Genomic DNA, 144,179 nt, shown 5'->3' with positions numbered 1-144,179 from the left:
AGAATCACTTTAACTTCAACTTACTAAGCTTTCCATTCTTGGAGAAACCCTAGAAATAACCTTCTTCTTCACAAGCTCGGGTTTACGGGGTCCGAGTCTTGTCAAATATTCACTACTATGCCATAAATGTTGGGAGAGAAAAATATTAGGGTTTTCTGATCTGGGAATGAGAGAAATAAGACATAAAGTCGTTGACTACATATTTATACTCAGAGAATTAAATGCTTCAGTGGTCCGGTTCGACAAGCGGGTTGATGACCCATCAACGTGTCGACGGTCCATCGACGTGCTCGTCGACATGCGCCCGCAGAATGTAAGGCTGCGGAACCCTATCGACGCCGTACAACGACGACCCGTCGATCTTGACTGGTGTTTGCAGACTTTTCTAATTCGGTTTAGGTCGCGTCGATTCGTTCACTTTTAACCCTGTAAATCTCAAAGAATTCCTACTGTTACCATTTCACACGGGGTAAGACACTTTCTATCTCCAAAACTCGGGCTCTGGTCTCAATTCCCAAGGCATACCCAACTAAGAAATCATAAGTTCTACCACTACGAAGACGAGAGGTGTAACAGTTCCTGTGTAAAGCTAGGATATCACTGTGGGTTGAGTTGACCTCTTCTCTGCTGGAGTCATGTGATGCCCGGAAAAGTTAGCTGGGGACATGACGTTTGAGATGTCGAGCATGTCAATGGGTGCCTCGAGCACTCTGTCCTGAGAGTCCGCCAACCTTTTGTCAAGCCTCATAAAGTAGGCAGTGAGTGTGTTGCCGAAGCTCATCCGTTTAGACTTGCCCTCTCATACTCTGAGAATCTCCTTCATCATCCAATAATCGATGTTTACTGGCCGCCCTGTCATCAAGAACTATACTATGCACACCCTTTCCCTTTGTACCTCCAAGAAATGATCAAGTGACACGATTCTGGCATTCATAAGATGCAGCCAAACCTGAGCTTCTCTACAAAAAATTCTCATACTTATGCTCCTGTGCTTCCTGAGAGGTCCTGCATATTTAGCCCATTGAGCATTAGGGATAGCCCCACAAAGAGTTTCCCGTATAGCCTTGTAATCAGTCTGTTTAATGAAATCTAGCAAGAACTCAGTTGGTACGTCTGGGACTCCGATTGCCCCGCACAAAGTAGCAGCCGTCAATGAAACCCAACTTTTTCGAAGGTTCACAGAGGTTTTATTCAACAGAAAATATATGCCGGGGGTATAACTCCATCATCAAATAAATATTAACCGGTCCTTGTTGCTCAAACACAGAACTCTATCCATGGCCACTATGCGGTTTTATATGTCTAGAAAATTTCTTTTCAGAGGGACTTGACTGATAGCTCGCTCATGACTATATCTGATTGAGGTATCGAATCTCGCGTACCACTCCTCCCCATTACTGAAAAGATCAGGATAAGGCCTCCTTAATGAAGCCCGAGGAATGGAAACTGCTGGATGCTTGCCCTTTGAGATTGTGGTCCCTTTTTTACCTTGGATGGGTTTTGTGCTTGTCCTCTTTTTGTGCCTTTGGAGGAGGAGGCGACAGATTTTCCCTTACTCTTTGGGTAACCCATTTTTCCTACAAAACAACACATTACCAAACGATAAGTACAATTCAATAACTAAAGGGGTTGTGGAATGACCCCACACTTAATTCTATTTCATGTACTCAAGCCTAGAATGTGTTGCCCCTTTCAATTCTCGGGCCCTAATCTTGGTAATACCTTCTTTTATGCACACTTGGGGTGAACCGACCCCACACTTACATCAAACTACACCTTAAAAATCAAAATAAAAGAAGCTAACTACTTTCTATATTACAAAGCAAACAAACAAAAAGTAAGCAAGTTCGTGTTTTAGGATTTGGGTTGGAGAGTCACAATTCCTATTACTCCATCAAATATTTCGAATTTATGGTGCAAGTGGATGTTCAAGGGTTCATATGATTATTTAGTGTTCTATTGGTACTCAAGACTTCACAATTTCACAAAAACTTGGTTCAAGAATTTTATCGAACACCTTGTAGGCATAGAATCTTCCCTCTAGTTGTGACAACAATGGTGGGTTCTAAAACCCTCCCTTGTGTAGTGGGAGTCATGTTCTAGCCATAAACAACACAAAAAATAATAGCAATACCAATCCCTGCCCCAAATTCGCCCAAACCCGTCAACCCTAACTTTACGACTTTTCACAAACTCATGAACAATGGAAAAAGGGAAATCATGTTTTGAAGATGAAATTACTTACCTTGGATTAGAGTTACTCTAGTTGTGCTTTTGTTAGAGAGGGAGTAGGGGAGGGAATATTTGCCTAATAGGAGTTGTTTGTAAGCGTTAGAAGTGCTGTGAGAAAAAGGACACTATCCGTGATTATAACTTCAAAAAAACATCAAACCGGATCGACCCGCGCGATGGGTCCTCATTGCGGTTCTAATGCTTGCAAAACACATCTCTATCTATCAACATATCAGGAGATCCATCCACATTGTGTGAGGATCACCTAAAAAACATGTCTTTTAACTCAATCTGGTCATACGATGAGTCTGCATCGCCGGTCCATTGCGTAAATCACTGCTTGTTGTCCTGATTTTTCGTTCCTTCCCCATTCCTGCAACATGAACAAACATGACATATAAAATACATAAATTGGGTTTCCTCCTAACAAGTGCCTTGGTTAAGGTTATGGTACGACACTTTTTGTATTTTTCTTTTTTTTTCATAGAGATTTTGAATTTGTCACTTTGACTTGTGAAATCTCTGCTCAACCATTGTATGTTTATGAAAGTTTGATACTTGTCTAAGCTTGTTGATCACCTAGCAATGTGTCCCTAAGCTAGCTAATCCCACTGTTTATTTGCTGTTACACTATATGTAGCCTTATGATGTCTTGTTTTGTCTACTTTGTGTTATTTGGGTCTTAATCTCTAGTCTGGATTTCTAAGAATGGATATAGTGCCTCAGTGGAATAATGAACTAAATAGACCTTTATAATGTGTGTTTTAACCTGTAATATATCTACTCTATTCCTCAAATTTGTTATGGCTTAGAAGTGATTAAATGACCTGATCTTGCAATAGTTGAGACCTAAGTGTTATGTGCTTGTCCTTACAGTTTTTCTTTTCTTGACATGCCTTGATAATTCCATGTCCATTCCTTGTATGTTGTACTTTGTACATGTTTAGTAAACCTTTAACTGACCTAGGACCAGTACTATGAACCTCTTTTGTGTTTTTACTTGTCCTAATCTCCAACTTCTGCACTATGTGTTTATACTTGCCCAATCTGCCATACTTTATTTTCTATTTTTACCTAAAAATGACTTGTGTTGAATGTCCAGTCTTAAGTTCGCTTCTGTTGAGTGTGTTCTTATTTCATGCCAGGTTTAAATCTTGAAGAGTACGAGGTTTTTGGTCTGTCTTGTCCAGTTTCTGGAGAATTTTGTTGAGAGTCCTATGTGATTCAAATGTTATTTGTGTGTAATCATTTCTAGTTAGATTGGGCTAAGTATGAAGGGTATTCCCCTTTGAGGGGGTTTGCTTTTCATTTCTTAGTAATATATGAATGGTATTTCGAGGTATATCGTGGTTCTTGGACACTTAGATAAATTTGGAAGAATTTGACCAGTCTACATGTGGCATATCATATATATCCTACTCTTAACACTTAGAAATATTGGAAGGGAACGGGAACGAAGGAGGCTTGGGCCAACTGTTGGGCCTATCCACCAGTTCTGATCTTGGTAACCGTTTACTGTTTAGTTATTGTTAATGGTCCTAGCCCAATAAATTTGCAATTCATTTTTTGGGCTTTGTAATATTTATGTCTTTACATTTCATTATATACTTTTAAATTTAGATATGTATTAATGTCATGTATACCCGTGTCTATTTGGTCCATCCCAAACCCGTTGGTGGGCCCCAACAGAGCCCATTAACATATCTGGATTGAATCTACAAAAATATGGAGCGTAACTTGGAGCATGCTTTGGACCCGAGGAAACCCGATTGCATAATACTTTCTCTTTTGGGCTTGGTCGGCTCAAATACTAAAACTTTATTATTTATGTCTTTAAATTCACTATTTGTGCATTAGTTATAGATTGGAACCTTATGAGTTATATCACATATTTAGAATCGCCAAAAAATGATTTTGACAAACTAATTGACACTAACTTGTGATAAATAGCACGAAAAATGGACTGAACTGGACTTATGCACTATAACTGCGAAATTGTAAGACTGAGGGACTGAAATTGACATTTATTGGACATGTGGACCGATTTTGGACAAAACGTATGAGACTAGTTATGATAATTTAGACTTAGGCTAAAGAATAAAAATTGACTAAAACTTAGAAAAGCATAGAAATAAAAAATGGACTATATAAATATATATATATATGAACTATAATAGTGTATCTAAATTATTATTTTTTTTACCTATTTCTTATACTTCGAAATATTTTTTCAAAACTATTTTTTTTGGGTGGACTTACCTAGTGTCCTACTTAGGCTAAGGGCCTTCGAGTATTAGCCTAAGTATTCTAGTCCGACACCCTAAAGGCCTAGTTTTGGGTAAAATTTTACCACTTTTGATTCTTGAAACATGGTATTTTTGCATGAATGACTAATTTCTATTTGCGGAAATATAAAACAAAACTATTTTTATCACAACCATTTTATATCTACATAGACGTACTATTACAACCCGTAGGTCAACCGTATTTTACGGATCGTTAATACCAGGGTTCCTAACACCGTTCCCCCGGGGATCACCAGAAACCTTACCCATACTTTGGTTAGATTAGGATTCTTTTCAACTTAACTACTTTAAATGAACCCTTTTCAAACTGGTTTTCCCAATTTCCCAAATATTAGGTGGCGACTCTAAAATAAGTCCATTTAGAGCACCATCCACGCAAAAGTATATTTTTTCCTTTTTCCCGATACAATTGACAACCGTACTTCCCCGGGACACTTTCTTTTTTAAATGAGGCAAGTGCCAATATGAATCGGAAAAAATACGACCCGCTACAGATGACGACTCTGCTGGGGATAATTTAAGGTTCTAACCGTAAGGGTTCCAATAATTTGTGTGTTTATGTGATATAAATTGTCTAAGTGATATAAATTGTTTATGTGTTTAAATTTCCGCAAAATATAACTGTCATTCATGCATGCATACTCCGCCACTCCTGGCATTTATTTTTACATTTTTCTAACGGTGACGATGTGGAATGAGCTGCGGTCATACCTTCACTAAAAAACCTTTAATATATTTCTTTGGAGGTCTCTAAGGTCGAGTGGGCATGCGGTCATCCCACAGCCTTAGAGAGCCTACTCCCAGCTTGTCTGCTTGGGTAACCTGTGTCATTCGCTTGAAAATCACTCTAGCATAACTAGTGTAGAGCAAAGCCAAATCCCTACTGATATAGCGCATGTTGACCATAGACAGGTTTGGGTATCTCAGACCTATCTGAATCAGACAGGAAAGACACGTTACTGTGTCCAGATGGTGTAAAAACCTGAAGACACTTAATCCCACTATTTGCTATTTGGAAGCATTATTGTGCTATGTGTGAAATTAATTACTGTTCCTGGGGACGAGGAACTAACAGTGTTTTGTCTTGCAGATGTCTCCGGATGTGTAGTTTGATATAGTTGTGGGTCCACCACCAGGTTTAGTGATATGGTGGAAAGGTTTGACTAATGATTAAAAGAAAGAGATAAAAGGTTGTATAGGGAATCTACCTTCGCTAATGGATATGGCTGGGGATCCGGGTCTACTAGACATTATTACTGGTTATTGCGATAACGACAGAATAGTGTTCAGATTTGGAGAGATAGAGATGACTCCCACTTTATAAGAGATTAGAGATGCCTTTGAAAGCGTAGGAAGTTCTAACATATCCAAAAAGAAATTAGCTCAGAATATCCTTATCCCTCGCAAACCTACCCCAAAAAAAATGAAAGACATGTTCGCTGTCAACAAAGCCGATTGGGCACAGGGATCTCAGAGGTATTCATCCAAACAGGGGTACGAGAACCACGTCCTTGAGTTTTCTTCACTCCAATCCGGGGAAGCCAACCAAACACTAACCTTTATCACCTGTTTACTGGGAACCATGGTATTTCCACTAAATGCCTCCCTAGCTATTGATACCCGAGTTGTGTTTGTTGCCCATGCTATTCTTAGGGGAGTTACAACAACTGAGCTTACCAAAAATTTGGGAGAGTGTCGCAACCATTATTATTATTTCCAGGGTTGCAACCTCTTAGTCCAATGGTGGATACTTAAACATTTAGATAAGAGCGGTCTATCTACCCGCCGAGATCCATCACTAAGAGACGATGATTTGGGAGTCGCTGCTATGCCTTGTGAGGTTCAAGATAAAAGAGGATGGGCTCACATCTTTTCCAGACTGAGAGAAGAACATATCAAGTGGAGGGTACCTGATTTTCATTCCAAGACTGTTTGTGTTAAAAGTCGTAGGCGTCCATATTTACCTCTCATGAGGGTTAGGGGAATCAGACCCTACGCACCATTGAGAGTACTTAGACAGTTTGGCATGAGATAGGTTATTCCGAATGTGGGTAATATGGGAGAGTTTGTATGAGATTATGAAGAAGGTCGTATCAAGGGCATAAACTATGCTAAGAAAGATTGGAAGAATGTGATAAAGGAAGATAAGTTGGATGAAGATCTAAACAATCCAAGTCACGATGAAAACTACTACGAGTGACTTAAAGCCGAACTAGCTGGTACCGCTACTCTAGGACCATATCAGTCATGACCCGACTAGGGCCACGACGGGTACTTGGAGCTACCCTACCGAGCACCACCCATCATACTTATCGCCAGACTCATCTTGAATGCATTTATTATTCTCAACACAACTAGCCATAAGGAAACAGTTATCACTTCCAAAACATATCTACATTCATGTGTATAAGCCCATCAGGCTATCAAAATGATATACAAATATACAATGTAGTCATCATGGGACATCTACTACCCACATACGTATATATGAGCCTCTACTAGAGTACTAAGACATAAAAACGGGACAGGACCCCGTCGTGCCCACATATATACACAAAATAATATCTCAAAATGGCACATCCGGAATAGTGGAGTGCTCCTGTAATCTGCTGAGTAGCTCCTAGGAATCTGGGCCACCTCCCTATCTACCTGTGGGCATGAACACAACGTTCAAAAAGAAAGGACGTCAGTACGAACAATGTACTGAGTATGTAAGGCATATACAATAAAAACATGTCGAAGAGATAAGAGAGCAGTAAGTAAGGAAACAACCTGCAAATAAATGTCACTTAATACATAATAATGCATGCTAACTTACATTATAGTCAACATCATATCGAGTATAAATATATAAGCTGCCCGACCATATAGGTACGGTGTGATAATTTTTAGCCCGCGTCCAGGCCTCCCGCATTCTGGGTAAACATCTTATGCCGCCCACTAATGGTGTCTGCCCATGCCCTGAAAACATGGTGTATATGCCGCCAGTCTTAGCGGTGTCTGCCCGGCCATATAGGCACGGTGTAATCTCATTATCATATACTTATCATAAAGCATGCATGAGAATTCAAATACAAACTATAACTCTATCGGGGTGGCGCAAGGTCAAGAACCCTCGATTCCATTATGGAGTAGTCATGATCATCATGTCTCACCTTGAAGGAACTAGCATTATAATGTGAGTCTAACAACAATGAATAACATCCAAGAGTCATATAAGGACCATTAGCTTCGTAGAAATATCATATCCTGAGGTTTAGAATCTCTAGACTTAGACTCATCATCATCATTATCATATTCAAAACATATCTCTTATCTTTATCTCATGAGTAGTTCTTAATAATCATAGGCTTATAATTTCCGGAATATGAGAAAGTCATGGAAAGATAAAGGAAGTCATATTATAGGAATCATGCCTTAGAAAAGAAGGGACTAGCCTCACATACCTTTACGTCTCGCTAACTTTATCAACTAAATGCTTCCCTCCAATGTTCACGATTCAAAATTCAAGAGAATTCGTACTAGAAATAGATAATCGGAAACATACTTAAGCTTGAACTAAAGCTAACGAAAATTGAGCAGCACTTCCTTTGTTTCTACAACTTCCTCCATATGATATAACAACTCCCAAACATCAATAACAACATTCATAATATCATTATCAATAAACTTCATTAAGTTAGTCATTATTCAATTCTCAAAATTTCCTGTCAAGATCATCCATAACCATGGCCATAATACAACACCGCATTCATCCTCATATAATGCTTCTCCAATATTCTTAATACCATTTATAACAAGATTATACTCATACCATCTCAATAATTATGGTTCATGTCAAACTATTATTCAAGAATATCATTATTTTCACATTTGAGCTCCATATTCTACTTTCTTCAATAATCCAAGCCTTTGAACCATTCAATATTCTAAATAACATGAAATGATCATAAAACTCACCTTTGATTGTGTAGGAGTGGGTTTTGGATGGAGTTGCGGGTTTTGGATGGAGTTGCCTCACTTAGAAAAAACCCTAACTTTAATTCAAAGAGATTTCTTGACTTCTAGCAACCCTAGAGAGGTTCCTTACACTTGATTTCCTTGGATTGATGATGTTGTTCTTTGATTTGCCTTGGATTTATGTTAATATGAGGTATAGAAAGTTCTAGAGATTTCAAGAAGTGTGGAGGAGTTGGAAAAATGAGAAATGAGAAGTGGGAACATATTTTTATACTTGGAAAATACTCAGCCCGTCGGAAGTTATACGGACCCTTATACGGTCCGTATAAGTGACCATATTTCACCATCAGGGAAATCCCCCTTTCTGTTGGGTTATACGGATCTATATACGGACCCATATACGGACCGTGTAAGTGGTCGTATAACTCCACTTTTCTGAAATTCTTTTCGTCGTTTCGTAACTTTCTTAGAACTTGTTTAGCACTTCATTAACAACCTAAGGAGCATGATAACTTTTCCTAAGACATTATTAAATCAACATTAGATTGGTACTTTGCAAAACCTTTTCAAAGCACGACTTATACTTTACATTCTTCAATGAACTTTCTTCTCTTGCCTCAAACGTCTTTGGAATCTTAGTTAGAGTTGTTAAGTAATCTTTATTACTTGTAGGGACATCGCATACGCGTCACCCTGTGTTAGTTTATTTATTGTGCAATGACCTGAAATTTTCCGAGGTGTAACATTCTTCCCCCCTTTAAAAACATTCATTCTCGAATGTTAAGTTCTCAAGAATCCTACAGAAATTTCGCCACAGTTTCCTTTATAATATGGCGCTACCATCCTGTCACAACAGCCCACAATAGCAACGCCTCACAGGGCTACAATATAATGGCAAGAAAATATGGCCACACACGGCCGAAAGCATTTCATACCACATAATACCGATGTCTCATATTGAATATCCTTCGGGGGTGGAAACAAGTGTGGGTACTTCGACTTCATGTTTTCTTCCGCTTCCCAAGTCATTTCCTCTCGATTATTGTTTCGCCACAAGACCTTAACTGAGGATACTTCTTTATTTCTAAGCCTCCATACTTGCCTATCTAGTTTGGCAATGGGTACCTCTTCATAAGTCAACTTTTCCGTAACTTGAACGCCATCTACCGGCACAATTCTAGTGGGATCTCTGACACACTTACGGAGCATTGATACGTGGAAAACTGGATGGACTAATGCAAGTTCTGGGGGTAAGTCGAGTTCATAAGCTACTTGGCCTATCCTGCGGATAATCTTATTAGGTCAAATGTATAGAGGACTTAATTTTACCCTCTTGCCAAATCTTATCACGCCTTTCATCGGTGATACCTTCAGGAATACCCAATCATTAACTTGGAATTCTAAGTCTCGTCGACGGTTGTCCGCATAAGATTTCTGGCGACTTTGGGCTGTCAACAATCGATCTCGGATGACCTTGACCTTTTCCAATGCTTGTTGAATCAACTTCGGACCTATTAGTTGTATCTCTCCTACTTCAAACCACCCAATTGGGGATCTACACTTTCTTCCATATAGAGCTTCATACGGGGCCATTTGAATACCGGAATGATAGTTGTTGTTATATGCAAACTCAATAAGAGGTAAGTGGTTATCCCAACTACCACTGAAATCTAGCACACATGCCCGTAACATATCTTCCAAGGTCTGAATAGTGCATTCGGCTTGGCCATCAGTTTGTGGATTTAACGCTGTGCTAAGCCTTACCTGAGTACCCAAACCTTCTTGGAAAGACTTAAAAAACTTAGTTGTAAATTGTGTTCCTCTATATGTGATAATAGATATCGGGACACCATGAAGTCGAACAATCTCTTTAAGATACAACCTTGCATAATTTTCTGCCGAATATGTATTTCTGACTGGAAGAAAATGAGCTGATTTCGTGAGTCTATCCACGATCACCCATATGGAGTCATACTTGCACCGAGAACGAGGCAAGCCTACAATGAAATATATGTTAATCACTTCCCATTTCCAGGCTGGAATTTCCATGGCTTGTAACAATCCTACTAGCTTTTGATGCTCGATTTTCACTTGTTGACAATTTGGACATGGAACTACAAATTATGCTATGTCTTTCTTCATTCTATCCCACCAATACATTAAATTGAGATCGTGATACATTTTTGTCGCTCCTGCGTGAATGGAATACTGAGAATAATGAGCTTCTTATAAAATCTGGTGACGTAGTGCCGCAACATCTGGAACACATAGTCTGTCTCGATGCCTGAGGACTCCATCTGTAGAAACTTCAAATGGCAACTTCTCTTTCTCAGGAAATGTATCTCTATAGTGACTCAACTGGGAATCTTCATATTGGCGCTCTTTCACCTCCATATCTACGGACGAAACAACTGGGTTGTGAATACCAACTCTTGTATTACACGAATCAATTAGACGAACTCTGAGGCTGGCTAGCTGGTGAAGCTCACGGATTAATTCTTTCATCTCCGGAGGAACCTCACATAGACTACCCATTGATTTGTGGCTAAGTGCATCCGCTACTACATTCGCCTTCCCAGGATGATATAAAATATTCACATCATAATCCTTTAATAATTCTAACCACCGCCTCTGTCGTAGGTTTAACTCCTTCCGTTTGAAAATGTATTGTAGACTCTTGTGATCTATATAAATATCAACATGTACATCGTACAAGTAATGTATCCACATTTTTAGTGCATGGATAACCGCAGCCAATTCAAGATCATTGGTCGGATATTTCTTCTCACGTTTCCGCCACTGTTGGGAAGCATAACCAATGACTTTATCGTGTTGCATCAACACATAGCCTAACCCAACACCAGAGGCATCACAATACACAACATAATCATCTGGCCCTTCTGAGAGTGTTAGGACCGAGGCTGAAGTTAATTTATCCTTCAATTCCTGGAAACTACATTCACAAGCATTAGTCCACTGGAATTTTGCTAATTTATGAGTTAGCTTCGTTAATGGTGCTGAAATAGAGGAGAATCCTTCCGCAAATCTTCTATAATAGCCGGTTAATCTCAAGAAGCTACGGACCTCCGTAGGCGTTGTAGGCCTTGGCCATGTCCTCACAGCCTCGATCTTTTGAACATCTACTCGAATGCCAATAGCTCAGATAATATGACCCAGAAAAGTCACAGAATTTAGCCAAAACACGCATTTTGTGAATTTTGCATACAATTCTCTAGTCTGAAGAATTCCAAGGACAATACGCAAGTGGTCTGTGTTCTCCGTTTCTGACCGAGAATATACTAAGATGTCATCGAAAAACACGATCACAAATAGATCTAGAAAGAGTCGGAATACGTTATTCATCAGATTCATAAACCCCACCGGAGCATTAGTCAACCCAAATGACGTCACCCGAAATTCATAGTGGCCATATCTCGTTCTGAAAGCTGTTTTGGGAATATCTTCTTCTCTAACCCTCACTTGGTAATACCCTGATCTTAGATTAATTTTGAAATACCATTTGGCACCCTGTAATTGGTCAAACAAATCATCAATTCTTGGATGCGGATATTTATTCTTTATCGTTACCTTGTTCATCTACCTATAGTCAATGCACATCCGTAGGGAACCATCTTTCTTTCTCACAAATAGGACAGGTGCTACCCACGGCGACGAACTGGGCCTAATGAATCCCTTCTCGAGCAAATCTTTCAGTTGCGCCTTCAGCTCTTTCAACTCTGCAGGTGCCATTCGGTAAGGAGGAATATATATAGGCTTGGTGCCTGATAACACATCAATAGGAGATTCAATCTCTCTTTCTAGAGGAAGGCCTGGAAGTTCATTTGAAAATATATCCGGAAATTCATTAATTATCAGGACGGATTGAAGAGTCGGCGGCTTTGCTTCGGTGTCATGAAGTCAGACTAGATGATAAATATAGCCTTTAGCTATCATCGTCCTTGCCTTAAGGTACAAAATAAACCTACTTCTTGGGGATGCTATATTACCTTTCCATTCAAGCACGGGCTCTCCCGGGAATTGGAATCGGACTATTTTCGTTCTGCAATCCACATTGGCATAATAAGAAGCCAACCAATCCATGCCCATAATCACATCAAAATATAACATTTCCAGCTCAATTAAGTCAGCAATAGTCTGACGATTGCATACCATAATCACACAATTTTTATACACTTGTCTAGCTATTACTGGGTCACTAACCGGAGTAGATACCTCAAAAGGTTTAATTGGCTCGGGGTTCACCCCAATGCGGCCAGCAATATAAGGAGTAATATAAGACAGCGTAAAACTCGGATCAATCAATGCATAAACGTCATGAAAGAATATGGATAGTATACCTGTAACCACCTTCGGGGAGGACTCAAGATCCTGACGTCCCGCTAAAGCATAAATACAGGACTGAGTGCCACCTGAACTGGAGGCTCCTCCTCTGCCCCTACCGCGGCCTGCTGAAATCTGGGAAGTCTACCCTACCGGGCGCACAAATGAGAAAGAACTGGCCGCTGATCCTGTGGGCTGAGCCCCAACTCTACCACTCATCGATGGACAATCTCGCACAATATGCCCAACCTGACCACAGGCATAACAAGCATCTGAACCTCAGCGACACTGATCGGAATGTAATCAACCACACTGGATACACCGCAGCATCGGTGGTCTCCTCTGGCTAGGATCACCTCCAAACTGAGAACCTGGGACTCTCAAACTTTGACGCGGACCAAAATAAATGGGGCGATCAAATCTCCTACCCGCGAACCGAAGAGGTGCACTGGCCATAGACTGGCCCGAATATCTAGAATACTGCTGCCGCTGACCCCCTCTATACTCACTACTAGCACCAGCAGATCTGGTCTTCTTGCTCTGTCATCTGTCAATATCACGCTCACCCCTCTGGGCTATTGCTGCTCGTCTAAATTCTGAGGGTGGGCCTGAATACGGGAAATGTCCATCCCCTTTTGCAATGAAACTGTCAAGCAATCTTTGAACAAATATGGCCCTAAGCCACTCACAAATCGGTGTACTCTATCCCCCATGTCAGCTACCATAGTCGGAGCATATCTAGCCAATGAATTAAAACGGAGACTATACTCCCAAATACTCATATTCCCTTGCTTTAGATTAAAAAACCTATCAGCACGAGCCCTTCGAACCTCGGGTGGCAAATAGTGGCGAAGGAAAGCATCTACAAATTCCTGCCAAACTAGGGGAGGTGCATTTTCCTTCCTCGACGATAGCCAATTATTATAGCATAGGACCGCTACATCCCGGAGTCTATAAGATGTCAACTCCACTGTCTCAGTATCTGAAGCATGAATGATCCTCAACATCTTTAATATCTCATCTATAAAACATTGCGGGTCTTCATACGGCTTTGACCCAAAAAATTCTGGGGGATTTAAACTCATAAAATCACGGGCCCTTGCACTAGTGGCCCTATCACTAGGACCCACACCTTGCTGTTGAGCTTGAGCTGCAACCAACTGGGTCAATAACTGAATGGCCTCGATCATCTGCTGACTCGAAGCACCCGGTGGAGGAACTGGAGGCATAGGAGCCGGAGCTAAAGCCCCTCCTTGTTCTTCTAGGATAGGCGGGGTATGAGAAGTATTGGATTTAGCCTCTTTTACATTCGTTGGTGGCTCCCTTTCCATTCGTCGTGCTGTGGTAGCCTTGCCCTTCTGGGCAATTATGGCTTTTCTCTTTACCAGTATCGCTGAAATCATAACTCACAATTAGGAAGGAGGAAATCTTATAACATAGCTCTATCGCACGATCTAATAAGAAGAAGAATAGTAATTTTTCCTAAATGCCCCGTAGCCTCTTGTTTATAAGTGTGGCGCGCTTCACACCCATAAACGAGACTCTGCCGGACACGGCTTGAAGACACACCCTAGGACAGAACTGCTCTGATACCACTTTTGTCACGACCCGACTAGGCCATGACGGGTACCCGGAGCTACCCTACCGAGCACCGCCCATCATACTTACCACCAGACTCATCTTGAATGCATTTATTATTCTCAACACAACTAGCCATAAGGAAACCATTATCACTTCCAAAACTTATCTACATTCATGTGTATAAGCCCCTCAGGCTATCAAAATGATATACAAATATACAATGTAGTCATCAGGGGACATCTACTATCCACACATACATATCTTTGAGCCCCTACTAGAGTACTAAGACATAAGGACGGGACAGGACCCCGTCTTGCCCAAATATATAAACAAAATAATATCTCAAAAAGGGCACCTCCGGAATAGTGGAGTGCTCCTGTAATCTGCTGAGTAGCTCCTAGGAATCTGGGCCATCTCCCTGTCTACCTATGGGCATGAACACAACGCCCAAAAAGAAAGGATGTCAGTATGAGCAATGTACTGAGTATGTAAGGCATATTCAATAACAGCATGTCGAAGAGATAAGAGAACAGTAAGTAAGGAAACAACCTGCAAATGAATGTCACTTAAGACAGAATAATGCATGCTAACTTCTGGGATTGTATTGATAGATGTGAGGGAAAGAAGTAAAGAAAAAGTTGTAGCAGGAACTCAAAGATGTTGCGAGCTAAGAAATTAGTTGAACTCGGATTATAAGTTTTCCATAAGTGTAACTGGACTGCGAAGGATAATAAATGGCGAAGAAACATTACGTATATACGTATTTCGGATAATGATATAGCGGGCCTTAGAAAGCAACATAGCCATTATGTTCACTAGCGACATAGTTATGCTGGGTAAACATTTGGAATGTAAGGGTAAAAGAGATGGCGACAAGGATGTACGGATTAGAGAGCCTGACTAATGGACTACAAAACAATCGGTACAGTGTATATCTAAGATCAACGGGTATAAAAAGGATAGCCCGAGATGGCACCGAAGGAGTAAACGCAAAGAGGGCGCCGTAGTGAGAGAAAGGTAGCTGTCCACTAACAAGGAAACAAGGAGCAAGAAAAAAAAAGTACGTACAGGACGATGAATAGTTATGACACGGCAAGTCAAGACTACCATAATGAAGAAAGAACAAGAGCGGGGTGCTAGTTAATTTCCGATCATGTACATGAGGACAAAGAATTGAAAGAATATGACTGAAGGCAATAAAAGAGCTAAGAAAGAATTGAGAAGAGACTGACCCAAGTTATAGTTTAACCAAATGGTAATCGGACCCGAATGGAAAAATAATTATTCTAACAAATCAAAGATGGTGTCGTGGGTTGGCAATATTGCAACATTCGAGGATGAATGTTTTTAAGGGGGGAAGACTGTTACACCCCGTATCTTCGAAGAAGCACTTATCAAATTTGAAACATAAGTACGTTGAGTTATGGTTAGGTAAAACCACTTTGAAATATAAGCAAGCATTATTAAGTATATTTAACGACTGAAGGATGTATATAAGGTATACCGGAAGGTTTTATAAGGAAATGAGTGGAAGAAAAGGAGTAGTACGACTTTGGAGAAAGGATGGGTAAAGTTTCGTGTGAAAAGTTTGGTCCAACTTGGGGGACGAATATCTCTTAGCATATGAAGTGTTTTAAGGTGAAACAAAAGCCTAAAATGAAGTTTGTCGAGTCTAGTTTCCAACGCAACAAACCTCGCATCGATGGGAGATCGGAGTAGATAATTATGGAGGTTACAAGTTCAGCTGACAGAGCAGAAACACATGCTACAGTGCTGCTACAGTGTAGACCCGAATTTGACCCTTATAAAAAGGGTAAGAACCCCTTTTTTCACCAGATTTAGCCCAGAACTTTCCAGATTTTTGAAGAGAGAAAGAGGGAAACAAAAAGTAAGCAATTTTCAAGTAACAGAGTATTAATCGAAGCTCGGATAAACGCATAGATGTGATTCTAGTATGGTTTTGTGGTGGATTCAAGGTAGATATTGAAGATATCTCTGTTTTAACAAGAATAAGGTATGAATCTCCTATTATTAATGTTAATTTTGGTTTATTTACGGAGATAAAGTCGTTAAATAATTGTATAGCAAGTTGGTTGGTTGTGGAAATTGGAAAATAGCGTGTGGGTTTATTTATGGTATATATTGGTGTTGGAAGTGATGTTATTGATGTTGGTATTGTTGTTGTCGTTGCTGGTTGCTGAATTGAGATTTCGGGCTAGGCATATAAACAGGGGAGATGCTGCCCGATTTTCAGCAGGATATAAAATTGTTTGACTTGAAAGCTTAGCACAAATATACTACGATGAGTCTAACGATTGTGTGAATCCTTGTAAATGTAGACTTGCGAGCTCGGACGAATAAGTGTAGATAACTGGAGGCCGAACAGGTATGTTAAGGCTCGTCCCTTTCTTTCAAAGGCATGATCCCTAGGTTATGATTTCATAAATGTTTCCATATTTTCCTTGTTATCAAAAGTTAAAAGTCTATGATTCCAAGACATGATTTCCTTCCTGATAACCCGTAAATGATTTCCAAAATGTCCGTATTTTTCCAAAACAAAGGTTTATGTTTTGTAAGCTTTTATGACTACAACGACGGACATGTTTTTGTAATGAAAACGATGATGTCAAAGATGAGAATATGTCTATGATGATTATGATGAGAATGGGTTCATGTTTGAAAGTCTCAAGTTGTGGATTCAATATGAATATGAGAATATTGAGCTAGTTCTTGATCCTCAATTTTATTCCGTGATAATGACTCTATTTTCTAAGGACTTCAAAGTATATGAATTGACGCCTTATGAGATTTATGACCTTATTCTATGTTTTCTTTTGATGTTATTCTTCATTGATAGTCTCACTTTAAAATAATTGTTCATTCAAGGTGAGATAGAGCGATGATGATTATTCCATAATATGATCGGATTACCGACCTTACGTCACTCCGATAGAGTTATAGCTTTTCTTGGGCTCTCATGCATGTTGCTTATATTATATATATATATATATATATATATATATATATATATATATATATATATGTATATGTATATGTATATGTATATGGGGAATATGGGAAAAAGGGCCAGAGCGCTATAGATGCGTATCCACCTGATCAGTTGGTATTATATGACATGATATCATCCCGGACGCGGGACATATGTGGCTAAATGGATCGGAGCCGACGCCTCGGCAACATGATATATTCTGTTTTAATACATGAACAAGAAGTGTTTTTCAAAGAAAGCATTACTATGGATATATGTATATATGTATATATGTGGATCGGGCTGCACGTTCCGCAGCACTAAGCATGCATGGTACCCGCCTAAAAGGCACTCATATGTACAGGTTACTCTTTTATCTTACGATATGCTCTATATTTCCATTTTGTTATTATTCATACTTTACATCCCTTACTATATTACTATTCATGCCTTACATACTTGGTACATTACTCGTACTGACGTCCCTTCTTGTGGACGCTGCGTTCATGCCCGAAGGATCAGGTAGCCAGTCGAACGGTTCATAGCAGTAGGACCTCCCCTCAGCAGCAGTCGGTACGCTCCATTGATCCGGAGCTTCAGTCCGTTTAGTCTGCTATTCGGTTAGGTACATATGTGGGTACAGCAGGGCCTTGTCCTGTCATTTCTACAGTTTGTACTCCATAGAGGTTTGTAGACAGTGATATGTAGTCGTGATATTATGCAGTCTTGTCGGCGTTTATTTTGTTGTACAATATATATGTATGGCGGCCTAATCGGCTCACGCTGTTATTCTCAGTGTTTATCTTTATAGGTATGGGTTGGCCGTGAGTTCCAGGTACGGTGTCTCTTATGATGATTGTTCGGGAGACAGTGTAGAACAGTTACAGATTGTATATGGGCCCAGGATAGTCAGTGAGAAGTAAACGCAAGCACATCAGTGCTTGGCCAGTAGTGGTCGGGCACTTGTTACGGCCCGTCGGTTTGGGTCGTGACACGTAGTGAGGCCGAGCACGCAGAACACCTTCGTATAGTTCTTCAGATTCTCAAGGACTGCAAGTTGTATGCAAAATTCTCTAAGTGTGAATTTTTGCTCAAGTCAGTAGCCTTCTTAGGTCATGTGATTTCTGGTGAGGGTGTTCAGGTTAACTCTCAGAAGATTGAGGCCGTTAAGAATTGGCCCAGACCCACATCAGTTTCAGATATCCGCAGTTTCTTGGGTCTAGCAGGCTATTACCGACATTTCGTAGAGGGGTTTTCGTCTATTTCAGCACCATCGACCAAGTTGATGAAGAAGGAAGTTAAATTTTAGTGGTCAGATGCCTGTGACCACAGTTTTGAGGAATTGAAAACGAGATTGACTTCTGCGCCAGTTTTGACTCTACCAGAGGGAACCGAAGGGTTCGCGGTTTATCGTGATGCTTCGGGAGTTGGTCTCGGATGTGTCTTAATATAGCATGGTAAGGTTGTAGCTTATGCATCTCGTTAGCTCAAGGTTCACGAAAAAGAATTATCCGACTCATGACCTAGAGTTTGCAGCTATAGTTTTTGAAATTAAGATATGGCGTCATTATTTGTATGGAGTGCATGTTGATATTTTCACAGATCATAAAAGCCTGCAGTATATCTTGCAGTAAATGGAGCTGAATCTTAGGCAAAGGAGATGGCTCGAATTGCTTAACGATTACGATGTAGATATTCTTTATCATCCGGGGAAAGCGAATGTTGTAGCTGATGCTCTTAGTCGGCGTTCCATGGGAAGTTTAGCCCATGTGGACATAGATAAGAGAGTTATGACAAAGGAAGTTCACCGTTTGGCCAATCTTGGAGTTCGACTTTTGGACTCCGAGGAAGGTGGTGTGTTTGTTCAGAATAGGGCTCTTTCCTCTTTAGTCGTTGAAGTTAAGGAGAAACAGTTTAATGATCCCTACTTGTTGCAGTTGAAAGAGGGGATTCAGAAGAATAAGACGATGGCTTTCGAACAAGGGGGAGATGATGGTACCTTGAGGTACCGAGGTAGATTGTGTGTTCCAGATGTAGATGGGCTCAGAGAGCGAATCATGTTAGAAGCTCACAATTCCAGGTATTCCATTCACCCAGGTTCCACTAAGATGTATCATGATCTTAAGGAGATTTACTGGTGGAACGATACGAAAAAGAATGTGGCAGATTTTGTAGCTAAGTGTCCGAATTGTCAGCAAGTGAAAGCTGAACACCAGAGGCCTAGTGGCTTGGCTCAGAATGTTGATATTCCTGTCTGGAAATGGGAAATGATCAATATGGACTTTGTATCAGGTCTACCTCGCTCAGCCGGGAGACATGACTCTATTTGGTTGATCGTTGACAGGCTTACTAAGTCTGCGCACTTTTTCCCAGTCAAGACCACAAATTCAGCAGAAGATTATGCCAAGCTGTATGTTAATGAAATTGTCAGATTGCATGGGACCCCAGTGTTGATTATTTCAGATCGTGGTGCTCAGTTCACAGCGAACTTTTGGAAATCTTTTCAAAAAGGATTGGGTACCAAGGTGAACCTCAGCACAGCTTTTCATCCACAAACATATGGCCAGGCAGAGCGCACTATTCAGACCCTTGAGGACATGTTGACAGCATGTGTCCTAGTTTTCAAGGGTAATTGGGATGACCACTTACCTTTCATCGAGTTTTCCTATAATAACAGTTATCATTCTAGCATTGGGATGGCACCATTTGAAGCTCTGTATGGGCGAAGGTGTAGATCACCAATTGGTTGGTTCGAAGTTGGTGAAGCAGAGTTGTTAGGACCAGATTTGGTTTATCAGGATATGGAGAAATTCAAGTTAATATAGGAGCATTTGAAAACAGCTCAGAGTCGCCAGAAGTCTTACACAGATGTGAGGCAAAGGGACTTAGAATTTTCAGTTGATGATTGGGTGTTCCTTAAAGTCTCACCCATGCAGAGTGTTATGAGATTTGGCAAGAAAGGGAAGCTCAGTAACAGATATATTTGACCTTATAGAATTCTGTGAAAGGTTAGTCTAGTATCCTATCTTGAGTTGCCACAAGATTTGGCTGTTATACATCCCGTGTTTCATGTGTCCATGTTGAGGAAGTGTGTAGGAGACCCGTCGTTGGTTGTTCTTGCTGATACTATAACAGTTAAGGATGGTTTGACCTATCAGCAGATCCCCGTAGCCATTCTTGACTGTCAGGTTCGCTAGTTGAGAACTAGGGAAGTAGCCTCAGTGAAAGTCCTGTGTAGGAGTCAGATAGTGAAGGAAGCTACATGAGAAGCCGAGGAGGATATGAAATCCAAATACCCATTTTTGTTTGAAGAGCAAACAGAGAACTTTCAAGGTAACTTTCCATAGCCCATGTAATGGTATGTCTCATGTTTCACGCTCATGTCATGTACCCGGTGCCCATGTTCGATGTCTCAGTATTCACGTTTTCATGTAACCATGTCATGTTAGTTCAGTCTCCATGTTTCATGTCATGTTTCCTTCAGGTTCATGTAGTCAAGCCATGTCCAGTCATATTCTAAACCATGACCTATCATTCGAGGACGAATGATCCCAAGGGGGAGATATTGTAACACCTCGTAGCTTCGGGCAAAGGTTTGACTCATAAGATGATAATATAATGGAACCAATATGAGGGTTATAGGAAGTTTTTGGAAAACTAATCAAGTCATAAGAAATGTCTTTGGGTAAAGCAAAGTTGGAAGCCACTCTACGGGGCATATTTGCAAGTGAGTTTGTAGAAGGTCTTACTTTCAAAGACCATAACCCCTTTATTTATTAGGAATTTGGGACAACTTCCTGAATAAAAGTTGTATCCCTTTGAAATACCTTTCTAACGGTATATTACGGAGGTCAATGGGACATTTGTACAAAAAGTTATGGCCATTTTACTGAAGGAGTACAGAGCAGTCCGTTCACTGGTCATGTTGTACGAACTACTTATACGACCCATATAATTTTATACGGACCGTATAACTCGTCTGTACATCATGAAACCTCAACCCGACGTTCTTTTTTCAGCCATGATAAAATATGGTCATATTATACGGACCGTATAATATGTCCATATAATTTCCGCCTCACTTTTGTATAAATTCAAGCCTTCAGTTCTTTTATTTCATTATTCACAATTCCAAGCCCTAGCAACAATCCAAAACATCAAGGTAAGTCAATCCAAACCCTTCCAACTCAATTCTAACATATATTCTAATAATCTAAGCAAGAAATCATTGTTCCTAATCTAGGGTTTTCAAGAAAACTCATCTCAAGGTTAAAGAATCAAGATTTAGGAAATCTTCTCCAAAATTCAAGTCTTTAATTCAAGATTTTGGAGCAATTAAGGTATGTAGAACTTCCATCCACATGTGGGAATCCCTACGTTCTTCCCCATGCTCCGTTTCTTGATATCCATTAAGTTCAAATCCTAGGGCATTAAAACCAACATTTTGGTAGCCTGTATTTATGTATTCATGTACATGAATTTTGTATCTATATTCGTTATTGTATTCCTAATCTTCCATTACGGTTATTAGGAACCCTAGCTTACTCCATGAATCGTGAATTCTTCCTCATGTGTTCTCATTATGTTTATATAAAACTTTATGATTTTATCTAGCAAGTTACAAGTATGTTTTCAAGTCAATTATATATATAATTATGAACTATTGTCATTACTCATGAATCAAGAACATGTTTGCAAGAATATGACAAGTTATATCATGAAACCATATTACGAGATATTTCATGAAACCATGTTACAAGTTATTTCGTGAAATCATGACTACAAGTTATTTCATGAAAATCATGGACTTCTTAGCCAACTATATCATGTTCATGTTTTTGGGAGTTGCTTAGCTAACCGAGAAGGCTCAGATAGCCTGAAACTACGTAGTCACCGTAGGATAAGGGTTGTCAGCAAGGAGGCAACACCTTCATTATGCAGTTTGGATCCTTACATGCTTATTATTACTTAAATCTCATATCCCTGGCAAGGTGTGAGTGTTCTGCTGGTAGGACGCAAGTACCAGATCATGTTGTCGGTTATACTATAGCATTCCCTACGTTACAAGCAGTTTTATATACATGTATTTCTATTGATTTACTGTTTTCAAACTTTACTCACATTTCGTGCTCATGTTAAAGTTACATTCAGTTTCAGTTCATGTCCTATACCTATGTTGTGCCATGTTCTTCATTTCAGCAGGTTTTTACATACTAGTACTATTCACCATGTACTAACGTCCCTTTTGACCGGGGCCTGCACTTCATGGTGCAGATACCGATTTTCAAGAGCATACACCTGCGCAGTAGGATCACCTCAGTTATCAGCTTATTGGTGAGCCCCACTTCTCTCGGGGTTCAACATGGAGTCTGCATTAGTATTCAGTTTATGGTAGTCCAGGGCCATGTCCTAGTAGTTAGTATTCAGACATGGTTTAGAGGTTTCATAGACAGATATTAGTTCACTGAGTCTGTTATGCTTTCGTGCTTGTAGACTATTACGTTTTCATGATTTTTCATGCTATGAGATAATTTCAAGACATTATTATGCAAATTACATTTTCATGATTCATTTAAATTGCATCATATAGATTATATTGTTTTGATGCCCATTTGACAAGCAAGCCATGAGGTTTGCTCGGATATATGCAAGCAAGGCCCGAGTGCCGTGTTACGCCCAGGCCATGGTTCGGGGCGTGACAGATATGGTTATAGACTACCTTCGAATTCTAATGCATGCTTTATGATAATTTTATGATAAGTATGTGATGATGATGATTACACCGTGCCTAGATGGTCGGACATGTCACCGCGAAGGCGGGCTGCATACGATTCCACCGTGCCTAGATGGCCGGACATGTCACCGCTAATGCGAGCTGCTTATGATTACACTGTGCCTAGAGCACCGGACATGACACCACTAGTGGGCGGTGTATGATGGTTACCCGGACGCGGGTTAACGACGATGGTACATATGATATGTTTATTTATGTGAGATGTATAACACATGTTTACTTTTAAAGGTTGATCAGGTGATATCCTCACCTCATGCTTCATGATTTCTTATTATGCCAGTATTATTCATGTCTTACACACTTAGTACAATGTTCGTACTGACGTCCTTTCTTTTTATAGACGTTGTGTTCATGCCCACAGGTAGACAGGGAGATGGTGCGGATCCGTAGGAGCTCATCAACAGATTCACAGGAGCACTCCATTATTCCGAAGGTGCCACTTATGATCATATTCTTTTGTGTATATATTTTAGGCACGACGGGGTCCTATCACGTCCTTATGTCTAGTCCTCTATTAGAGGCTCGTAGATACGTACGTGTGGGTAGTCGATGTCCCATGATGAGCACATTGTACTCTTATATATCATTTTTGCAGCCGTAAGGGCTTATGTATACAGACCTGTGTTGTTTTTGAGATTATATATGTTCAGGTTGAGTATGATGATTAGCCTAATGTGAGGTGCTCGGTAGTCAGCTCCGGGTACCCATCATGGCCCCCTCTAATCGGGTCGTGACAAAAGTGGTATCAGAGCAGTTCCGTCCTAGGGTGTGTCTATGAGCCGTGTCTAGCAGAGTCTCATTTATGGGTGTGAAGCGCGCCATACTTATAAACAAGAACCTGCGAGGAATTTAGGAAACATGACCATTCTTCTTCTTGTCAGATCGTGCCATAGAGCCATGTTATAAGATTTTTCCTCCCTAATAGTGCGTTATGATTTCAGTGACGCCGCCAAAGAGAAAAGCTACAGCCGCCCAGAGGGGCAAGGCTATGACATAAAGGCGAATGGAAAGGGAGCCTCCAACAAATATAGAAGAAGGTAAATCACATAATGAGGCTCCATCCAATACCTCTCCCACTCTGCCTAATGCGGAGGAGCAAGAGGGGGCTTCAGTTCCAGCTCCAATGCCTCCAGTTCCTTCAACGGCTGTTTCGGGTAAACAAATGATCAAAGATATTCAGTTACTGATGTAGTTAGTTGCCACTCAGGCACAGCGGCAGAGTACAAGTTCTTGTGACAGGGCGACTAGTACTCGAGCCCAGGATTTTATGAGTTTAAATCCTCCGAAAATTTTCGGGTCAACGGGTATAAAAAGGATAGCCCGAGATGGCACCGAAGGAGTAAACGCAAAGAGGGCGCCGTAGTGAGAGAAAGGTAGCTGTCCACTAACAAGGAAACAAGGAGCAAGAAAAAAAAAGTACGTACAGGACGATGAATAGTTATGACACGGCAAGTCAAGACTACCATAATGAAGAAAGAACAAGAGCGGGGTGCTAGTTAATTTCCGATCATGTACATGAGGACAAAGAATTGAAAGAATATGACTGAAGGCAATAAAAGAGCTAAGAAAGAATTGAGAAGAGACTGACCCAAGTTATAGTTTAACCAAATGGTAATCGGACCCGAATGGAAAAATAATTATTCTAACAAATCAAAGATGGTGTCGTGGGTTGGCAATATTGCAACATTCGAGGATGAATGTTTTTAAGGGGGGAAGACTGTTACACCCCGTATCTTCGAAGAAGCACTTATCAAATTTGAAACATAAGTACGTTGAGTTATGGTTAGGTAAAACCACTTTGAAATATAAGCAAGCATTATTAAGTATATTTAACGACTGAAGGATGTATATAAGGTATACCGGAAGGTGTTATAAGGAAATGAGTGGAAGAAAAGGAGTAGTACGACTTTGGAGAAAGGATGGGTAAAGTTTCGTGTGAAAAGTTTGGTCCAACTTGGGGGACGAATATCTCTTAGCATATGAAGTGTTTTAAGGTGAAACAAAAGCCTAAAATGAAGTTTGTCGAGTCTAGTTTCCAACGCAACAAACCTCGCATCGATGGGAGATCGGAGTAGATAATTATGGAGGTTACAAGTTCAGCTGACAGAGCAGAAACACATGCTACAGTGCTGCTACAGTGTAGACCCGAATTTGACCCTTATAAAAAGGGTAAGAACCCCTTTTTTCACCAGATTTAGCCCAGAACTTTCCAGATTTTTGAAGAGAGAAAGAGGGAAACAAAAAGTAAGCAATTTTCAAGTAACAGAGTATTAATCGAAGCTCGGATAAACGCATAGATGTGATTCTAGTATGGTTTTGTGGTGGATTCAAGGTAGATATTGAAGATATCTCTGTTTTAACAAGAATAAGGTATGAATCTCCTATTATTAATGTTAATTTTGGTTTATTTACGGAGATAAAGTCGTTAAATAATTGTATAGCAAGTTGGTTGGTTGTGGAAATTGGAAAATAGCGTGTGGGTTTATTTATGGTATATATTGGTGTTGGAAGTGATGTTATTGATGTTGGTATTGTTGTTGTCGTTGCTGGTTGCTGAATTGAGATTTCGGGCTAGGCATATAAACAGGGGAGATGCTGCCCGATTTTCAGCAGGATATAAAATTGTTTGACTTGAAAGCTTAGCACAAATATACTACGATGAGTCTAACGATTGTGTGAATCCTTGTAAATGTAGACTTGCGAGCTCGGACGAATAAGTGTAGATAACTGGAGGCCGAACAGGTATGTTAAGGCTCGTCCCTTTCTTTCAAAGGCATGATCCCTAGGTTATGATTTCATAAATGTTTCCATATTTTCCTTGTTATCAAAAGTTAAAAGTCTATGATTCCAAGACATGATTTCCTTCCTGATAACCCGTAAATGATTTCCAAAATGTCCGTATTTTTCCAAAACAAAGGTTTATGTTTTGTAAGCTTTTATGACTACAACGACGGACATGTTTTTGTAATGAAAACGATGATGTCAAAGATGAGAATATGTCTATGATGATTATGATGAGAATGGGTTCATGTTTGAAAGTCTCAAGTTGTGGATTCAATATGAATATGAGAATATTGAGCTAGTTCTTGATCCTCAATTTTATTCCGTGATAATGACTCTATTTTCTAAGGACTTCAAAGTATATGAATTGACGCCTTATGAGATTTATGACCTTATTCTATGTTTTCTTTTGATGTTATTCTTCATTGATAGTCTCACTTTAAAATAATTGTTCATTCAAGGTGAGATAGAGCGATGATGATTATTCCATAATATGATCGGATTACCGACCTTACGTCACTCCGATAGAGTTATAGCTTTTCTTGGGCTCTCATGCATGTTGCTTATATTATATATATATATATATATATATATATATATATATATATATATATATATATATATATATATATATATATATATATATATATATGTATATGTATATGTATATGTATATGTATATGTATATGGGGAATATGGGAAAAAGGGCCAGAGCGCTATAGACGCGTATCCACCTGATCAGTTGGTATTATATGACATGATATCATCCCGGACGCGGGACATATGTGGCTAAATGGATCGGAGCCGACGCCTCGGCAACATGATATATTCTGTTTTAATACATGAACAAGAAGTGTTTTTCAAAGAAAGCATTACTATGGATATATGTATATATGTATATATGTGGATCGGGCTGCACGTTCCGCAGCACTAAGCATGCATGGTACCCGCCTAAAAGGCACTCATATGTACAGGTTACTCTTTTATCTTACGATATGCTCTATATTTCCATTTTGTTATTATTCATACTTTACATCCCTTACTATATTACTATTCATGCCTTACATACTTGGTACATTACTCGTACTGACGTCCCTTCTTGTGGACGCTGCGTTCATGCCCGAAGGATCAGGTAGCCAGTCGAACGGTTCATAGCAGTAGGACCTCCCCTCAGCAGCAGTCGGTACGCTCCATTGATCCGGAGCTTCAGTCCGTTTAGTCTGCTATTCGGTTAGGTACATATGTGGGTACAGCAGGGCCTTGTCCTGTCATTTCTACAGTTTGTACTCCATAGAGGTTTGTAGACAGTGATATGTAGTCGTGATATTATGCAGTCTTGTCGGCGTTTATTTTGTTGTACAATATATATGTATGGCGGCCTAATCGGCTCACGCTGTTATTCTCAGTGTTTATCTTTATAGGTATGGGTTGGCCGTGAGTTCCAGGTACGGTGTCTCTTATGATGATTGTTCGGGAGACAGTGTAGAACAGTTACAGATTGTATATGGGCCCAGGATAGTCAGTGAGAAGTAAACGCAAGCACATCAGTGCTTGGCCAGTAGTGGTCGGGCACTTGTTACGGCCCGTCGGTTTGGGTCGTGACACGTAGTGAGGCCGAGCACGCAGAACACCTTCGTATAGTTCTTCAGATTCTCAAGGACTGCAAGTTGTATGCAAAATTCTCTAAGTGTGAATTTTTGCTCAAGTCAGTAGCCTTCTTAGGTCATGTGATTTCTGGTGAGGGTGTTCAGGTTAACTCTCAGAAGATTGAGGCCGTTAAGAATTGGCCCAGACCCACATCAGTTTCAGATATCCGCAGTTTCTTGGGTCTAGCAGGCTATTACCGACATTTGGTAGAGGGGTTTTCGTCTATTTCAGCACCATCGACCAAGTTGATGAAGAAGGAAGTTAAATTTTAGTGGTCAGATGCCTGTGACCACAGTTTTGAGGAATTGAAAACGAGATTGACTTCTGCGCCAGTTTTGACTCTACCAGAGGGAACCGAAGGGTTCGCGGTTTATCGTGATGCTTCGGGAGTTGGTCTCGGATGTGTCTTAATATAGCATGGTAAGGTTGTAGCTTATGCATCTCGTTAGCTCAAGGTTCACGAAAAAGAATTATCCGACTCATGACCTAGAGTTTGCAGCTATAGTTTTTGAAATTAAGATATGGCGTCATTATTTGTATGGAGTGCATGTTGATATTTTCACAGATCATAAAAGCCTGCAGTATATCTTGCAGTAAATGGAGCTGAATCTTAGGCAAAGGAGATGGCTCGAATTGCTTAACGATTACGATGTAGATATTCTTTATCATCCGGGGAAAGCGAATGTTGTAGCTGATGCTCTTAGTCGGCGTTCCATGGGAAGTTTAGCCCATGTGGACATAGATAAGAGAGTTATGACAAAGGAAGTTCACCGTTTGGCCAATCTTGGAGTTCGACTTTTGGACTCCGAGGAAGGTGGTGTGTTTGTTCAGAATAGGGCTCTTTCCTCTTTAGTCGTTGAAGTTAAGGAGAAACAGTTTAATGATCCCTACTTGTTGCAGTTGAAAGTGGGGATTCAGAAGAATAAGACGATGGCTTTCGAACAAGGGGGAGATGATGGTACCTTGAGGTACCGAGGTAGATTGTGTGTTCCAGATGTAGATGGGCTCAGAGAGCGAATCATGTTAGAAGCTCACAATTCCAGGTATTCCATTCACCCAGGTTCCACTAAGATGTATCATGATCTTAAGGAGATTTACTGGTGGAACGATACGAAAAAGAATGTGGCAGATTTTGTAGCTAAGTGTCCGAATTGTCAGCAAGTGAAAGCTGAACACCAGAGGCCTAGTGGCTTGGCTCAGAATGTTGATATTCCTGTCTGGAAATGGGAAATGATCAATATGGACTTTGTATCAGGTCTACCTCGCTCAGCCGGGAGACATGACTCTATTTGGTTGATCGTTGACAGGCTTACTAAGTCTGCGCACTTTTTCCCAGTCAAGACCACAAATTCAGCAGAAGATTATGCCAAGCTGTATGTTAATGAAATTGTCAGATTGCATGGGACCCCAGTGTTGATTATTTCAGATCGTGGTGCTCAGTTCACAGCGAACTTTTGGAAATCTTTTCAAAAAGGATTGGGTACCAAGGTGAACCTCAGCACAGCTTTTTATCCACAAACATATGGCCAGGCAGAGCGCACTATTCAGACCCTTGAGGACATGTTGACAGCATGTGTCCTAGTTTTCAAGGGTAATTGGGATGACCACTTACCTTTCATCGAGTTTTCCTATAATAACAGTTATCATTCTAGCATTGGGATGGCACCATTTGAAGCTCTGTATGGCCGAAGGTGTAGATCACCAATTGGTTGGTTCGAAGTTGGTGAAGCAGAGTTGTTAGGACCAGATTTGGTTTATCAGGATATGGAGAAATTCAAGTTAATATAGGAGCATTTGAAAACAGCTCAGAGTCGCCAGAAGTCTTACACAGATGTGAGGCAAAGGGACTTAGAATTTTCAGTTGATGATTGGGTGTTCCTTAAAGTCTCACCCATGCAGAGTGTTATGAGATTTGGCAAGAAAGGGAAGCTCAGTAACAGATATATTTGACCTTATAGAATTCTGTGAAAGGTTAGTCTAGTATCCTATCTTGAGTTGCCACAAGATTTGGCTGTTATACATCCCGTGTTTCATGTGTCCATGTTGAGGAAGTGTGTAGGAGACCCGTCGTTGGTTGTTCTTGCTGATACTATAACAGTTAAGGATGGTTTGACCTATCAGGAGATCCCCGTAGCCATTCTTGACTGTCAGGTTCGCTAGTTGAGAACTAGGGAAGTAGCCTCAGTGAAAGTCCTGTGGAGGAGTCAGATAGTGAAGGAAGCTACATGAGAAGCCGAGGAGGATATGAAATCCAAATACCCATTTTTGTTTGAAGAGCAAACAGAGAACTTTCAAGGTAACTTTCCATAGCCCATGTAATGGTATGTCTCATGTTTCACGCTCATGTCATGTACCCGGTGCCCATGTTCGATGTCTCAGTATTCACGTTTTCATGTAACCATGTCATGTTAGTTCAGTCTCCATGTTTCATGTCATGTTTCCTTCACGTTCATGTAGTCAAGCCATGTCCAGTCATATTCTAAACCATGACCTATCATTCGAGGACGAATGATCCCAAGGGGGAGATATTGTAACACCTCGTAGCTTCGGGCAAAGGTTTGACTCATAAGATGATAATATAATGGAACCAATATGAGGGTTATAGGAAGTTTTTGGAAAACTAATCAAGTCATAAGAAATGTCTTTGGGTAAAGCAAAGTTGGAAGCCACTCTACGGGGCATATTTGCAAGTGAGTTTGTAGAAGGTCTTACTTTCAAAGACCATAACCCCTTTATTTATTAGGAATTTGGGACAACTTCCTGAATAAAAGTTGTATCCCTTTGAAATACCTTTCTAACGGTATATTACGGAGGTCAATGGGACATTTGTACAAAAAGTTATGGCCATTTTACTGAAGGAGTACAGAGCAGTCCGTTCACTGGTCATGTTGTACGAACTACTTATACGACCCATATAATTTTATACGGACCGTATAACTCGTCTGTACATCATGAAACCTCAACCCGACGTTCTTTTTTCAGCCATGATAAAATATGGTCATATTATACGGACCGTATAATATGTCCATATAATTTCCGCCTCACTTTTGTATAAATTCAAGCCTTCAGTTCTTTTATTTCATTATTCACAATTCCAAGCCCTAGCAACAATCCAAAACATCAAGGTAAGTCAATCCAAACCCTTCCAACTCAATTCTAACATATATTCTAATAATCTAAGCAAGAAATCATTGTTCCTAATCTAGGGTTTTCAAGAAAACTCATCTCAAGGTTAAAGAATCAAGATTTAGGAAATCTTCTCCAAAATTCAAGTCTTTAATTCAAGATTTTGGAGCAATTAAGGTATGTAGAACTTCCATCCACATGTGGGAATCCCTACGTTCTTCCCCATGCTCCGTTTCTTGATATCCATTAAGTTCAAATCCTAGGGCATTAAAACCAACATTTTGGTAGCCTGTATTTATGTATTCATGTACATGAATTTTGTATCTATATTCGTTATTGTATTCCTAATCTTCCATTACGGTTATTAGGAACCCTAGCTTACTCCATGAATCGTGAATTCTTCCTCATGTGTTCTCATTATGTTTATATAAAACTTTATGATTTTATCTAGCAAGTTACAAGTATGTTTTCAAGTCAATTATATATATAATTATGAACTATTGTCATTACTCATGAATCAAGAACATGTTTGCAAGAATATGACAAGTTATATCATGAAACCATATTACGAGATATTTCATGAAACCATGTTACAAGTTATTTCGTGAAATCATGACTACAAGTTATTTCATGAAAATCATGGACTTCTTAGCCAACTATATCATGTTCATGTTTTTGGGAGTTGCTTAGCTAACCGAGAAGGCTCAGATAGCCTGAAACTACGTAGTCACCGTAGGATAAGGGTTGTCAGCAAGGAGGCAACACCTTCATTATGCAGTTTGGATCCTTACATGCTTATTATTACTTAAATCTCATATCCCTGGCAAGGTGTGAGTGTTCTGCTGGTAGGACGCAAGTACCAGATCATGTTGTCGGTTATACTATAGCATTCCCTACGTTACAAGCAGTTTTATATACATGTATTTCTATTGATTTACTGTTTTCAAACTTTACTCACATTTCGTGCTCATGTTAAAGTTACATTCAGTTTCAGTTCATGTCCTATACCTATGTTGTGCCATGTTCTTCATTTCAGCAGGTTTTTACATACTAGTACTATTCACCATGTACTAACGTCCCTTTTGACCGGGGCCTGCACTTCATGGTGCAGATACCGATTTTCAAGAGCATACACCTGCGCAGTAGGATCACCTCAGTTATCAGCTTATTGGTGAGCCCCACTTCTCTCGGGGTTCAACATGGAGTCTGCATTAGTATTCAGTTTATGGTAGTCCAGGGCCATGTCCTAGTAGTTAGTATTCAGACATGGTTTAGAGGTTTCATAGACAGATATTAGTTCACTGAGTCTGTTATGCTTTCGTGCTTGTAGACTATTACGTTTTCATGATTTTTCATGCTATGAGATAATTTCAAGACATTATTATGCAAATTACATTTTCATGATTCATTTAAATTGCATCATATAGATTATATTGTTTTGATGCCCATTTGACAAGCAAGCCATGAGGTTTGCTCGGATATATGCAAGCAAGGCCCGAGTGCCGTGTTACGCCCAGGCCATGGTTCGGGGCGTGACAGATATGGTTATAGACTACCTTCGAATTCTAATGCATGCTTTATGATAATTTTATGATAAGTATGTGATGATGATGATTACACCGTGCCTAGATGGTCGGACATGTCACCGCGAAGGCGGGCTGCATACGATTCCACCGTGCCTAGATGGCCGGACATGTCACCGCTAATGCGAGCTGCTTATGATTACACTGTGCCTAGAGCACCGGACATGACACCACTAGTGGGCGGTGTATGATGGTTACCCGGACGCGGGTTAACGACGATGGTACATATGATATGTTTATTTATGTGAGATGTATAACACATGTTTACTTTTAAAGGTTGATCAGGTGATATCCTCACCTCATGCTTCATGATTTCTTATTATGCCAGTATTATTCATGTCTTACACACTTAGTACAATGTTCGTACTGACGTCCTTTCTTTTTATAGACGTTGTGTTCATGCCCACAGGTAGACAGGGAGATGGTGCGGATCCGTAGGAGCTCATCAACAGATTCACAGGAGCACTCCATTATTCCGAAGGTGCCACTTATGATCATATTCTTTTGTGTATATATTTTGGGCACGACGGGGTCCTATCACGTCCTTATGTCTAGTCCTCTATTAGAGGCTCGTAGATACGTACGTGTGGGTAGTCGATGTCCCATGATGAGCACATTGTACTCTTATATATCATTTTTGCAGCCGTAAGGGCTTATGTATACAGACCTGTGTTGTTTTTGAGATTATATATGTTCAGGTTGAGTATGATGATTAGCCTAATGTGAGGTGCTCGGTAGTCAGCTCCGGGTACCCATCATGGCCCCCTCTAATCGGGTCGTGACAAAAGTGGTATCAGAGCAGTTCCGTCCTAGGGTGTGTCTATGAGCCGTGTCTAGCAGAGTCTCATTTATGGGTGTGAAGCGCGCCATACTTATAAACAAGAACCTGCGGGGAATTTAGGAAACATGACCATTCTTCTTCTTGTCAGATCGTGCCATAGAGCCATGTTATAAGATTTTTCCTCCCTAATAGTGCGTTATGATTTCAGTGACGCCGCCAAAGAGAAAAGCTACAGCCGCCCAGAGGGGCAAGGCTATGACATAAAGGCGAATGGAAAGGGAGCCTCCAACAAATATAGAAGAAGGTAAATCACATAATGAGGCTCCATCCAATACCTCTCCCACTCTGCCTAATGCGGAGGAGCAAGAGGGGGCTTCAGTTCCAGCTCCAATGCCTCCAGTTCCTTCAACGGCTGTTTCGGGTAAACAAATGATCAAAGATATTCAGTTACTGATGTAGTTAGTTGCCACTCAGGCACAGCGGCAGAGTACAAGTTCTTGTGACAGGGCGACTAGTACTCGAGCCCAGGATTTTATGAGTTTAAATCCTCCGAAAATTTTCGGGTCAAAGCCGGATGAAGACCCGGAAGGGTTTTTTGATGAGATGTTGAGAACATTAAAAATTATTCATGCCTTTGATACTGAATCTGTGGAGTTGGCATCCTATAGACTCCGGGATGTGGCGGTTCTTTGGTATAATAACTAGATATCTTCGAGGAAGGAAAATACACCTCCCCTAGTTTGGCAAGAATTTGTGGATGCTTTCCTTCGTCAGTATTTGCCACCCGAGGTCCGTCGAGCTAGAGCGGATAGATTCTTAAATTTGAAGCAGGGGAATATGAGTGCTCGGGAGTATAGCCTTCACTTTAATTCATTGGATGGATATGCTCCGACTATGGTGGCCGATATGGGAGATAGGGTGCATAGGTTTGTGAGTGGCTTAGGGCCACATTTATTGAAAGATTGTCTGACAGCCTCGTTGCAAGAAGGGATGGATATTTTCCGTATTCAGGCCCATGCCCAGAATCTAGAAGAGCAGCAACATCCGCAAAGGGGTGAGCGCGATATTGATAGAGGGCAGAGCAAGAGGGCCAGATCTATGGGTGCCGGTAGCGACTATAGAGGGGGACCGAGGCAGTCATATTCTAGGCATTCAGGCAAATCGGCAACTAGTGCACCCCCTCGGTTTGCAGGCAGGAGATTTGATCGCTCCATTCATTCAGGACAGGGTCAGAGCTCGAGATCTTCGGGTTCCCAGTTTGGGGTGATTATAGATAGAGGAGACCACCGGTTCTGTGACGTAGTTAGTGCAAAAAGTTACATTCGGGCCCATGTCGCCAAAGTTCAGATGCTTGTTATGTTTGTGGACAGACTGGGCACTTGATGCATGGTTGTCCCTCGAGGTATGGTAGAGGTGGGGGTCAGCCCACAGGATCCGCAACTGGTTTTTCCTCATATGTGCGCCCGATAGTGCAGACTCCCCAGATTCCAGCAGGCTATGGAAGGGGCAGAGGGGGAGCGTCCAGTTCTATGCTTTAGCCGAACGTCTGGATCTTGAGTCCTCCCCAGATGTGGTTATAGGTATATTGACTATATTCTCTCATGATGTTTCTGTGTTGATTGATCCGGGTTCTACGCTGTCCTATATCACTCCATATATTGCTGATCATATTGGAGTGAAACTCGAGCCAATTAAACCTTTTGAGGTATCTATTCCGGTTGGTGATCCCGTAATAGCTAAACAAGTATACAAAAATTGTGTGGTGGTGGTATGTAATTGTCAGACTATTGCCGATTTAATTAAGCTGAAAATGTTAGATTTTGATGTGATTATGGGCATGGATTGGTTGGCCTCTTGTTATGCCAATGTCGATTGCCGAACGAAAGTAGTTCGATTCCAATTCCCAAGAGAACCCGTGCTTGAATGGAAAGGTAACACAGCATCTCCAAGGGGTAGGTTTATTTCCTATCTAAAGGCGAGGAAGATGATCGCCAAAGGATATATTTATCATCTAGTCCGAGTTCATAACACTGAAGCAAAGCCATCGACTTTTCAATCCGTCCTGGTAGTAAATGAATTTCCGGATGTGTTTCCAAATGAACTTCAAGGCCTTCCTCCGGAAAGAGAGATTGATTTCACTATTGATGTGTTACCGGATACTCAACCAATCTCTATCGCTCCCTACCGAATGGCTCCTGCAGAATGGAAAGAGCTAAAGGCACAACTGAAAGATTTGCTTGAGAAGGGGTTTATTAGGCCCAGTTCATCACTGTGGGAGCACTTGTAAGAAAGAAAGATGGTTCCCTACGGATGTGCATTGATTATAGGCAGCTGAATAAGGTGATGATTAAGAATAAATATCCTCTCCCAAGAATGGATGAATTGTTTGACCAATTACAGGGTGCAAAATGGTTTTCCAAAATAGATCTGAGGTCAGGTTATCATCAAGTGAGAGTTAGAGAAGAAGATATTCGCAAGACAGCTTTCCGAACAAGATATGACCACTATGAATTTCGAGTAATGTCATTTGGGTTGACTAATGCTCCGGCGGTGTTTATGAATTTGATGAATAATATATTCAGACCTCTTTTAGATCTGTTTGTAATTGTGTTTATTGATGATATTTTAGTAGACTCTCGGACAGAGGCCAAGCATGCAGACCATTTGCGTATTTTCCTTGGAATTCTTCGGACTCGAGAATTATATACAAAATTTTCAAAATGCGAGTTTTGGCTAAATTCTGTAACTTTTCTGGGCCATGTTATTTCATCTGATAGCAATCGAGTTGATACTAAGAAGATTGAGGCCATGAAGACTTGGCCAAGGCCCACAACACCTACAGAAGTTCGTAGTTTCCTGGGATTGGCAGGTTACTACAGAAGGTTCGTGGAAGGATTTTTCTCTATTTCAGCACCATTGACGAAGCTAACTCATAAATCAGCAAAATTTCAGTGGACTGATGCTTGTGCACGCAGTTTCCAGGAGTTAAATGATAGATTAACCTCAGCGCCAGTCCTGACACTCCCGGAAGGGCTAGATGGTTATGTTGTATATTGTGATGCCTCTACTGTTGGGTTAGGATGTGTGTTGATGCAGCACGGTAAAGTCATTGCCTATGCTTCAAGACAGTTGCGGAAACATGAGACGAACTATCCAACCCATGACCTTGAATTAGCTGCGGTCATTCATGCATTAAAAATGTGGAGACACTATTTGTACAGCGTACATGCTGATATTTACACAGATCACAAGAGCCTCTAATATATTTTCAAGCAGAAGAAGACGAATCTTCGGCAGAGGCGGTGGTTAGACTTACTGAAAGATTATGATATAAGCATTTTATATCATCCTGGGAAGGCGAATGTAGTAGCTAATGCACTTAGCCGCAAATCAATGCGAAGTCTATGTAAGGTTCATTTGGAGAAGAAAGAATTAATCCATGAGCTCCGCCAGCTAGCCAGCCTCCGGGTTCGTCTAATTGATTCAGGCAACACAGGAATTGGTATTCACAATCCAACTGTTTCATCCTTAGATGTGGAGGTGAAAGAGCGTCAATATGAACATCCTCAGTTGAGCCACTATAGAGATACCTTTCATGAGAAAGAGGAGTCGCCATTCGAAATTTCTACAGATGGAATTCTTAGATACCGAGACAGGCTATGTGTTCCGAATGTTGCTGAATTACGTCGCCGGATCCTAGAAGAAGCTCATTTCTCTCGGTATTCCATTCAACCAGGAGCGACAAAGATGTATCACGATCTTAACCTAATGTATCGGTAGGATGGAATGAAGAAGGACATAGCAGAATTTGTAGCTCATTGTCAAAATTGCCAACAAGTGAAAATCGAACATCAAAAACCAGGAGGATTTTTGCAGGCTATAGAGATTCCAACCTAGAAATGGGAAGTGATTAACATGGATTTCATTGTAGGGTTACCTCGTTTCCGAAGCAAGTATGACTCTGTATGGGTGATCATGGACAGACTCACAAAATCAACTCATTTTCTTCCAGTCAGAACCACGTACTCGGCAGAAGATTATGCAAGGTTGTATCTCAAAGAGATTATGCGACTTCATGGTGTCCCGATATCTATTATCACAAATCGATGAGCACAGTTTACGGCCAAATTCTGGAAGTCTTTCTAAGAAGGTTTAGGTACTCAGGAAAGGCTTAGCACAGCATTTCATCCACAAACTGATGGGAAAGCCGAACGCACTATCCAAACTCTGGAAGATATGTTACGGGCATGTGTGCTAGATTTCGATGGTAGTTGGGTTGACCACTTACCTCTCATTGAGTTCGCAAACAACAACATATATCATTTTAATATTCAAATGGCCCCGTATGAAGCTCTGTATGGAAGGAAGTGTAGACCCGCAATTGGGTGGTTTGAAGTAGGAGAGGTACAACTAATAGGCCATAAGTTGATTCAACAAGTGATCGAAAAGGTCAAGGTTATCTGAGATCGAATATTGACAGCCCTAAGTCGCCATAAATCTTATGCGGACAACCGTCGGCGAGACTTGAAATTCCAAGTTGATGATTGGGTATTCTTAAAGGTATCACCGATGAAAGGCATGATGAAATTTTGTAAGAAGGGAAAGTTAAGTCCTCGATACATTGGACCTTATAAGATTGTCTGCAAGGTGGGACAAGTAGCTTATGAACTGGACTTACCCTCAGAACTTGAATCAGTCAATCCAATTTTCCATGTATTAATGCTCCGTAAGTGTATCAGAGACCCTACCAGAATCATGCCGGTAAAGGATGTTCAAGTGACGAAAAGGTTAACTTATGAAGAGGTACCCATTGCCATACTAGATAGGCAAGTACGAAAACATAGAAATAAAGAGGTATCCTCAGTTAAGGTCTTGTGGCGGAACAATAATCGAGAGGAAATGACTTGGGAAGGGAAAGCAAATATGAAGTCTAAACTTATTTCAACCCTCGGGAGAGCTCCAAGATGAGACATCAATGTTATGACGTATATATGCTTTCTTTCATGCTTTTGGCTGTGTGTGGCCATAATTTCTTGTTACTGTGTTGTAGCCCTGTGAGGCAATATTATTATGAGCTGTTGTGACAGGACGGTAGCACCAGGTTACATCGGAAACACTGGCGAAATTTTTGCAGAATTCCCAAGAACTTAACATTCGAGGACGAATGTTTTTAAAGGGGGAAAGAATGTTACACCTCTCGCTTTCATGGTGGGGAGAACTTACGATTTTCTAGCCAAGCATGCCTTGAAATGGAAATTTATACCCGAGTATTGAGATGCTAAACATTTTACCCTGTGTATGGAGGTACTAGTGGGTATTCTAGGTATATTGCAGGATTAGAAGTCGAACGGATTGAACCGACGCAGGCTGAGCAGACTGAGGAGAATATGCAGACACCAGACATAATCGACTGACCATCAATCATGTCGACGAGCTGTCAATACGAACTGTCGTTATGTTCGGAGAATTCTGATCTGCAGAAACCGATCGACGAGACACATTGAAAGACCGTCGACACGTCGAAGGGTCATCGATCTCCGCCGTCGATATGGTTCTGTAGCTTTTGATCTGCAGAAACAGGTCGACGGAGCAAGTCGACGTGACCATCGACCCGCTCGTTGAACCGCTCATCTGGAACATTCTAGTTCTAGCTATAAATAGACGAGTTACACCCCAAAATATCAGATTTCATTCTCTCTCCAAGTGTTGAAGGTTCTAGAAAAATTCCCTCATTATATCATTACATATCCAAGGGAAATCAAGGAGTACACACCAAGAAATTGTTGAATAAAGGGTGAGGATACTCTCTAGGGTATGTGGAACTCATGGATCTTTTGGTGTTGGAGTAGGGTTTTCCCCAAGTGAAGAAATTTCATTCAAAGTCCATTCCTACATCCCCAAAGGTAAGCTTTATGTTTATTTCATGCTATTAAAAGTATTGAGAGGTTGAAAGACTTGGATTATAAAAAGGAGGAGAATATGGAAATAATAATATTCTTGAATCATGACTTAACTTGAATCATAGTTCTTGACATGTAAGGAGAATAATCTTACTATGAATGGTATTAAAGAGGTTGTAAAGGCATTGCATGGGGATGGCTACGGTATGGTGCCATAGTTAGGGTTATAAAAGGGTTTGGTAGGGAATGTTGAGAAATTAATAATGTCTAGCTTGATGAAGTTAGTGATTGAGATATTGTGGGTGTTGTTATTAATGTTAGGAATCGTTTGTTATGTGAAGGAAGTCATCAAAATAAAGGAGATGTTATCCAATTTTCGTTAGCTTTAGCCTAAGCTTAAGCATGTCTTCGATTATCTAATTTTAGTACGAACTTCCTTGAAGGTAGAAACGTGAATATTGGAGAGAAGCATTCAAGTGATTCAGTAGCTAAATGAAAAGGTATGTAAGGCTAGTCCCTTTCTCTTCCAAGGCATCATTTCTATGACATGACTCCCTTTGTCTCTCCATGACTTTCTTACATTCCGGGAAAATATAAGTCAATGTTATATAGGGCTTCTTAAGAGATAAAAGAATAAGAGATATATTACAAATGCGGTAATGGTAATGATGAACCTAAGTCTAGAGATTCTAAGGCCTATGATACAATATTCTCACAATGTTCATGCTATGAATATGATATGATATTTTACGAGGCTAATGATCATTATATGATTCCTTGATGTATTCATTATTGCTAAACCCATCTTATAATGTTAGTTCTTTCAAGGTGAGGTATGATGATTACGGTTACTCCATAATGGAATCGGGGGTTCTCGACCTTACGTTACCCCGATATGGTTATAGATTACCTTCGAATTCTAATGCATGCTTTATGATAAGTTTATGATAAGTATGTGATGATGATGATTACACCGTGCCTAGATGGCCGGACAAGTCACCGCAAACGCGAGCTGCATACGATTCCATTGTGCCTAGATGGTCGGACGTGTCACCGCTAATACGGGCTGCTTATCATTACACCGTGCCTAGAGGGCCGGACATGACACCACTAGTGGGCGGCGTATGATGGTTACCCAGACGCGGGTTAACGACGATGGTACATATGATATGTTTATTTATGTGAGATGTATAACATGTGTTTACTTTTAAAGGTTGATCAGGTTATATCCTCACCTCATTATGTCAGTATTATTCATGTCTTACATACTCAGTACAATGTTCATACTGACGTCCTTTCTGTTTATGGACGCTGTGTTCATGCCCACAGGTAGACAAGCAGACGGTGCGGATCCGTCAGAGCTCATCAGCAGATTCACAGGAGCTCTCCATTATTCTGGTGGTGCCACTTATGATCATATTATTTTGTGTCTATATTTTGGGCACGACGGGGTCCTGTCCCGTCCTTATGTCTAGTACTCTAGTAGAGTCTCGTAGATATATATGTGTAGGTAGTCGATGTCCCATGATGAGCACATTGTACTCTTATATATCATTTTTGCAGCCGTGAGGGCTTATGTATACATACTTGTGTTGCTTTGGAGATTATATACGTTCAGGTTGAGTATGATGATTAGCCTAATGTGAAGTGCTCGGTAGTCAGCTCCGGCTACCCATCATGGTCCCCTCTAGTCGTGTCATGACAAAAAATATCCTGGACAAAGGAAAGGGGATTCTTTCTAAGTACATCCCGATACTGGAGGAATCGGAAGAGGAGGAAATGGAATCGAACCCGCATGAGCCTACATGGCCATCAAAGAAGGGTGCTACCGCTGCACTTTCAAGCATAAAGAAGGAAGAAACCTCCACTGTGACATCAAGCCCTAAAGGAGCTTCTGCTACATTATTAAGCCCAAGGGAAGAATCCCCAGAGCAAATGGAGTATGCTCGGCTGGCTTCACCGAAATGGTGGGTTATTACTGTCAAAGCATTGGATTGCCCCTACCGAGTCTCGCCTCAACAAGTTACGAATGACGAGATGGTGATCAAATTCCAAAGTAAAGGAATAGTTAGTGTTTGCTTCGATAGGTTACCGCCTTTCCCTCCGGTTTTTACACACAAAAGATGTCCTTATAACTAGGATCAAGCAGGGCATACCCTCAATGAATGTTTAGGTTTCAAAAGACGACTCATCAGACTGATAGATGAGAAAAGCATCACCAAGATATAGGGTCCGCATTCGCTATTGGTCCATGACAATGTCATCCCGACTGAGGGGATCACTCGGAACACTCGTATTTGGCATTATGACTTCACAGTGTTCAAAGACTCTTACGTCAGCATCTTCTATTAATGGGTCAGCATTGGGAGGATTCGCCCCATCAGAACTAGAAGATCCCAAATTGATGGAATGAGTCACCGCAAAATGTGTATGTACCACTCTGGAGCTTTGGGGCATGACATAGAAGAAAGCAATGCGTTCAAATTTGAGTTGGAAAGTTTGGTTCACAAGGGAGCCCTCTGGTTGATGCTTCCTTCTCAACATTAGGATTTGGGAGCCTTAGAGCTAAGAAAGGGTTGAATGGATAAACAACCCATTTTGACCTAAAAAAAGGTCGCTTTTGGTAGTTTTAGGGGGATCCCATTTTTTGTATTTTAACATAGATTTGTCCCCCTCTTTTTATTTTGTGTAAACGGAACTGTGCCGACCTGATGTCCCAAGGAGGGATGCGCAGAAAGCCTATATTAGGCCTGGTCACGGGTAGGTTTAGGGCTAGTCGGATGTAAACCGAACCGAACTACGGAAGGGACTGATTTCTAGCGGATGGATACATAGGCAGTCTACGTAAGATTCGGTCCGTATATTTTTTAAATATTATATCCCATAACTCAAACATAGCCCAAGTACCTTCAAACCCGGTACAAGAAATCAATTGAGCACTTGAATCAAACATATGATCTTTCTGTGTTAAGTGTTTTAAGCTGCCGTTTGTATGTGATATCTTGCTTTTCTTCCCTTTGTTTTGACGAAACTAACTTTGTTCGCCTTTGAGTTATTCTTTTCTTATAGAAAGAGAAGTTGATCCATGTTCATACTGGCTTACTTCACGAGGTCTAAAGCTGCAATATTATCCTTATCCCTACAAGACAAAGGCAAAGAGAAAATGACTGGTACTTCAGAAAACGAAACTACCCCTACTAATATCATCCTCAGGGAATCACCTCTGCAAGAGTTGCCTGAGTCATCACCTACTGAAGACGTCATGAAAATGATGTTTGAAACGATCGCCCATCTTCAAGATAAAGTGGCACAAAACAAAGTTGCTAATGCTGCCCGAGAGGCCCCTACCGAGGAAAGAAGGCCTCAACCATTTTTCTATCCCTGAACTCACCATCACCAGATCACTTCCTTGCCAGGTATGTCATGACCACCGTGCCATTTACCTTGATTGATGGACATATTGGCACTTCAAGCCACACCCCACTGCCATTTAACACCAACCAAATTCCCAGAACCACCCATTCCATCCCCTCTTACCCTGCACCACAAAATACCCACCCTGGCATCACTATACAGCCAAGCATCACCCCATTACCAACTGACTAAAGCACCTCTATTACCAGAATTCACCCTGCCGTTTCCTTCCACACTCTTGTCACACCAGGCACTTTCTTGCTCGATCGAGAAATTGACCATTATGAACAAATGGAAAAAGCATGGAAGGCCGAACAGGAAACACAGGAGGAAAGGCTTAAGCGGAAGATGACCGCAATGTAGGAACGATCTATGAGGACTACCCTCACTGGCACGGGTCTAAGCTATGATGATTTGTGCATGCATCCCAATTTGGACTTGCCCAAAGGCTTCAAAGTACCCTGGTTCGAATTGTTTAACGGGACGAGTAACCCTAAAGCACATTTACGGGCTTACTGCGACTAGCTGGTCGGTGTCCGAGGCAATCAGGCACTTATTATGAGATTGTTCAGCCGGAGCTTGACAGGAGAGGCTTCAAAATAGTTCGCACCACAAGATATACGTCGTTAGGTTACATGGGAAACAAGGCGGCTGTTTTCATGGAAAGATTCCATTTTAATATGGAGACAGTACCGGATACGTATTATTTGGAGAAAGTGAAACAGAAATCCACCGAGAATTTTCGTAAATATGCAAGCAGGTGGAGAACAGAGGCTGCCCGAGTGCAACCTCCTATAGATGAAGAGGAACTTCTGTCGAATTTTATCCGCTCACAAGAGACAAACTTCTATGATAGAATGCTTTCAATAGCCAGAAGACCTTTCTCTGAACTGGTGTAAAGGGACGAAGCCATAGAAGACAACCCCAAAACTGGCCGAATAGTAAGCATGACTGGAAAATCCACTGGTTCAGGTTCCTCCGGGTTCATGCGCAAAAAGAGAGAAGACGTGGCTAGCATATCCCATACCCTAAACCCAAAAGAAGGGAAGATTTCTCGATGGGAGCATATACTTCACCTCCTCCAAATAATTATGTAACCACCCCGTACAACGTGGCACCCGTATATTACGCGCACCCTACCTTCCAATCACCACCCCCAAACTACCAAGCCCCACCAAATACCTTCCAATCACCACCCCCAAACTACCAAGCTCCACCAAATAAAATACCTTCCATTCGCCTTCCCCAAATTACCAAGCTCCACAGTCAAATTATCAGACTCCCCCACCCATATACCATACCCCACAAAAGACCAACCCAATACCTACCATAACCATGCACCACCAAACTCCTATAATGCACCACGTCCCAATTTTGAGAAGAAACCCCCTCGGGTGTTCACTCCGCTAAAGGAATCTCAGACTGATTTGTTCAAGAGGTTAAGCGTGGCTAGAATGATTCAAGTACTTCCGCCAAAAGCTATTGACCCAAAGAATCGGTTTTACCGAGCTGACCAAACATGTGCCTATCATTCCAATGGAGTAGGACACAGTAATAATGATTGCATTAATCTCAATTACAAAATATAGGATCTGATCGACCGGAATGAAATTGTGCTCCAGATAGCCCCTCCGAAAGTGAACACCAACCTTTTGCCGAACCACGGCAATAACGTGATTCACATCACTTAAAAAGAGGAGGATTGGGTCGATAGGAGGCCTACAATCCGCAAACCTATGAAAGAACTTGAGCGTACGGTAGCGTCACTATCCCTGCAGGAACGACCGCAATTCAAGGCACTAATCCTTGTACTAATGACAACACACGTTGCCTAGGTAACTCCGGCGACACCTTGAAAAGAGTTTGTGGTCCAAGTGGCAACTGCGCATGGTATCACGAGATTAGGAAGAGGTTATACTCCTGAGGACTTAGTTGAAGAGGGCCCCCGAAGGGAGGGTAATCAAAAAAAGACCATCACAGAAGGAGAAGCTGAAGACTTTTGGCGCCGAATGCAGCCAAAGGAATTCTCCATTATCGAGGATTTGAAGAAAATGTCGGCTCAAATATTAGTGCTAGCATTACTGCAAAGTTCACCCAACACCGCTTGGCTCTAGTGAAGGTATTGGAGGAAGCTCACGTCCCGGCTGGAACAAACAGTGAAAATCTGGTCGAAATGATCGCCCATGTTATGGAATAACACCAAATTGCATTCACAGAAAAAGAGTTGCCCAAGGAAGGCATAAACCACAACAAAGCGTTGCATGTCACTACCATGTGTCGCAACAAAGTGGTAACCCGGGTGTTAATTGACAATGGGGCAGGACTCAACATTTGCCCCGAATCTACTCTAACTTAGCTAGGATACGACCTTGGAAAGGTTCACCAAAACCACACTAACATAAGAGCATTTGATGGAGGACATTGCGAAGCCACTAGAATAATTGATCTGGATATTCAAATGGGACCTGCTGAGTTCACCACGGAATTCCAAGTCATGGAAATACTAGCCAATTACAATTTGCTTCTAGGAAGACCATGGATCCACATGGCAGGGGCAGTACTATCCTCACTCCACTAATCTGTAAAATTTGCATGGGAAGGAGAAGAAGTAGTGGTCCATGGAGAGGCCAGCATGCACAATTATCCAGACAATTCAGTACCCGTTATTGAAGCCACACCTAAGGGAACAGTTTTCCATGTCGTGGAGTTAGTGAGAGCGGCCCACTAGATAGATTCCATGAAAACTCCCATGACGGCAGTTATGAAATGATTGCTTGCACTATGCTTCTGAATGGGTTCGAACTTGAAAAAGGTTTAGGGAAGAATCTGCAGGGAATCATTGAGCCCGTTCCTATCCTTCAAAATAATTTTGGCTTCGGGCTTGGTTACGTCCCCACAGAGGAGGAAATGCTTACTAGAAAGTGACAAGAGGTTACAGATCTCTTCAAACCCATCCCAAATCTGTACCAATCATTCCCCCACAAAATGCTTGTGCTCGAGGATGTCGACATTGAAGAAGGGATAAGGATGTTATTCCAAGAGGAAGATTGCTACGTGATTCTGGAAGAATGTGTTGAAATACCCAGCATCAGAGGGGTAGAGCCGGGCAAGCAACTGTCCAACTAGGCCTCTACCTCGCTACTGGCTCTTCGGTAGAGAAAGATGAATTTATTTTTGAAAATAGGAAGAGTAGGTTGAGGCCCGATTACTAACCCTCTTTGTCACTTGCATACCTCATAATGTTTTCAAAAACAAAAATAGTTTGACCTAAGCTAGGACCACAGTTTGTACTTCTAATATGTTAAATCAATGAAAGCCTCGGTTTGTTAAAACTGTTGCATGCATGTTTTATACTAACATCCTTGCCTTAATTTTTTCTTTTTCTTTTCAGTAATAAAAATGATAAAGAAACATTAAATGTCATGACATGTTGCGAAACGAATGAGTTGTACAGCGTAAGTGAGGAACAATATGAGGAATATGACGAGACCATAATGCTACTTGAGCGTCTCGCAGAAGAAGTGGAACAGTTGGAGAACAAGCAGAAACCAAACTTGGACGAAACGGAAACCATAAATGTAGGTGATGAAGAGAATGTCAAAGGGACGAGGATAAGTGCACACCTAGATGCCCCCTCAAAGAGGAATTGATAAGCTTGCTAAGGGAGTATGGGGATGTTTTTGCTTGGTCATACACCGACATGTCGGGGTTAAGTACCAGCATAATATCCCACAGGTTACCCATCAACGAGGGGTTTGCTCCAGTAAAGCAGAAAATCCGACAATTCAAGCCAGATCTCAGTATCCGAATCAAGGACGAGATGGAGAAACAAATTCAGTCTGGAGTAGTGGAGGTAACATCCTACCCCACCTGGCTAGCTAATATAGTCGCGGTACCCAAGAAAGACGGCAAGATAAAAATCTGCGTAGATTATCGAGAACTAAACATGGATAGCCCAAAGATTAATTTTTTGCCTCCTAATATCCACACACCCATAGACAACTGTGCCAAGCACGAGCTGCAATCGTTTGTAGATTGTTTCGCCGACTACCATCAGATCTTGATAGATAGAGGGGACACGGAAAAAACAACTTTCATCACCTCATAGGGAGTGTACCACTACAAGGTAATGCCATTTGGCCTCAAGAATGCTGGTTCAACGTACATGAGAGCAATGACCACCATTTTCCACGACATGATCCACAGAGAGATTGAGGTCTATGTGGACAAAGTCATTATCAAATCAAGAGAACGTTCGAAGCATACCACACATTTGAGGAAATTCCTCAATAGACTCCGGAAGTTTAATTTGAAATTGAATCCGACAAAGTGTGCATTCAGAGTACCGGTTGGAAAATTACTTGGATTCATAGTCAGTCGAAGAGGTATAGAGCAAGACCCAACAAAGATCAAGCTATCCAAGAATTTCGGCCCCCTCAAACCAAGAAACAAGTCATGAGCTTGCTGGGAAGGCTAAACTACATCGGACGGTTCATAGCTCAATCCACCATCATTGTAGAACCCATCCACAAACTTTTGAAGAAGGATGCTCCTACAAATTGGACAGAGGAATGCCAAAAGGCATTCGATACTATCAAGAGATATTTGTCCAATCCACCGGTCCTGGTACCGCCAAGGCCGAGAAGTCCTTTGCTGTTATACTTGTCGGTTGCTGAAAACGAATTCGGATACGTGTTAGGACAGCACGATGAAGAATGGAAAAGGGAGTGCGCCATTTATTATCTGAGTAAAAAAATGACGACCTGCGAGGCCAGATACACGCTGGTGGAACAGACTTGCTGTGCTCTAACCTGGGTAGCTCAGAAATTAAGGCACTACTTGTCCTCATATACCACTCACCTCATATCTAAGATGGATCCTTTAAGGTATATATTACGTCAGCCCATGCCCATCAGGAAGTTGGCCAAGTGGCAGATGCTGTTAAGTGAATTTGACATCGTATACATAGCACAGAAAGCCATCAAGAGACAGGCTTTGGTTGATTTTCTAGCCGCATGCCCGGTGGATGAAGAACTTGAACCACTTCATATCCATTTCCCAGACGAAGGTGTATTGGTTGTAGACATGCAACAACTCAAGTGAATCACCAAGAAAGAACTCGAAGAGATAATGTGCTATGCAATTATGTGAATTGGAATACAAATGGGATGCAATGTCATGCAAGTGCTATGCAATTCACCCAAAGCCTTCTCTCTGTACTGTATACACATGCTAAGAATAATGTCTCATAGCCATGACCCATGGGGGACTTGCGAAGTCCATGTAGCACTCTCGCTCCAAATATACCATAAATCACGAGCACTCTCTTTCGCTCCAGTAACAACCGCAGATCACGAGTACTTTCTCACACCGGAATTAACCTCAGATCAGGAGAACTCTCTCTCTCTTTTACGCTCTCCGGCAAAGACCTCGGAGGCTCCACTCTCTCTCTTATCATCATTTCAATTTTACAATCATATTAAGTCACATATGTAATATGGTATGTATGCCATGCACGAAATCAACAACACCAACACCACATATCATGGGATCAACAGTTACTTGCCATAAAATTCACATCACAACTCAATTCATTTATATTATCCTTCCTTTCCAGATGATAAGTGAGATATCATGAGACAGAGATGAATACAGTCTATTCATAGGTACATCAGACCACATATGAAATATAAAATATGAGATGTATACCATGCATGGGATCAAATCAACAACCTCGCAATTTCTTAGAATTAAAAACACATGCCAAGCCAAGAAGTCAATCTAACATTATATCACCAATTAGAGAACTAAGGGATGCAAATCAGGACTGCCGAAAACAACTCAAGTCACCAATACATGGTTCATTTTTTTATAAGATATGTGAGGCACAAGGCAACTTAACAAGATCAATCAACATTCATAAGTAACAACAAACACGGCAGCAAGCCTACACAACAACCGACGATAAAAACCTAATTGGAATTCACCTCCACACCATACCCAGAGGCCTTTCATGTTGTTCCCGTCAATAACCACCATCTACATACGTGTCCCTAATCGGAGTCTAAATATATGTAAGCCGTAACTTACCTCAGTGCTGAGCAGGTTCTACGAACTAATCAACTTGCATCTTTCCTTTTCGTATCGCCACAGAGCGATAAAGTCTATCAATTTAGTACTTTACGTTAGTAAACGAGTCTAAGGACATCGATATAGCTATACATCTAAAACGACTCAAAAATGACATTAGAAAATTGACCCCGGGCCCATAAGGGCAAAATTGGAAATTTATTGGGAATGTAGTTTACCCAAGTCTAAACAATCACCACCCCAAAATTCATGCGAATCTAATCCCTAATGAGCATCAATTTCATCAATTTACCAAAACCCCCATTGAATCCCTTGAAAATCCGTTGGGAAATCAAATGTTGAGTTTAGAAATAGTTTATCCAAGCTTAATCAGCTAAAAACTAGGAAATCCTTCCAAATCTATCCATGATAAGTTAAGAAAAAACATTTTCTACCCTAGGGTTGATAAGTCACAAAAACCCACTTTCAAAAAAGGTTTCCCATCAACAAAAATCCTTAATAATCCAATAGGAAATCATAAAACAAGGATATGAAGCTTACCCTATGAGCTAATTTGAGAAACCTTCCAATTTACCCCTTTAAAGAGCTACTAGGTCCAAGACCTGTATTTAGGAGATTGGGGTACGAAGTTGGAAAAAATGTGATTAAAAACAACTTTCTGGTCCTACGATCCCGCATATATGGACGACCCCCGCATCTGCTGAAAATTACCCGTAGAGGCGAAACCGACTTAAATATCTGAAACACGCATGTGCGGCCGGACTTCCGCAGATGCAGTTCCGCGCCTGCGAAAAACACATCGCAGGTGTAGAACCTTCCTGACGTCACACGATCTCGGACCTGCGGACCAAGTCTCGCAGAAGCATGCCTGCAGGTACGGCCCATGACCACAAAAGCGCCACAGCAGAAACAAGCAAAAATTTGGTTTTTCACCAATTTCAACCCGAAAGACGAAATGTATCCCACTCTAAAAAAACGCTACAAACTCACCCGCCCCCTCAAAATACCCAAAAGAGGTCATCTTGACCCGCTCAACACCCAACACCCAAACAAGCTTTCCAACCAAAGGACCAAAATACCCTCGAGTGCCTTGGAGAATCGAACCAATGCCCTACCAAGTTATAATCGACCTTTTGGACTAATGGAACCGACAGAAACCTCAAAAAGACTCATTTACCCAAAAGACAACTATCGGTCAACACTTTTTCACTAATTCAACTTAAAAGCTTCTAAATTCCACAAAATTAACCAAAACTCACCCGACCACCTTGGGAACCGTTCCATCCATCCCCGCAAGTCGAATACGGTCTAACAAAGCTAGGGGAAGGATCAATATGGATAAAAGGATAAAATACCTAAAACGACCAAATGGGTTGTCATATCAGATACCAATTAAACAGTTGTTTGTCTTCGAACGATAAAGGAAAGTACGAAAGCCGACAGTAACTAAGAAATCTCTATTATAAACTCACGAAAGTCTCTACAGGCAAGAAATACGCCGATAGAACTGCTTGTTCATCTTATTAATCATAACTTCCATTAACTTAGTTCAAAGACCCAGATTTCCATATTTCCCATATTCGAAGTTTCTTTCATAACTGATCCCCCAATATAAGAACTTCCTCCACTTGAATTTTCTGATTTGATTATAACCACACCTCTGAACGAGGCCGATAAGTTCCAAAAAAATTTCCCAAACAACACAATCCTTCCGATGTAGCCATAAACCATTACCCATTCTATATCGGTAAAACATTATGCTCCAACTAATCTTTCTTTCACACTTCCAAAGTCATCTTTAGCATCAATATTCCCTAGAAACACATAGACACATGCCACAACTTCAAATCATGACTTGCTCTTGCCAGGAAGAATCCTTGCTTGATCTGGGAAAATTCTAATCATTTCCATCAAAAAGTGATTTTATCCAAAACTGATTGCACCAGTCCAAAACTTGTTAGTTCCATTTCCTCGAGTTGAAGCTACTTGGTCGGCACCCTTCATCGCATTCCTCAAAAATCTTTGAGAACATACCATGCGCATCACCCTAAAGGCTTCCCATAACCGATTACACCTCCTCAATTCATCCCCAATGGTTACCCAAACTGAATTTTAACCTTCATGAAACCAATCATAGTCCTTTCATACATCCTCTGCAACCGATTCTAATCTCTCTTCTCATGAATAATCGATCTTGTGCCATCAACGCAGCTCCACAGTTTGAATTCTATCCAAGTCATCAACTTAGTTCTGAAGAATCATGCTTTATGGTTGCGGCCATGTTTCTCAGCTTCCACCCGATATGCAAATCTGACTGAACCCCATGAACTCTTACTACATCAAATTCTCCTCGTGCTTCCTCTTAACTCGCTCACAAATTCAAACATTTCAACGCAGAACCTCCAGCCTTATTTAATACACCTTCAACAATTTCAAAAGTATCAAATCTTGCAATCTATTGCACCAAACATCGCGCAACTATTCCCAAGTCTTTAATATCCGAAGTACTCACCCATGCTATCCAGTTAGCAAAACTTACAACATGATTCACTACCACGAATACGAACTCACCTCAAGAATATTACTCTAACTTTCAAATTATAGAGATTCCCTAGATTACTTAATGCATACTTACCAATCACTCCCCATCTGAATGATGCAAAAAACACCACAAAATCCACTTGACCCAAGTATACTATAATCTCGTAAGTCCTGCAAAATAGCAGAGTCAATCCTGGAGATATTATTACTCCACACACTCAAACAACTGAGAGTTTCCTTACCTCACTCGACTACAAAACTTATTTCTTCTCTAAATCCAGCGCATCACAAAAATGATTATCATGAATCCTCCCCCCTAGAAATTTCCGACCAACTCTGGTTATCCCAACAAGAATTAATCGCTATCGATACAATACCCCAGACCACCACTGAGCCGATTCATACTCTGTAGGGCAATCATTAATTACTGTACGCACAATCCTACTAGCTTCCTCATATAACTCCATCGAAGTACCCTTGCCAAAGTTCCTTAACTGAAAAATCCTCCTTCTATCTTGGTTCATGAGTTTACTGACCCAACATTGATACGCAAAATATCATATAATGAACTCACCCCTCCTTGTTTCAACCTGTATTACTAATTCTTAACTCAATTTTCGAAATGTCCTTCACCACTTGAATTAGTCTGAAACCATCATTGACCTACAATTTCAAATGTTCTTATTGACCGACCCCTTCTCCAAGTGTCCTTAAATGATGCTTACCCGCGTAGAACCACCCCTTACCTTAATTATCGAACCAGAACACCTTTAATCAAATCGTGTGATTATCTCTCTCATTCAATCAAGTCCACCTAGTCGTAACACCAGAATTACAGGAATAGCCGAGTCTTACACTAGAGGTGTGATGTTTAAATCCCTTGTCCGAGATTAGACGCAACACCCGATAACTCGTCGATTACTAAAACTTCACACTTGCTTATCAATAGGGTCTTTTCTATAATTCAACCACTGGCTCCCATTTGCCTACGATATAACCGAACATACCAACTTATCTATGAACCCTTACATCCCCTCTACCTTAAATAACTGCAACATAAATCTTAAATCAACAAGCTCTCGGTTCAAACGATAACCTCAAAACACCAACCGGCCCTACAAACACACCTCTACTGAAGGACCACAGCTGCCAACACCTTAATTTTCACTAGCCACAAGTAACATTTCCTTCTGACCTAGAACCGATAGTCATTTTTCTGAAGGACCTCGCAAACAACTAATTCTTACTCCACCACTACAATTCTGTCATGTTGAAGCCCAACTTATCTTTTCATGATCGAATATGACATCAACCCTCATGCGTCTTGCAACCTTATCCTTATAAGCACGTCAGATACTAATTGTTCCTTTCATATAGTGGAGTTTGATCTATCTAAATTCTCTTCCTTACGCCTCTGTCCCATAAGACAAGAAGCACTCTTACCACTATACCTTAAGAAATCTTACAAAAGTCGCCCTTTATATCCTTATCCTTAACTTCTCTTCATTATCTTAACACAGTCACTATCCTCTTGTCAAATTTGACGATCTTTCCTAAGTTACACTTGTTTCCTGATGTTGACATCAACACTTTTTCGTTGCTGAATTGTTGACTTGCCATTGATACACTTGTGCCACAAATCTATCATACTAAACTTGATGATGCTGAAACTTTCCTATACTAATCACACCTTGAGCAAATCATTCCAGTGAAAAAATAATTTTACTCTCTCGACTTCTGAGTAACTCACCGTTGAAGACATTGGAGATCATGCAGTCCTCTGTGTTATCACTTTCATTTTCCAAGAATATCACTAACTAATGATTTCCAATAATAATACCACTCAACGGGGTCTTCAAATCATAGATGAAAACTGAACTGGTCACGTGTCTGTGTCAGAATAACACATCTCGTACCGTACCACGCCATATCATATCGACCACTCATTAATGAAAGCAAGAATATGCCCCCACCATCAGTGGGAGAATAGAAACACAAGTTCAAATACAAATTCAAATCAATGAGATACCAATTTGAATGAAGTAACACGAAAGGAATGAAAGAATGGATGTTTCCTAGATGCCCTATAGCCTCTTGAGGATAGGTACGGAGGTCTACATACCATTCCACAAGACTATAGTAGACATTTCTCTTGTACTCGTGAGACTAGTGAACTTAGAGCTTTGATACAAACATTGTCATGGCCCAATTCACGGGCATGATGGCACCTATACTATTCCCCCGGTAGGCGGACTATCCCCAAATCATTTACTCATTTAAAAGCAAGTGCGAAATTTAAGTACCTTGAATACCCTAGCTAACAGTTGTAGTACATAAACACATGCGGAAGAATAACTTTAACTATTAAGATACACAAAAACATAGTCTTAACTTGTACAAGAGCTTCTAAAAGATAATACATAATATGATCCTTCTTGAATAGAAGTATTAAGACACTAAATAAGATATTGTCCGAAGGTAGGAAATAGATAGAAATATAAGAAGATATCAAGGGCTTTAGGTCCAACTAGTAGCTCACCTTATCGTCTCTTATAAATTGCCTCGGGATCAACCATGGGGTCTTGAACAAGAACCCGGAGAAAACTCTGCACTCAACAAAAAGTACAGCAAGCATAGTATTAGGACCCAAAGTACCCCCATAGGCATCATAGACCGACAACGATTAGATAACGCATACAAATGGAAAGAAATCAACAGGTAAAACATATAAGCAGTCAAGTACAGTCACAAATAATTTTCTCAGATAAAAAGTCCATAATAGTAATAATAGTAATAATAATAATACATCTTAATATCCTCCGGTCATAGCCTGGGTGAAAGCTTCTAATCCACAAACCTGCTAAGTGTTTACCTAATCACTTAAAACACACGCAACAACTCAAGGAAATCACCAACAAAGAACTCGAATAGATAAGTTTCTACACAATGATGTGAAGTACAATACAAATGGGATGCAATGCCATGCAAGTTCTATGCAATGTCCCCCAAGCCTCCTCTCCGTACCGTACACACATGCTAAGTACAATGTCTCATAACCAAGACCCATGAGGGACCCACGACGTCCATGTAACACTCTCACTCTGAAATATACCTTGGATCACGAGCACTCTCTTCCGCTCCGGTAATAACCTCGGATCGCAGGCCCTCTCTCACTCCGAAAATGACCTCAGATTACGAGCACTCTCTCTCATTTATGCTCTCCGGCAAAGACGTCGGACGCTTCACTCTCTCACTTATCATCATTTCAATTTTACAATCATATCAAGTCACATATGTGATATGGTATGCATGCCATGCATGAAATCAACCACAACAACACCACATATTGTGGGTTCAAGAGTTACTTGCCATGAAATTCACATCACAACTCAATTCATTTATGTTATCCGTCATTTCCAGATGATAAGTAAGATATTAGGAGACAGAGATGAATAAACTCAATTCACAGGTATATAAGACCACATATGAAATATGAAATATGAGTTGCATGACATGCATGGGATCAAATCAACAACCTCGCAATTTCTTAGAATCAGAAACATATGCCAAGCCAGGAAATCAATCTAACCATATATCACCAATCAGGGAACAAAAGGATGCAAATCATGGATGCCGGAAACAACTCAAGTCACCAAAACATGGTTCATTTATTTTTTATGAGATATGTGAGGCACCAGGCAAGTTAACAAGATCAACCAATAATCATAAGGTAGCAACAAACATGGCGGCAAGCCCACATAACCGCTGACGTTACCAACCTAATTGGAATTCACCTCCACACTATACTCGGAGGCCTTTCATGCTCTCTCTATCAATAACCAACATCTACATACGTTTCCTTAATCAGAGTCTAGACATATGTAAGTCGTAACCTACCTCTATGCCGAGCCAGTCCACAAACTAATCCACTTGTGCCTTTCCTTTCCGCATCGCCTCGGAATGATCAAAGTCTATCAATTTAGTACTCTACGATAGTAAACGGGTCTAAGGACACCCATATTGCCAAACTTCTAAAACGACTCAAAAATGACATTAGAAAAGTGACCCTTGGGCCTACAAGGGCAAAATGGAAAATTTATTGGAAATTTAGTTTACCCAAAGTCTAAACAATAACCATCCTAAAATTAATGTGAATATAATCCCTACTGAGCATCAATTCGTCAATTTACCAAACCCCCCAATTTTGGAGAGAACCCTTAAACTAATCCATTGAAAATCCCCTGCAAAATATAATTTTGAGTTTTAAAATAGTTTATCCAAGATGAATCAGCTAAAAACTAGGAAATCCTTCCAAATCTATCGATGATTAATTAAGAAAAACTTTTTCTACCCAATGGTTTATAAGTCACAAAAACCCTCTTTCAAAACAAGTTTCCCATCAAGAAAAATCCTTAATAATCCAATACGAAATTATAAAACAAGGATAGGAAGCTTACCCCATGAGCTACCTTGAGAAACCTTCCAATTTCCCCCTTTTAATGAGCTGCTAGGTCCAAGAAATGTATTTGGGAGAATAGGGTTTGAAGTTGGAAAAGATGGGACTAAAAACAATGTTTTGGTCCTGCGATCCCACATCTGCGGACAATCCCCCACAGATGTGGAATCGAATATGTGAAAAATTACTCGCAGAGATGAAACCAACTTATATATCTGAAACACGCAAATGCGGCTGGACTTCTGCAAATACGGTCTCGCGCCTGGGAAAAAACATCGTAGGTGTGGAACCTTCCTGACCTCACACAATATTCTATTACCTGCGGATCAAGCCTTACAGTACCGGGCCCGCAGGTGCGGCCCTATGTCCTCAAAAGCAGCACACTAGAAACCAGCGAAAATCTGGTTTTTCACCAATTTCACCCGAAAAAGAATCCGAGACCTCCCGGATACAAACCAAACATGCACCCCACTCTAAAATCACGCTATGAGCTCACCCGCACCCTCAGAATTCCCAAAAGAGGTTGTCTTGACCCGCTCTGCCCCTAAACGCCCAAACAAGCTTTCCAACCAAAGGACAAAAATACTCCTGAGTACCTCAGAGAACCGAACCAACAACCCTACCTTCCGGACCTAATGGAACCAAAGGAAACCTCAAAAAGACTCATTTACCCAAAAGTTAGCCATTGGTCAACATTTTTTCACTTATTCAACTTAAAAGCTTCTAAATTCCTCAAAATCAACCATGACTCACCCGACCACCTCGAGAACTATTCCACCCATCCCCGCAAGTTGAAAACGCTCTAACGAAGCTAGAGAAAGGGTCAATGGGGGATAAAAGGGTAAAATGCCTAAAACGACCAAACGGGTCGTTACATCAGATACCAATTAAATAATTTTTCGTCCTTGAATCATAAAGGAAAGTACGAAAGCCGACGGTAACCAAGAAATCTCTATTATAAACTCACGAAAGCCTCCACAGGTAAGAAATACGTCGACAACACTTCCTTTAACTTAGCTCAAAGACCCAAATTTCCATATTTCCTATACTTGAAGTTTCTTTCACAACTAATCCCCCAGCATAAGAACTGCTTTCGCTTGAATTTTCTGATTTGATTAAAGCCACACCTCTAAACGAGATCGATAGGTTCCAGAAACATTTCCCAAACAACACAATCCTTCTGATGTAGCCACAAACCATTACCTATTCTATATCGGTAAAAACATTATGCTCTTACTAATCTTTATTTCAGACTTCCAAAGTCGTCTTTCGCATCAAGATTTCGTAGAAACACATAGACACGTGCCACAACTTCAAATCATGACTTGCTCTCGCCAGCAAGAATCCTTGCTCGATCTGGACAAATTTTAAGCATTTCCATCTAAAAGTGATCTTATCCAAAACCGATTATGCCAGTAGTAATGCAATTAGTTCCACTTCCTCGAGTTGAACCTACTTGGTCGACACCAACATCCCATTCCTCAAAAATCTTCGACAACATACTATGTGCATCACCTTGAAGACTTCCCATAACCAATTGCACCTCCTCAATTCATCCTGAATGGTCACCCGAACCAACTTTTAACCTTCACGAATCTAATCATAGTCTTGTCATACATCCTCTGCAACTGATTCTAATCTCTCTACTCATGAATAATTAATCTTGTGCCACCAGCTCGACTCCAAAGGCTGAATTCTATCCAATTCATCAACTTAGCACCGAAGAACCATGCTTTATGGTTGCAGTTTCCATGTTTCACAGCTTCTACCCAATACGCAAATCTGACCTAACCCTATGAACTCTTAATGAATGAAATTCTCCTCGTGGTTCCTCTCGCTCACAAATTCGAACATTTAAACGCAGAACCTGCAGCCTCATTTAATACACCTTTAACAATTTCGAAATTATCAAATCTTGCAATTTCTTTCACCAAAACTCACGCAACTACTCCCAAGTCCTTAATATCTGAACACTCACCCATGTTATCTAGTTAGCCACACTTACAACATAATCCACTACTACGAATACGGTCTCACCTAAAAAATATGACTCTAACTTTCAAATTTTAGAGATTCCCAAGATTACTTTTTAATGTGTACTTAGCAATCACTCTCTATCTGAATGATGCAAGCGACACCACCAAATCGACCTGACCTAAGTAATCCCATTACTTGGAATTCGAATCCTTTCCATTTTTCGAAATGTACTTTGTTCCTTCCAATTCTCGATCAGCTATACTTTTATCTTAATTCTTTAATTTTCAAAACATGAGGAGTGTGTACAGAAACATATACCATATCATATCCGACCCCTGCCAAGGGACTCGGCAAACAGAACGTGGCCACCCCCCGACGCTGGTGCCACAAAACATAAGGAGCAGAATAGGGGATAACCCCGTAACATAACATATCATATCAGATGGCCATATCAGATCATATCATATCAGAATGTGTGTACATGGCACAGCATACTCCACAACCCATGTACATATATACCTGCCCCCTCACATCGAGACACGGCGAACAATGCAGTGGAATACGTTTGACAACATATCCTGGCCCGGGCTCAGTGTGGGAAACATTGAGGCATCCATGAATGGAGTAGTGAGAAACTAAATGCAATAAAAAATCATATATTTCCAGAGACTCAATAAGGCATATCGAATGACAAATCAAACCAACGAAATCGAACAGAATCATAGTAAGTGTATGTCGTATGTCATAATGAGTTACGGAAGAATAACCCTTCTGGGATCATTTTCATATTCCAAAATAGTTTACCAGACTCGAGGGAATCATTAAAAAAATTCTTCCTTAGTAGTTAAAAGGATAGTTAAAACGTTTCATTTTATATTGTTCGAAAATAAGGCAATAGTACACTAAAAGGCAAAGCGGGAATAGTGGGAGACTAAATGAGACACAAAATATCATACCTTTACAGAGATTCAATAAAGTATTTAGAATAAGTATCATTGGTAGTTAGAAGAGTAGTTAAGGCGTTTCCTTTAGAACCGCTTGAAATTAAGTTATAAACACAAAAAGGGTAAAGTCGGAAATAGTGGGCCCACCTCAGGACAACCGAAGCGGTGGGCTCAAATTACGTATATTAAGCTTATGGAGTCACCTACGGAGGTCCTAGGGACATTTCATAACTTTCTAGACAATTTGCGGAAGTGTACACAATTCTGTAACAAAGCATACTTATAGGGTCCAATTCCATTGAATGAAAAAGGGACAATTTCAAACGCGGATTCCGAAAGACAGAATATTTTTCGAGGCTCGAATCTAATCCTAGTACATCTAGGACATGCCAAAAGAAGAATCGGGATAGCTTTACATACCTTTTATGCTTTTTACGCCTTTCCAAGTTCACTTCCCGTTTCGTCCAAAATCTACAAATGGTCACATTTACCAAATGTTAACCCTAAGACTTTAGGACTTAAATATCAAATCAACACTTTTCTACAGAAATTTGGGCAGCATTTCCCCTATACATACAACATCCCCGAGATTCAACTCGGCTCAAATAGCAACAACCATACCAAACAACAATACCAATAGTCATCAATGATCGACTAAAACGCATTCTAACATAAATAGTCTTCTTTTCCGAATAATGCAACAACTTCCAAACCAACTTTACACTTTCAAGTCAATATCAATATTTCCATTTTCATACACTAATTTAAGATCATACAAACATAGGCCAAGAATATTCCAAGCCATATATCCAATATTCAATAATTCCATCAATTCCATATTTCACCCAAAAGTCTTACATATACAACAAAACCATCAAAACACATTTTCTACTTGCAAATTCATGATCAACAACATCAATCCATACTTTCACAACTTCATTTTCCATAATATCATAAAATCACACTAAAATGACATAACCTTCTACAATCCATTTTATTGCCAACTTAAACCATTTAGCCCTCATTTACATCATAAGGATCACAACAACACAACTAACACATTAAACAAAATTAATCCATTTCCATTCCAATTCCATACATCACACGGCCAACACCTATATTTCCAACTTCAACCAAATTCATTCAACTTTCATTTCCAATATAAATTCCACCATAACCACAACTAGAATACAACACAAAAATTTAACTCATCATATCTATACATTAACACACACACACGGCCACCTTCATATAAACACACCCACTTTGCAAACTTCCATATTTTCATAAATTCTACTCATTTCTACATACTACAACACATATACATATATTCCAAAGTAAAAGGAGCAAAATCTTACCTTTTTCTTCCAAACTTCTTCACTAAACCCACTTGTTAAATGGATGAAATAAGAGCTCTACCTTCCGAAATAACTGCACCACGTTATAGAGGGTCCTTAAATTAGTAGGATTATCACAAGACAATAATTTTTGAATCAAGATTTTGAGGGGTGATTTTTGAGAGCTCATGGCCGAATGGCTTTCAACTATGGCTCTTGGTATTTTGTTTTTCTCCTTATTTGAATTCTTGAAGCTTCTTTGGATAAATGATGAATATATAACCCTTTTTATCTTATTTAGCACATGGGAATTTAATTAAAAACCATGGGTTGGGCCTTGGCCATGTTGTGGCCGGCCACCCCTCTCTATTGGGCTTGATTTTCTCTTCATTTTGTTTTGGGCCTAACCCGGTTGGTCCCGAGTTGGGCCTAGCCCACTGACCTTTCGACCTTAAAACGTCCATATCTCCTTGTACCGACGTCACCTGGGAACCCACGACCTATGGTTGGAAAGCTAACTCAATTATCTACAACTTAATTTTCTTGGTATTTTTCCAAATTCCAAACTTATAATACTGGTTTTGTCCCTCAAAGTCAAGTCACCCGAAAACGTTTTCTTAAAAATATTCATTTGGAGGGCTTCCACTTTGATTTGGCCCAAGGGCCCTTCACGAGTTGTGTTTAACTTTACATATGCGATTCATATAACTTGTCACATGTTCCAAAAAAAAAATCTTGACATGTGGGCCCCACCTCAGCTTACAAATAATCCGACGTTCGAAAATACGGGATATAACACTTGGTGTCCAAGACTAGGGTGTCACACCCCAAACCATGGCCTGGGCGTAACACGACACTCGATGCCTGACTGCATGTGACCGAGCGAACCACATGGCTTGTTGACTCAACATGGGCATGAACTGATGTGAAATAAACTATGAACATGCATAATTTAAGTAGAGCATGGGACCATAAATCATAAGTCTGAAATTATCATAATATTATAATGCGGTAGTCTGAATAAACATAACAATAATGAGCTAAAATGGCTAGACGAATCTGAATATTTGGCATAACATAATTGAATAGTCTATGCAACCTCTGACATGAATCTGACTACTTAACTATTTACCGAGACAAGGCCCCCGACATACCTTAATTGCCTGACTAAAATAAACATAAGTAAAGCCAAAACCCCGAATAGAATGGGCCTCACCGAAAGCTGATACATGTTGAGACCTAACGTATTGATTCGTCATCCTGTAAATTTGCATCGTGAAATGCAGGCCCCCAGGAAAATAAAAGGGACATCAATACACTTGAATTGTACTGGTATATAAAGAAACTGAATGAAATAAACATGGCACATAAATAATAGAAGTGAAACTGAAACTGTAAGCTGAACATGAACATGAGCATCATCTGACATGAGTAAATGTATAATGTGAGTAAAACATTTCATGTGATATATATATATATATATATATATATATCTGGTGGGAGAGCTGTAGTATAACAGACAACATGGAATGACCACGTGGGTACGTGGAGTCTGGTACCTGGCCCGACCAGCAGAGCAGCCCCACACGTTGACAGGGTATGAGACATAAGCATAACATGAATACAATTCAATTGTCTAAAAGTGTCGTCCTAATCTGGTCTGATCGACCCTTCCCTACGTTGGCATACGTAGTTTCAGGCTATTTGAGCCTTCTTTGTAAACCTATGCTACTCCCAAAACATGAACGTAGATATAGTTGGTATCTAGGCCAATGGTCTGTATAACCTGGCATGTAATCATGACTTGTAAACTAGACTCACAAACATGGCTTCCAAACATTATTTCATGAGTATAGTATAACATGGATATAAGTACATATTATAACTTGTATAAAACATGGAGGCATGTCGAGTTTCATGAAAATATACGTAAAAGTTCATATCTTTCATTTAAGAACCCGTGGAATGCAAAGTATGGGTTTTTTATGGATTACGAAAAGATTCTCAATAACCAAAATGGAATATTAAGAACACAATAACGAATTAATCATACAAACATAGTGAATCATAGTGCATATACTTAGGGTTATCATGAACATGTTTAAGACCCTATTTTGGTAAAGTTTTGTATAATCATGGAGGAACGTGGTGTGGGAAAGAACAATGATGCTCCCACATGCAGATAGCAACCCTACATACCTGTAAACGCTCAAAAACTTGTAATAGAATTCCAAAAGCTTGAACTTTGAACCTTGTTATGGGTTTTCTTGAAAACCCTGGGTTAAGAATGATGAACCCTAGTTAGGTTACATGACTACATGTTAGAATTGACTTTGAAGGGCTTGGAATGGCTTACCTTGATGTTTTGGATTGATGGGAGAAGAAAACCTTCGTGCTAGGGCTTGGGAATTGTGAAATCTAATTTTTCTAAGCCACAACGCGTCACTATACGATTTTGTAGTCGCAACTATACGCCATCTGGCCCGAAATTTGGGAATTATACCTGATTTAGGGTAAAAGTTTGTGCTAGGAGTTGGAGAGAATTCTCCAAATTTTTGGGGAATATTTGGGGTCTGAATGAGGGAAATAAGGGGGTGACCCCTTTTTATAACGGTCCAGGTTCTGCCTGGACTGACTTAAATTTTACTTAGTGTGATTGTGCTACCACGTAATGCGTTTGCACTGAGTTGCAGGGTCTTGCCCGGCGCAATCGCACCACCTTCTGGCGCATTCGCGCAGGGTTAATTTCCTGCCCTGACAGTCGATATTAAAATGCGCATAACATGTGATTTTGATATCATATGAGAGCCCACGACCTATGGTTGGAAAGCTATTTCAATTATATACAACTTTCATTTTTGGTATGTTTCCAAATTCCAAACTTATAATAGCGCTTTGGCCGGTTTAAGTCGGATCAGCCGAAAACGTATCCTTACATCATCCTTTTGGAGGGTTATGCCCCTATTCGGCTCAAGGGTCCTTCTTAAGAATGCTCAACTTTCCATGTACTACTCATATAATATAATCCTCATCCCTAATTCTTGTATAACTTTATTCTCCCTTGAGCTCGTACTAAGTCGTCTACAGTCTTGGTAACGCGAAATTTTTCTGGGGTGTAACATCATGTCTACGGGATGAACGAGGTAGACCTGTTATGAAGTCCATATTTATCATCTCCAATTTCCAAACAGGAATATCATATTCTGAGCCAACCCACCAGGCCTCTGGTGTTCGGCTTTCACTTGCTGACAATTCGGACACTTATCCACAAAATCTGCTACATTCTTTTTCATATCATTCCACCAATAAATTTCTTTAAGATCATGATACATCTTAGTGGAACCTGGGTGAAGGAAATACCTGGAGTTGTGAGCTTCTGACATGATTCGTCCTCTGAGCCCATCTACATCTGGAACACATAATCTGCCTCGGTACTTCAAGGTACCATCATCTCCCCCTTATTCAAAAGTTGTTGTCTTATGCTTGTGAATCCTCTCTTTGAGCTGTAACAAGTGTAACGATTCACTTTTTACGTGGTGTTAAGGCATAATAGCTACTACGAACTCGTTGGTGCTCTTTCGGACTTATTTTTTTAAAAGATTCGCCACCTAATTTTTAGAAAATTAGGAAAACCGGGGGTGAAGGGTTTATTCAAATACCGTGAAAATCCTTTGTAATCCAGAGTTCTAGGTAAGGGTTCTGATGATCCCCTAGGGAAGGTGTATTAAGGATCCGTACTATACTGTTGACCTTCGAATTCCAACGTATGAGTATTTGCATGAACTGTCAATTTAGTGTTTATTCTCGCAAAAAATCTTGTCCTTTTGCATATCATTTTGAAAAGAATTTAAAGATGTTCCTTTTATATATAAGGTACGCAGGTTCGGATTTATAATATCTAGGTAAAATAATTCCCCGTTTTTGTAGGTAAGGGTGATGTATTTAGTTTAAAAAATGAGTATCAGATTGTTGTCTTTTTTCTTTTTTTTTTTTTTGAAAATATATAAATTCATTACATTTTGAAATGTCCAATTTTGTCCATGTTTGACACATACTTTATTTGGTTCGACCTGTACAACACGTTTGGAACACTTTACCCGATAACTCATATGTATACGAATGTATTTATTTTAGGAAATGTATTTGTTTAAGACAAATTATGAAATTGGTTTTGTGTTTTGGACTTTTATAGAAAACATTTGATTTTGGAAGTGATCTACCTATTTTGGGCCCAAATGAATGTGTTTAAAGGCTTTAGGAATGTTCAAATCCTCCTTTTTTTTTTTTTTTACTTTCTTGTAAATGGGCTTTGGCCCGAAAGATCCTCTTATTTGGGCCAACTCTGGCCTTGTCATTTTTTGCAAAAATCAGTGGGGTTTCACCCCAAATTATACCAAGTTAGTCGTAACAACATTTACCCATTTTTATCCTTTAGTTCTAGAAAACAAAACTCGGTTTTGGCTTTGCGAAAAACAATCCGTTTAACACACATTTGCAATACTCAAAAGCTTTTTTGAAATACTCTATTCATTTTTCTTGTTTTAAAGATTTAAAACCATGTCAAATAGTTTAATTAATCCACTTTTAAGTTATCAAAAATCGTTACGCTAAATCCGAGTTTTGAAAGAAGCGGTTTGGGGACTTAGAGTCAATCTAGACGGCATGAGCACCGTTGTCCTAAGACTACTAGTTCACATGATGAAGATTCCATTATAACATGAGTTTTGCACAAGTTTTACAAATACATGAAAACTAGAAAAAAAACGAAGGAGAGAAATGAGCAAATAATGTAAAGGCTAGGGGCGTACCAAGCCCCTTGCCAGTCATTTTCACCCATAGCTGGGCCTTCTGCGCACCAAGCTTTTTTCTCCGTCTTTGCGGACTCAATATCTCCAACGAAAGAATTTTACTTATTGGGCCTGAGGCCCAATAGGCAGGCTGACCAGACCCAAGTGGACATGTGGCGAGGGAGGAAAGAAAAAGGGGAAACCAGTTAGTTTATAATTTTTGAACTTATCACAACTATACTAAGAAAAAGGGGAATATACATCAAACATATACATGTATATCAAGACAGGCTCAACTATCACGATTATACTGAGAGAAAAAAAGGCCATATATATCAAACATATACATGTATATCATCACAGATTCCACAGGCCAAGGAAGTAAGGCAGCTATGCTAAGGCTTATGTGTGAATACCACCAGGCCTGTTGGCTGGTCTTTGGCAATGCGGAGGAAGGGAAAATCGTTGCCCCCGTATTCCCGATGCCGCACAAGTTTTAAGGGGTTTCACGAACCCCAGGCATGGGTGGTCACCGGGGAAGGATTAGACTAGACCTCACCCCAAATTACCTTGTCCCATACCAATTCAACCACAAAAATCAGAAGCATATCTCAGGATAAGCCACTACGCAGCTGCCCAGATTCACCACACAATTTACTTTCACAAAGCAAAAGGAATTTATGGACTTGCAGTAGCCAAATATGACCATACACACACTTATGAGAGAGGCCCAAAACAGACTAAATGAATAAAAACAAAAAACAAAAAAAAAATACAAAACCAAGCCCACAGTCATAGGGTGACACATCTGCAGCCCATAAATTATAAGTGGGACAAAAGCAAAACAGCACAATCATAGAGAAGAATAACACAGTTGCAACATCAAATATGGAAGGATCTGGGAAGACAAACCAAAGTCACACAGCCATGAAAAGGCCATACAAGTTGTGACACTCAAAAGGGGCAAATCAGTACCAAACATATCACCATGAAGTGAACTAGAGCATCTTTGCCTCTTACCAATGAGAAGAGCATATAGAAAAAAACAAGGATATGGCTATGGCAGGGAAGGGGGGCAACTAATGCGATCTCAAGGACAAGTAAACAAAAACCAGATAAAGGAAAATGAGCAAGCCAAAAATTGCACTTCTGCCTAACCTTCCATCTTTGTCTCTATCTTGAACTCATGTGCACAATTATTCTTCATTTGGTCAAAGCCAAAATCAACCTTACTAGATCAGTGATAACACTAAGCTAGGGAGGGGGTTTTCACTAAGCCTAAGGAGGCAGAATCTAGATGGTTTCCAGCATTCTTGGCAATGAACCTCAGCATCCACAAACCACAGAAGTGCCATGGAGCCTTTTATTTGAAGGAGACTGTTGTGATCTAGGCTAGGCCTGGATTTTCTCTTCTCCTTTCCCCAAGGCCCCTTGAAAAGGTCTTTCTTAGGTCATATGGCTTTGGTCCATTTCCAGCCTTCTCGGTGTTCACATGGTGGTTTGTGTCTTTCAAGGTTATCTAGCCTAGAACTTAATATAAAATGGTTCCAAGTGTACATCCTCAAACCAAATAGACCTATCCATTTATACTAAGGTCAGAGCCATTGCCTAGAGAAAACAGGGCAGGTTAGACTAATTCAAGTGATGGCAGGATGAAGGTCAATCAATACAGACTATTCAGGATCCCTTGGCTTCCCAACCTCATCTTAGATAGGTCTACAATTCTTCATAGATTCAAGTTATGGCATAAGTCCCATCCCAACTAACCCCTAGGGTACACATGACCAGATCATTAACAAAGCAAGCACAGCAATCTCACAGTGTGTCTGATGCCCAAGGTAGGCAAGGAATAGCACCAACCACATAGGCAAAACACTAGGACCCCGGATCAAAAAAGGTGCAAAAAGGCCTTATGAGGACTCCACAAGCAATCAAGACATCAGGCAGTGTTACTTGTTCCAGGTAAGACACTGTTTGACAGAGTTTATGACTTTAGTGCATACATTAAAAACTGGTAGCTTTTAAACCTTATCTCCCTTTTATTACCCAAGCATATAATAGACAAGTTAACTGATCAGGATTATTTGTTAACAAATGAATGAGCTTTGAAGACCTTTTGTTAAAGAAAAGAGATTTCCAACGGGCAAGTTATATGGGCACTTAGTCAAAAAACCTTAAAACAATTTTGACTCTTAGCAATGACCTTTTATGTACATAGACTAATCAAAAGTTTTTCTCAAGGAACAAAAAAGAAAGGAAAAGAAAGCAAGGGGTAGGTTTATGGCATGATCATAGTTTTGGTAAACAAGGGGATTCAATCATCACATAGGAAACAAATTTCAATCAATAAACCAAAGGGGCAAATTCTCAGACACCAGTCATGGATAAGCAAACTAAGAGAAGGTGGATAAAAGACACATGATCACACATAGGGGGCAAGTAGTAAGCAACAAAATTGACACTTAGTTTTTCATGATGTGGACTCATACCAGGAGAATGCACTTATCAGTCCCACTTCCTTGCACAAACCCAGTTTAAGCAATAAAGTCAAAACAAGTAAACTCCCAAGCTAAAGAAAGGCAACCTTTCAGAAGACATGGTAAAAATCATACAACACTTAAACTTTTCAAACATTGACAACAGTCTATTTAACTTTAGGTGTACCCCCCCCCCCCCTCCTTCCTTTTAGATATAGCTAAGCTGTTTTAATATACCTATGACCTTTGTATGTCCCAAGATCATGAGGAGAATATCAGAAAAATGAGAGAAACAGTCTTAGGCTCCTGAAAGGGAAACAGGATAGGGTGGGGTCATTACCTTCCGATCTCCTTTCAGCAAAAAGGGATCCTGGGCTCCACTGGTCACCATCTCCAGTTCATGCCTAGGCATACCTTTTCCTCTCCTAAAACTCTTCCCCCCATCCTATGGCCTCATACTAATTTTCTAGTGACAGCCCTAAAGGTCCTAGGCAGGTTCAAAACAACCTACCTCTATCACAACATCCACAGTTGACTCATGAAACTATGCCCAGCTTTTAAAGACTTTATTTGCCAAGTTTAAACATGATGCACTAGGAACAGACCCACCATAAGCGTGTAACAACAATTACAAGCTAGTTTTTATAAACAACTTCAGGCCAAGATTATAATCATGAAAGGATCTTTTCTCTTAACCACATTGCATTTTGAAAATAAACACACATTTTTCTTTCCATTAGGATTAATGCTCATAGAGAGAAGCAGCAACATACTCCAATCAATTACTTTAGCCTTAGCCAAATTCTGAGACATTATACTCAACCCTTTCATAGCCTTATTATTAATCCTTAAAAGAACTCAATTCACAACATCAAAAGGGAAAACAAGAGCATCCAAGATAGCCACACAAAGACAGGATAAGCAGACTTATATCAAGGTTCCCATTACCCGTCTTCCCTTTGTCCTTTATCGTTCAAATTATCATAAATTAGATGATCAATCTTCAAAAATAAGATTTTTCTTCACACAACATGTTCATGGACAATTTTACACATGGTGGACCAAAACGGACTCACACATATACACATATTCCTTGTCAAACTACGAACCCTTGAGCCCCTTTCTTTTAATGCCATTTTCAAAGTGGATACATCTTATTACTAGGTTAAGGAAAACATGACAATTATCCTCTTGACAAGATTATTTAACTAATTGACTGACCATTTTGGACCAAACATAGACCATCTTAAGACTGCCTTGAACTCAGTTCATTATAGCAAAATTAAAAACCTTTTAAACTCAACACACACACGTACATATTCTACAAGTTCTACTCAGAGATAGGTTCAACAAGTTCCCATGCTTACCACAAGTAAAACAATCAGACAAATGCAAGCTAAGTGAATACTTTTGATCAAGTTCAAATCCTCCCCCCCCCCCCCCCCCCCCCAGAATCATTATTTAAAACCTCTATCTCAACATATACTAATCTGACACAAAATGCCAAGTTTTCAACCAAATATATATTACTTAAATGAAACAAACAGAGATCAGGACAACCAAGGCACTTAATCCACCTGTAGCCATCAACACCCTTAAGGCCAAACACATTACCAAGAAGAACAAATATAATCCCACATAGCACACAGTAAACCTTCAATCTTCAAACCAAACACAGGATTAAGCAGGACAAACATGATCAGACTAGGTCCAATATGTAAAACCTTCAACTTCAAAACAAATACATTAGTAAGTAGGACAAACATGATCAGACTAGGTTTCTTCATAACAAATCTCCAAAACATTAAACAATCTCCAAAAAAACACACTATCAATTAAATTGCTCAGTACCAGGTCAAACACCTCACTTTAACAAGCCTTTTGACCCCTATTTTTTGAGTTAACCTTCATACCAAACACACTTCTAAATGAAAACAGGCAAGAATGTGAGCCAAATAAATCACTAAAGGTCATATAACCTCAAACCAAGTAATGTTACATGGAACAATAGGATTAAACCCAGCATGATACATAACAAACCCCCTTTAGTCCCAATTTAAAACATAAGACTCATTATACACACATCAAACAACACATAGCTTAAAATATATTCTAAACCACACATAATATTCTTAATCACATTAAACAATCATGATATAGACAGAAATCTAAATGGAAACCTAAATCTAACAAGCATATTAGCTTAAACTATATTCTAAACCACACATAATACTCTTAATCACATTAAACTACACTAATATAGACGGAAATCTAAATGGAAAGCAACAAACTAATATTTACCTTTTGTGAGTGCAACTAGGGCAAGCAATGGACTTGGATGCTTCAATGCTTCCTATGCCAGACTCAGCCACCAACACCACAACTAAATAAATTATAGCAAACGTTTAAAACTAAGGAAAACTGAAACCTTTCGGCCAAAGCCTAAAATATGACATATGGAACTTTTGAACTTGAAAAAAAAATCATAATTTCAAGCCTTTCTCAGTTCCAACCCCCTTCTTTTTTGGAACAAATGGGAATAGAACCCCAGAACACATCTCAGAAATCATATAACTGATGTGGGACTTGTAGATTTACACAAGTCTTCACTGAAAAATCCAACACACGACCAAGATTTGAGGTGAAAACGAAATCAACGGCTTAAATCACTTCAACACTAGTATAAATGACGGAAAATATAAAGAAAGGGGTGGGTCTGTACATTTAGGGGCTATTTGGCCAGAATTTGTGGAAGAGGATTTCCTGCACGTCGAGCACTATTCATGCTCAGGTGGCGATGGGACAGCCGCGTAGGGGGGAGGGGTAGGGTGGCAGCTAGGGTTTTGAACCCTAACCTTGAGAGAAAGAGAATGACCCCCTTAGGGTCTTTTGATAATGAGGCGGGGAGTATTGTTACTCCATCTTGGGCCGGGTCTGGGCGATTGGGCTTGGGCTCGGTCCCCTTTTAAAAAAAAAAACGATGGGCCATTGTAAGCATACATATATATATACATGATGTATATTTGTATATACGTGGTATATATATATGTATGGAGGATCGGGGATAAAAAATAAAAACCCAATCATTAGCCTATTTGGACTTAATTAATTCTAAAACATGATTTGTTAAAAAAACATTTTGTAGATAATGGTCCCAATAATTAATCAAATAATTAATCAGATAATTCATCAATTAAATAACTATGGTTACACATAGAATCAAGGTTTGAGGGGTAAAATGGTCAATTCTTTTAATTACTTAAATCACCTTGGATAATAAAATAGAATAAATCACCCATTACTCTAATTTTCCTTGATTTAATTAATTAAGTAAATAATTATTAAAAATTGTATTTTACCTTGATTAATTTAAAAAATATATTCCCTCAATGTCACAAAGCCTCACTTAATTTCTACAAAACTTAAAATATCCAAAAGATTCTCTTTATCAATTCAAAGGGGTGAAATATTATCCCAAATAGTTTTCATAAAAATCTTTTAGACATTTTAGGGTGCGCAGCTGATCTTACTTATTGTCCAAGGACTCCGAGTACTTAAAACAAATTATGGGAGGTCAAAAATTAGGTGTCAACAATAGCCCCTTCGGTGTTCGGGGATAGCGGGACCATCTCTGAGCAACGAAATTTGACTAACCCTAATTTTTTACGGACCCGACTCATCTTGCCCTTCAATTTCAAGCAATTTACACATGTGTGGCCAGACCTTGGCTCCCGGGTTTTCTACATATCTCGAGATGTACGAGAATTCAGGCCACCTGTAGTTCGACTCGATTGAAGACTTTAGGTGATTCAGCAGGAAAGTCCTAAGACTCCAGGTGTTGTGATCGGGGGTTTTCCTGGACGGTGGTTAGAATATGGCCGACTCTGGCATTTTGAGTCTACCTACATATCCCTGGTCTCTGGGAATCATGCCACATGTAGTTTGACTTGGTGGAGAAGAGTATCCCACTTTTTGAGAGAATACCTTCGGATTTTACCGGAGTGTATCCGACCGATCGCTGTTTTTTAGCAAAATAGACAGATTTTGGCTGACTCTGAGATTGGATGGCTTTCAAGTCCTGGCCAGAGAAATTGACGCTCATGGGCACCCAAGTTGACCGATCGCGCAAGAAACATCTCCACGTTTGCTCCGCAATTTCTCTGGATCTGGTTCAGCAGGCTAGCTCCCTCTCGGAGGCTGTGCACCTGCTTTCGAAATTCGACAATATTGTAGATATTTCCATGACATTTGTATGAATGGCCCTCTCGGCAGTAGGAAAGTAAACGTGCAATAGCCCTCTTGGCAGTTTGTATGAATGGCCCTTTCGGCAGCAGGAAAGTAAACGTCCAATGGCCCTCTCGGCAGCAGAAAAGTAAACGTGCAATGGCCCTCTTGGAAGTTTGCATGAACGAATGGCCCTCTCGACAGTGTGTATGAATGGCCCTCTCGGCAGTATGTATGAATTGTCCTCTCGACAGCAGGAAAGTAAATGTACAATGGCCCTCTTGGCAGTTTGTATGAATGAGTGGCCTTCTCAGCAGTATTTATGAATGGCGCTCTCGGTAGCAGGAAAGTAAACGTGCAATGGCCCTCTTAGAAATTTGTATGAATGAATGGTCTTCTCAGCAGTATGTATGAATGGTCGTCTCAACAGCAAAAAAGTAAACGTGCAATGGCCCTCTTGGTAGTTTGTATAAATGAATGGCCTCTTGGCAGTATGTATGAATGGCCCTCTTAGTAGCAGGAAGGTAAATGTGTAATATCCCTCTTGGAAGTTTGTATGAATGAATGGCCCTCTCGGCAGTATGTATGAATGGCCCTCTCGGCAGTAGAAAAGTAAACGTTCAATGGCCCTCTTGGCAGTTTGTATGAATGGCCCTCTCGGCAGCAGGAAAGTAAACATGCAATGGCCTTATTTGCAATTTTTATGAATGACCCACTCAACAGCAGGAAAGTAAATGTGCAATGGCCCTCTCGGCAGCTGGTATGAACGAATTGAAAGGAATTTAAAGAATGGAAGAATCGAAAGGAATTAAAAGATGACAGATATGGCCCTTGTGGCTGAATGATCTTTCTTTCGTCCGTATTATGGGTCGTGACCCTCGTGGTCAAATACGCCCTTTGTCTTTGTCGTGACCCTTTCGGCCGGATATGTGTCTATGCTCATTCATCGTCACCTTTTTGTCCTGATATGTCTTGGTCACTTGTTTGTTGATGGACCCTCGTGGTCGGATATGCCTTTGTTGTTCATTCTTTTCATGACCTTTATGGTTTGATATGCCTCGGCCATTTATTTGTTTCACCGGCCCTTTTGGTCAGATATATATATATTTTTACGCTCATCGTCCTAACCCTTTTTGGTCGGATGAGTCATTTCTGTCAATTTCTGTTATGACCCTTTTGGTCTTTCCTTGCTAGGTTGAGCTGTGGGCAGACTGGTTAGTGGCGCACCTTCTGCCCCGTTACAATCCTGCATCCACAGAAAAATAGTGAGTTTCCTAAAAGACTAATTAGTGTTGTTGTTTTCCTATCTGGTGGCTCTTTTTGACGTTCTTCATAACCCTCTTGGGCCCGGTATTTTGAGAGATAGTTTTAGAGCGTACATATGCTAATGGATGTATATTTGTTTGAAAATATGAAGTATAAAAAAAAATCGTAAAGCGCATCGTTCTATATATTTTTTTGAAAAAGGATTGGTCATGATATGCATCTTCGAACGAGGTCTTCTGATTCTCCCAGGAGGTATGATTGCTGATTTCTGAACCGATAGAACTTTTGAGATCTTTCTTGAGAATTTTGTCCTAGTTATGGGTTTTCCTTAAGCGGCCCTTGCTCTTTCTTATTATGCAGGAATTTTTGAGGTTCCTTAAAGAATTTTGCCCTAGTGTAGAGCTTTGTTTTGCTATTTTCTATGTTGATTGCTTTCGGTAGGAATTTTTTAGACCCTGTCAAAAATTCTGCCCCAGTGTTGGGTTGACGCTAGCCGATTCTTATATTGGTCCTCGTAGCTTGCTCTCGTCGAATCCATCTTGCTTTATTATCTCTGAGGTTCTCCTAATGGCTTTTGGGTTTCCTTTTATGACGAACGAGCTCGAAAGCACCTACGTATCCTGTCGCAGCAGGAATTCAGGTTAAACGTAGTTCGAGACAAAGTAACTGAGTTTTTGGTTTTACTATTAATGTGATCGGGTCCGATATGGACTGCCTACGTATCCCACTGTGGGAAAGTTAGGTCGTTGCATAGTTTATTTACAAAGACGGATACACATTTCTCATTTTATTACGGAAGTACGATTACAAGGAAATGATAATGCAATTACAAGCAAATGGAATCCTAAATGTAGTATTTGTTGAGCACGTTTGCATTGATGGCTTTGGGCTACTCACCGTCCATCTTGGCTAGGACTACGGCTCCTCTTGAGAGTACTTTCCTGACCATGCATGGCCCTTGCCAGTTCGGCTCGAATTTTCCTTTATATTCTTCTTGGCGGGGAGAGACCCGCTTGAGCACGAGTTGTCCAATTTGGAAAAGTCAGGCCTTGACCCGTTTGTTGAAAGCTCGAGACATTCTTTTTTTTGTACAGCTTTCCGTGGCATACAGCCACCATTCTCTTTTCATCTATCATAGCCAATTGTTCATAGCGGTTTCTGACCCATTCTGCATTCTTTATCTCTACCTCTTGGATGATCCTGAGTGAGGAGATTTCTACTTCTGCGGATATGACCGCTTCTGTACCTTAGAAAAAACAATACGGAGTTGCCTCGATGGAAAGTTGCCCCGGTGGAAGTGCGGGTCATCATCCTGTACCCAACAAGGCCTAAGGCAGCTATTCGTGCCAATTCCTATAGTTGTCGATCAGTTTCCTCAGGATCCTCTTGATGTTTTTGTTGGCAGCCTCCACGGCTCCATTCAGTTGTGGCCGGTAGGCGCTAGAGTTCCTGTGGGTTACCTTGAATTGTTCGCAAATGTCCTTCATCAAATGACTATTAAAATTGGCACCGTTTTCTGTGATGATGGACTCTGGTACACCGAAGCGGCATATCAGATTATTTTTTACGAAGTCAGACATGACCTTCGTGGTCACTGACTTGTGCGAAGTGGCTTCTACCTATTTAGTAAAGTAGTTGATGGCGACCAAGGTGAGACGATGTCTATTGGAGGCTGGAGGCTCAATGGGTTCTATGACGTCCATCCCCCAAGCCATGAAGGGCCATGGTGAGCTCATCGCATGTAACTCGGTGGGAGGAACCTTGATCAAATCTCCGTGTATCTGGCACTGATGGCACTTCTGTACGAATTTGCATAAATCATGCTCCATGGTCATCCAGTAATACCCCGTCCTTAGGATTTTCTTTGCAAGGATGAATCCGTTCATATGGGGACCGCATGCCCCTCCGTGCACTTCTTTCAGCACATTTGTAGCCTCTTCGGTGTCTACGCACCTGAGTAATCCAAGGTCAGGTGTCCTTTTGTACAATACTTCTTTGTTCAGGAAGAAACCATTAGCCAGCCTCCTAATAGTCTTTTTCTGATTTGCTGAACGCTCTGGGGGTATTCTCCTTTCTCTACTTATGTCTTGATGTCGGCATACCATAGTTAACCATCTGGCTCGGCCTCGACATGGGCGCAGTGAGCCTGTTCTTCTCTCAACGTGATCTATATAGGGTCAATGAGAGCACTTTCGGGGTGCTAAATCATGGAGACTATCATAGCCAATGCGTCTGCGAACTCATTTTAGGCTCTTGGGATATGCCTGAAATTGATATTCTTGAATATCTGGCTCAGTCTTTGCACTAGATTTACATACGGGGGTATCTTATCATTTTTGGTCACCCAATTCCCTTTCACTTGATTTATGAGCAAATCAGAGTCCCCGACTACCAACAACTCTGGTATGTTCATGTCCAATGCCATCCTGAGGCCGAGGACACATGCTTCGTACTCTGCCATGTTGTTGATACATCTGAAGTTGAGCTTTGCGGCTAACGAATAGTGTTGTCCTGTCTCTGATATCAACACATCGCCTCGATGCCTGACCCTTTGTAATTGAATGCCCCATCAAAGAACAATGTCCAACCTGAGTATGGTTCCATCAACTCTTCTTCCATAGTTAATACATCCTTATCTTGAATGAAAGCCCGCAAAGGCTCAAGCTCATTATCGACGGGGCTTTCCGCTAGCAAGTCAGCCAAGGCTTGTCCTATGATCGCTTTTTGCGCTACGTATATGATGTTGAATTCACTTAGTAGAATCTGCCATTTAGCCAATTTTCCCATGGGCATCGGTTTCCTGAAGATATATCCTAATGGATCCATTTGGGATGTGAGATGGGTGGTGAACACTAATAGGTAGTGCCTTAGCTTCTGAGCGATCCAAGTCAGAGCACAACAAGTCTTCTCTACGAGCCTGTACCGCGCCTCACAGGATATAAACTTCTTGCTCAAATAGTAAATGGCATGTTCTTTTTTGCCTTCTTCATCATACCGGGCCAGCATACAGCCGAAAGCATTTTCTGATACTGGCAGGTATAGTAAGAGAGGACTCGTTTTCTTGGGCGGCACCAGAACGGGAGGATTGGAAAGATATCTTTTCATTTTGTCGAATGCCTGTTGGCACTCCCCCGTCATTCGTGGGAGCTTCTTTCTTGAGCAATTTGAGGATTGGCTCCATGATCACAGTTGACTGGGCTATGAACCGTCCGATGTAATTCAACCTTCCCAAGTAACTCATGACTTCCTTCTTGGTTTTGGGCGGTGGCAATTCTTGAATTGCTTTATGTTTGGTAGGATCCAGTTCAATGCCCCTGCGGCTGACTATGAATCCTAATAGCTTTTTGGCAGGCACTTCTTAATGCACATTTAGCAGGGTTCAGCCTCAGATTGAATTTGCGAAGCCTATCAAAGAATTTGCGTGAGTGCATGGTGTGTTCTGAACATTCTTTTGATTTTATGATGATATCGTCCATATAGACTTTGATCTCTCGATGCATCATATCATGGAATAGGGTAGTCATGGCTCTCATGTGTGTGGCGCCAAAATTTTTGAGGCTGAACGGCATTGCCCTGTAATGTTAGAATCCCCAAGGGGTGATAATGTCTTTCTTCTCAACGTCTTCCTCGCTCATGAGTATTTGGTGGTACCCGATGAAACAATCCACAAATGACTGCAGCTCGTACTTGGCGCAGTTATCTGTTAGGATGTGGATGTTCAGGAGACGGAAGTTATATTTCGGACTGCCCGATTGAGATCTTAGTAGTCTATGTAGATTCGAATCTTTCTGTCCTTCTTAGGTACTGTTACTATGTTGGCTACCCAAGTGGGGTAGGATGTTACTACCACTATTCCCGACTCGATTTGTTTCTTTACTTTGTCATTTATCCTGATACTCATGTCTGGCTTAAATGTTCGCGTCTTTTGTTTGACTAGGGCAAAACCCTTCTTGATGGGTATATGTGGGCCACTATTTCAGTGCTTAATCCTGGAATATTCACGAAGACATCCACATATTCCTTTAACAAAGCTATGAGCTCTTCTTTTAGTGGGCCCCCCAAGTGAGCGTTGATTCGTGTCTCCTTAACATCCTCTTCGTCACTGAGGTTGATCACCTCAGTTTCATCCATATTTGGCTTCTTCTTCTCTTCTAATTCTTCCAACTCCTCTACGAGCATCATTGTCGATTGATCGTACTCCTCGTATTCCTATTGGCTGTTTTTCTCGTTCGTTTCACAACACATCATGACATTTTTGGTTGTTTTATTATAATTATTACCGAAAAAGCGAGGCAAAGTAAAAATTAGGCTTATTGGTCGATTGTTACTACATGACTAATAAGAAAAAAAATCATTTTATTATCCAATAAGAACAGTATTTTTGCGTAGACCGAGGCTTCTTATTAATTCAAAAGCAAATGAGTTACAAACTGTAGTCCTGAATAGGAACAAGCCAGAACCATTTCCATTTTTAAACATCATGGGGTAGTTTTAGAAAAGGCAGTCGTTCGAGTCTCAGCCAACGCCTTCGCTTTTTAGCAAAAGATTCTTTTTCAAGGAAAATCTATCTCTCTACCGAGGATCCAAGAGAGGATTAGATGTCCAATTATTCACGCGCTTTCCTGGTTTCAGACTGCGTACGATGGGCGCCTCCTAGATTTTCTCGGCGATCGCGTAGCATCCCTCTTCTTGAAACAGCAACTCGAGACCCCCGCTAACTTCTTCTTCATTCGGCATCTGAGTGTTGTTTGTCAATAACTGGTACAACCCCAGAATCGACTGTGACAGGATCCCCGGTTTGAGTTCTCTCTTAATAGCTTTCACGAGCTCGCCCTCACTAGGAGTATATCCCAGAACGAAGCATTGATTCTCTTTCGGGAGTGGCACGGGCTCAATTATCCCTTTAAGTTCCTTTCCTAAGCCCTTTCCCATTTCAAAACCACTTCTTAGCATCCTGGAGGTGATCATTCTGTAGACTGCCAGCATAGATCTGTCGACTGAGTGGGTGGCCCAAACATATTCCACCACGTGGAAGTTTGATCTGTTAGGACTCTCTTCGATTGCTGGTACAATGTTGTAGAGATTCCTCTAGGTATCTTTCTCAGCTTCGACCCTAATTTCCTGGCCCTGCTATTCAAATTTTATGGCCTGGTGCATACTTAGCGGCACCGCTCCGGCAGAGTGGATCCAGGCTCTTCCCAAGAGCATGTTATAATTTGCAGTGATTGCCATGACCTGGAACTCAGCTGTGAACGAGGCAGGCCCAACTTGGATCTGCAGGTCGATCTCTCCTAAGGAATCACTCAATGACCCATCAAATCCCCTGACATTCGTCCTGCTCTATCGAATTTCGCCTATGTCATAGCCAAGTTGTGTTATGTTGTTACGGGGCAAATGTTGAGGCTCGACCCATTATTCACAAGTACCCTTCCTACAACCTTGTCACGACATTCAAGAGTGATCAGGACTTTGAATTTGGGTCGTATCTAGAGTGCGAGGGAAGCAACTGTCTATTCGAGAGGCTTGGTTATTTTGGGAGACAATATTCCACAAGCTTTCCAGTCTTCATCCCTCACTATCATGTGGACCCCACCATTTCCATGATTCAGCAACGGGTTCGTGTTTAAGTTGGGAGCGGCAGTTTCCAAAATGATTTCTCTTTTATCGATCAGATCCTGGATTTTGTGTTTTAGATTTATGCAGTCCTCCGTGTTGTGCCCATTGTTGACACCTAATTTTCACCTCATAAAACGAGTATTCTAATTTTCAAATTTCCCGAGTCCAAGATGGAGTAAGGAGGCCTTTTAAAATTTAAAAATCTTGAGAAATTTGCAAAAAATTGACGTTTAATTATTATGTTGTAAGAAATTGACAATTACAAGAAATTACGAGTTATTTACTTTCATAAATATAATTCAAAAGAAAATGCATATCCCGCTCCGTCTAACTCGGAAAAATTGTTAATTAAGACGACATATGAATTACAACTCATTTTGACCGCATTTTTTTTTACATTTCTAAATATTACCCGGACCTATGTCAATATTAGGCTCATATTAAAGCTTATATTTCAAAATGGCGTGTTACAGATTTATTTATTTCAAAGGGGGTACAAGGTTTTAAAGGTTTGTCTTTTAAAATGGAGGAGTTTTTAAACTGTTCTGAAACTTGGGGTTGATTGTTTATTTTAAAAATAAGAGGTGGAAGTTTTAATTAATAAAACTTCCCCCCCCCCTCTCCAAGTCTTTTACCCGACCTCGTCTTTCTTCTTTGAGGTGATTGGGGCAACTAGGTTTCCGCCCAAACTCGCGGACAATTGGAGGCTATTCAATGGCCATTCTCGTCGTATTTTTGAGGGGTTTTCTTCTAAATCATGAGTACTCATTATTTACAGATTTATTTTCTTTCAAATTTTACTTTTATATGATCAATTGATTCATTTTTGTGGAAGTTACTCGGGCTTTACTGTGATAGAGTTGCCATGGGTGGGACCTCGAGTCCTTAGCCATCTTGTGCACTCTATCACATGGAAGCAAACACCCAAGGGGAACTTTTCGATTTGGGTACGGTTTAGGGGTTACTATCCTGTCCTTGTGCGATTTTACCATTAAAATTTGTTGATGTTTGTCCTATTTGATGACTAGGCGTACTATTATGTTAATTCTTAGTTTTATGTGATTTTTACTTGAATTTTTTGGTACAATTTGCTGGATTCTTATTTGTAGTATGTAAGGTGTACAAATTCTGATTGGCTATGGTACTAGTTGTACAATTTTGTTGAGAAACTCCCTTATCCTTTGCTGATTTTCAAATAATTTTGAATTTAGGGTTTACATTTAAGGGGCAAAATCTATTGGATAGGAATTTTTTACTTCTTTTGTCCCTAGACCCTACTCTTAATGCTATAAATAGCAAGTGTTATGACCAATTCGGGGAGAAAAAATCCAATCTCTTTTTCTAAAAACTTTAGTATTGAAATTCTACTAAGTCTTTCAACTTTACGACTAATATACTACACTATATTGTTGATAGACTACTACTCTACTATCATACAAAAACATATACTACTCTTAAGATACATATACAATACAAATATCAAAAAAAAAAAAAAACCCTAGGCTTGCTTAAGGTTCTTTTGGTTGTTGGTTTGAAGTGTTGATCCAATTTCCCCCTTTTGATGTTTCGGTTGCCCCAACAAAATGTAATACTCTTTGTTTTTTCCCTTTCCACTCTATTTTTTAAGTTATTTTGTTCAAATGTGAGTTGCTTATTAATTGTTTAAATGGACTCATATGTAAATAGAATCATGTTAGCTATAATGTTGCTGTTAGATGATTGATAAGGTTCTAAAATAACTCAAAAGTGAAAAAATAGAGTTGTATAACTTGTAGTCACTGTTCTATTGCTTTTCTTAGTTCTGGAGTTTGTTTGAGGGTGATTCTGTGTTTTAAATAGTGTAATGGCTATGCTATAACCTTGTTTGATAATAAAAGAGTTTAAAACAAGGAAAATAATTAGTGTAGTCCAATGTTGTTGTTGTTTTAGTGATCTTTAGGTTTGTCTGAGTGAATACATTAGTGTAAAAGAGGTTTAAAGAGTCTTTAAGAAGGTTCATTATAGGGTAATAAGACTAAAGCAAGTAACGGGATGTAGAGTTAAGGTTCATTAGTGTTGTTGTCAAAATGAGGGGCTGGGTTTCACCTTCCATTTTGTCTGTGGTTGATTTTAAAACTTTCTGTTTCTGAGTGTCATTGGCTTCATTACATGTATTTAGCTTATATTTAGTGTATTGGCTAGTTCGTGACTTAAAGCTTAGTCTATTTGTTCTTTCCTAAGACTGTCAGTTAGAATTGGCTGTGTTTGTGTTTTTTTTTTTTTATGATAAGAATATCTCTTCAAAAGGTTGTATCTGATAAGTTTGATCTTAGTATGACTATATCTTGTGTTGTTCTGAGAGTCCCCTGCCTTCTTTTGAGATTTGTATCATTAACTTGTGGAGTGCCAGTTGTAGTCTCATATGGATCTGTCTAAGCTTGTTTTTATATTGTTAATCCTGCACATGTCAATCTTTAGTTACAATAAATATATGATACTCATAATATAACATTTTTGTCAATATTTTCTATTTTTTTTTTTACTAAATAATCTTGCGGTTTACTCTGTATGTGACCTTGTATGGTTATGAGAGTATGGTTTAAGTTTAAAAGGCCTTCAAACATAAAATGTCTTGAACTTTAGTGCATTTCCCATGGTCTTGAGTCTAAAATTTCCTTGAAATATGATCCTTCTGTGCCTTGCCTGTTCCTTTAAGTTGTTTCCTTTTAATCTCTGCTTTGTTTGCACTAAAACTGATAGTAAAGCAGTAAGGATGTTTTTTTATTGTGTTTGTAAGACAGTCTTTCTTTATTTGAGAGTTTGTGACATCTTTGAATCCTGTTTAGTGTTTAAATGATATTGCGATACCTGTTTCTAGATCATGAACTGATAGATATGCATCAAAAAATGTCACGACCCAACCCCGTGGGCCATGACTAGTGCCCGAACTGGACACCCGTATACGAACCTGTTACATATAATCAAACTGAATCTATGAATAATATGGAAAGTTGCAAAAGAACTCCAACGGTTCATAACGTCGTCATATATGTATATTCAGATAACTGTCTCCTGAGGAGTCACAACTGATCAAATCATAGAACGATACGCAAGCCGACAAGGCTGCCACTAAACATCAATATCATGTCATATGCAAGCCGACAAGGCTGCCACTATAGACGGACATCTTATCATAGCATATCGTACAGACACAGCTGAACAGAACTTATACACAACCCACACATGTCTACAGACCTCTAAGAGTACTAATAGTGAAATATGACGGGATAGGGCCCCGTCGTACCCCTGGATGAACATACATATATATATCAGAAGATCTGTACCAAAAGTCTAAACTTCGGAACAACGGAGCTCTCCAAGATAGCTGAGTAGAAGTCCTATGCTGAAGGGTCACCAAAACCAACTATCTGTACCTGCGGGCATGAAACGCAGCCCCCCGAAGAAAGGGGGTCAGTACGGAATATGTACTGAGTATATAAAGCATGAAATACAGCAAAAAGGATCATAACTGAAATAGGGAGTACAGAAAATAAGTACAATGTCCAGAATACCAAAACACTTGCCCTTTTGAAACATAAATCATGCATGTCAATATCATATATCATACCCAGCCCATTATGGGACTCGGTGAACATGGTCGCCACCCCGTCTTTGGCGCCATAACACAGCATAACTTCATAAACACATCATAACGCCATAACACAGCATAACTCCATAAGATAACGCCATAACACAGCATAACTCCATAAACACAGCATAACACCATAACACAACATAACTCCATAAACACAGCATAACGCCATAACACAGCATAACTCCATAAACACAGCATAACGCCATAACACAGCATAACTCCAGTATATATATATATATATATATATCATATTCCGGCCCTCTAGTGAGGGACTCGGTGCACAATGCAGTGAAACTGTGCACGAACACGTGTCCAGGCCCGGGACTCAGTGAAAGACATATTAAGGCACGCACGAGCAGAGTACTGAGAAACCATATGCAAGTTAAAACATATCTGAGACTCGATAGAATAATCAAAACGAACTGTCATTTGAAAATCAAGACAATAGTCATACCAAATACCTTTCGGATGTCACTTGTGGATTATATCAGAATAGAACTTCTGGAATCATATGTACATATCCGGGTATATCAAAGACTCAATGGAATAATCAGCACGAACTATCATTTGAAAGGCTAGACAATAGTCATAGCAAATACCTTTCGAATGCCTCTCGGAAACATATCAAACATCCCTCGGATGTCATCATAGAGTATATCAAAGAGCCTTAGGAATCATAGTCATATGTCAATATAGTATGAAACATCTTATAGAAGTCTGGACATTAGTTATCATAGAGTTCCTAAGAATAGGAACTTATATATCGACTACTATCCAACGATAGAAAACTTGAAAGGGAAGCTCAATTATTTAAGAGTTCTAACATCAAGAAGTGAATAGGAATCATGAATCACACTCGAAACTTATGAATGGAATTACCCCAAAGCTCATATCATTCGTCACTTAAATCTAAGACATGCCAAAAGAAAGAAGGGACAACTTTACATACTTGCTGAAGGTTATTCGTAATCTCGTTCACTTCGTCACCCCTTTAGCCTATTTAATATACAAGTAATGCTATCATTAGTAACTATACTTCCTAGCTCATAAATCTGTGACCAATCACCTATAGAACTTATTCTTTAACTTATACTTTCTCGATTAGGGTTTTTCATTTGTTAAGGACTTAATAGAAATCGGGCAGCATTTCCCCTATATATTCACCTAGCCCGAATGTCCAATTATTCTTCTGTTATCACAGAAATACCAACAATAGAGATATACATACAAAATTCTCACAATTCAGCCCATAACAATCCTAACAATCCAATAACCCTTTTTAATCCTTCTCAACCTACAATTTCATATAACATCAATTTCATGCATTTTCTTACTTCCAATTTCGTCCAATCCAATTTTAATAATTCCATTACAACACTATTACCACAATTATATCACCAAACAAGAAAATCTTACCTTAATTTTCTCGGAGGAATTTCTACGCTTAATTGCTCCAATTTCACTATTTTCTCTTCCTCCATTCAACCCCTAACGTTGCTGCCTTCTTGGACGTGTGCAACACCTTGAGATTCAATAGAAAACTTATTTTTTTTAAAGCTCGGCAGCCATGGCCGAAAGGCTTTGCAACCATGGCTAGTTGCTTCTCTTAACTCTCAATTGTGTGAGATTGCAATTGAAATTATGTAATCAACATTAGTCATCATATGCAATGTATATGCATGCTTATTATAGTTACACGTGCCCCACTTCATGCTTTATTATCCTATTCACATTTTATTATTATTATTATTATTATTATTATTATTATTATTTTTAAATTGGGCGGGGCCCACTTTCAATAATTAAATTAATTAATTTTATTAGATCATTAATCCTTACTTAATAATCTAATCACAATTAATTAGTCCCTAATCTCCAATAATATTTCTATACTAAATAAAATTTATAAACAATTTATGTAATAATTAAAATTGAAAATTAAAGGTTCCTATTTCATGTCCGAAAATAATTCCGCCTTTAACTTGAGTCGATTTGCTTGCGTTGCTTGCGAATAATTCGACGTATAAAAATGCGGGGCATAACATCCTTCCCCCCTTTATAACATTCGTCCTCGAATGTTACACTGGTCCTGAACTTCCAATACTTTCTCAAGTGTCCTCTCATTTAATTATGCCCTTCACATACCTCTTCCATTGGTCGATTCGTTATAATTCATTATAACGCATTCCAGGCCTCTACATAGTCATTCCTGTGATATCTCCTCTTGCCGTTGCTTCCCGAGGTAATAATTCCACGTCATTGCCTTTACTCTCCTCTTTGCTTCGCAGTCGGTTGCCAGTTGTATTGCGGGCTCTTCTATTGAAATCTTACTTTCTTCCTTATGCGCTTAGTCTTAACTTGACTCCTTCTTCTCCTATAGTTATTCCCTTAAGATATAGTTCCCTTCATCTTGCCTCTTAATCTTTAAATAAGATTTTTATAACGCGCAGACGTCCTCCATCGATTCATTAGACTTTAATATCCTTGGAGTATTGCATGCCTCTGGTAACCTATAGACCCTTCGCAGGTTCTACGAGTAGAACGAAATTTCCCAGAGGGTAACATTTTTTTACTCCAATATCCTTGCTTTACTCCGCTGTGACAGTCCGTATTCTGGAATCCTCAGCATCATGAGTCATTTTCTTACTTTCTTTTAAAGGTCTTTAACTATCACTTGGTTTTACTTCTTGATCTCGATCTTTAGAGTTGGCTATCAATTAGCGCTAGGGTTTCCTCATATTATAACTTTACTGTCATCCAGTAACCAGTAACCCGCTTGTTCCGATTGTCTCAGTTAAATCATTTCGTAATTTCCACTAACGTAACTGGCACTACTTTAGGCATATTATCTTGTGTCGTTTCTTTATTTTTGACTCAAACTCTTCGATTGCCCCTTTATTCAAATTTGCTCTTAGTTTTCCTATCACGCATCCTATTGCAATCTTTACACGAGTATGTGTAGGTGCTCAAATCAGCCCGGAAAAATACCTTAGCGTCGCCACGCTAGTCTTTATGCAAATCTTATATGCTTCTCTTATCTCTTTCAATTGATATCAAGGCTCAACTATGGCTTTTGCCCTCAGTAATAATTATATCTCGATAATTTGGCTCAAACCATCTTACACCTTTGTTTGATGTATCCAAAATATCACAACCGCATTGTTGTTACTGAATTCTTACCCTTCTTATCAAGTACTTACTTGGTCTCATTCTCAGCACACAAATATTCGTAGGTTGCATAACTATTATTGTACAACTTGTATAAAGTGTATCTACTCTTAGTCAGAGTTTTCTCTTTTCCTGGTTCACTCTGCTTTACATATCCGTACTAAAACTCGTTTGTAGTCTTTCTTGTCATACTCCCTTCCTTTCCCTTCTCCTTTGCTACTTATGTGTCACCATGTCATTAGCCAATAACTTCATTGCCAATATCTTAACCTCTAATCCAGTATAGCATTGCTATCCTTCATAACATTTCTTAAGTTATTCGTTACCATTCTCTTGTCGTATTCTCCCTTTTTATAAGAATCCACCTTCTGATGTCATATTATCCAAGATCCTTTCCAATAATTCTCAGCATTGTCTCAAATACCATCTTGGCTTCTATCCGTTTATCGTTGGCTTTCAGATCTTACCAACTTGTTTCAGCATGGGTTCTCACTTGAAGTTTAAGTTTTCACATTAAATGTATTGCAGTGTCAGTTGTTTTCATCTTAAACTTGCATTTCTCTCATCCACTTCCCCCCTTTTGGGTGTACCTACATCATTATCTACTTATATTTTACTCTATGTCTCCATTTCCCATTTCCAAATTCCTATGATTTTTTTTCCAATACAGTTGGTATACCACACCATATCCATGTTTTCCTTTATATCATATATAATTTAGATTACCCATGTATGAAACTCCAACACAATCACGAGGCGATGAGAACTCTCGATATATAGTACAAAATCTTATCTGATGGTCGGTACCCGAGCAATGTAATTAATGTAGCAATTCATCCAAAGCCACATTTCATTCCTTCCAATCAGTAATTAGCTAGTGCTTATAATCGTTTCAAATTCTCCATTCGGTAGCATTTATATTCTGATGATAAGAGTTCCAAGCTCTCTTTTAGCATAATCTTTATCCCAACGAATATCACCTGTTCCCTCTAATATTCTTACAATACATCAGTTGTTTCGCAAATCTACAATCCTTGTCCTGTAAGGATTTCACTATTTTCCGAGGTGAAGTCACATACACGTAGTACTCCTTTATGCCTCATGCTCCTTCATTCTTGTTGTATACCCAACACTAACTTCTAAATTACTCAAAATCATATCAAAGTCGTCTTAACAGTGGTCTTGTCTTATCACCTTCTCGTCGTACTACACCTTAAGTTCGTAGCTATACACTTCCCTTTTATTATATACTCATACTTAATTAATTACGTCTGTCTTGGATGCTTCCTTTAGTATCCCTTTATCCTTTCTCAGTCTATGTCCATCTTTTATTCTGTGCACAAGAAATCTCATGCTACTCCTGTATCCTTCAGAAAACACTACTTCTACATAACCCCTTTCTAATTTTCAAAGTATGTTCTGTTCATCCCTATTTGTTCTTATCATACCAGTCATTTCTGGCATTCATTCTGTCCCGTTGCTCATCTTCCTTTAGTTCGGTCTTTCACAATTCTGTCGCTTATATTACTCATTTTCTCAGCTATACACGTCATAACACATTGCTACACTGTAATCCCACTCGATTTCTTCTTATCTTCTTCCTTCTATTAACTCCTTCTCTCCCTGTGCTCGCTTTAACTTTCGTTACCACTTGATCTCTATTCTGAACTTTCCCTATAGGACTTTGTAAATCCTTTTTTTTTTGTTCTATATTTTCTTTTCCGTTTCACACTGATCACATCATATCCTTTAGTTACTTCCTTGCTAGGCTTTACTCATTTCTATAACAATCCTCATGGTATTCACATTACATCTTGTTCGTAATCCATCCTATAACGTAACACTTCCTAACCTTATTCGCGATCCTTACTATGTTTTAATTGCACTGTGTGGAGTAGGCGTATTTAACCCTTCACCCGTTCTGATCAATCTTATCCTTAATATCTCATAAGCTGTCTTATCAATACCTCTATAATTTGTCATAACTCTTCCTCTCCCGTACTTTTGTCTCAATTATACTACTACTCCTTTTAATTGTAAACTCGTCGTAATTTACCCCTACTTATCGGTTCACTCAATACCTCAATAAAATGTTCTGTTACGAGTTGCCACCTTTTTCTAAATCATCCCTTAGTATCACAAGCCCTTCCGAATCATCCTAGCATTTCACAAACAACATATGAAATACATGATCCTAGACAGCCCACAAGTTTAAGTTTTCCTTCCTGAAATTCTATCTCCAATTAGTTGGTTAAAACTAATAAAATCAAAGAACACAAGAACACTCCCACTCCAAGGTTACGTCACCATGAAGCGTCCTCCAAACCCACACAAGAAGAACTAGAATTCGACAAGCACCATGAGACTTCCATCGCTTAACTCATATAGTTTACCCTTAGAATTTTTTGGGTCATGAACGAACTATTTAGTTCACAAACTACTTGTTGTATGCTTTGTACTCTTCCAATAGAGTGAAACTTAATTACTAGACGTTTTTGCCCTTCAACATGAGCTTTTTCTAAGGAAAAATGTGGTTGGAAAATATTCTGGTCCGTCCAAATGAACTGTGAATTTGCTGCTCATATACGCTTTTTCGAAATGAAATTTCCCATGTACGAATGGTGCCCTTACAAATGACATGGAGGGTATCTCCTAAATCTTTAGTCCAACCTAATAATTTTTCTCCTGTCGGTATCGACTTTCATGACGTATTATGAACTTATATATCTCATCCTCTTCTTTTTCCTATTTCTGGGAAAATTTGGGGCACAGTTTCCTCTGTACTTCTTACTATCCCAGAACCTGCACGCAGGAAATACCAATAATGCCTCACAGGGCCAACATATATACGCATATATTATATCGTATCATAGCCACACAGGGCTCCCAATTTCCAGAAAAAGTATAAAGGTGTCGGGACATACCTCACATACCGCACCTCGAGACGTACCTGATCCTTTAACGGTCTGTTCTATTATGCTTTCCTATCCACCTTCTCTTTCATCCTCCAACTTTACATTTCAATCATATTTCAATAATCTTACCTTATCTGACATGCCTCTTTCGCACCGTTACTTACCTGTGTACTTTGTAACTGCCAATATCATCGGTCGCTTTCTCCTGTCAATGTCGTTCTTCAGCTGAAATCAAAGGTTAGTATAAGGAATTTCATTTCCTATGGCTGGGCTCTATCACACGATCTTAGATATGAAAGAAAGGTAACATCCTAAATGTCCTGTAGCTTCCTGTTTATAGATGTGGTGCACAACACACCGATAAACAAGACTCTACTAGACACGGTCTGTAGACACTCTGAGGATGAACTGCTCTGATACCACTTTTGTCACGACCCAACCCCGTGGGCCATGACTAGTGCCCGAACTGGACACCCGTATACGAACCTGTTACATATAATCAAACTGAATCTATGAATAATATGGAAACTTGCAAAAGAACTCCAACGGTTCATAACGTCGTCATACATGTATATTCAGATAACTATCTCCTAAGGAGTCACAACTGATCAAATCATAAAACGATACGCAAGCCGACAAGGCTACCACTACACATCAATATCATGTCATATGCAAGCCGACAAGTCTGCCACTACAGACGGACATCTTATCATAGCATATCGTACAGACACAGCTGAACAGAACTTATACACAACCGACACATATGTCTAAAGACCTCTAAGAGTACTAACAGTGAAATATGACGGGACAGGGCCCCGTCGTACCCCTGGATGAACATACATATATATATCAGAAGATCTGTACCAAAAGTCTAAACTCCGGAACAACGGAGCTCTCCAAGACAGCTGAGTAGAAGTCCTATGCTGAAGGGTCACCAAACCGACTATCTGTACCTGCGGGCATGAAACGCAGCCCCCCGAAGAAAGGGGGTCAGTACGGAAAATGTACTGAGTATATAAAGCATGAAATACAGTAAAAAGGATCATAACTGAAATAGGGAGTACAAAAAACAAGTACAATGTCCAGAATACCAAAACACTTGCCCTTTTGAAACATAAATCATGCATGTCAATATCATATATCATACCCGGCCCATTATGGGACTCGGTGAACATGGTCGCCACCCCGTCTTTGGCGCCATAACACAGCATAACTCCATAAACACATCATAACGCCATAACACATCATAACGCCATAACACAGCATAAATCCATAAACACAACATAACGCCATAACACAGCATAACGCCATAACACAGCATAACTCCATAAACACAGCATAACTCCATAAACACAACATAAAGCCATAACACAGCATAACTCCATAAACACAGCATAACGCCATAACACAGCATAACTCCAGTATATATATATATATATATATATATATATATATATATATATATATATATCATATTCCGGCCCTCTAGTGAGGGACTCGGTGAACAATGCAGTGAAACTGTGCACGAAAACGTGTCCTGGCCCGGGACTCAGTGAAAGACATATTGAGGCACGCACGAGCAGAGTAGTGAGAAACCATATGCAAGTTAAAACACATCTGAGACTCGATAGAATAATCAAAACGAACTGTCATTTGAAAATCAGGACAATAGTCATACCAAATACCTTTCGGATGCCACTGTGGATTATATCAGAATAGAACTTCTGGAATCATATGTACATATCCGGGTATATCAAAGACTCAATGGAATAATCAACACCAACTATTATTTGAAAGTCAAGACAATAGTCATAGCAAATACCTTTCGAATGCCACTCGGAAACATATCAAACATCCCTCGGATGTCATCATAAAGTATATCAAAGAGCCTTAGGAATCATAGTCATATGTTAATATAGTATTAAACATCTTATAGAAGTCTGGACATTAGTTATCATGGAGTTCCTAAGAATAGGAACTTATATATCGACTACTATCCAACGATAGAAAACTTGAAAGGGAAGCTCAATCATTTAAGAGTTCTAACATCAAGAAGTGAATAGGAATCATGAATCACACTCGAAAATTATGAATGGAATTACCCCAAAGCTCATATCATTCGTCACTTAAATCTAAGACATGCCAAAAGAAAGAAGGGACAGCTTTACATACCTGCTGAAGGTTATTCGTAATCTCGTTCGCTTCGTCGCCCCTTTAGCCTATTTAATATACAAGTAATGCTATCGTTAGTAACTATACTTCCTAGCTCATAAATCTGTGACCAATCGCCTATAGAACTTATTCTTTAACTTATACTTTCTCGATTAGGGTTTTTTATTAGTTAAGGACTTAACAGAAATCGGGCAGCATTTCCCCTATATATTCACCTAGCCCGAATTTCCAATTATTCTCCTGTTATCACAGAAATACCAACAATAGAGATATACATAACAAATTCTCACAATTCATCCCATAACAATCCTAACAATCCAATAACCCTTTTTAATCCTTTTTAACCCACAATTTCATATAACATCAATTTCATGCATTTTCTTACTTCCAATTTCGTCCAATCCAATTTTAATAATTCCATTACAACACTATTAACACAATTATATCACCAAACAAGAAAATATTACCTTAATTTTCTCGGAGGAATTTCTACGCTTAATTGCTCCAATTTCACTATTTTCTCTTCCTCCATTAAACCCCTAACATTGTTTCCTTCTTGGACGTGTGCAACACCTTGAGATTCAATAGAAAACTTATTTTTTTAAAGCTCGACAGCCATGGCCGAAAGGCTTGGCAGCCATGGCTAGTTGCTTCTCTTAACTCTCAATTGTGTGAGATTGCAATTGAAATTATGTAATCAACATTAGTCATCATATGCAATGTATATGCATGCTTATTATAGTTACACGTGCCCCACTTCATGCTTTATTATCCTATTCACATTTTATTATTATTATTATTATTAAATCGGGCAGGGCCCACTTTCAATAATTAAATTAATTAATTTTAATAGATCATTAATCCTTACTTAATAATCTAATCACAATTAATTAGTCAATAATCTCCAATAATATTTATATACTAAATAAAATTTATAAACAATTTATGTAATAATTAAAATTGAAAATTAAAGGTTCCTATTTCATTTCCGAAAATAATTCCGCCTTTAACTTGAGTCGATTTTCTTGCGTTGCTTGCGAATAATTCGATGTATAAAAATGCGGGGCATAACAAAAAATTCTCTAAAAATTGAAAGACTAGTTAAAGAAAACTTGGCTGAACTTATAACTTTGTTATTTAACTTGTTTTAAGATAATGTGCATTCCTATTTTGTTCTTGTATCGAAAACTTAATTGCATTCACTCTTATTGCTCCTATCTTGCTTGATAAGATATTTGTTCCATGTTTGTTTCACTTTAGTTCTATAAGACCTTTGTCTGTGTTCAGTACACCACTATATGGGCTCTTAACTATTAAGTTTATCATCTATATTAAAGATAAGTACACTCTAAGCTTAACTAAAGTCTAAAACTAATCATCTCTTACTATGACTGTATCAGAACTCACTTATTAGAGTGGTATGAAGTGTAATCTCTTTTCTTTTAATCTGTTTGTTTGAACTCTACTTGTCTGTGCCAATGCTTGACACAAGCAATTACTTAAACAAAAGATACACTACCTTTTGAGTGATTGAATCAACCTGCACACTTGTCCTTTTGGTATTTGAACTTGTTTAAAGCTAAAACTAGCCTAAAATGACTTAGAACCTTGTTGTTTGATTCTGTAACCTACCTAAGTGAGAAATATGGCTAAAAAATGACCTCTAGAAACTTATTTACCTCCCTCTTGGTTAAAAATGAATTCTTTAGCCAGGAAAATCCCTTATCTTGCCTGGGGTTGCCGATTGATTCTGTTGAAAGCTAAGTAGGACCTAGTGTTGTGTGTTGTTGATCATCTGTACATTACCTTTGTCCTGACTAACCTGATTGCTCCGCATTTCCTATCTACTCATTGTTGCCACTTATGCCATCTTGACACTCATATGACCATATAGTTTAAGTCACATTGCTTAGACCTGTTGGGATATCTGTAACACTTAGCTATTGTTTTCTTCTTTCTCTGAATTATTTGAGTCATGTCTTTAGCAACTTGTTCTTAAGGATGGCTTTAGAGTTTTAGTTTGAGTTAAAGGATTCTTTGAAGTCCTTATGATATTGACTAAATCACTTAGTAGCATTAATGAAATTCTGGAGACTTGTCTATCTTTAAAACTAACTAAAAGTTTTGGATCAAGCTTAAAATTGAAGTGTGTGGAAGTTTTGGTGTAGTTGTATCCCTAGGAATAAAATTTTGTTAGATAAGAGAAGTGTATATAAAGTATATGGAGGGTATGCAACACTATTTTTCTCTCCTAGGTGTGTATATTTGAGGTATATCTTGTGTATAACATGGGTCTTACACTTAAATTGGAAATTCTGGAAAGTTGTAGTTTGGGCCTCTGATTCTGGACTGCATCTCTTTTGGCCCTTCAGTTTTTCTGCACTCAATTTTGGGCTCTGCCTTGGTCTTTTCTTTTATGATGTTATTTACAGCTTTGGTTATTAATATGGGCTTGGCCCAAGTCGATGCAATTAATTTTTTGGCTTTATAATTTATTTAGTTCTTAGCTATGTTGAGTAGTATATTAATATTGTGCATACCCGTTTTTACTTTGTCCACCCAAACCCGTTGGTGGGCCTCACCGAGGCCCGCTGACGTATCTAGATCGAGTCAACCTCTCTTGGAGCATAGCATGGAGCATACGTAATTTTGGGCCCTAAGGATACTTTGTTGCCTACTTATTTCTAATTGGGTTTGGTCAGCCCAATGTCTTTATCTCTTTATTTATACATTTAAATTTGGTACTTGTGTATTTATTTATAAATTGGAACCCTTAAGGTTATCCTACATTTAAAGTCGCATAAACATGATTTTAAAACTACACGAAACTGATTTTGGAAACTTTGATATAGCTTGTGACTTCAAGCGATTTGATTTAACATAATTTGGACCAAATAATGATCAATTCCGTAAATTATGGGACTGATTTGAATAATTTTAAAATCTGTGGACTGATATGAGTCTATGGACTATGCGGGTTGCTTATGGATTTATGGGCATATCTGAACCAATATTCAAACTTGAGAGACTAATTTTAATTGGTTAGATTTAGGCTAAAAAGTATTAAAACTTGACTCAAACTTAGAAAAAGGTAGAAAAATAAAAAAGGACTACATATATATGTAAAATACTATATAAATTATATATTAACCTATTTTATTAACTTTGACGATTTTTTTCAAAACTGTTTTTGGGTGGACTTACGTAGGGTCCTACTTAGGCTAAGAGCCTTTGGGTATTAGCCTAAGTGTTCTAGTCCAACACCCCAAACGCCCAATTTTGAGCAAAATTTTACTATTTTTCTATTCTTGAAACGCGGTATTTTTTGCATAAATGACTAATTTCTATTTGTGGAAGTATAAAACAAAACTATTTTTATCATAACCAATTTATATCTGTATGAACATATTATTAGAACTCATAGGTAAACCGCAATTGATCGGATCCTTAATACTGTTACACCTCGGAATTTCATATCATTGTGTCGTACATAGACTAACGTCAGCTTAAGGTGAACATGGAGTTCTTATAACATTAACGAGGGTATTTGGTAGTTTTAAAGTGTATGCGATAAGATTTTGAAGTTGTATGAATCGGAGGAAGAAAGTTAATCGAAGGAAAGTGAGGTATAAGTCGCGTTTGGGGAAAAGGTTTGGTAAGTATCTAGTTAAAGATTATTTAGTAAGGTCTTGTGAATGAGTTAATAAGGATGTTTAGATTGTTAATGAAGTGTCAAACAAGTGCTAAGAAGGTTCCATAAGGATTGGAGATCAATGAATCGATGAGAACAAGTTTGGGAGCAAAGTGGGTTATACGACCATTTATACGGTCCGTATAACAGTTTCAGAATGGACCAGTCCCTGATGGACTTATACGGCCAATTATACGGACCGTATAATTTTATACGGACCGTATAAGTGTCCGTATAAAACCATGTCGGGTTAGATTTTTGCAAGTATATATATTAGACCCAAGTCCTTATTTTTCATTTCTCTCATTTCCTCCACACTTCTTGAGAGCTCTAGAATAATCTATACACCCTACTAACATAAATCCATGGCAAATCAAAGATCAAACATCATTAATCCAAGGAAATCAAGTGCAAGGATGCTCTCCAGGGTTGCTAGAGGCCAAGAAGCCCTTTGGGATTGAAGTTGGGGTTATCTCACATAGAGTATTTACATCCAAGGAGCACTACTATGTGATCAAAGGTGAGTTTCACATTTAATCCATGTTAATAAGAGTATTTGGTTGTACAATAACTTGAATAAAGGAAAGGAGTAGAATATAAAGCTCAAAGGTGGAATTAATGGTATTCTTGGATAGTGACTTGACATGAATCATAGTTCTTGATGTGTCATGAGTATGATCTTGTGATGAATGATATTAAGAATGTTGATGAAGCATTATATGTGAATGAATATGGTGGTACGCCATAGTTATGGTTATGAATGACATTGGAAGGGCATTTTAAGAATCGAATAATGTTTAACTTGAAGAAGTTTATTGATTATGATGTCTTGGGTGTTGTTAATGATATTTGGCAGTTGTTTATTATATGGAGAAAGTTGTAGGAACAAAGGAAATGCTGCCCAATTTTCGTTAGCCTTTCGCTTTAGTCCAGATTTAAGCATGTTCTCAATGAGCTAATTTTGTATGGATTCTCTTGAATGTAGAATCGCGAGCTTGGAATGAGAACTCTTAGTCATTAAGAAGACATAAAGGTATGTGAGGCTAGCCCCCTTCTTTCAACGGCATGACTCTGATATTGTGACTTCTTCTCTATATTTCCATGATCTTCTTACACTCTAAAAGAGGAAAGTTAATGTTTTTTAAGAGCTTCTTATGAAATAGAGATGAGATATGTTCCATGATAATGATGCTATGATGAGTTCGATATTCTTATTTCATGAATGTTGCTCTTGTTGTTAGTCTCACCTCATGTTTTTAATTCCTTCAAGGTGAGACATGATGATCATGATTATTCCATAACACAATCGGGGGTTCCCGACCTTACATCACTCCGATAGATTGCTAGCTTTTATTTGAGCTCTCACGCATGCATTGTCCTATGTATATGTAAGATTACACCGCGCCTATATGGCCGGGCAGCACCGCTAAGGCGGGTGGCTTATAGATGATTACATCATGTCTATATAGCATGGGCAACACCACTAGTGATTACAGCTTACTCATATTTGTATATATGTGTTATAATTTGGTTTTAAAGGTAAAAGTGAGCATGCATGATTCAGCCTCATGAGGCAAGCAGTTACAGTTATCTTTTCTTGTTATGCTTTCTATATTTCCTTATTATGTTACCATATATGCCTTACATACTCAGTACATTGTTCATACTGACGTCATTTTCTTTATGGACATTGTGCCCATGCCCACAGGTAGACAGGGAGACGGTGCAGACGCTTAGGAGCTTACTCAGTAGTTGTACATGAGCACCCCACTACTCCGGAGGTGCAACCTATTGGTATATTCTTTTGTGTACATATTTGGGGCATGGCGGGGTCCTGTCTCGTCCTTATGACTCCAGTATTCCGGTTAGAGGCTAGTAGATACTTATGTGTGGGTAGTAGATGTCTCATGATTACTACCGTGTATATTTGTATATCATTTTTTATAGCCTCGCAAGCTTATGTGCACAAAGGTAGATGTATTTTGGAAATGATAATGATTGTATTATGACAAGTTCCGTGCTGAGAGTAATGTATATTTAGGAAGAGTTTTATGACAATTATGATGGGTGGTGCTCAGTAAGGTAGCTCCGAGTACCCGTCATGGCCCCCAGTTGGGTCGTGACAAATACCGGGATGCCTAACACCTTTCTCGGGGGATCACCAGAATCCTTACCCATATTTTTGTTAGATTACGATTCTTTTAAAATTTAACTATTTTAAATAAACCCTTTTCGAATTGGTTTTTCTAATTTCCTAAAAATTAGGTGGCGACTCTAAAAACAAGTCCATTTACAATACCACTATGTAGAAGTATGTTTTTTCCTTTTTTCTGGTACAATTGACAACCGTACTTTCCCGGGACACTTTCCTTTTTAAATGAGGCAAGTGCAACTACAAATCGGAAAAAATACGACACGCTACACCTGTTCCCTCCTGAATGGTAGGCACAAGCCTGATCGGCCTCGTAAAACCTATTTCCTGGCTTATCAGCTTTGGCAGGGCTTTCTGAATTAACCCGGCGGTCAGTAGCCTCTCTAGTGGTCGAGTCCTCGATTTAAGGAGCGTCATGAATTCCCTCAATGTCTTTTCACAAAAGATGGAGGTGGCGCATTATATGTTGGGGGTGGCGGCTGATTTTGGTAGTTCTGGGGTTGATAGGCATGTGGAGGATGGTTTTGTGGTGGGCGGTAGTTTGCCAGGTTGGTGGTTGGTACGTTTTTTGTGGTGGTGGTTGATAAACAGGAGCGGATACACTGACACTAGGCGGAGCCATGTATGCTGATACAACAGTGGTGAAGGCTGGTTGTGTGTAATACACGGGTGATGAGTTATACGGAGGGGCAGAGTAATTTAAAAGGGGTGGAACTTGATGGGAAGGTGGTGTTCCTTTTGGGTTTTGATTTGGGATGGGGGATATGCTTGCTACGTCCTCTTTTTTTTTTTTTTTTGCGAAAGATTCTCCCAGCGGCCTGCCCATCTTCTATGGCCTCACCTATTTTTACTAGCACGGAGAACGCCCTCCCGTCCATGGAGAACATCCTATTGTAGAAATTCGGCTCTTGTGACCTAATGAATATGGAAACGAGCTCTCCTTCACACATTGGCGGCTGCACACGAGCTGCTTTGGCCCTCCATCTGTTGGCTAATTCTCTATAGGTTTCCGTCGACTTTTGCTTGACCTTCTCGAGGTAGTAGCGGTCTAGTGCGGTCTCGATATTTAAATGAAACCTTTCCATCAAGGATTCCGCCAGGTCTTCCCAGTGGAGCCATTGGCGCATGTCTTGTGTGGCGAACCATTCGGCCGCTTCACCGGTCAGTCTATGACTGAATAGTCGCATGATTAAGGGTTCATTCCTCTTTACTCCGACTAACTTGTCGCAGTATGAATGGAGGTGTGCCTTGGGGTTTTCTGCCCCGTTGAACATTTCAAATATCAGGATTTTGAACCCTTCTGGCAGGTCAAAATCTGGGTCCATGGACAAGTCGTCACACCTCAGGCCTGTGGCCTTTCTCGCGGACCTGTTGGACTTTTCCAACAATTCCTCCATCTTCCTCTCCATGTCCTTCTCACGTCTATCTTGTTCAGCTCTCCAAGTCCTTTCCATTTCCTCATAATGATCCAACTTCTTGTGTCCCAGGGAGGATTCGTTTGGGATGTTGGGAGTGAAGAAGGATACTTGGTAGGTGGTATGGTTAAATGGGATAGTGGTGGTTTGTCCAGCCGGTGGGGTCGGTGCGTGTGTTTGGCTTGTCGAATTGAAGCATACCGGCTGAGGGACTTGGTACGAGGGGACTGAGTGAGTGGTTCCTGGGACTTGAGCATTTTTAACCGGGGATAGTTTACAGTAAGAGCGGCCAGCATGGTTTGGATTGGTGGTGTTCAGTGGAGGGGGTATGGTTCCTGGCGGGTAGACGGGAAAGTGATCAGGCACTGGAGAGCTTAACGAGGGAAAGGGAGGAGGGGGCCTTCTTCCTTCAGTGGGGGCATTCTTTTATGCATCGGCTGCCTCTCTTCTGGCTACCTTTTCCTAGAGAGTAGTGATGGTAGTTAACAACGTTGCAATCACATCCTCCTGGGATGCTGCCTCTTACGAGTCCTGGGTGTCTCTGTTGTGGAGAGTAAGCTCATTTCTTGTCTCTTCGGGGGTACCAGTCATTTTGTCCTTTCCTTTGTCGGGGAGGGATGCTAACGCGGCCTTAGATCTCGTGAAGTATGCCAGCTTTCGATGTCATACTAATTGGCCCTTTTCTATAAGATAAGAATAACTCAACGATAAAGAAAGTTAGTTTCTGGACACCAAATATAAAGGCAAAACATCACCTATGGGCATTTAAAGCGCAAGTAGCACACAAAGTCGTATATTGAAGCTTGAGTACTCTCGATCTGATGTTCTAAAGTCTTGGATATTACGGGCTTTTATGTTCGGGTGGATCTTGGTTTGGTGGTCTCACGGTACCTTTTTGACTTATCATAAAAATTAAGCAAACGGGGGCATTATAATTCGAACCAAAAAGGGACCGAGTCTTACGTAGACTGCCTACGTATCCCACTGGGGGAAATCAGGCCCTACGTAGTTTGATTACAAAAGAAGGATATGCATTTCTTCCTAAATATCCTTTGGCTAATCCTAGCTACAAACATCCCCAGACCAGGCCCGACTAGGGTTTCCCGTGTATCCCTCTATTAGGACATCAGGTCGGTGCGGTTCCTTTACACATTAATGAGGGTGGGGGTAACATTTGTGCAAAAAAGAGGATACCTAATATCTACCCAAAAGTATAGCTTCTGCAAGCCACTATCTTTACGAGCTTGCTTTCTCGTGTCGGATCTTCCTTTACCTTAGAACCATGGTGGGAGTAGGACCATGATCTGCCCGATCCTGGTCATATTTTTTAGCTCAAGTTTGAAGGCATGGCATTATTCAATATCATGCCCCTGGCTCCAATATGGTATAGGCAGAACTTGTTTCTGTTGGGCCCTGATGGTGCGGGCTCGTAAACAGGTTCCACAAGCCTAATTTTGTTTAGCGAAGCCAAAGTTGCGAAAAGGCGAGCTTACGACTCCTCAAAAATCATGAAATCGTACAGCCACACATGGGTCTTAGGGGTAACTCGGAGTCATGGACTAGTATGCTATGCGGCCCCCACAAAGTTCCCATGATCTTGTGGTCAATTAAACTAACAATCCTCCTTCTTAACGCCAAACATTCATTCAAGGTGTGACCCACCTTATTAAGGTGAAACAGACATCTTTTGTAAGCGTATACCAGGTCAAGGATCGGTAATCTAGCCCTAGTGGTGCAATCCATCCCAGTGGCCACTATCTTCCTGAATACTTCTTTACAAGTGATGAGCAGCGGAGCTACTCTGAATGGGGAAGATCGGGCTTTAAAATCTATGCTCGGCGGAGCAGACGTACGAAGATTCACCCATCCAAAGTTCTCCGAAGCCATATTAGAGACAACAGGCATCAGCATGAGCGAAGGCACATAGAAATCTGTTCCCTCCTCAGTGGGGGCATAATAAACAGATTCGTCATCCGCGTTAGTCCCTTGAAATTCGGGGAACATTTTAAACAGGTTCTCTCCTCCTTCGGCCCTATGTCAACAGGCTCTTTTTCTTCCATGTCCTGAGGCTCTTCCTCCTCCTCCTTTGGCTCTTCTTCTTCTTCTTCTTCTTCTTCTTCTTCTTCTTCTTCTTCTTCTTCTTCTTCTTCTTCTTCTTCTTCTTCTTTCGGTTCTTCTTCTTCCTCCGACTGTTCTTCCTCAATGGGTTCGAGATCCTTTTCTTGGGGCTCTGTTCCTTCCAGTGGGTCTGATACGAACACACACGTATCTGAACCAGCCCCCTATTCCTTATCGGCTCCTTCTGGGGCTCCTTCTATGGGTGTTACAGGCCTTCTCTCCAACGGTATGTAGTTTAGCACCATTTCTCTCACCTCTTCGGGGACATCTCCATAATATTGTTCTTGTGGCATACCCTCTTGCGGTTTTCCAACTATGCCCAGTAGTCCGTCTACCTCCTCAATATTTTTCCCTATCTCCTGGAGGTGTTTTTCCATTTGCAGTACCTTGTCTCGCAGTATTTCAGTTGTTTCCCCTAGAGTTTACTCTTCCTGCCCTCCTTAGTTCGTCATCGTAAGTCAACCTTTAGAGGATATAAGTTCGGGTAAGTTTTAAGCCTCATGGTTTTTTCGTTTGGGTATGTAGTTTAGTTTATCGGACCAATAGTACTCAAGCTTAATATATTATTCTACATATAGCAGGTAAGCATACGAAGCACGTAGCAAATAAGCACGTAATTTACAGGTATTTATATTACTCGTGTCCCTAAGGCCTTTTGAGTCAAGGCTTACTTAGTCGTTTGAAACATGTAGGTGCCATTTGTGAAGGTGAATTATTTCCCCAAAAATGTCATCATAATTAATAAATAATAGCAATATCTTCCTAAAGGGATTAGAAAAGTGATGACAAGCCGACATGGGGTTTATAATAAAAAGGAGAATTAGTAATCAAGATGGTCCTCCGGCGGCTGATATTGAGGCTTGGCTCGTCCTGGCCTTCTTGACCCTGTGAAGGGTGGTCTGGATATGAAGGTGTGCCTGATATAGCTCCATTCTGACGATCACCGGGTCTATTTCTTCCAAAATCCTGGCCAAATGCTCGTATGTACCTTCCAAGCGGTCTTTCATACGCTCTTTTTCTTAGGCCTCCTGGGGAGGTGCGGGCTTTGGTGTAGGTGTGAGATTCAAGTGTCCCTATAACCATGCGCGGTACCCTGGGTCACACCCTGCTTCGAGCATATCTGGAGCTAGAGTATCTGGGCCCCAACTTACACGGCCATTCCATTCCCTGAGGATCACTCCAGCGTGCTTCATTTTGTGTTCGGTGTGCTCAATGATGAACTGCTCAGAGTTTCCTACTTGAGGTATCACTTGCTTCCTACCGAATTGTATCAAAACCCTAGACGGATAATAAGGACGGATCCCTCGAACTCCAGCCAGCAGCACAAATGGGCAATTCTTGCCTCAAACCACCATAGTCTCGGATATAAAATCAGGAAACATCCAATGGATCCAATCTTCAGTCAAGTCAGTGAAGAATTCAACCAAAGCATTTTTAGACATGAACTCGAGATTCGGACAGTAATTCACGAGACGACCTACCCGGTTCTGTCGACTCCAACCCTGAACTTCTTTGGCTATGTTAAGGTGTTTGATGATCCACCATTGCAGCAACATATTACATCCCTATAAGTATCGGAAACAATTTTGCCACTTATCTAAAGCTCGGAAGATGTTGGCCAATACGATGGGTGCAAGGTCAAAATACCTCATCTCTTGATCTTTAGTTATGTCGTGGAAGATTTTGTATGGGCCAAGTATATTACCCTGGTGTCTATGGCCAATGACCCATCCTGTGGAAAAATCATAGTGCCTAACAAGGCTATAGTGAAGGCTAAAGGTCTAGTGGTCTCCCACTCTTCTCGGCTCTTGAATTCTCTTTGATATAGAGTGTATATGGTGACATCTCCGAATCTTAGGTATAGATCTCTGAAGCCTACAGTGGGCCCTCCACCCAGGGTGCTTCAGTCAAAGCAAGAAACCACTTGATTTTGCCGACGATGGGCCTCTGCGGAAATAACAGATTGTGATCCGGCTTGTGTCGCCTGCTTAGACAGGTTTCATTGCTGTCTGTGGCATCCGTAATATCATCTAGGATAGGAGTCATTTTGATATCAATGAAATGAAACAACATTTCTTTATCATCCCAATACCCTACCAATACCTCTATCAGCTCTGGGCGACCTTTTATTGTCATAATAGACGAAAAGTGTCCTAAAATGCAATTGATCATTCTCTAGTGAGTATCACCCAACCATTCATAGCAGGCTCTCAGCAACTCTGGAGCCTCAGTGACGATGTCAAAACGGATTCTTCGTTCTATCTATCAAATAGAACACGATTAATATTCTCCCCCCCCCCCCCCTCTCTTCCCGTAGGATCAATGGTTCATCACAAAGGCATGAACATGTTAAATGAGATGCAGTGTTTTTTGGGTCATAGACCGTTCGAAAACTGGGTAGTCACTCTTAATGGGCCTTAGGTAGGTCTGAGATAGCCAAGGCCCGTCAAAGTATAAATGTTCTAGTTCATTAGGAATTTGGCTTAGCTCTATCCTAGTTTTCACTATAGTGGTTTTTCACGAAATACCGAGAACCCGATCGGACGACCGGGGTTGAACCATTAGGGTTGTTGGACGATCGCATACCAACCCCGCCTTATAACGGTTCCAAAAAACATCTTTTATTTTATAGTGAAAGAACGACCGTGTGCCCCGCAAAGTCGCCTTTGGAACAAAGTTTAAAATAAATGCTAGGACTGGTGGAGTTATGGTATGCATGCAATGACAGCTAATAATTGCGAGAAAGTAAACACATAGACAACTAAGGGCAAGTATACTCATATTATTTTGGAATCCTTATGGTTAAAACCTTTAAGTCCCCAGCAGAGTCGTCATCTGTAACAATTCGTTTTTTATGCTGTGTTAAGGCATAAAAGCTATAACGAACTCGTTGGTGCTCTTACAGACTTATTTTTTGAAAAGAGTCGCCACCTAATTTTTAGGAAATTAGGAAAACCGGTGGTGAAGTGTTTATTCAAATACCGTAAAAAATCTTTCGTAATCCAGAGTTCTAGGTAAGGGTTCTCTTGATTCCCTGGGGAAGGTGTTTGGCACCCCAGTATTAAGGATCCGTACTATACGGTTGACCTTCGAATTCCAACGTATGAGTATTTGCATGAACTGTCTATTTAGTGTTTATTCTCCCAAAAAATCTTGTCATTTTGCATATCATTTTGAAAAGAATTTGAAGATGTTCCTTTTATATATAAGGTACATAGGTTCAGATCTATAATACCCGGGTAAAATAATTCCCCCTTTTGTATGTAAGGGTGATGTATTTCGTTTAAAAAATGAGTATCAGATTGTTGTCTCTCTCTCTCTTTTTTTTTTTTTGAAAAAATATAAACTCATTACATTTTGAAATGTCCAATTTTGTCCATGCTTGACTCATACTTTATTTGGCTCAACCCGTATAACACGTTTGGAACACTTTACCCGAGAACTCATATGTATACGAATGTATTTATTTTAGGAAATGTATTTCTTTATGACAAATTGTGAAATTGGTTTTGTGTTTTGGACTTTTATAGCCAACATTTGATTTTGAAAAATATCTACCTATGTTGGGCCCAAGTGAATTTGTTTAAAGGCTTTAGGAGTGTTCAAATCCTCCCCCTTTTTTTGTTTTCTTGTAAATGGACTTTGGCCCGAAAATCCTCTTGCTTTGGCCAATTCAAGCCTTGTCATTTTTTGCCAAAATCAGCGGGGTTTGGCCCCAAATTATACCAAGTGAGTCATAAAAACACTTACTCATTTTTATCCTTTAGTTCTAGAAAACAAAACTCGGTTTTGGCTTTGGGAAAAACGATCCGTTTAATACACATTTGAAATACTCAAAAGCTTTTTTGAAATACTCTTTTCATTTTCCTTGTTTAAAAGTTTTAAAACCATATCAAATAGTTTAATTAATCCACTTTTAAGTTATCAAAAATGGTTATGCTAAATCCGGGTATTGAAAGAAGCAGTTTGGGGAGTTAGAGTCAATCTAGACGGCATGAGCACCGTTGTCCTAAGACTACTAGTTCATACGATAAAGATTCCACTATAACATGAGTTTTGTACAAGTTTTACAAATACATGAAAACTCGAAAAAGAATGAAGGAGAGCAATGAGCAAATAATGTAAAGGCTAGGGGCGTACCAAGCCCCTAGGCGGCCATTTTCACCCATGGCTGGGCCTTTTGCGCACCAAGCTTTTTACTCCGTCTTTGCAGACCTAATATCTCCGAGGAAAGAATTTTTCTTATTGGGCCTAAGGCCCAATAGGCAGGCTGACTCGACCCGAGTAGCCATGTGGTGAGGGAGGAAAGAAAAAGGGGAAACCGGTTAGTTTATAATTTTTTAACTTATCACAACTATACTAACAAAAGGGGGATATACATCAAACATATACATGTATATCAAGACAGGCTCAACTATCACGATAATACTAAGAAATAAGGCCATATACATCAAACATATACATATATATCATCACCGATTCCACAGTTCAAGGAAGAAAGGTAGCTGTGCCAAGGCTTATGTGTGAATACCACCAAGCCTGTTGGTTGGTCTTTGGCAATGAGGAGGAAGGGTAAGTCGTTGCCCCCGTATTCCCGATGTCGCACAAGTTCCAAGGAGTTTCATGAACCCCAGGCATGGCTGGCTTAGACTAGACCTCAACCCAAATTACCTTGTCCCATACCAATTCAACAACAAAAATCAAAAGCATATCTCAGGATAAGCCCCTACATAGCTGCCCAGATTCACCACACAATGTACTTTTACAAAAGCAAAGGAATTCATAGACTTGCAGTAGCCAACTATGACCATACACACTCTTATGAGAGAGGCCCGAAACAGACTGAATGGATCAAAAAAAAACACACAAAACCAAGCCCATAGTCATAGGGTCACACAACTGCAGCCAATAAATTATAAATGGGACACGAGCAAAAGACACCCTTAGGGATCTTTTGATAATGAGGCGGGGAGTACTATTACTCCGCGTTGAGCCAGGTCTGGGCAATTGGGCCTGGGCTCAGTCCCCTTTCTTTTTTAAAAAATAAAACGCTGGGCCATTCTAAGCATACATATATATATATATATGTATGGAGGGTTGGAGATAAAACATAAAAACCCAATCATTAGCCTATTAGGACTTAATTAATTCTAAAACATGACTTGATAAAAAATCCTTTTGCAGATAATGGTCCCAATAATTAATCAAATTAATTAACTAGATATTTATCCATTAAACAACTACGCAAACACACAGAATCAAGGTTTGAGGGGTAAAATGGTCAATTCTTTTAATTACTTAAATTACCTTGGACAATAAAATAGAATAAATCACCCATTACTCTAATTTTCCTTGATTTAATTAATTAAGTAAATACTTATTCAAAATGGTTTTTGCCCTTGATTAACTTAAAAAATATATTTCCTAAATGTCACAAAGCCTCAATTAATTTCCACAAAACATAAAATATCCTGAAAAAACTCACTTTATCAATTTAAAGGGGTGAAATATTATCCAAAATACATTTTTATAAAAATCAACTAGACCTTTTAGGGTGCGCAACTAATTTTACTTATGGTCCAAGGACTCTGAATACTTAAAGAAATTACGGGAGGTCAAAAATTAGGTGTTAACAACAACTAGAGATCACTAAACTGCTTCTGTTTGACTTCTACCACTAAGGAGGAATGAGCTCTGTTCTGAACAACAACACCACCATCTTTGGAGTACAAGAGTCGAACTCCTAGATTAGCTCAGCGGTGAACTTTTTTGTCATAACTCTCTTATCTACCTTAACGTGAGCGAAACTTCCCATGAAACGCTGACTAAGAGAATTAGCTACCACATTTGCTTTCATTGTTCGATAGAGAATATCCACATCATAGTCCTTAAGAAATTCAAGCCATCTTCTCTGTCTAAGATTCAGCTCCCTATGCTTGAAGATATACTGTAAGCTTTTATGATCTGTGAAAATATTCACATGCACTCCATACAAATGATGACGCCATATCTTAAGTGAAAAAACCATGGCTGCCAACTCTAAGTCGTGAGTCGGATAATTCTTTTCATGAGTCTTAAATAAGCTACAACCTTGTCATGCTGCATTAAGACACATCCGAGACCAATTCCTGAAGCATCATAATAAACCATGAACCCTTCAATTCTCTCTGGCAGCGTCAGAATTGGAGCAGAAATCAACCTCTTCTTCAACTCTTCAAAGCTTCGCTCGCATGCATCTGACCACTGAAACTTAACCTTTTTCTGAGTCAACTTAGTCAACGGAGTTGAAATAGAGAAAAATCCCTCTACAAAACGTCTATAATAGCCCGCCAGACCCAAGAAACTTCTTATGTCAGAAACTGAAGTGGGTCTGGGCTAATTCTTTACAACATCTATTTTCTGAGAGTTAACCTTCTCACCTTCACCTGAAATTACATGGCCTAAAAATTCCACTGACTTAAGCCAAAAATCACACTTTGAGAATTTAGCACAAAGCTCACGATCCTAAAGTATCTGAAACACTATTTTGAGATGTTTTGCAAGTTCAGCCTCACTACGTGAATACACCAAAATATCATCAAGGAAGACAATGACAAATAAATCAAGATAAGGCTTGAAGACCCTGTTCATAAGATCCATGAAAGCAGCTGGTGTGTTTGTCAATCCAAATTACATGACAATAAATTCGAAATGACCATAATAGGGTCTGAAAGCGGTCTTCGGAATGCAACTTACTTAACCTTTAACTGATGGTATCCTAATTTGAGGTCAATTTTGGAATAGCACTGGACACCCTGAAGTTGGTCAAACAAGTCATTTATCCTGGGAAGGGGGTATTTGTTCTTAAGGGTGATCTTGTTCAACTGACATAATCAATTCACATACGTAAGGAACCATATTTCTTTCAGACAAATAACACTGGCGCGCCTTGAGGTGAGACACTTGGTGTAACGACCTGTTTGGTCGTTATAGTCTTTTCGGCATTGTCACCCTTTCTCGAGCATTCATTGGCTCACTTTTGACCTGAGGGGACCGTTGGCATGCTTCCCGAGGTGTCTAGACCAGATTCGGGCAACTTTTGTGAAATATAGGCTTAAAGTGAAAAAATAGTTGACCTCAAGTTGACTTTTGGGTAAACGATCCTTTGTTAGAATTTCGTCAATTCCGAGAGGTCTAGATGGTCGCTTAGAACTTGTGTGTGTATTTGGTTCAGTTCCCAATGCACTCGGATGCATTTTAGGACTTGGGTTGGGAAATTCAAATTAAGGCATCGGGGGTTGACTCAATCAACGAGACCTCTGTTGGAAATTTTGAGACCACGAGCGCGTTCGTAGCTACGATTAGTGGCAGGATTGGCATTGGGTAAGTGATAGGATTAACGTAGGTCGGTAGCAGAGTTTGGTATAAGGGTGCGATATTTAAAGGATAGCTAGCATCGGGTAGGAAATGCCGGCATATGGAGGGTTTGACATGGTTAAGTTGATGATAAGGGGATTTGCAGTAAAGATGCTTGTCCCAACAGTATAGGTTAGGGAAGGGTTGAATATTGGCAAACTCAAAAGTGGGAAATGAGGAAGAGGCTTCCATAAGTTAACGAGAGGAACGTTCGCTGCAGTAGCCAGTTTGGCATGTTTCGCCTTCTGTTGGGGGTAGTTGATTTTCCGAAACAAAAAGGCAATAACATCCTCATGATGTCCCTTGTCCCCCTGACTGGCGAATTCTGCAATTTCTATCATTCTGATATCATCTCCTGTAGTACCAGTCATTTTCTTTTCCCTTTGTGGTTGATCTAGCTCGGATGGGATGTCATGGCTACCTTCTATCTTGTAAAGTGGACCGGTTTGATGACCAATACAAATCCTAAACTAAACCACTATGGGGGTACTTCATCGTCTCTCGAACTTTCGGAGCTCTTCTCGGATGAAGTCTAAAAAGTAAAGAAAAAAATTCCCAATCCCAGGAACTAACAGTTCATATAACGGCATATACATCCTTCAATTTTTCACATAGTTGGATGCGGTGTCTTTAGGCCATAGACCGTCTTGACACAAGGTAGTCTCCTTAATGGGTTTTAGATACATCTCAAATATCCAAAACCCATCTAGTTCATCTTTGGATTTGGCTTAGCTCTATCCTAGTCATATGCAAGAGTGGGCTTTTTGAGGGACATTGGACCCAAGCGGACTACTCGGGGTGAACTGTTGTCGGCTGTTGGGTGATCGCACACCAACTCCGTGTTCAATGTGTTCCAAAGAAGTGGTGTTTCGAGTTTTTTTAGTGAAGGCTAGACCGCGAGCTTGCATGTCCCCTTTGAAACCATGCTTTTTGCCAGAAGTGGCGGAATTGATGATATGAATGCATGACAATTTATATTTTGGAAGAAAGTAAATAATTAAGCAAATATTCACAATTAATATCACATTATATTGAAACCCTTATAGTTAGAACCTAAAGAATCCCCAATAGAGTCGCCATCTGTTACAGTTCACTTCTACGCGGGTGCATAAAAACTACTAAGAACTTGTGGACTCTATTCGAATTTTAAATTTTTAGAGTTGCCACCTAATTTTATAAAGGGAATTAAAAAAATCAAGTTAAAAAGGTTTAGTCAAACAAAAGGTTAATCCTTTTTAAACCAAAGTTCGAGGTAATGGTTCTGGTGATCCCTAAGGGAAGGTTTTAAGCACCTTAGTATTAAAAATCCATAGAATACAGTTGACCTTCGAGCTTCAATGTGTGATTAATTGTGATTATGTGCTCAAATGTTTTCTTTCTTGCAAAAATTGTCATTTTTCATATCATAATCTCATCTTTTGGCAAAATATATATATTTAAGGAAAAGAGTTGATTTCTTTTAAAAATGATATGAAGGGGTAAAACTCACTTCTTTTTCAGACCAAAACACACATAAGATTTTCTCTTAAATAGAATTCCTACTAGTTTGGTCAAATGTCATGATTTTGTCCTTAGAATTTTACACACATATATGTGGAAAAATAAATGAAGTATATTCTCCTCTTGAAATATAGAATAGGCTTTATGAGTATAAATAAGGAGAAAAAGAGTTTATTTATTTATCCACTTTTAGCTCGTTTTAAGTCAACCAATATTCTACTCCAAAGCCATCTTATTTCAAATCAAGGCCCAAATATATTTTCTCTTGTTTATTGCCTTAAGGTTATGAGCTTGGGGCCCAAAAGGTTTAAAATACCTCAAGTTGATTATGAGTTAAAAAGAGTCTCATTTCATTTATATCTTTCAGAAATCTGTTTTGCTTCAATTTGTCCAAAAGATTTAGCCCATGTTTCCAACTTTGTAAATGAGGCCCCAAAAAATTGTTTAAGCCAAGATTTGCCTGAGTCCAAAACAACCCGTTTTCTATTTTTTTTCTTTAAGGGCTTACGGCCCAAAACAGTGTCACCTGTATTACTAGTTTTAACACTTTGTAATATTTGGCAAAAAATCTAAAGTTTATCAATCATGCAATTATCATAAACCGTGTTTAACCTTGACAATCATTTTTAGAAAATATTTAGCTATTACACGAGTTTTCCTAAGTCCTAATAACGTTTGGGTTTCAATATTTTACAAGTTGTTTACAACAAACTATACCTAACATACAAATATAAAAATGGAAAAGGAGAAAAGTTAGGCTAGTGGGCCTACCTAAGCCCACCAGTTAACCATTTGGGAAAAGGGTCAAATTTACCCTTCAAGTATGGTTTATAGTTTAAATTTGCCCTCCGTCAAAGTTTGAGATCAAATTTTCCCTTCCCGTTAGGATATTTGATAAATTTGCCCTTATATGGATGGAAATCTAACTTGGACTCCATAACACAAAATAATTAGCCACATAAAATCCAAGTAGGCTCCACGTGAGCTCCTAACCCCAATTATTTGATTTCCCAAGTAGCTTTCCCTCTGATGATCCAGACCCATCACTAAGGCCAAGGTCGTTTTCTGAAACTAATACTACGATACTTGAACAGGAAAAGATCGCGTCTTGGCATAAACAGTGTCATTAAAATCAATAAACTGATCAACAATTTGCAAGTTCGCGTTATTTCCCATCACCATTTCGTTACTATAACTCAAACTTTGAGATGACCTTGTAGTCACTGTTCCATAAGATGATTTTACCAATCCAGTCAGTGAGATCGATCTATGTGCATTTGTCACAAATGATCCATCAAGGCCAGTAAAATTGCTCGCGAAAGAAAAGGAAAGGGGGAAGTTATTATACTCCAACAACTTCCCTTCAGTTTTTACGCTATTTTTATCCAACCAAAGATGCAAATTTGCATCAACATACCACACATTCAGTGCATTTGCAACACTGAAAGAAATATTATTAGAATTTCCATCTAAAATCTTTCCTAATAACGGCGTAATTTTAATGTCATAGGAAGGAAGATGAAATGAACCAATTTCACTAATAGGTCTACACAACAGATGATTTATACCACCAGTATATATCACAGTAAAAGGCCAAATTACACCAATTACATCACCATCCAAACTAACTAAAACCTCCCTAAAAGTACCATTCCCCGCAATATATGTACGAGTAGAATTCTCAATCTCAAACCATAAACCATCATTTAATGGCAGATTTCAAGAAATGGGTACGATAAAATCAGCCTCAGATTTACCCAAAATCGGTTCCTTTTCAGCAGGATATAAATGAACAGACAATTTCACAGGGTACAACCAGTATATTTACTATTGGGAGCTTACATGGAGCCTACGTGGATCTGATGTGGCTAATTGTTTTGTGTTGTGGAATCCAAGTCAGATTGCCATCCATATAAGGGCAAATTTATCAAGTATCCTAACGGAGAGGGCAAATTTGATCCAAACTTTGATGGAAGGCAAAACTATAAACCATACTTGGAGGGTAAATTTGACCCTTTTTCCTAACCATTTTCACCCATGGTTGGGCAGTCTATCCGCAAAAAAGGAAAGAGTAGCAATTAGCATCTGGATATGGAAATATCATGACTAAGAGCTTGTTTGGAAAGCCACCTGGAAATTGGAATTGGTGTAATTACTACCCTAGTAATTACACAGTATTGTAATTACAACGATCTGCTTGTTTGTCATAATGTAATTACAATGTAATTACGAGCGTGTTGTTTGGTTGCACAAGTATAATTACACAGTTAGTTTAATTTAAAACTAAAATAATTATAAAAATTTAAAATTAATATTTAAAAAATATGTGCCTTTATAAATGATATTAAATTAGTTATTCAATAATAACATTGTTTCTTGAAAATATGTTAATTAATAATCATATATTTGTAACTAATATTGTAAAAAATAATTGATATATAATTTCAAATTAATAATAGTTTAATTTTAATTGATTATAAAAATTAAAAGCATACCTTCTTGTGAGAACATCATATGATTGGATCTTTGACAAAAAAATATTATTTATAAATATAATGTCATAACACTATTCAAATGTTTGACAATAATTCTATCAACTGTAGGTGAAAAATAAACAACATGCAATGTGAAATAACAAGTCAATAGTACTAAAGCAAATATTTTTAAAATCGAAAATATAACCTAAATTCAAAATCTGAAAGAATATTTTTAACAACTCTTATGTCAAATTCTAACGTTACATAAGTAAGTTTCAACATAACATAAGTAAATACTCGTATAATTCAAAGGAAAGGGAAAATATAAGTCAATAACCTCATTCACAACGAAATTCTACTTTCACTTTTTATATGCCAAGTTTGCTAATGACTCATTCTTTTTAATATTAAGATATGTAGTTTCAAAAATTAGTATATTAACATGGTTATGCTAAATGAATAAAATTAAAAATTAAAAAAAATACGAGCAATTATATGGAACCACAAGAAGTAAAGGTTGGGAATGAGAAGAAAGAAAATGAAATATAAATTCTATAAAAAGAAAAATATATTTTAAAAATTACAAATGATTAAAAAGTAAAAATAAAAAAGAAATTAAATAATAGAAATAAAAAAGAAATTAGAAAAGAAAAGAAATTTTAAAAATAAAAAATAAACTAAATAATAGAAAATTAAAAATAAATTTAAAAAGAAAACAAATTAAAATAAAATTAAAAAGAAATAAACTAAAAAGTAACATTGTAATTACAGGGTGTAAGCACACCCAATTCTCAGCCTCCTCTTGAGAATTGGACAGTGTAATTACACCCTCTCAATTACACCCAATTCCCACCTAACTGTGTAATTATCTGGTTAAACAAACAGGCCAAACTGTGTAATTACACCTAATTCCAATTACCTGGGTGGCTTTCCAAACAGGCCCTAAACGCTCAAATGAAACTCAAGAGGTATATTTTGGACTAAAGAAACCACAGTCTCACTATTTATAGAAAGGAAATCACATAGTAGGCAGAACATTGAAACATTAAGCCTATGTCTAATGGTAAGATTTAAAACTTATTCTCACGAATCTAGAATGATTAAACAAACCCTTTTCAGTCGTGTTCGGGATTGATAGGAACAAAATTAGCATAATGAATAGGAAAACTCCTCGCTCACATATGCATAAACCAAATACAATTAGATCGATTTCTATACTTATACAAGTATGGTTAACTTCTAACAACAAGATATCATGCATGCCTCACCCAGCTTCAAAATAGGTTTATATTCAAAGAAGTAGATTCGAATCAGATTTTTGCTAACTTGACAAGTCTATGATCACATAGATTTCAGCTCACATTTTTGAAGTACTTCAACTGACTACACTAAACATTTGTGAAATTCCTACTGGACTTCATTCTCGAGTTCATAAATAGCAATTTCAACACGCATTGTTTATAAGATAAAAATTATTCCATTCGACGTGTAAATGGGGTGGAAACTATTTCCAGGTTTCTCCCTTTAAGCAAAACAAAACCAAATCTGAAAATGCTTTAATAAATTTCAGGAAAAAGGACATCAAACTATGGAATCCCTTAACATAGACGGGTTTAAAGTATCTAAACATGTTTGAATGCATAAAGAGAGACAACTACACAACAACCAGACTCTCAACAAGAAAAACATAAGCCGAACTCGAACAAGATATCGAAATAAAAACAGAACTGGAATTGAAAGATGGGAAAAAAGGTTTGGAAATCATTTGAAAGGTTAAGAATTAGCTCAAAATCAACCCAAAACCTAGGCTAAGCTTGTGATTTGGGAAAAAACTCTATTTTCTAAAAAAAAATGAATCTGGAAGAACAAACAACTATTTTTTAAGAGAGAAACCAAACAGCCCTTTAAGACCCTTAAATGTCAAACATTATTAACCTTCAGCTAACTTCCAACTAGTTGATATCATGAACAACTACTCAATGTTTCAATCTAAACTCAGAACTGAGAAGTGATATATTGATTATACTAAACCCTATTTTAGGTTAAAGAAGGCGGGTGACTAAGTTTTAATCTCTTAATGATACTTTTCATTCCAACTTTACCTATTGCAAACATGAGCATTTAAGATAGGCTAAGGAGCCTAAAGAAAGAGCATATTAAACAGCAAGCTTCATATTTTCACCTAGAAGGAAAAAGAAAATCTAATTATCTAACTCAAATAAGATTGAATTTGAACCAATCTACATGATACGAAAAACACAGAACTGAAAACGAAAGAACACTTGAACAGCCAGCAAAAAAAAAAAAAAAAACCTAATAATCTAATTCTACTTAAAATAGAGCAGCTAATCTCAAAATAACATCTTCTACATATAAGTATTGTATTCCAAGTCGTAACCTAAAGCACACATGAAACAGTGAAGAGGCATTACTCATATAACTTCAACACCAATTTAGCTAAAGAGATTAGATTTTAGAGTCATACCTTGAAAACAACATTCAACTATTCAAATATTCTCTCCAAAAAAGAGGAAATTAAATGATCAACAAACTCATAACGAACTTAGTTCTCTCAAATTGAGGTCACAAACTGATATTCTATAAAGCCACAGCTACAACCATTTTGAGAGCTGCTCCAACAAACTGTTAATAACACATTGACTACATATTTCAAAGCTAAAATGTACACGTTACAAGTTAGAAGCTTGGAGACATTGCTTATTAACAAACTAATCTAAACTTTAGCAGAAAACAAAATGACCACAGGAGAACAAAAGAAAGGAAAAGAAACCAGAGAACTAAATCGTGCTTCTTAACTAGTGTTTCGGGGTAGAAAACTAAAAGTAAGGTACACACATGCTTTATAACTCCATTGGAACTTAAGCAGAAAATAAATAAATGAAAAAAGAGCAAGAAACGATCTAAATCCTACGTAACTAAAGCAAGATAAGAATCTTCAGCATAAATCCATATTCTAACTAACATATGAAGAGTAAACTAATTGCTTAACTTCAAACAAGATTAAACTAAACTCTGTACTGATGACAGAACTAGAAAAGGGTAGAATAAATCAAGACGAGGATGAAGGTTATCTTTTTGTCGAGCAGCGACAGGGGCGACGAGGGTTGAGTCGATCACCTTTCACCAACGACGACTACATCGATACTCGAACAACAACGAAAAAAAAATATTAAAATTTTGAACTTTAAAACACCAAAGGAACTTAAACCCTTGACTCAGAATGTCTTTTAGCCAAGTACGGGTGTGTAAACCGTCCTTGAGAAAAGAGAAATGGCCCCCAAAACCTACGATGCGGGACAATGTTTGGATCTGAAAATATGGATTTGAAATCCGAACCTTGTGAAGAAAAATTTTTAATCCGAATTTGAATTTGAGTCAATACAAAGACCATCAATGTTTTCTGCAAAATCGTACTTGTCTATGACAGATGAGGAGAAAAGATAAGGAAAAATAAAGAAAAATGGGATTGTTACCATTTGAAAGGCTGGCAATGGGAGAAGAGGACAAGATTCATTAATTTCATTGCCCAAATTGGGAGGACAGGTAGTGCGAAGTTGAAAACGCATTGAAACTTTAGCCGGAATTGGTATGTTGACGTTGGAGGAGTTGGGGAGGCGTTAGAGTTGAAGGGTCTGTTAGGGTTTTGTTTGGTTTATGTTTTCCGTTGGTGTAGAAAATTGGGCAATTCGTAGGAATGCCCCTCATTCGGGGTGGCCTTTAATTTTTGCCTCCCAAATTGCTGGTCTTTAATTTTTGCCCTTCACGTAGAAATTCTGAGGTTCTAGGTTTGAACCCCGATTCTAATATAAAAATAAAAATAATTTTGCAAAGCAAGGCTTAGGGAAAGTTATATCGGATCCGGCATAAGCGCATTAAGTTATAAAGCAGACTTTTATGCCTTAAGGCAACCTCTGCCGGAGACAACATAAGTTGTCTTAAGGCCTAACTAAAGTTATGCCGAATCCAGCATAGATTATCTTATAAGACAAACTTTTAGTTATGCCATTAGGCAACATATGTCGAATCCGGCATAACTTTAGTTATTATGCCTTAGGGCAACTTATGCCGCATAAGGCAGACTTTTCTCAAAGCCTTGCCTTGCGAAATTATTTTTATTTTTATGCCTGAGCGAGAGTTCGAACCCAGAACCTCAGTATTTTCGATCATTTTTTCAAGCGAAGGACAAAACTTAAAAATCACCAATTTGAGGGGCAAAATTTAAGGACCACCCCCAAAAGAGGGCAATCCACGCAAAAAAATGTAGAAAAATTCATTTTTTCAAGCGAAATGCAAAACTTAAAGATCACCAATTTGAGGGGCAAAATTTAAAGGCCACCCCTAAAAGAGGGCAATCCGCGCAAAAAAATGTAGAAAAATGAATTAACATAGGTATTTGGGTTCTAAGGTGAAATGGGCTGGTCCGAAGTTTTCGGCCAAAAATAGGGGCTAACAATGATTGAAAAAGGGTCTGTTAAGGGAAGGTTTATTTAGGATTTAAAGGATAGTCTCTTTTGGTTTTAAAATCGTTGCTTAGCCAAGTTAAACACAATTGGAAATTAATCATTAATCAATTAACTAATGAAGCTTTTTGACTTAACAAAATAAAATATTTATTTGCAAAAAATAGATTAATTATAGTAATTAAGCCGTAAATTACTTTAATTAACTATTTGAAATACACATTTAGTTCAAAACACTTATTTTGAACATAACTAATACTTAAAATTATATGTAGAATATGTATAATATATGTTAGGTTATTTTGCCAAATGAAATGACAACATAGCACCAAAACTAGTTAAGAAAATATTTTTGACTTTGTGAATGTGTATTTCACTCTGTTTGAAATTCAAGAAACTTGACTAGTTAATTTAAAATGTGGAGGACCAAAATTGGGTGTCAATAGTCCACCCGTAAGCGGTGCTAATTATCCCGTTACCCTATTAGCTTGTCCTCCTCCTAAACCCTAATCCTTAGCGTATAAATATGTCACGACCTATTTTGCCTAAATGGTGCCGGCACTTACCTTCACACCTCAGTAAGCGAACCCTCAACCCAGCAATGAATAGATACATAAAAGGATGAAAATTAAGCAACAGAATAGAACAAATCCGTAAGTCTCACGATAAATATATATATAAGTGGTAGAAAAGTGCGGAATGACGATAAACACCCCAGGGTCTAGTCTGAATAACACAAGAGCATCTAAAGGAAAATAATACAATCTGGAATACTAATACATAAAGTGTCTATGTCTCTGAATAGAATAGGACATAAGATAGAAAGTCTTCAAGGCAGTGGACGAGCATGCTCACCCTGGAAACTCAAGAGAAAGCTGAAGTGACGATTCAGCCACGCGTCACGGAAGTGGATTCGACCTGATATTCTGCATTCATAAAAGAATGTAGCAAGTGCAGGTCAGTACAAACATCAGTATTGTTAGGCATCATCGACTGACTAAGCATAGCTAACACAATTAAGATAATAAAGCATATAAGCAAATAAACCAGCAAGTATAAGACAATGCAATCAAATCCAATTATCCGTCGTCACCTATGTAGAGCATCTAATCCCAAATGTGCCCAGTCTGAAGGTATCCAATCCAATACAACACCAAACATCTCAATCAAGTCATAATGCAATACAATGCAGCAATGGTAAGAATGCAATGCAATGTCATGCAAATGTGGAGTACACATGTACTCCGGATGGAAATATCGACGTCCCAGTAGCACAACCCAGTGTGATTCGTGAAGTCTAAATGCCACCCGTCCCAGATCTTTGCCCATGGGGGGTTCTCACCGGCACCACCCTGGGGGACCTGCGGAGTCCATGCACTTACCCAATCCACAATTCCAGAATGAACATCGGACATTGGACTTTTCACGTCACTCAAGTAAAAGAGTTTCATCAAGTATCAATTCACTCAATCCACGATTCTGGGACGAACATCGGATATCTTACTCTCACGTCACTCAAGTAAAACTGAGCCTAGATCATCATGTATTTCATCAAATATCATCAATATCTCAACAGTGTATCATGAAGTGAAAGTGCATGCAATGCATGAATCACATCAATAATCATGCTCAATATCACAAGTACCAACAATGGGTACGCCAACAATATATCTGGATAACAAATACCAACAGTGGGTATGCCAATACTATAACCGAATCACAAATACCAACAGTGGGTATGCTAATAATATAACCGAATCACAAATACCAACAGTGGGTATGCCAATAATATAACCGAATCACAAGTACTAACAGTGGTTACGCTAACAATATATCTAAGTACAAATACCAACAATGGGTATGCCAACTATTTGATAATCAAGATGATAAAATAGAATCCAATATCTACCAATGACTCATGGCATCAAGCCGGCACAATAGAACAACCAATATCACACATAACGAGGTGGCTAGCCCCAAACACACAACAGTGCCCAACCTAAGGCAATATCTAACCCAACTTCATACCCGAAGGTTCACATGCTATCTCCGACAATATAATCTAAATATGTGCTTCGCTATACAAGTCTCACCAAAGGTAAGCCATAACCTACCTGGATTGCCAAACCGTAACACCAACAACTCACTCCTTTGTCTTGCCTTTCCGCTGAACCTCAGAACTAAAGTAGTCTAAGCATAATTGAATTCTAGATTAGAAATCATGAAGAATGATACTAATACTGCTACTATTCAAATTAGGTCAATTCTTGCCCTAGAATTTGGGGAAACGGGCCTACAAGGGCAAAACGGGAAATTCGGAAGCAAAATATCAAATTAAGCACTAGGTGATCATAACCCAACCACTAATTGCTGATTTAACTCAAGGATTAGCCCAATTTCTATTTGCAAGCAAAACCCCCAAATTGGGTATCAACCCTAATTCCTTGATTCCGAAATTCAACGCTAAGAATGCAAGATATATGATTAATAAGCTTAGATTCATCAAAATTTAACATAAACATCATCAATTTATCATTAACAAGCCTAGAGAAATCATTCATCAAAACCCTCTTCCAACTTCCATTACTAAGGGGTTATTAAAAGGAAGGAGGGAATCTAAGATGATTATGATTTAAGGAAGAGTAAAGGTATAAGCAAGATTTACCTCCAAGAATCTCCTCCAAATACCTCTAAGAAAAATTCTCTCAAGCTAAAATATCGAGATGGGAAATAATGAGGGTCTAAGGGCTTTTAACACTTCATTAATTTAACAAACTGCCCGTCACCCCCTTTAGTGGCACTGGGACCGCCCTAGCGGCGCCGCTTCGGCGGTCAAGCCTAAAACGCTTGGGCCGCTACAGCGGCAGGGTTACCACTCCAGCGGTACCACTGACGTGCTGCTAGTGCCGCCAAAGCGGGCACTAGACACTAGAAAACTTCCCAAGTTTCTCAATTTGATCCAATTTTCCAACTAGTTTCCGAGGTCATCTGCTAACATACCATACACATAGACACACACAAAAACTCGCTATGGATGCGCTCGTGGCCTCAGAATTCCCAACGGAGGTCTCGTTAACCGAGTCAACCGCCGATGCCTTAATTCCAATTTCCTAACCCAAGTCTGAAATGCATCTGAGTGCATTGGGAATCGAACCAAATACACACCCTAGTTCTAAACGACCATCCGGACCTCTCGGAATTGATGAAATTTCGAAAAAGGTTCGTTTACCCAAAATTCAACTTCGGGTCAACCATTTTTCACTTTAAGCCCATATTTCACAAAGGTTGCTCGAATTCGATCTAGACACTTGGGGAAGCGTGCCAACGATCCCCTCTGTAAAAAATGAACTAATCAATGCTCGAGAACGGGCGAAAATACCGAAAAGACTAAAATGACCAAACGAGTTGTTACATCAGATACCAATTGAACCGTCGCTAGTATTCGAGCGAAGAAAAGAAGGAAAATAAGGAAATACCTGAATCAGTGAGCAACTGGGGATATCGGCACAAGCTTGATCGGCCTCGTAAAACCTATTTCCGGGCTTATCAGCTTTGGCAGGGCTTTCTGAATTAACCCCGCGGTCAGTAGCCTCTCTAGTGGTCGAGTCCTCGATTTAAGGAGCGTCATGAATTCCCTCAATGTCTTTTCACAAAAGATGGAGGTGGCGCATTATATGTTGGGGGTGGCGGCTGATTTTGGTAGTTCTGGGGTTGATAGGCATGTGGAGGATGGTTTTGTGGTGGGCGGTAGTTTTCCAGGTTGGTGGTTGGTACGTTTTTTGTGGTGGTGGTTGATAAACAGGAGCGGATACACTGACACTAGGCGGAGCCATGTATGCTGATACAGCAGTGGTGAAGGCTGGTTGTGTGTAATACACGGGTGATGAGCTGTACGGAGGGGCAGAGTAATTTAAAAGGGGTGGAACTTGGTGGGAAGGTGGTGTTCCTTTTGGGTTTTGATTTGGGATGTGGGATATGCTTGCTACGTCCTCTTTTTTTTTTTTTTTTTTTTTTTTTTTTTTTGCGAAAGATTCTCGCAGCGGCCTGCCCATCTTCTATGGCCTCACCTAATTTTACTAGCACGGAGAACGCCCTCCCGTCCATGGAGAACATCCTATTGTAGAAATTCGGCTCTTGTGACCTAATGAATATGGAAACGAGCTCTCCTTCACACATTGGCGGCTGCACACGAGCTGCTTTGGCCCTCCATCTGCTGGCTAATTCTCTACAGGTTTCCGTCGACTTTTGCTTGACCTTCTCGAGGTAGTAACGGTCTGGTGTGGTCTCGATATTTAAATGAAACCTTTCTATCAAGGATTCCGCCAAGTCTTCCCAGTGGAGCCATTGGCGCATGTCTTGTGTGGCGAACTATTCGGCCGCCTCACCGGTCAGTCTATGACTGAATAGTCGCATGATTAAGGGTTCATTCCTCTTTACTCCGACTAACTTGTCGCAGTATGAATGGAGGTGTGCCTTGGGGTTTTCTGCCTCGTTGAACATTTCAAATATCAGGATTTTGAACCCTTCTGGCAGGTCAAAATCTGGGTCCATGGACAAATCGTCACACCTCAGGCCTGTGGCCTTTTTCGCGGACCTGTTGGACTTTTCCAACAATTCCTCCATCTTCCTCTCCATGTCCTTCTCACGTCTATCTTGTTCAGCTCTCCAAGTCCTTTCCATTTCCTCGTAATGATCCAACTTCTTGTGTCCCAGCGAGGATTCGTTTGGGATATTGGGAGTGAAGAAGGATACTTGGTAGGTGGTATGGTTAAATGGGATAGTGGTGGTTTGTCCAGCCGGTGGGGTCGGTGCGTGTGTTTGGCTTGTCGAATTGAAGCATACCGGTTGAGGGACTTGGTACGAGGGGGCTGAGTGAGTGGTTCCTGGGACTTGAGTGTTTTTAACCGGCGATAGTGTACAGTAAGAGCGGCCAACATGGTTTGGATTGGTGGTATTCAGTGGAGGGGGTATGGTTCCTGGCGGGTAGACGGGAAAGTGATCAGGCACTGGAGAGCTTAACGAGGGAAAGGGAGGAGGGGGCCTTCTTCCTTCAGTGGGGGCATTCTTTTCTGCATCGGCTGCCTCTCTTCTGGCTACCTTTTCCTAGAGAGTAGTGATGGTAGTTAACAACGTTGCAATCACATCCTCCTGGGATGTTGCCTCTTACGAGTCCTGGGTGTCTCTGTTGTGGACAGCGAGCTCATTTCTTGTCTCTTCGGGGGTACCAGTCATTTTGTCCTTTCCTTTGTCGGGGAGGGATGCTAACGCGGCCTTAGATCTCGTGAAGTATGCCAGCTTTCGATGTCATACTAATTGGCCCCTTTCTATAAGATAAGAATAACTCAACGATAAAGAAAGTTAGTTTCTGGACACCAAATATAAAGGCAAAACATCACCTATGGGCATTTAAAGCGCAAGTAGCACACAAAGTCGTATATTGAAGCTTGAGTACTCTCGATCTGATGTTCTAAAGTCTTGGATATTACGGGCTTTTATGTTCGGGTGGATCTTGGTTTGGTGGTCTCACGGTACCTTTTTGACTTATCATAAAAATTAAGCAAAAGGGGGAATTATAATTCGAACCAAAAAGGGACCGAGTCTTACGTAGACTGCCTACGTATCCCACCGGGGGAAATCAGGGCCTACGTAGTTTGATTACAAAAGAAGGATATGCATTTCTTCCTAAATATCCTTTGGCTAATCCTAGCTACAAACATCCCCAGACCAGGCCCGACTATGGTTTCCCGCGTATCCCTCTATTAGGACATCAGGTCGGTGCGGTTCCTTTACACATTTATGAGGGTGGGGGTAACATTTGTACAAAAAAGAGGATACCTAATATCTACCCAAAAGTATAGCTTCTGCAAGCCACTATCTTTACGAGCTTGCTTTCTCGTGTCGGATCTTTCTTTCCCTTAGAACCATGGTGGGAGTAGGACCAAGATTTGCCCGGTCCTGCTCATATTTTTTAGCTCAAGTTTGAAGGCATGGCATTATTCAATATCATGCCCCTGGCTCCAATATGGTATAGGCAGAACTTGTTTGTGTTGGGCCCTGATGGAGCGGGCTCGTAAACAGGTTCCACAAGCCTAATTTTGTTTAGCGAAGCCAAAGTTGAGAAAAGGCGAGCTTACGACTCCTCAAAAATCGTGAAATCGTACCGCCACACATGGGTCTTAGGGGTAACTCGGAGTCATGGACTAGTATGCTATGCGGCCCCCACAAAGTTCCCATGATCTTGTGGTCAGTTAAACTAACAATCCTCCTTCTTAACACCAAACATTCATTCAAGGTGTGACCCACATTATTAAGGTGAAACGGACATCTTTTGTAAGCGTATACCAGGTCAAGGATCGGTAATCTAGCCCTAGTGGTGCAATCTATCCCAGTGGCCACTATCTTCCTGAATACTTCTTTACAAGTGATGAGCAGCGGAGCTACTCTGAATGGGGAAGATCGGGCTTTAAAAGCTATGCTCGGCGGAGCTGACGTACGAAGATTCACCCATCCAAAGTTATCCGAAGCCATAGTAGAGACAACAGGCATCAGCATGAGCGAAGGCACATAGAAATTTGTTCCTTCCTCAGTGGGGGCATAATAAATAGATTCGTCATCCGCGTTAGTCCCTTGAAATTCGGGGAACATTTTAAACAGGTTCTCTCCTCCTTCGGCCCTATGTCAACAGGCTCTTTTTCTTCCATGTCCTGAGGCTCTTCTTCTTCCATGTCCTGAGGCTCTTCCTCCTCTTCCTTTGGCTCTTCTTCTTCTTCTTCTTCTTCTTCTTCTTCTTCTTCTTCTTCTTCTTCTTCTTCTTCTTCTTTCGGTTCTTCTTCTTCCTCCGACTGTTCTTCCTCAATGGGTTCGAGATCCTTTTCTTGGGGCTCTGTTCCTTCCAGTGGGTCTGATACGAACACACACGTATCTGAACCAGCCCCCTATTCCTTATCGGCTCCTTCTATGGGTGTTACAGGCCTTCTCTCCAACGGTATGTAGTTTAGCACCATTTCTCTCACCTCTTCGGGGACATCTCCATAATATTGTTCTTGGGGCATACCCTCTTGCGGTTTTCCAACCATGCCCAGTAGTCCGTCTACCTCCTCAATATTTTTCCCTATCTCCTGGAGGTGTTTTTCCTTTTGCAGTACCTTGTCTCGCAGTATCTCAGTTGTTTCCCCTAGAGTTTACTCTTCCTGCCCTCCTTAGTTCGTCATCGTAAGTCAACCTTTAGAGGAGATAAGTTCGGGTAAGTTTTAAGCCTCATGGTTTTTTCGTTTGGGTACGTAGTTTAGTTTATCGGACCAATAGTACTCAAGCTTAATATATTATTCTACATATAGCAGGTAAGCATACGAAGCACGTAGCAAATAAGTACGTAATTTACAGGTATTTATACTACTCGTGTCCCTAAGGCCTTTTGAGTCAAGGCTTACTTAGTCGTTTGAAACATGTAGGTGCCATTTGTGAAGGTGAACTATTTCCCCAAAAATGTCATCATAATTAATAAATAATAGCAATATCTTCCTAAAGTGATTACAAAAGTGATGACAAAGCCAACATGGGGTTTATAATAAAAAGGAGAATTAGTAATCAAGAAGGTCCTCCGGCGGCTGATATCGAGGCTTGGCTCGTCCTAGCCTTCTTGACCCTGTGAAGGGTGGTCTGGATATGAAGGTGTGCCTGATATAGCTCCATTCTGACGATCACCGGGTCTATTTCTTCCAAGATCCTGGCCAAATGCTCGTCTGTACCTTCCAAGCGGTCTTTCATACGCTCGTTTTCTTGGGCCTCCTACGGAGGTGCGGGCTTTGGTGTAGGTGTGAGATTCAAGTGTCCCAATAACCATGCGCGGTACCCTGGGTCACACCCTGCTTCGAGCATATCTGGAGCTAGAGTATCTGGGCCCCAACTTACACGGCCATTCCATTCCCTGAGGATCACTCCAGCGTGCTTCATTTTGTGTTCGGTGTGCTGAATGATGAACTGCTCAGAGTATCCTACTTGAGGTATCACTTGCGTCCTACCGAATTGTCTCAAAACCCTTGACGGATAATAAGGACGGATCCCTCGAACTCCAGCCAGCAGCACAAATGGGCAATTCTTGCCTCAAACCACCATAGTCTCGGATATAAAATCAGGAAACATCCAATGGATCCAATCTTCAGTCAAGTCAGTGAAGAATTCAACCAAAGCATTTTTAGACATGAACCCGAGATTCGGACAGTAATTCACGAGACGACCTACCCGGTTCTGTCGACTCCAACCCTGAAGTTCTTTGGCTATGTTAAGGTGTTTGATGATCCACCATTGCAGCAACATATTGCATCCCTAGAAGTATCGGAAATAATTTTGCCACTTATCTAAAGCTCGGAAGATGTTGGCCAATACGATGGGTGCGAGGTCAAAATACCTCATCTCTTGATCTTTAGTTATGTTATGCAAGATTTTGTATGGGCCAAGTATATTACCCTGGTGTCTATGGCCAGTGACCCATCCTGTGGAAAAATCATAGTGCCTAACAAGGCTATGGTGAAGGCTAAAGGTCTAGTGGTCTCCCACTCTTCTCGGCTCTTGAATTCTCTTTGATATAGAGTGTATGTGGTGACATCTCCGAATCTTAGGTATAGATCTTTGAAGCCTACAGTGGGCCTTCCACCCAGGGTGCTTCAGTCAAAGCAAGAAACCACTTGATTTTGCCGACGGTAGGCCTCTGCGGAAATAACAGATTGTGATCCGGCTTGTGTCGCCTGCTTAGACAGGTTCCATTGCTGTCTATGGCATCCCTAATCTCATCTAGGATAGGAGTCATTTTGATATCACTGAAACGAAACAACATTTCTTTATCATCCCAATACCCTACCAATACATCTATCAGCTCTGGGCGACCTTTTATTGTCATAATAGACGGAAAGTGTCCTAAAATGCAATTGATTATTCTCTGGTGAGTATCACCCAACCATTCATAGCAGGCTCTCAGCAACTCTGGAGCCTCAGTGACGATGTCAAAATGGATTCTTCGTTCGATCTATCAAATAGAACACGATTAATATTCCCCCCCACCCCTCTTCCCGTAGGATCAATGGTTCATCACACAGGCATGAACATGTTAAATGAGATACATTGTTTTTTGGGTCATAGACCGTTCGAAAACTGGGTAGTCACTCTTAATGGGCCTTAGGTAGGTCTGAGATAGCCAAGGCCCGTCAAAGTATAAATGTTCTGGCTTAGCTCTATCCTAGTTTTCACTATAGTGGTTTTTCACGAAATACCGAGAACCCGATCGGACGACCGGGGTTGAACCATTAGGGTTGTTGGACGATCGCGTACCAACCCCGCCTTATAACGGTTCCAAAAAAAATCTTTTATTTTATAGTGAAGGAACGACCGTGTGCTCCGCAAAGTAGCCATTGGAACAAAGTTTAAAATAAATGCTAGGACTGGTGGAGTTATGGTATGCATGCAATGGCAGCTAATAATTGCGAGAAAGTAAACACATAGACAACTAAGGGCAAGTATACTCATATTATTTTGGAATACTTATGGTTAAAACCTTTAAGTCCCCAGCAAAGTCGTCATCTGTAACAATTCGTTTTTTATGCTGTGTTAAGGCATAAAAGCTATAACGAACTCGTTGGTGCTCTTACGGACTTATTTTTTGAAAAGAGTCGCCACCTAATTTTTAGGAAATTAGGAAAACCGGTGGTGAAGTGTTTATTCAAATACCGTAAAAAATCTTTCGTAATCCAGAGTTCTAGGTAAGGGATCTCTTGATCCCCTGGGGAAGGTGTTTGGCACCCCAGTATTAAGGATCCGTACTATACGGTTGACCTTCGAATTCCAACGTATGAGTATTTGCATGAACTGTCTATTTAGTGTTTATTCTCCCAAAAAATCTTGTCATTTTGCATATCATTTTGAAAAGAATTTGAAGATGTTCCTTTTATATATAAGGTACATAGGTTCAGATCTATAATACCCGGGTAAAATAATTCCCCCTTTTTGTATGTAAGGGTGATGTATTTCGTTTAAAAAATGAGTATCAGATTGTTGTCTCTCTCTTTTTTTTTTTTTTTTGAAAAAATATAAACTCATTACATTTTGAAATGTCCAATTTTTTCCATGCTTGACTCATACTTTATTTGGCTCAACCCGTATAACACGTTTGGAACACTTTACCCGAGAACTCATATGTATACGAATGTATTTATTTTAGGAAATGTATTTCTTTAAGACAAATTATGAAATTGGTTTTGTGTTTTGGACTTTTATAGCCAACATTTGATTTTGAAAGATACCTACTTATGTTGGGCCCAAGTGAATTTGTTTAAAGGCTTTAGGAGTGTTCAAATCCTCCCTTTTTGTTTGCTTTCTTGTAAATGGACTTTGGCCCGAAAATCCTCTTGCTTTGGCCAATTCAAGCCTTGTCATTTTTTGCCAAAATCAGCGGGGTTTGGCCCCAAATTATACCAAGTGAGTCATAAAAACACTTACTCATTTTTATCCTTTAGTTCTAGAAAACAAAACTCGGTTTTGGCTTTGGGAAAAACGATCCGTTTAATACACATTTGAAATACTCAAAAGCTTTTTTGAAATACTCTTTTCATTTTCCTTGTTTTAAAGATTTAAAACCATGTCAAATAGTTTAATTAATCCAGTTTTAAGTTATCAAAAATAGTTATGCTAAATCCGGGTATTGAAAGAAGCAGTTTGGGGAGTTAGAGTAAATCTAGACGGCATGAGCACCGTTGTCCTAAGACTACTAGTTCATACGATAAAGATTCCACTATAACATGAGTTTTGTACAAGTTTTACAAATACATGAAAACTCGAAAAAGAATGAAGGAGAGCAATGAGCAAATAATGTAAAGGCTAGGGGCGTACCAAGCCCCTAGCCGGCCATTTTCACCCATGGCTGGGCCTTCTGCGCACCAAGTTTTTTACTCCGTCTTTGCAGACTCAATATCTCCGAGGAAAGAATTTTTCTTATTGGGCCTAAGGCCCAATAGGCAGGCTGACCCGACCCGAGTGGCCATGTGGTGAGGGAGGAAAGAAAAAGGGGAAACCGGTTAGTTTATAATTTTTTAACTTATCACAACTATACTAACAAAAGGGGAATATACATCAAACATATACATGTATATCAAGACAGGCTCAACTATCACGATAATACTAAGAAAAATAAGGCCATATACATCAAACATATACATATATATCATCACCGATTCCACAGTTCAAGGAAGAAAGGCAGCTGTACCAAGGCTTATGTGTGAATACCACCAAGCCTGTTGGTTGGTCTTTGGCAATGAGGAGGAAGGGTAAGTCGTTGCCCCCGTATTCCCGATGCCGCACAAGTTCCAAGGAGTTTCATGAACCCCAGGCATGGATGGCTAAGACTAGACCTCAACCCAAATTACCTTGTCCCATACCAATTCAGCAACAAAAATCAAAAGCATATCTCAGGATAAGCCCCTACATAGCTGCCCAGATTCACCACACAATGTACTTTTACAAAAGCAAAGGAATTCATAGACTTGCAGTAGCCAACTATGACCATACACACTCTTATGAGAGAGGCCCGAAACAGACTGAATGAATAAAAAAAACACACAAAACCAAGCCCATAGTCATAGGGTCACACAACTGCAGCCCATAAATTATAAATGGGACACGAGCAAAACAACATAGTCATGGAGAAGAATAACACAGTTGCAGTATCAAATATAGAAGGATCTGGGAAGATAAATCAAAGTTACATAGTCATGAAAAGGGCACACAAGCTGTGACACTCAAAGGGGGCAAATTAGCACCAAACATATCACCATGAAGTGAACTAGAGAATTTTTACCTCTTACTATGAGAAGAGCATATAGAACCAAAAAAGGATATGGCCATGACAGGGAAATAAGGGCAACTAATGCACTCTCAAGGACAAGTAAACAAAAACCAGATAAAGGAAAATAAGCAAGCCAAAAATTGGACTTCTGTCGAACCTTCCATCTTTGTCTCCATTTTGAACTCACGTGCACAATTATTCTTCATTTGGTCAAAGCCAAAATCAACCTTACTATATCAGTGCTCTAAGATGGGGAGGGGGTTTTCACTAAGCCTAGGGAGGCAGAATCTAGACGGTTTCCATCATTCTTGGCAATGAACCTCAGCCTCCACAAACCATAGAAGTGCCATGGGACCTCTTATTTGAAGGAGACTGTTGTGAACCAGGCCAGGCCTGGCTTTCCTCTTCTCCTTTCCCCAAGGCCCCTTGAAATGGTCTTTCTTAGATCATGTGCCTTTGGTCCATTTCCAGCCTTCTCTGTGATCACATGGAGGTTTGTGTCTTTCAAGGTTATCTAGCCTAGAACTTAATATAAAAGGTTTCCAAGTGTACATGCTCAAACCAAACAGACCTATCCATTAATACAAATGTCAGAGCCATTTCCTAAAGAAAATAGGGCTGGTTAGACTAATTCAAGTGATGGCAGGATCAAGTTCAATCAATACAAACTATTCAGGCTCCTTTGGCTTCCCAACCTCATTCCAGTTAGGTCTATAATTCTTCATAGATTCAAGTTATGGCATAAGTCCCATCCTAACTAACCCCTAGGGTACACACAACCAGATCACTAACAAAGCAAGCACAACATTCTCACAGGGTTTCTGATGCCCAAGGTAAGCAAGGAATGACACCAACCACATAGGCAAATCACTAGGACCCCAGATCAAAAAAGATGCAAAAAGGCCTTATGAGGACTCCACAAGCAATCAAGACTTCAGGCAGTGTTACTTGTTCTAGGTAAGAGAAAGTTTGACAGAATTTTTGACTTTGGAGCATACATTAAAAACTGGCAGCTTTTAAACCTTACCTTCCTTTTATTACCCAAGCATATAATAGACAGGTTAACTAATCAGGATTACTTGTTAACAAATGAATGAGCTTTGAAGACCTTTTGTTAAAGAAAAGAGGATTCCAATGGGCAAGTTATATGGGAACTTAGTCAAAAAACCATAAAACAATTTTGACTCTTAGCAGTGACCTTTCAAGTACTTAGACTAATCAGAAGCTTTTCTCAAGGAACAAAAAAGAAAGGAAAAGAAAGAAAGGGGTAGGTTTACTGCATGATCATAGTTTTGGTAAACAAGGGGATTCAATCATTACATAGGAAACATATTTCAATTAATAAACCAAAGGGGCAAATTCTCCGACACCAGTCATGGATAAGCAAACTAAGAGAAGGTGGATAAGAGACACACGATCACACACAGGGGGCAAGTAGTAACAAACAAAGTTGACACTTAGTTATTCATGATGTGGACTCATACTAGCACAATGCACTAATCAGTCCCACTTTCCTGCAAAAAACCAGTTTAAGCAATAAAACTCAAAACAAGCAAACTCCCAATATAAAGAAAGACAAACTTTCAGAAGACCTGGTAAAAATCATACAACACTTAGACTTTTCAAACATTGACAACAGTCCATTTAACTTTAGGTGTATCCCCCCCCCCCCCCCCCCCCCCGTTAGATATAGCTAAGCTGTTCTAATATGCCTAAGACCTTTGTGTGTCCCAAGATCATGAGGAGACTATCAGAAAAATGAGAAACAATCTCAGGCTCCTGAAAAGTAAACAAGATAGGCTAGGGTCATCACCTCCCCGTCTCCTTTTCGTGAGTCTCTTTTCAGCAAAAAGGGATCCTGAGCTCTACTGGTCACCACCTCCAGTTCATGCCCAGGCTCACCTTTTCCTCTCCTAAAACTCTTTCCCCATCCTATGGCCTCATTCTAATTTTCTAGTGACAACACTAAAGATCCTAGGTTGGTTCAAAACAACTACCTTTGTCACAACTTCCACAGTTGACTCATGAAACTATGCCCAACTTTTAAAGACTTTATTTGCCATGTTTAAACATGATGCACCAGGAACAGACCCACCACAAGCATGTTACAACAATAACAAGCTAGTTTTCATAAAAAACTTCATGCCAAGATTATAATCATGAACGGATCTTTGCTCTTAACCACATTGCATTTTTAAAAGAAACACTCATTTTTCTTTCCATCAAGATTAATTCTCACAAAAAGAAGCAGCACCAGACTCCAATAAATTACTTTAGCCTTAGCCAAATTCTGAGACATTATACTCAACCCTTTCTTAGCCTTATTATTACTCCGTAAAAGATCTTAATTCACCACATCAAAAGGGAAAACAAGAGCATCCAGGACAGCCACACAAAGACAAAATAAGCAGACTTATATCAAGGTTCCCATTACCCCTCTTCCCTTTGTCCTTTATCTTTCAAATTATCATAAATTAGATAATCAATCTTCAAAAAGAAGATTTTTATTCACACAACATGTTCATGGACATTTCTACACATGGTGGACCAAAACAGACTCACACATATACACATATTCCTTCTCAAACTACCAACCCTTAAGCCACTTTCTTTTAATGCCATTTTCAGAGTGCATACATCTCATTACTAGGCTAAGGGAAACATCACAATTATCCTCTTGACAAGCTTATTTAACTAATTGACTGACCATTTTTTACCAAACATAGACCATCTTAAGACTGCCCTGAACTCAGTTTATTATAGCAATATTAAAGACCTTTTAGACTCAACACAAGCATTTACATATTCTACAGGTTATACTCAGAGGTAGGTTCAACAAGTTCCCATGCTTACCATAAGCAAAACAATCAGACAAATGCAAGCCAAGTGACTACTAATGATCAAGTTCAAATCCCTCCCACCCACCCCCACCCCCCCTCAATAATCATTATTTAAAACCTCTATCTCAACATATACTAATGTGACACAAAATGCCAAGATTTCAACCAAATATATATTATTTAAATGAAACAAACAGAGATCAGGCCAACCAAGGCACTTAATCCACCTGTAGCCATCAACGCCCTTAAGGCCAAACACATTACCAAGTAGAACAAATAGAATCCCACAAAGCACACAGTAAACCTTCAATCTTCAAACCAAACACAGGATTAAGCAGGACAGACAAGATCAGACTAGGTCCAATACATATCCAACCTTCAACTTCCAAACAAACATATGATTAAGTAGGATAAACATGATCAGACTAGTTCCCTTCATAACAAATCTCCAAACCTTTAAACAATCTCCAAAAAAAAAAAAAAAACTATCAAATGAATTGGTCAGTACCAGGTCAAACACCTCACTTTAACAAGCCTTTTGACCCCCCTTTTTTTGAGTTAACCTTTAAACCAAACACACTTCTAAATGGACACATCCAAGAATGTGAGCCAAATAAATCACTCAAAGGTCATATAACCTCAAACCAAGTACTGTTACATGGAACACATAGGACTAAGCCCAGCATGATACATAACAGACCCCGTTTAGTCCCACTTTAAAACATAAGAGTCATTATACACACATCAAACAACACATAGCTTAAACTATATTCTAAACCACACATAATAATCTTAATCACAGTAAACAAGCATGATATAGATAGAAATCTAAATGGAAATCTAAATCAACAACATATTAGCTTAAACTATATTCTAAACCACACATAATACTCTTAATCACATTAAACTACACTAATGTAGACGGAAATATAAATGGAAAGCAATAAACTAAAAAGTATTTACCTTTTGCGAGTGCAACTGGGGCAAGCAATGGACTTGGATGCTTCTATGCTTCCAATTCCAGGCTCATCCACCAACACCACTACTAAATCAAATATAGCAAACTTTTAGAACTAAGGAAAACTGAAACCCTTCGGCTAAAGCCATGACTGATGGAACTTTTGAACTTGAAAAAAAATTGTAATTTCAAATCTTTCTCAGTTCCAACCCCTTCTTTTTTTGAGAAATTGGGGTTCTATTTATAGAACCCGAGAACACATCTTACAACTAATACAACCGATGTGGGACTTGAAGATTTACACAAGTCTTCACTCCAAATCCAACACACGACCCAGATTTGAGGTAAAAATGAAAGCAATGGCTCAAATCACTTCAACACTAGTATAAATGACGGAAAATATAAAGACAGGGATGGGTCTTTACCTTTAGGGGTTGTTTGGAAAGAATTTGTGGAAGAGGAGGCATGAGGGAGGACGGGAGCAATAAATGCTCCATCCTTTCCTCCATGCCGAGCCCTGTTCATGCTCAAGTGGAGATGGGACAACCGCGTTGGGGGGAGGGGTAGGGTGGCGGCTAGGGTTTTGAACCCTAACCTTGAGAGAAAGAGAATGACACCCTTAGGGATCTTTTGATAATGAGGCGGGGAGTACTATTACTCCGCGTTGAGCCGGGTCTGGGCAATTGGGCCTGGGCTCAGTCCCCTTTCTTTTTTAAAAAATAAAACGATGGGCCATTGTAAGCATACATACACATATATATATATATATATATATATATATATATATATATATATATATATATATATATATACACACACCATGTATTTACAAATATACATCATGTATATATATATATATATATATATATATATGTGTGTGTGTGTGTGTGGAGGGTCGGAGATAAAACATAAAAACCCAATCATTAGCCTATTAGGACTTAATTAATTCTAAAACATGACTTGATAAAAAATCCTTTTGCAGATAATGGTCCCAATAATTAATCAAATTAATTAACTAGATAATTTATCCATTAAACAACTACGCAAACACACAGAATCAAGGTTTGAGGGGTAAAATGGTCAATTCTTTTAATTACTTAAATTACCTTGGACAATAAAATAGAATAAATCACCCATTACTCTAATTTTCCTTGATTTAATTAATTAAGTAAATAATTATTCAAAATGGTTTTTGCCCTTGATTAACTTAAAAAATATATTCCCTAAATGTCACAAAGCCTCAATTAATTTCCACAAAACTTAAAATATCCTGAAAAAACTCACTTTATCAATTTAAAGGGGTGAAATATTATCCAAAATACTTTTTTATAAAAATCAACTAGACCTTTTAGGGTGCGCAACTAATTTTACTTATGGTACAAGGACTCCGAATACTTAAAGAAATTACGGGAGGTCAAAAATTAGGTGTCAACAACAACTAGAGATCACTAAACTGCTTCTGTTTAACTTCTACCACTAAGGAGGAATGAGCTCTGTTCTGAACAACAACACCACCATATTTGGAGTACAAGAGTCGAACTCCTAGATTAGCTCAGCGGTGAACTTTTTTGTCATAACTCTCTTATCTACCTTAACGTGAGCGAAACTTCCCATGGAACGCTGACTAAGAGAATTAGCTACCACATTTGCTTTCACTGTTCGATAGAGAATATCCACATTATAGTCCTTAAGCAATTCAAGCCATCTTCTCTGTCTAAGATTCAGCTCCCTATGCTTGAAGATATACTGTAGCCTTTTATGATCTGTGAAAATATCCACATGCACTCCATACAAATGATGACGCCATATCTTAAGTGAAAAAACCATGGCTGCCAACTCTAAGTCGTGAGTCAGATAATTCTTTTCATGAGTCATAAATATGCTACAACCTTACCATGCTGCATTAAGACACATCCGAGACCAATTCCTGAAGCATCATAATAAACCATGAACCCTTCAATTCTCTCTGGCAGCGTCAGAACTGGAGCAGAAATCAACCTCTTCTTCAACTCTTCAAAGCTTCGCTCGCATGCATCTGACCACTGAAACTTAACCTTTTTCTGAGTCAACTTAGTCAACGGAGTTGAAATAGAGAAAAATCCCTCTACAAAACGTCTATAATAGCCCGCCAGACCCAAGAAACTTCTTATGTCAGAAACTGAAGTGGGTCTGGGCTAATTCTTTACAGCATCTATTTTCTGAGAGTTAACCTTCTCACCTTCACCTGAAATTACATGGCCTAAAAATTCCACTGACTTAAGCCAAAAATCACACTTTGAGAATTTAGCACAAAGCTCACGATCCTAAAGTATCTGAAACACTATTTTGAGATGTTTTGCATGTTCAGCCTCACTACGTGAATACACCAAAATATCATCAAGGAAGACAATGACAAATAAATCAAGATAAGGCGTGAAGACCCTGTTCATAAGATCCATGAAAGCAGCTGGTGTGTTTGTCAATCCAAATTACATGACAATAAATTCGAAATGACCATAATAGGGTCTGAAAGCGGTCTTCGGAATGCAACTTACTTAACCTTTAACTGATGGTATCCTAATTTGAGGTCAATTTTGGAATAGCACTGGGCACCCTGAAGTTGGTCAAACAAATCATTTATCCTGGGAAGGGGGTATTTGTTCTTAATGGTGATCTTTTTTAACTGACATAATCAATGCACATATGTAAGGAACCATATTTCTTTCAGACAAATAACACTGGCGCGCCTTGAGGTGAGACACTTGGTGTAACGACCTGTTTGGTCGTTATAGTCTTTTCGGCATTGTCACCCTTTCTCGAGCATTGATTGGCTCACTTTTGACCTGAGGGGACCGTTGGCATGCTTCCCGAGGTGTCTAGACCAGATTCGGGCAACTTTTGTGAAATATAGGCTTAAAGTGAAAAAATAGTTGACCTAAAGTTGACTTTTGGGTAAACGATCCTTTGTTAGAATTTCGTCAATTCCGAGAGGTCTAGATGGTCGCTTAGAACTTGTGTGTGTATTTGGTTCAGTTCCCAATGCACTCAGATGCATTTTAGGACTTGGGTTGGGAAATTGAAATTAAGGCATCGGGGGTTGACTCAATCAACGAGACCTCTGTTGGAAATTTTGAGACCACGAGCGCGTTCGTAGCGTGTTTTTATGTGTGGCTATGTGTATGGTATGCGACCAGATGGACTCGGGAAGTAGTCGGAAATCGGATCAAATTGTGATACTTGGGAGAGTTTTCATGTGTCTGGTTCCTGCTTTGGCGGCACCAGCACAGCGGCAACGACACCATTGGAGCGGTCAATGGGATTTTGCCATTACCGCTGAAGCAGTCTAGTGACCACTGGGGCTATCCAAGTGCCGCTAAAGCGGGTGACGAGCAGTTTGTAAAATTAATAAATTGTTAAAAGCCCGTAGACCCTCATTACTTCCCATTTCGATATTTGAGCTTGAGGGAACTGTTCTTAGGGATATTTGGAAGAGATTCTTGGAGGTAAATCTTGCTTATTCCTTTACCATCTTAGATTTCTCCCATTCCTTTAATAACCCCTTAGTAATGGAAGTTGGAAGAGGGTTTTTGACGAACACTTTCTCTAGGCTTGGTAATGATAAATTGATGATGGTTATGTTAGATTTTGATGAATCGACACTTATTAATCATAAACCTTCCATTCCTAGTGTTGAATTTCGGAATCAATGAATTAGGGTTTATACCCAATTTGAGGGTTTTGCTTGAAATCAGAAATTAGGCTAATCCTTGAGTTAAATCAGCAATTAGTGGTTGGTTTATGATCAACTAGTGCTTAATTTAACAATTTGCTTTCGAATTTCCCATTTTGCCCTTGTGGGCCCATTTTCCTAATTTCTAGGGCTAGAATTGACCTAATTTGAATAGTAGCAATATTAGTATCATTCTTCATGATTTCTAATCTAGAATTCGATTATGCTTAGACTACTTTGGTTCTGAGGTTCAGCGGAAAGGCAAGGCAAATGAGTGAATTGTTGGTGTTGCGATTCGGCCACCAGGTAGGTTGTGGCTTACCTTTGGTTAGACATCGTATAGGGATGTACATATTTATATTATATTGTTGAAAATAGCATGTGAACCTTCGGGCATGAAGTCGGGTTGAATACACCTTAGGTTGGGCCCTGTTGTGTGTTAGGCTACCCACCCCGTTATGTGAGGTTTGATTGTTCGATTGTGCCAACTTGATGCCATGAGCTGTTGGTAGATATTGGATTATGTTTTATCATCTTGATTATGATGTAGTTGGCATCCCCACAGTTGGTATTTGTACTCGGATATATTGTTGGCGTACCCATTGTTGGTACTTGTGATTCGGTTATATTATTGGCATACCTACTGTTGGTATTTGTATTTGGATATATATTGTTGACGTACCCATTGTTGATACTAGTGATATTGAGCACGATTATTGATGTGATTCATGCATTGCACGCACTCTTCTTTTCATGATACACTGTTGAGATATTGATGATACTTGATGAAATACTTGATGAGTTGGGCTCAGTTTTACTTGAGTGACGTGAGAGTCTGATATCCGATGTTCGTCTCGGAATTGTGGATTGAGTGAATTTATATTTGATGAAACTCTTTTACTTGAGTGATGTGAGAGTCCGATGTCCGATGTTCATTTCGAAATCGTGGATTAAGTGAGTACATGGACTCCGCGGGTCCCCCAGAATGGTGCCGGTGAGAACCCCTCGTGGGAAAAGATCTGGGGTCCCGTCTGTCTGTTGGGTAAAGATTTGGGATGGGTGGCACTTAGACATCATGAGTCACACTGGGTTGTGCTACTGGGACATCGATATTTCTGTCTGGAGTACATGTGTACACTGCATTTGCAAGGCATTGCATTGCATTCATACCATTACTGCATTGCATTGCATTATGATTTGATTGAGATGTTTTGGTGTTGTATTGTGATGTTGGATTGGATTGGATATATTCAGACTTAGCACATTTGGGATTAGATGCTTTACATAGGTGATGACGGATATTTGGAATTGATTACATTGTCTTATACTCTTTGGTTTATTTGCTTGCCTGCTTTATTATCTGAATTGTGTTAGCTATGCTTAGTCGGCCGATGATGCCTACAAGTACTGTTGTTTGTACTGACCTGCACTTGCTTCATTCTTTTATGAAAGTAGAGTATCAGGTCGAATCCACTTCCGTGATGCGTGGATGATCGTCGCTTCAGCTTTCTCTTGAGTTTCCAGGGTGAGCATGGTCGTCCGCTGCCTTGAATACTTTCTATCTTAATGTCCTATTCTATTAAGAGACATAGACACTTGTGTTTTAGTATTCCAGATTGTATTATTTTCATTTAGATGCTCTTGTGCTATTCAGAGTAGACCCTGGGAGTGTTTGTCGTCATTCCGCTCTTCTCTACTACTTATATATATATATATATATATATATATATATATATATATATATATATATATATATATATATATATATATCGTGAGACTTACGTATTTATTCTATTTGGTTGCTTCATTTCATTCTTTTATGTAATTATTCATTGTTGGGTTAAGGGTTCGCTTATCGAGGTGGGGAGGTAAGTGCCCGCATGACTTAGGAAAAATAGGTCGTGACACTTGGCCTAATAAATCTCTTGTCAAGGAGATCTTTCAACTGGTCTTTTAACTCTTTTAACTCTGCTGGGACCATTCTGTATGGCAGAATAGATATTGGCTGAGTATCGAGAAGTAGATCAATTCTAAAGTCAATCTCCCTATCAGGAGGAACCCCAGGAAGATCTTCTTAGAAGACCTCTGGAAACTCATTAACGACTAGGACAGACTGAAGGGCTCGAGTCTAAGCATCTATATCCCTGACTCTAACTAAGTGATAGATATACCCTTTGGAAATCATCTTTCTAGTTGTTAGATAGGAAATAAACCTACCCTTGGGTACTACTGAATTGCCCTTCCACTCTATAACTGGTTCATTAGGAAACTCAAATCTCACTATTTTTGTTCTACATCCTACTGTGGCATAACATGAAGATAACCAATCCATAGCCATGATTACATCAAAGTCTACCATCTCTAACTCTGCTAAGTCGGCTATAGTTCTACGGTGATAAACTAAAACTGGGCAACCTCTATACATATGTCTAGCTATAACTGATTCCCCAACTGGGGTGGACACCTCAAAGGGTTCATGCAACCTTTGTGGTTCAATCCCAAATTTCTTAGCAACAAATGGGGTCACATAAGATAAGGTGGATCCTGGGTTAATAAGGGCATAGACATCAAAAGTGAAAACATTTAGTGTACCTGTGACAACATCTGCACATGCCTCTGTATCATGACAACCTGCTAAAGCATACAAGCGGTTTTGACCTCCGCCTGCATTTCCAGACTTAGCCGCACCCTGCCCTGACTAGGCATGAGAAGTTCGAGGTGCCACTGAATTTGTGGACTGAGCCACATTACCTCCGATACATTGTCTTGCTGATGGAAAATCTCTCTGAAAATGGCCCTGCTGGCCGCACCCATAGAAAACATCCATACCAATGCGATACACCCCTGGGTGTCTCTTACCACACTTGCTGCAAACCGGAATGTCATAAGTCTTCTGACCCACACTAGCTTCAGAATAGGAGTAAGTCGGCCTGGAATTCCATCTCTTCTGATCATTCCTGAATTTTGGGGCTGGGGCACTGGCTGCAGATGAAGCAGGTCCTGATGATCTGCTCTTGAAGAATTTCCTACCCCATCTCCCCCATGACTGAAGTTACCTACACGCTTAGCTCTTTTATTGAATTCCTTGTCCTTCTATTTCTAGAGAGCTTCCTCTTCCTTTGGTCTTTCCTCACTACCTTGCATAAAAGCAACCATCTTGGTGATGGTCATCTTGTCATTCTAAGCGGGAATATTAACGTCACTATTCAAATCTGGTATAAGCCCCAACATAAAACGCCTAACTATGGCTCTCATATCAGGTAGCATATACTGAGCATACCTAGCCAAGGAAACAAACTTGAGATAATATTCATTCACACTCATACCATTTTTCCTGAGTCTCTCAAATTCGTAAGCCTTCGCCTCTCTGACCTCAATTGGATGGAAGTGGTCAATGAAAGCATCTGAAAACTCGTCCCAAGTTGCCGGAGATGCATCTTCCCCGTGAGACTGCTCCCACGTCTCATACCAAATATAGGCAACATCCTGCAATTGATAAGCTTCCAACTCTGATGCCTCTGTCTCGGTAGCATGCATAACCCGAAACACTTTATGAAGTCCATCAATGAAGTTCTACGGATCTTCCTCCTTTTTAGAACCTATGAACACTAGAGGCTTTAGGTTCAAGAATTCCTTGGTCCTTGAATTTTCCGATCCACCACTAGCACTAGCACTAGGAGCCCTTACCTGGCATTAGACTTGATTAGCAACAATCTGGGTGAGCAACTGGATAGCTCCCCTGACGTCCACGTCTGAAGCATTGGGTTGCAGAGTAGCGGTGGGACGAACCTCCGCAGGCCTCTCTGTATTTGGGGTTTTAGTGTCTGATGCAACCCTCTGAGTCTGAGGCTCCACTTTTGGAGTCACGTTAGCGGTAGCCCTTTGACTGGTAGCTATAGTCCTCTTGGTGCACTTTTTGTTTTCGCGGGCATTATCTGAAATACGTAATACGCATGAGTTAGAAGAATTCCTGAAAGAAAAGCTCTAGCTACTCGATCTAGAGTATGCAAGAAGTGAGACAATCCTAGATGTCTTGGTAGTCAACTGTTTATATGTGTGAGTGCCACACACATGTAAAAGTGACCCCACTGGACACAGTTTCATAGACTTCTTAAGACACTTGAACCAAGTCCTTGATACCAAGCTTTGTCACACCCCGAACCATGGCCTGGGCGTAACACGGCACTCGATGCCTAACTGCATGTGACCGAGTGAACCACATGGCTTGCTGACTAAACATCGGCATGAACTAATGCGAAAATAAGCAATGAACATGCACAATTTAAGTAAAGTGTGGGACCATAAATCACCAATGTGAAAATACCGTAATATCATAATGCGGAATAGTCTGAATAAACATAATGATAATGAGCCAAAATGGCTAGAAGACTCTAAATATCTAACATAATATAACTGACTAGTCTATGAAACCTCTGACATTAATTTGACTACTTCACAGTTTACGGGGTAAAGGCCCCCGACATACCTTAACTGCCTGATTGAAATAAACATAGGTAAAGCTAAAACCCCGAATAGAATGGGCCGCACCAAAAGCTGATATGTGCTGAGTCCTAACGTACTGATCCGTCGTCCTATAAATCTGCATCGTGAAATGCAGGCCCCTGAGAAAATAAAGGGGATGTCTGTACACTTGAATTGTACTGGTATGTAAAGTAACTGAATGAAACAAACATGGCATATGAAATAATAGAATTGAAACTGAAATTGTAAGCTGAACATGAACATGAGCATCATCTGACATAAGTAAATGAATAATGTGAGTAAAACGCTTCATGTGCATATATATATATATATATATATATATATATCTGGTGGGAGAGTCGTAGTATAACCGACAACATAGAATCACCACGTGAGTACGTCGAGTCTGGTACCTGGCCTAACCAGTAGAGCAACGCACACCTTGACAGGGTATGAGACATAAGCATGACACGAAAATAGATACAATTCAATTGTCTGAAGGTGTCGCCCTAATCTGGGCGGATCGACCCTTCCCTATGTTGGCATACGTAATTTCAGGCTATCTGAGGCTTCTAGGTAAACCAATGCTACTCCCAAAATATGAACACACAGATATAGTTGGCATTCGGGCCAATGGTCTGTATAACATGGCTTGTAATCATGACTTGTAAACTTGATTCATAAACATGGATTACAAACATGATTTCATGAGTATAGTATAGCATGGATATAAGTACATACTATAACTTGTATAAAACATGGATGCATTTAGAGTCTCATGAAAATATACGTAAAAGTTCATATCTTGCATTTAAGAACACATGGAATGCAAAGTATGGGTTTTTCATGGATTACAAATAGATTCTCAATAACCAGAATGGAATATTAAGAACACAATAACGAATTAATCATACAAACATAGTGAATCATTGTACATATACTTAGGGTTATCATGAACATGTTTAAGACCGTAGTTTTGGTAAACTTTAGTAGAATCATGAAAGATCATGGTGTGGGGAAGAACAATGATGTTCCCACACGTAGATAGCAACCCTACATACTTGTAAATGCTCTAAAACTTGTAATAGAATTCCAAAAACTTGAACTATGAACCTTGAGATAGGTTTTCTTGAAAATCCTAGGTTAGGAATGATGAACCCTTCTTAGGTTACATGAATACATGTTAGAATTGACTTGGAATGTCTTACCTTGATGTTTTTGATTAATGGGAGAAGAAAACCTTAGTCCTAGGGCTTACGAATTGTGAAAACTGATTTTCTAGAATGAAGTGTCGTATTTATACTGTTTGCTATCGGGGAGGATTGACGGTCCATCGAGTTGGTTTGACAGTTCGAATCTGCTTTTTGAGGGTGCATCATTGACGGTCTGTCGACGTGTCAATGGTCTGTCGATTCGACCGTACTGTTAGTAGTCTGAGAAAAGTCCAGAGAGTTTACTAAATGAGGTTCCTAGGGACGATGCATTTTGACGGGCCATCAATCAATCGACGGTTTGTCCCTCTCATCGTCGTATGCCACCTATAGAAATGAGTCTGGTTTTTCGACTTAAACTCCCCCTTTTTGTCCACCGAGATCCTTGAGTCATAGACACGTCTTAGTTTAAAGGTACAAGGTGTTACATAGGGCAACTAATATACGATGAATCTCAACGTACAAAACTACAAGGTGTAACAGAATTTGACATCCACCCTCATGCATCTTGTAACCTTATCTTGACTAGCACGTCAGATACCAATTGTTCCCTTCATATCGCGGAGATTGATCTATCCAAATTCTCTTTCTTACAATTCCGTCCCATTAGATAAGAAGTAATCATACCAATATACCCTAGGAAATCTTACTTCCTCACACTTTACCACAAAAATCACCTTTCATGTACTTATCCTCAACTTCTTTTCATTATCTTAACACAGTCACTATCCTCTTGTCATACCCGACGATCCTTCCCAAGTTATACTTGTTTCCTAATGTTAACAACAATGCTCTTTTCGTTGCTAAATTTTTGACTTGCCATTGATACATTTGTGCCACAAATCTATCATACTAAACTTCATGATGCTGAAACTTTCCCATACCAATCACACCTCGAGCAAATCATCCGGTGGAACCATAATTTTACTCTCTCGACTTCTGAGCAACTCATTATTGAAGACATTGGAGATCATGCAGTCCTCGGTATTATCACTTCCATTTTCCAAGAATATCCCTAACTAAGGAGTCCCAACATGAGCTAAACTACCCATGGATCACCGACTAAAATCATCGGCTACTACATTCGCATTCCCAGGATAGTACAGAATATCTACATCATAATCACTAAGCAACTCGAGCCATCTTCTTTGTCTAAGATTCAACTCCCTCTGCTTGAAAATATATGTAAGGCTCTCGTGGTTGGTGAAAATATCAAGGTGCGCTTCATACAAATAATGATGTCATATCTTAAGTGCGAAGACCACAACTGCCAATTCCAAGTCATGAGTTGGATAATTCTTTTCATGAGCCTTAAGCTGTCGGGATGAATTAGGTACAACCTTACCATGCTGCATTAAGACACATCCAAGACAAATTTCCAAAGGATCACAATATACCACGAACCCTTCAGTTCCCTCTGGTAGCATCAAAACTGGAGCAGAAGTCAACCTCTTTTTCAACTCCTCAAAACTTTGCTCACATGCATCTGACCATTGAAATTTGACCTTTTTTTTAGTCAACTTAGTCAATAGAGCTGAGATAGAGGAAATTCCCTCTATAAAACATCTATAATAGCCTGCCAGACCCAAGAAACTTCTTATATCAGATAGTGAGATGGATCTGGGCCAACTCTTCACGGCATCAATTTTCTGAGAATCCACTTTAACGCCTTCACCGGAGATTACATGGCCTAAAAATGCTACTGACTTAAGCCAAAATTCGCACTTCAAAAATTTTGCATAAAGCTCCCGATCCTGAAGTGTCTGCAACACTATTTTGAGATGTTCTGTATGATCAGTATCACTACGGGAATACATCAAAATGTCATCAATAAACACAATGATGAATAAATCAAGGTAGGGCTTGAAGACCCCGTTCATAAGGTCCATGAAAGCAGCTGGAGCATTTGTCAACCCAAATGACATGACATGAAATTGAAAATGACCATAACGGGCTCTGAAAACAGTGTTCGGAGTATCAACTTCTTTAACCTTCAACTGATGGTAACCTGATCCGAGGTCAATCTTGGAATAACATTAGACGCCCTGAAGTTGGTCAAATAAATCATCTATTCTGGGGAGAGGATATTTGTTCTTAATGGTGACTTTGATCAATTGGCAGTCGTCAATGCATATGTGTAAGGATCCATCTTTCTTTCAGACAAACAGGACTGGCGCTCCTCAAGGTGAGACACTTGGCCTAATAAATCCCTTGTCAAGAATATCCTTTAACTAGGCTTTTAATTCTTTCAACTCTACTGGAGTCATTCTGTATGGCGGAATAGATACTGGCCTAGTGTCGGGAAGTACATCACTTCCAAAGTCTATCTCCCTGTCGGGAGGAACCCCAGGAAGATCTTCTGGGAAGACTTCGGGACACTCATTAACAAGTGGTATGAACTGGAGAGTTGGGGTCTGGGTATCTATATCCCTGAATCGGACTAAATGATAAATATAAACCTTGAAAATCATCTTTCTGGCTTTGACATAGGAAATAATTTTTCCCCTGGGTGTTACTAAAATACACTTCCATTCTATGACTGGTTCAATTGGAAACTCAAAACTTACTATCTTGGTTTTATAACCTACTATGGTATAACATGAAGCCAACAAATCCATATCCATGATTGCATCAAAGTCTACCATCTTCCACTCTATTAAGTCGGCTATGTTACTGCGGTGATAGCCTAAAATGGGGAAACCCCTATAAATACATTTAGCTATAACTGACTCTCCAACTGGAGTGTATACTTCAAAGAGTTCATGTAATTGTGTTGGTTCTATCCTAAATTTCTTAGCAACAAAAGTGGTTACATATGATAAGGTAGACCCTAGGTCAATAAGTGCATAAACGTTGAAAGTGAAAACTGATAATGTAACTGTAACAACATCTGTACGCGCCTTTGTATCCTGATGACTTACTAATGCATACAAGCAGTTTTGACCTCCGCTTTCATTACCATACTTAGCCGCACCACGCCTCGATTGGGCTTGAGAATTCTGATGAGTTGTTGAATTCGTGGACTGAGCCACAATACCTACGGTACCCTGTCTCGCTGATGGATAGTCCTTCTAGAAATAGCCCTGCTAGCCACGCCCACAGCATATATTCATACCCATGCGACACTCCCTTGGGTGCCTCTTACCACATTTGCTGCAAGCCGGGTTATCATAAGTCTTTTCACCCACACTGGCCTGTAACTGAGAGCATGTTGGCCTGAAACTATGTCTCCTCTGGTCATTCCTGAACTTTGGGGCTAAGGCACTGGTTGCAGATGGAGAGGGTCCGGAAGACCTTCTTTTGAAGAATTTCCTACTTCCACCTCCACCATGACTGAAGTTACCCGCAGACTTAGCTCTTTTGTTGAATTCCCTATCCTTCTCTTGTTAGAGTGCCACCTCTTCCTTTATCATATCCTCAATACCCTGAACAAAGGCAACCATCTTAGTGATTGTAATTTCTCTATTTTGTGCAACTGTATTTGCATCACCATACAAGTCGGGTGTAAGGACCAACGTAAATCGCTTAACTCTGGCTCCCATATTGGGGACCATATGTGGAGCATACATGGACAAAGAAACAAACTTGATGTAATACTCATTAACACTCATATCATTCTGCCTGAGTCTCTTGAATTCGTAGGCCTTTGCTCCCTGACCTCAAGCGGCTGGAAGTGAACAGTGAAGGCATCTATAAACTCATCCCAAGTGGCAGGAGACGCATCTTCCCACGGGATTGTTCCCATAATTCATACCAGATGTGAGAAATATCCTACAACAGATAGGCTATTAACTCCAATGCCCCTATCTCCATAGCATGCATAAAACAAAAAACCTTCTAAAGCCCACGAATAAAATTCTGCGAATCCTCCACGTGAGTAG

The 144,179-nt window shown here is 39.7% G+C and overlaps 2 protein-coding genes across 2 annotated transcripts; both read right to left on the bottom strand.

Moving 5' to 3' along the window:
- Positions 1-50,280: 50,280 nt before the first annotated feature.
- Positions 50,281-97,336, bottom strand: LOC132630664 (uncharacterized). Its single transcript, XM_060346220.1, has 4 exons — positions 96,724-97,336; positions 69,346-69,427; positions 68,590-68,705; positions 50,281-50,339 (listed from the first exon to the last, which is right to left on the bottom strand). Exons 1-4 carry the CDS (start codon positions 97,334-97,336, stop codon positions 50,281-50,283), a joined length of 870 nt encoding a protein of 289 aa, XP_060202203.1.
- A 31,258-nt stretch (positions 97,337-128,594) lies between these two features.
- LOC132630663 (uncharacterized) lies at positions 128,595-138,142 on the bottom strand. The gene is made up of 7 exons (XM_060346219.1): positions 137,804-138,142; positions 137,357-137,651; positions 137,198-137,269; positions 130,902-130,983; positions 130,134-130,249; positions 128,680-128,690; positions 128,595-128,612 (listed from the first exon to the last, which is right to left on the bottom strand). Exons 1-7 carry the CDS (start codon positions 138,140-138,142, stop codon positions 128,595-128,597), a joined length of 933 nt encoding a protein of 310 aa, XP_060202202.1.
- Positions 138,143-144,179: the final 6,037 nt, after the last annotated feature.

The sequence above is a fragment of the Lycium barbarum genome, chromosome 3 (genome assembly GCF_019175385.1).
Source record: "Lycium barbarum isolate Lr01 chromosome 3, ASM1917538v2, whole genome shotgun sequence".
Classification (NCBI taxonomy): domain Eukaryota; kingdom Viridiplantae; phylum Streptophyta; class Magnoliopsida; order Solanales; family Solanaceae; genus Lycium; species Lycium barbarum.
This window is presented reverse-complemented; position numbering and strand designations above follow the sequence as displayed.

Coding starts and splice junctions, on each gene's coding strand:
- LOC132630664 (XM_060346220.1), bottom strand. CDS start 97,336: ATGGAAAGGACTTGGAGAGCTGAACAAGATAGACGTGAGAAGGACATG. Junction 69,428..96,723: donor CTCCGTGCTAGTAAAAATAG/GTGAGGCCATAG, acceptor TAATTTATTTAG/TTGTGGTGTTGGTGGCTGAG. Junction 50,340..68,589: donor CCTTGGTTGTCCTGATCTCT/GTTTGTTTCATT, acceptor ATGTGTTTCTAG/GGAATATTGATGCTAAAGAT.
- LOC132630663 (XM_060346219.1), bottom strand. CDS start 138,142: ATGCATGCTACCGAGACAGAGGCATCAGAGTTGGAAGCTTATCAATTG. Junction 137,652..137,803: donor TACCAGATTTGAATAGTGAC/GTTAATATTCCC, acceptor AGGTAACTTCAG/TCATGGGGGAGATGGGGTAG. Junction 137,270..137,356: donor AGCAAGACAATGTATCGGAG/GTAATGTGGCTC, acceptor CTGGAAATGCAG/GCGGAGGTCAAAACCGCTTG.